Here is a 144179-nt window from a genome sequence, read left to right as displayed (position 1 = left end):
CCCAGGCCTCCCCTCAGTCTTCCTTGAGACGCAGGCAGTGCCCGCTCCAGACTCCCGTGGTAAATTGTAATTGTTACAGAATTCAACTGCTCTGGATCCCGGCCTTTCAAAATTACAGTAAGTCACAATTTGTTGCAACCATTCGCTTGACAATAAAATCCTAATTTATCAAATAAGCTGGACCCAAACCACTGGAAAATCCCAAGTAAATAGAAAGGACTTGGCCTATGATGTTCTGGGAGTCGGGATGGGGACAGCTCCCTGAAAGAGATGAGGACAAGGTGGCCCGGATGCACCAACTCCTGCATTGCTGGCTATCTGCTACATGTGCCGCTCACCAGCACGTGTGTTGTAAATTCGTGTTGGGGTTCGGAAAATCAGGTGATTGCAAACAGACCCCCCCTCTTCTGTGGTTAGCATCTCTGGAGGGGAGGAAGCTCCTCTTCCATCTTATCCTATAATGATTAAAATCAGTGCAATAATCCGATGTTGGTCCCCAGGAAAAAAAGCCAGGCCCAGCGGGGTTAGGGAACTTGTTCACAGTCAGGTGGATACCGTAGGCTGCCTCCCAGATCCGGCTCCTGACTGGCCTGGGGAAGCACCGGGTTTCAGTGTGAAGTGTCCATCTGCAGGCCTTTGGTCTTGGTGTCTGTGATGGGCTCCCCTGCGACTCCCTGACATCACTGCTTCAGGCTTGGGCGAATTCTGCTGACTCAGCCTGTTTTCTGTTGCGCTGGCAAAATGCCATCACGTGACTTATAAGGAAAAGGGGATTGAATGACTCCTGAAGGAAAGGGATTTGCTCACGGTGCTGGAGATCGGAAAGCCCAGCAGCCTGGTGTTAGCATGCTCCTAAGGTATTTGAAAAGCGGAAGGGCAAGTGCAGGCCCACAGAAGACAAAGAGCACATAATCCAGCCTTGATCTGTTACAACACAGAGGTAATGGAGACACAGCAAGGACCTCTTGCCACAACACACATCCTCCCACGCTCCACTGGAGTTTTGATGAGGCCAATCCACAATTAAACCATACTATTGGTCTTCGGAGCGAATAGTTGGCTAATTTATATAATAAACCAGGCTTAGACTACCACACCGGGACCTGCAAGGCTCTCCCAGGGACCGTTCCATGTCTGCTGGAGGTACTTTAACTCATGGGTCTGGGGAAGGCAGGAAAAGGGCAAACCATGCATTCTTAATTTTAACTGTTTAGATTTATTTATTTTATTTTGTATCTATGTTTTTCTTGTGTGTGTGTGTGTGTGTGTGTGTGTGTGTGTGTATGCATTCCACTCATGTGCAGTGCCCACTGAGGGCTCAATAGGGCATCAGATCCCCTGGAAGTAGAGTTCCAGATGGTTGTGAGCCACCACGTGTGTGCTGGGACTGAACCCAGCTTCCTCTGCAAGGGCAGCCAGAGGTCTTGACCTCTGAGCTGTCTCTCCAGCCCCAAAGCATACATTATTTAATAAATGAGCTAAGGGGGGAATATGTGCTTCACCTCATTCCTTGAAGTTGGTTGGGTGTCACTGCAGTTGAGAAAGGTTCCCTTAAAGCCCCAAGTAATAAAGGCTAGGGCCCAAACCCTTGGGATTTGGGGCTGGGGATGGAACTTTGAAGAGTAGATGGTGGTCTGGTAAGTTAGGGATCTGTCTGCATGCCCATCAAGTGATATAACCACTCTCCGGTGTGCAGTGCTTGAGGAGGTTGGTAGAGGGCTGGAACTGGAGTCACAGAGGGTTGTGAACCATCATGTGGGTGCTGGGAACTGAACCTGGGCCCTCTGCAAGAGCAACAAGTGCTTTTCATCACTGAATGATCTCTTCAGCCCTTCCCTCTTCCTCTCTTTTTTGCTTCTTGGCTATGAGGTGAATGGTCTTTCTCCTCTGGGCCAAAATTCAAATTCCCTCCTTATAATACCCCGGTCTTTGCCACAGTAATAGAAACCTGATTCTGTTTCTGTTACAAACAGGAGGTGGATAATCTCAAAAGTATATATTTAGAAAATTCTTGCTAGGGTTGGAAAGATGGCTCAGAGGTTAGGAGTACTGTTTTTTTCTTCCAGAGATTGAGTTCAATTCCTAGCACCCACATGGTGGCTCACAACCATCTGTAATGAGATCTGGTGCCCTCTTCTGGTGTACAGAGATACATGCAGTCGGAACACTGTACATACAATAAATAAATAAATCTTTTTAAAAAAAGCACCAGGGGGCTGGAGAGATGGCTCAGTGGTTAAGAGCACTGGCTGCTCTTCCAAAGGTCCTGAGTTCAATTCCCAGCAACCATATGGTGGCTCACAGCCATCTGTAATGAGATCTGGCGCCCTCTTCTGACCTGTAGGCATAATTGTATACGTAATAAATACATAAACTTTAAAAAAAAAAAAGCGCCAGGGAAGGTGCTCAAACCCTGTCCATGGTTCTAGGTGAGGCCCACCAGGGGCCTTTACCTCATCAGCAATTTATTAATTTTTAAAAATTTATTTATTTACATTGTGTGTGTGAGTGCTCTCTCTGCATGTACACCTGCACGCCAGAAGAGGGCACCAGATCCCACTATGAATGGTTGTGAGGCCCCATGTGGTTGCTAGGAATTGAACTCGGGACCTCTAGAAGAGCAGCCAGCAGTTCAGTCCAGCAATTCATTCATTTATGGTGCACACTTTTAATCAATCGCTCTTTTGTGCCAGGAACTCATACTGTGGAGAAAATGATAAGGAAAATTGATGTTTTCCATGTCCTGTGGAGCTTTTCCTGTCTCCATGGAGACTACAGTCCCAACTTTCCATTACTGTAACAAAACAGCTGTGAGAGTCAACCTGACAGGGTTTCTCTGTCGCTTTTGAGCCTGTCATGGAACTCACTCAGAAGACCAGGCTGGCCTCAAACTCACAGAGACCTGCCTACCTCTGCCTCCTGAGTGCTGGGGTTAAAGGTGAGTGCCACCACTGCCTGGAGAAGGTCTTAATCATTTAGTCACAGTATCGCTCTTGCCTTGTCTGCCCGCACACCAGTGCTTTCTCATGGTGTGTCCTGGGTGCTCACAGGAAGGGCAGGTCAGTGAGGCTAAAGGAAGGAAGAACCAGAATCTAGGTGAAATTGAAGTAACTTAGTTGCTGTCTTGTCCATCCTGCCAATCAGCAATGATGTGGGCATGGCAAATAAATATCAAACCCCCTCATTTCCGCACAGTGTCTGCCTCATAGGACTCCAGGGAACAGATACCCGCGCACAGTGCTGAGCCATGCAAGGTGTTCATGGCTGACTTACCAGTTCTTGCCTAGAAAGTATTTATTAAAAGCAAGGTTGGTTCTCAAGAATCTAAGCTACACAGAGGTCCTGGGTGTGAATGGGGTAGCAATCTTCAGAGGTGTGGCCAGCTTAGGTAGGTTGCAGGCCAGAGGCTTGCAACCACCAGAGTGTGTCCCTGACCCATGACCCTTGGCCTCTGCCCCTTGGAGAGACTCTAAGTCTGTCTTGCCCTTCTCAAGATTGCAGGGGAACAGTGTCATGGAGAGATCAATCTGTGCTTGAAGTTATAACCCATTCTGAAATAGAAGGGTCTCCTGAGATATCCCCGTCCCTCACCTTTAGGAGAAGCTGCTCAGCGGAGGTCACCATCACCCTGCTCTTCGAAGGCAAGGGAAGGCCTGATGTTTTTCTCAGCTTTCATTTCCTCTGGAAACACAAGAAGTGAGGACGCCGCCCCTGTACATGTCTGCGGGAGGGTTTAAGTTCATGGTTTAGGTTTTAAAACAGCAATTTGAGCCCATTAGAGAGAGATCGGGCACCGGCACACGCCGGGAAACAGCACATTAGCCCATTTCCTTCCCGTAAAGATCTGTAAAAGCCTGTGTGATTTTTGCAGAATGAGGTTGCCACAGTCCGTAATCGGCCAGCGCAGCACTAGAAGCCTTGAAATCAACCAGAGAGGGTCAAAGAGGCTCTGGGAGTGGAAATGTCTTGTCTTAACATCCGTTAATGACCAGATGGGGCTAGCGCTTACCCCCATTTCATGGATGAGGAAGCTGAGGCTCAGTGTTTCATAAAACATGGCCAAGGTGAAGGGCGGGAGGCAATGGAGCCAGGATTCTGCAAATTTGAACTTGCTGGTGAAAGAGCCTCAGGGAGGAAGTGCCCTGCCCCGGGAGGGGAGGGGGACAAAGCACAGAGCAGGTCAGGCAGGTGCCCTGAATTCTGACCCAAAATCTTGGTATCCATTAGCAGTGCCAGGCACCAACATGGTTCCCGGTTTGTTTAAGTTTCATTTTCTCTTATAAGACAACCTGCCTCACAGAAAGCATAAAACAGAAAATACGCTTAACCCGGCGCCTGCCATCTGGTCTAACTAAAAGGGGAAAAGGGTCTCTGCACAGTGCAAGGCTAACCACAGGCTTGCAGGACAGCGGAGAGGCCCAGTGAGGCCTGACGCTGCAGGACACAAAGACAGCCCTGCCATTGGGGGAGGGAGGTGTTTCCTGCATGATGTGGCAGGCTGTATCTTCCAGACTGTTCCCTTGGACTTTTTGCCTTTGGATCACTTGGCTTCCTCGTCGGGAAGTTGATAGAATATAGTGGCCACCCTCTTGGGAAGCTGAGACGATTTATCTCCTCATTTGGGGTGTTTTGAACTTGGAGTGGTGATGATGAGCGCCATCACTCAGCCGGTACCTATAATTACTGCATTGTCTAATTTGCTCAGAAACCATGTCTTTAAAAACCACTAGTAATAAGTAAATTTACTAATTGGATGACACGCGTCAGAACGGGATGGAACCTGCATTTCAAGTCCCCGAGAGCCCGAGCATCCCGGGGTGGGAGGAAGCAGAACACAGTGGCTGAGATCCCTTTGCAGATAGCTCCTTCTCAGAATCCCCTGCCCCCTGCTTTTCTCTTCCACTCCACGGCCTTTTACTCTCCAGGTCACTGCTATCAGAAAGCTAGCACCCTGAAACAGCATGGAGCTCCCCGAGAAAGTTAAAACTAGAATCACCATATGCCCCAGACATGGCTGCTGCTCTTGGGCACATCCCCGAAGAAATCCAAGTCTGCCTCGCAGAGACACCTGAGCACCAGGTCTAGTCACATCCCAAGGTGTGGAACCAGGATCGGAGCGCATCAAGAGGTCTCCGTTTAACGAAAATGTGACACACACACATACACACATACGCACACACACATGCACGCACGTACACACACGCACACACACGCACACACACACATGCCACACACACGCACACACACAGTGGAGTTTTGTTTGGTCATCAAGAAGAGCAAAATCGTGTCATTTGCAGGAAAATGGACGAAACTGGGAATCAGCGTGTCAAGCAAATTAGACTAAACAGAAAAGGACACCTTCTCTCGTGTGTAAAATATAGATCAAATACAGTAAAGGAACTCCCCTAGTCAGTGTCACTTCTCAACCGGACTGGACACAGGCCACAGTTATCCGAGGAAGTCCAACTGGGGGACTTTTTCAGACAGACTGACTGTTCTGTGGGCATAACTGTGGGAGCGTTTTCTTTTCTTTCATTTCTTTCTTGCTTTTTCTTTCTTTCTTTTCTCTCCCTGCCCTCACACCCAGGCAGGGTTTCTTAGTGCAATGGCCCTGGCTGTCCTGGAACTCGCGTTGTAGACCAGGCTGGCCTTGAACTTGCAGAGTTGCCCACCTGCCTCTGCTTCCCGCGTGTTGGGATTAAAGGCATGAGCCACCATGCCCAGCTGGCATTTTCTTAATTGTTAATTAATTTAGGAGGGCCCAGCCCATTGTGGGTAGTGCCATCCCTAGGCTAGTGCGCCTGAGCTATATAAGAAAGCAGGCTGGGAAAGCCCACAAGCAGCTCTCCTCCCTGGTTTCCATTTCAGTCCCTGACTTCCCTCGATGATGGACTGTGGCCTGAAATTCTAAGACAAATCTCTCTTTTACTCCCCGAGTTGTTTTTGGTCATGGTCACAGAAAGCAAAGTAGAACAGGCATGAAAATAGAATGGGGCTCAGGAAGCAGAAAGAGGTCAGCTCAGAGGGGTCAATGGCACGAGCATCAGGAGCTTGAGTCTTATCAAGGAACACGATGCTCGTCTGTACAGTGTCATAATGCAACCCATGGTTTTACATGAGTATGCTACTAAAGAGGAGAAGGAGGACCAAAGCCCATGTCCCTGGTCTGGGAAAGACCTTATTACCTTTCCCTGGGGCCCAGGACACAGGAAGGAAAGTAAGCATCCTGCCTTGCCTTCAGAGAGTGGGTGTGGCTGTAGTCACGCTGGGGCCAGAGGATCAGTGGCAGGCCCTTTAAGGCAGGGAATGGGAGTTGGATGGTCTGGGAAAGAACCAGAGACTGTGATGTGGACTTAAGGGAATACTGACAACCACCCACCTGCATCTGCAGGCTCGCAGTGGCGGCAGGGGCATGCTTTTTCTTAGAAGAACCCTGGTTTCCTAGTTCCAGTTGTGAATGGGTCTACCCATGATGATAGTTAGCGGTGTTTTAGCTGGGCACAGGTACACCTGTGCACACGCACCAACACACGTGCACACACACACATACACAAGCACACACCTGTGTGTAGGAGTCAGGCGAAAGAGTCCAGCCCCCTACAGTCTGGTCCTTGGTTCTCGGCTCCTCAGCCACCTGCGGATGGAGCTAACCTCCAAGGTCCCCTCGGCTGTTATATTTTCAAGCCCTGGCAGACATCGCATGATAAAGTGGCTGCTACTCCAAAGTCTCATGGGATGTGGCTTCCAAGATGTCTCCTGGTGCCTTGATATACCCGCTCCCATTTGTTATTGCTGGTTTTGCTTCCCCCTCCCTTTTATTGGTAGTTCCTTTGCGCTAATTCCTTTGTACACGGAGATCTTCGAAGTTTTTAATCTGCCATGCTTCCTGTCTCCTGAGAACCACAGGCTTTTTGAAGCAGGACACAATACCAGCACCGTTGGTTCAGCTGACCCAGAACAAGGATGGCTGGGCTGGCAGATAATTTGCAAGGTCCGGAAAGAGCCGCTGCTCACTTACCCCAGCCTGGATGGCGATGTGGCCCTGGCAGCTGCACACCACCACGAGAGGCCTCGTGAGTCCCACCCTTTCTATCAGGATGGCACCTGCAGTTCCAGGGTGGCCTATGATGTGACCCACATTGGCGGTGCACGTCGTGCCTAGGCACTGTGATTCTGCGACCATCTTTGCTCAGCCAACCTCTCACTGGACGGCTAGGGACAATTCCTTCCCACTGATCCCTGGTTTAGGGAAAGCCAACCTGTGCTGGGGCCAGTTCCTGAGCAATCGATTTCACAATAATTTGTCCCCAAGGCAGTGATCGGATGACACAGCCCTGCTGCCGGCCTGGGCTCTTTCATAAAAGCAAAACTTCAAGTGACTCAGCATCGTCCCCGCTGGTCGGGCTGCCAGGTCCAGCTCTCAATAGGGATTCTTGGCACCTCTGGGTGGCTCCGTTCCAGCCCACACTGCTGGTGCTGGGTCATCGTGGAGGAGGGTAGAGCAGGGGACCCCACTGTGGAGTTGGTGAACACTGGCGGATTCGGGGAATTCTGTGTGAGGCCCCTTCACCTGTCTGATGGATGATCCTGTTTGTATCTTCCTTAAATTAAGACGATCTGTGCCTTTGTCCCTCTGCTCTGTTTACTCCCAGCTCCTTTAGGAAGAAAAGGGCTAGAAACTGCATCCTAATGGCCCAATTAGTCCTAATGCTTCATGGTGTTGACTGTTTAGTTTCCACCATATTGTGTACAGAACTAATTGTGGGGAAAGCAAATGAATGGTCAGGAAACAAACAGGCTACTAGAATATAATTACTTGGAGTGTCTGTCTTTAGTACCTGTGCGCTGGGTTTCATTATAGTCAACAGCCCCTCAGTTGCTCCAGATAGTGGTATTTGTCATTTTCATAGAAACTTGATAATGACATTAATTTATCTTAATGGCCTGTTCTATTGTTATAAATAGTAAAATTAGCTTAAATTGTCTTGCTTTTGCTGGTTTTGGATGGCTGGAGAGGGCCCGCAGGAGCCGACGAGTAGATAATTTGGTGTGCTTGACAGATTTCCAATAATCTGCTACGTGGGAACACGGGTAATGCTAGTGCCATTAATGTTCATTTTCCTCTAAATTCATTACTGCCCTTTTCGCTTTTATCTTTTTTAATGTCTGGGCCATTTTTCTATATTTCAAGTGGAGCCACAGAGCTATTCATGCTCAGCCGGCTATTAACATTCTGCACATAGCGAGCATCCTGGGGAAAAGCAAGTCTTTCTGGGGCGAGGAGCCTGCTGCTTCCATCCCCTGGGAACACAGGCAAAATGGGTGCCTAGCCATATCAGAGCCTGGGTGTAATTAAGTCAAATGTAATTTTAAAGAAATTTAAATGTTTTCATTTGCAGCAAAGGTAAAACACCCGCAGGAGAGCCTAGGAAGATGCAGGCTTGTCGCTGACGGTCGCTTCGTCCCTCCCCACACACTCCTGTCCCAACGTCCACAGCATTTTGTCAGGCTATTTAGTGTTCTCTACGAATTCAGCTCTAATTAGTCACTAAAGGTATTATGGTTAATTTCATTTCTGTAAGTGGACATGTTGGCATAGCATCTCAAGCCAGCAAGGCTTAGCTCTCATTTAAAACAAACAAAACAAAACAAAACCCTTAGAATTTAGTAAATTCATTTTTGGCTCCAAATCTTTATCTCATCATAGATCCTGTTTAGCCACAAAACTGGCTGCCTCAGCCTTCAAGCATGGTCTTAGTATGTCTGCCCTGGAGAGTAAAGCCAGCAAGAGTAGAAGGCATGGTAAGAGACTTCTGTTCAGATAATACACATCCGTTGGCTATACAGCCATGAGAAAAAACAATATGTCATGCACGGAACAGCCATTGTAATTCAAAGCAAGTTTTTCTTTACAGTTAGAGCAGGGTAACATTGGGAGCTCAAAGCTCAAACATACTGGGTGCCTCTACCTGCACCATTCCTGCCACCCCCACTCCCACCCCCAACCTCCCATCACCACCACTGCCACCACCACCACTGCCACCACCACTGCCACCACCCACTCCCACCACCACCACTGCCGCCACCACCGCTGCCGCCATCACCGCTGCCACCACCCACTCCCACCACCACCCACTCCCACCACCACAAGTTAAAATACCCACAGGATAAAGGGGGGCTGAGGCACAGCACATTTAGTTTTTAAAATATAGTAAATAATAAGGCTTGCATGGTACAAATGATATTTTAAAATATGAACTCAGGGCAGGCAGTGGTGGCACACGCCTTTAATCCCAGCACTCGGGAGGCAGAGGCAGGTGTATCTCTGTGAGTTCGAGACCAACCTGGTCTACAAGAGCTAGTTCCAGGTCAGGCTCCAAAACTACAGAGAAACCCTGTCTCGAAAAACCAAAAACAAAAAACAAAAAAAAAAACCCAAAACCAAAACCAAACAAACAAAAACTCAGAAAAAAAGATGAAGCTGGTGTGGTACATGCCTGGAATCTCAGCACTAGGAGGCAGGAGGATTATAAACTCAGGAGCACCCTGGGCTATATAGCAAGACTCCGTGAGGGAAAAGAGGGCCTTTTAGAAAAATAACACACAGTTCTGACAGTAGAAAGACCCCTCCTGGCTTTGTGTGCCTTTCCTTTCCCGTGTTCTCTGCCGTGCGGCTGTTTGACTCCAGGAGAAACATAAAGTAATCCGATGTCTTTTTTAAAAAGTAGGACCCTCCACACTGGCCAGACAAAAAGTCCCTATGACAACTTTCCCAGTGAAATGGCCAAACAACATTTAAAGAACTTTTCCTTTCTGTGAGACAAAATGATGTTTTTCCCCACAGATACAAACAGATTTTAAAAGCAGAGTACTCAATAATACCACCCAAATGTCCTCCTGAGTGTATATGTCGCTCTTCTCGGCTTGAGAGGAAGGAAGGATAATGTACTGATAATGTAATGTATCAGAGGGGCAATTCATAAAATATTTATCTTAAAGCAGAAAATGTGTCTGCCTTGTTCATTTATAAAATTATAGTTGAGGAGAATTAGGTGCCAGCCAAGTCCCTCTGTCTGTGTGGTGTTGTCACCCGGAGTGCATTAGAGTAGACTGTGTACCTGCCGAGGAAGACACAGCCTGTCAGGGGCACATAATGGACCACAAAAGATAAATGGAATTAGGCCATGGAATAATTAGAGTGGTGCCCACCGGCGAGTCTCTAAGTAAAGGGCTCAGGGTTTCCATTAGAAACCTCCACTTCAGTGGCCAGGGCTGGAAGTTAGAGCCAGCAGGGGAGCTCAGTGGGGGAGGATCTCCAGGAGGTACCTTAGGAAGCAAGGTGGGGAACTTATGGGTCAGGATACAGAAGGACTTTGACCACCCAAGTCCTGCGAGCACCAGTCAAGCTCTTCTGGGATAGGGCTGACATTTGACTGCAGGTTGGTCCTCAGGCTTCCAGGCAGGCGCTCAGAGATGTCTTAGGAGAGGCTGCTCTGTGAATGCCACCCTCCGGGGGGGGGGGGGGCTGCAGTGCTGTTTACTAAACAACGCTCATCCCCCCTCTAAGCGTCACACCACCCTCAATGCCTGCATGCCAGTTTTCTCTAAAAACATCTTCGTAGACAAACCCACAACTAATGCTTTGTCAGTTCCTTGGCATCTTCAACTCAGTCAGTCCGAGCTGAGTTGACTAGTCTGTCATGCATTTTCCTTATACCTTTGTGTTAGCCTCAAGATAAGCTTAGTTGGGGGTGGTGGGAAGGCTGAAGAGGTGGCTCAGCAGTTAAGATCACTGGCTGTTCCGGCAGAGGATCTGGGCCAGTTCTTAGAATCCACACTGAGGCTCACAATGGCCTCAATGCTTACGCCCTCTTCTGGCCTCTATGGGTACTGCAATCACATAGTGCACGTATCTCATTATCATGGTTTACACTTAAGCAAGCATGGGCAGCCCGTTTATGGCGGTTCTCCAGTTGTTCCTATCCTATCCTAGATGCGTGTGTTATAGTCATACCCAAGGTTCCACAGTCTTCTGGTAACTGCCTCCTCAATGGCACAACAGGAAATGACCAGCTAGGCCCTCTGGAAACCTGGGGAATTTAGGACGTGGGTGGAAAGAGGTCCAGCTGGTCGGTTAAAGGCTACCACATGAAGAGGAAGAGACCTAGTCGGTCGTCCTCATCCACTTAGACCATGAAACCCAATATGGACAAGTTCCCAGAATCTGACAGTGCCAGTGCACACACATACGTGCCAGCGAAACACTCCTGCACATAAAATAGAAACGAATACATCTTGAGGGAAAAGCTATGCTTAGTTGGATCGTGAGATGATTCAGCATATAAAGACACGTGCCTCCAGCCCTGATGAGATCAATCCCCAGATCTCGCATGGTGGAAGAAGAGAGCTGACCCCCACAAGTTGTCTGGTAGCAACATCCCCCCAAATAATAAATGTGAAACAATGTTTGTAATGACACGCTCTGTTCTATCGGCTTAAGAACGATCTTTCAGCCATCTTGATCCCTGCCTGCTGCCTCAGCTTCGCTCTCTCCTGACAGAACTGGTTTTTCTGTAAGTGGCCAGATGTTCTGCCCACACTCCCTGGTGTAGGGGTGCCCTTTGGTTTCACTGACATGGCCTGTTGCTACCCTGCCCCCAACCTGTCTCCAGCACCTGTCGGATTTGGAACTGATCTTCCTTCTCCCCCTCGCCCTTTCCTCAGTGTTCCCATGGCATCTCTGACCCCCTCATTTTTACCCATCTCTCCTTTCTCCCCTGCCCTTAGAATATGGACCCCATCCCAGGTACTCTGGCTCCATGCATAGCTTCATCCACCTTAACCACAGCCTACATAGGGATTCCCAAGCTGACAGTGTAGAGAGACAGGGCATCCCAGCCAGCCTCGGAAGCCCCTTCGTGTCTCTCATCAGGCGCCACTCCCCAACCCACGGACACCCACATAGGCTGTGGCTAGTTTTTTTTTTTTTTTTTTTTGGCTAGTGTGGACAAAGATGACATAACTGTGTCTGTTGAGAAGTATATGCACTGCGTATATGCCTCAGCGAAGAGTTCTGGGTCAGACCGTCTCTATCGCGTTAGCTCCCCACTGTGTCTCAGTAGCCCCGTGTTATCAGTGTTTGGTACCAGGGTCTTTTGATGTCTATCATTGTGGTTGGTGCAGCCATTGAGGGCCAGGTGTTGTAGACTTGCGTACCTGGTCTGGCCCTGCCCTTCAAGAGAGCTGACTCCGCCCCTGGCCAGTAGCTGCATAGCAGGTGGGGGCCTGGATGGCAGAGCTGGCCCCACCCCCCACCAGCTTGGCAGGTTGGAGAGGGGCGGGGGGGGGGGGGTGGTCCTGCCCCTCATCAGAATTGCTGGAATGAGCCTGCTTGGGTGAGCTGGCCCATCCTTGCCGGCAGTGGGGGTGGTGTGTGAGTGCGGAAGAGTTGACCCTGGTTGTTGCCAGCCACTGCCCAATGGTGCCAGCCACTGCCCAGTGGCGCCAGCTGTGGAGTAGATGCAGGAGAGTTGTCTGTCCCCAGCTGCCACATGGCTCTCCACAGTAGATGGCTTCTGGGTGGTGGAGAAAGACAGCTTTCCTTGGGGAATTGACCCCTAGGAGTTTGACCATGCTCCGATAAGTGTATGGACAACACAAAATGGACTTAAAATTTTTCTTTTTCCATTCTTTTTTTGGGGGGGTGGGGCTCCAGGGGGAGGGAGGGCAAACTGGCTGCTTGATGTGAGATTCCCAAATAATCAGTAAAAAACAAACAAACAACACCCCCCAAACAAAACAACACAACAACAACAAAACCCTCTAAGTTTCTGTTATTGACGTTAACGTACACCTCAATTTCTAAACATCTTCCTTTCTGTCCTTGTGAACAAAAGCTTTTCCTCTTCTGTGTTCCTTTGTATCCCTTAGATCTTAGAGAGTAATGGCATTCAGGTGCATATGCTATAGTACGGAATTTGGGGATCCCATGATTGTCTCCCATCATGTTGTGGGCTGGCTCAGTGGCTCAGTGGGCAAAGGTACTTGTCCCAAGCCCAGTGACCTGCTTTTGACCTCTGAGTCCCAAGTGGTGAAAAGGTAGAACTGAGGTGTGCTGTGCTCTGACTTCCACACACGCTGTGTCATGCGTGCACACACATATATAAAAACCTAAAAACAAAATCTTGAGAGAGAGAGAGAGAGAGAGAGAGAGAGAGAGAGAGAAAGAGAGAGAGAGAGAGCCAGGTTTGCTCTGGCTCACGGCTGTGAAGTCCATGTTCTGGTACTTAGGGCAAAGCCGTTTGCCTCCTGTTAGAGAGAGAGCACCCTGGGGTCTGACAGTTCTCTGTGAAGATGCGTCCACAATGATCTGGAGGTCCTCTACTAAGTGTCTACGAAGGTTCCATCAGCTCCCAGTAGCATCATGTTGGGGACCAAGCTACAGGGCATTTAAGGGACATCCAGTCCAAACTGGAACCATGAGACACATTGGGGCAGCCAGCTCAGAGAGGGAGCGGAAGCAGCATGGTGGTCACGTTAGGAAGGGAGATGAAGATGCGGTTTTAGTAAGAACGGAGCACCTTCAGGGGAAGAGCAGTGGTGATGGTGCAGCCTGTGACTGTGGCCAGCCCAACCAAATTGTGCCTTTTAAATGGTCAAGGAGGAAATTTAATGTTAGATATTTTTTTTTAACAGACTTAAACAGAACAGCAATTAAAAACAAAAACAGGCGGGCGGTGGTGGCGCACGCCTTTAATCCCAGCACTCGGGAGGCAGAGGCAGGTGGATCTCTGTGAGTTCGAGGCCAGCCTAGTCTAGAAGAGCTAGTTCCAGGACAGGAACCAAAAAGCTACGGAGAAACCCTGTCTCGAAAATTAAAAAAAAAAAACCCACAGAAGCTAGAGTTGGCATTCTGGAAACGGGTCCTTAGCTGGCAGATGTTATCAGTGCAATAAAGCAGAAGCTGTGTAGGAGAAATTGTCATACTTGGGGGTAGAGAGACGGTTCAGGGGTTAAGAGCACTGACTGCTCTTTCAGAGAACCCAGGTTTGAGTTCCAGCAACCACATGGTGACTCACAACCTTGTGTAACTCCAGTAGCAGGGGAGTCTGACGGCCCCTTCCAGTCTCTTTGGGTACTGCATGGTGTGGTGCACATATATACACACCTGCAGGCAAACGCTGATACACATAAATGGGGGTGCGCTTCATTTACACTTCCTCAGTCCAATCAGTGACCAAGAGCCAGCTCACCAGTTCTGTTCACCCACAAGGACGTCTAGCTCCCCAAGGTCCTCATCAGAAGCAGTTCGGTGTAATGTCAATGGCAAGCAAGTTCCATCCATGAGCTCACCATAGATGAGTAGAAGGACACAGCCGTGATCCATCCATCTACTGTGGGAACAAAGCCACACCTGGGTTGATTGTTTAACAGGGCGGAGCCGCATGCCATGCTCTGAGGTCGGCTTCAGTGGGATGACAGAGGCACACTGTTGGGAACAGTTTTACCAGTGGGGCTAGCACAGATTGCTCACCCAGAGCCTGAGGCTAAAGAGGAAGGCAGCATTTCTGGAGAGACAGGCAGGGCAGACACAGTCAACTCCCCCGGTGTCCTGGCAGCTCTGGTATGCCTGGAGCTGTGCTTAACCAAGAGCCAAGCAGCTGACCCCCACCCACACCCCACACAGGAACTCTTGCTACATCTTGCAGTTGCATGGTGTCTGTCCCTTACGGAATCCACGCAGCATTTACCGTTGGAACAGTTTCCAAGGAGGGGCATTTAAGGCATGTGGAAGCCATGGAGACTTCTGCCCTCCTGGATGGGATTGATGCCATTCCTGAAAAGTGAGCTGAACTCCTTTGGTTCTTTGTCCATCCTACCTCCAATCTTAAGAGGGCTGAGTGTCCCTGCCCTTTGGGAGACACAGCAGCCAGTGAGCCACCTGACTAGAGAACACTTGGCCTGCTGGTTCCCTGACCTTGGACTCCCCAGCTAGCAGAACTGCAGGCTGGTGTTCTGACCTCTGTGTTGCGGCCTGCAGCATTTTAGTACAGCACCGTAGAGCAAAGTAACATGTCCTGTTTCCTTCAGTCATTGGTTCATGGAGACTTCTCAAAAGGTCCCATCTGGGGCTGGAGAGATGGCTCAGAGGTTAAGAGCATTGCCTGCTCTTCCAGAGGTCCTGAGTTCAATTCCCAGCAACCACATGGTGGCTCACAACCACCTGTAATGAGGTCTGGTGCCCTCTTCTGGCCTGCAGGCATACATGTAGACAGAACATTGTATACATAATAAATAAATAAATAAAATAAAATAAAATAAAATTAAATTAAAAAAAAAAAAGGTCCCATCTGCAGACCAGGGAGCTAAGGCCCGGAGTGCAGGGCTGGTTCTGTCCGTGCAAGTTTCCTCACTCTCTCTGGTCCCTTTGGACCTCCTGCTTCCCCTCCCCATCCCATCCCCACCCCCTGAGCAGCTCTGATACTCAGAGCATGGCTACCTACAGGTCAGGCAGGGCACAGAGACAAACTATGTGAGACGGAGGTAAAAGGGAATGGCGGCTTTCTCAGGTGAGCACACACAGTGTCGTATGGACACACACATGCCTCCCTAGGAAACCGCGAGTGTCTCAGGCTCAGAGAAGAAGCTTGCCTAAGCTCATACAGCATGTCAGCTAGCCTTTCAGCTTTTCCACCCAGCTTTGTGCCCGCTTGAAATAAAAAGTCACTCGGGACTAGTCAAGAACATAGTAATAACATCCATTCCATACTCTACAAGTTACTTTTCTGAGACATGGTTTCACTGTGTATCCCTGGCTGTCCTGGAACACTGTGTAGACGAGGATGGCCTTGAACTCACAGAGTTCTGCTTCTGCCTCCTGAGTGCTGGGGTTAAGTGTACAGCACCACACCCAGCTTTTTTTTTTTTATGTGTATGAGTGTGTGCAGTGCCCAAAGAGGGCAGAAAAGGGCACCAGATCTACTGGAATTGGAGCAGTAGATGGTTGTGAGCCACCGTATTGGTGCTGGGAACTGAACCCAGGTCCTCTGCAAGGACAGTCAGCACTCTTAACCACTGAGCCATCTCTCCAGCCCCAAATTAATCCTTTTTAATCCTAGAAAGATGGACTTTTAGGTAATTTTAGGCCCAGCTCAGACAAGTCAGGGTGTTATTTGTGCGCTATGTCTGCATGTACTAAATGCCATGTCCATGACCACCTGCTGCGAGTTCCTCCAGTGCTCACTATCCTGTGTGTGCCCCCCTTCCATCTCACTCTCCTGTGTGTGCACCCCTTCCCTCTCTCCTGTGTGTGTGCTCCCTTCCCTCTCACTCTCCTGTGTGTGCACCCCTTCCCTCTCTCCTGTGTGTGTGCACCCCTTCCCTCTCACTCTCCTGTGTGTGCACCCCTTCCCTCTCACTCTCCTGTGTGTGCACCCCTTTCCTCTCACTCTCCTGTGTGTGCACCCCTTCCCTCTCTCCTGTGTGTGTGCCCCCTTCCCTCTCACTCTCCTGTGTGTGCACCCCTTCCCTCTCACTCTCCTGTGTGTGCACCCCTTCCCTCTCACTCTCCTGTGTGTGCACCCCTTTCCTCTCTCACCTTGCTTTCTTTAAGTTTTTCCTTTCTCCTTTTAAGATAGTGTCTTGCTGTGTCGCTCAGGATGGCAGTACACTGAGATGACAGAAGGCATCAGGTCCCCCTTGGGATTGGAGTTACAGACTGTGAGCTGCCATGTGGGTGCTGGGAACCCAATGTGGGTCTTTGAAAGAGCAGCAAGTGCTCTTAACCTTGAAGCCATCAATCTAGAACCCCCTCTCCCCTGCCCAATCTTTCTGTTTTTGCAAGAAAAAAAATCAGTGGGATTTTGGCATGGATTGCATTGACACCGCAGATCACTTGACAGCATTAGTCTCCTGATACTCCTAAGTGTCCCGTCTATGGACACAGGCTCTTTCCATTCCTGTCATTTCACCTGCCTTTAGCACTCTGTAGTACACCTTTTGCCTCCTTGGTGACTTTATTATTAAATAGTTGTCTCCAGCAGGTACTCACTCACTGAGGTATGGTCAGTCCTTCGTTAACCAGCTCCATTTCTGCTATGGAGGAACACACCCTGCACACTGACGTGTGGTGCGGGTTTGCGGCGCATGAATTATTTTCCCATTTGCAGCCCAGACTTTCACTCAGGTGGCTTTCCAGCTCACATTGCGCTGAAGTATCCTATTTGTTCCATTAACTATTCACAGAGTCAACTGGGGAGACGTTGTTATTAATTTCAATGGGAAGCTAAAATGCAGTTCTTTCTCTGTAATTGCAGGCCTGCAGTCTAAAGAGCTAGCGAAAGCTTTTAATCTGGGGCTTTTTTAGAGGAGAATGATCAGAATTACATTGGGCATCTTTTGAAGGTGCATAATTATCCAAACCTCAATGACAATGGCATTCAGAGAGCCCTATACCATAGATGCTAAACTCACCTACAGGAATCGGGTAGATTGCAGACATGGCTACTCATGGACGGAGAAGGGCAGTGGTGTCTGCACGCCTTACTTTTCAGTTTGATTACAGATCTGAGGTTCCTTGTGCCATACAAGACAGGACTATGCCTACATCTTGGGACTTGTATGGCTGTGATAAAGATCATGGCCCAAAGCAACTTGGTAAAGAAAGGGTGTATTTGGCTTAGTTGTCTCAAACACAGTCCATTGCTGGAGGAAGTCAGGGCAGGAACTCAGGCAGGACCTGGAAGCAGGAACTGAGGCAGAGACCATGGAAGAACACTGACTACTGACTAATATTTGAGAATGGACCGATACAGAGGAATGAACAATTCTGCAAAGCTGAAACAGGACTTGATAAAATCAGCAGCCAGTATAGACCTGAGTAGGACAGCCAAGCTCGGCCAGTGGCGCACTTCTTCAGGGCGACCAGCCATCTGCCTGATCTTACCCTGTAGCGAAGGCTGGCCACAGACTCCATGTGTGGCTCAGACAGGGCTGGATCACTGTGCTTGAGCCTCACAAGTGAGGAGAGAACCAACTGTGCCCAGACACACAAAACCAGTATGCCAAGCTTTCTGTCCAGAGAGGAAGCACTCCTAATTCCCTCTGAAGGGGCCGTAGCTAATGAGGAGTGAGGAGCCCTGCTTTGGTGGGTCACACGGCGGGGCCTTTGGCTGTCCCTGGATGTCCCCGCTGCCCTGGCTGTGTATCTGGCAGTAGAGAAAGCTGTGCTGGGCACCCACTAGGCCTGGTAGGACCACAGGGTCCATGGGATATGCCTGTATCCTGAGACCAGGATCTAGAGCCATTGTAGTAGCTGCCTCTGCCAGGGGGCTGGGAGCTTTTGAGTGGCAGGCAGCAGGGAGGATCAAAGTTGTTTAAACAGCAAAGCCCATTCCTATCCATGTAGTCTCTCGCAACATGGGAAGGGACATGGCAATGATGGGGGCTGGTGTCAGGGCTCAGGGTCATCCAGCTTGGATGATGGGGGTTTGAGGGACAGGTGGATCCTGGCCAAGTATCCTGGTGCAGGTTTCCCTAGGGAGAGACCATACAGCAGCACTGGAAATCCATGCCAAAGTAACTTGAAAACCCTACCAATTCCAGAAAAGCTGCAGTGTAGAGACAAACCACTCTAGAAGGTGATGTTAGAAGCAATGTGCTCTCCAGACTGAAAGTGAACTACAGAAAGAATGGAAGGCAATTGCCAAGTAAAGATGAAGGAAGGGCAGAAGGCAGGCAGAGCCAGAGAGGAACCTATGGTGGAGGGCAGGAAGGCAGCCTGGCGAACCCTTCTGTGGTCTGGTCATTGTTTGCTTCCTGCGCGCGCGCGCGGACACACACACACACACATACACACCAGTCTTCAGAGGTGGCGTGTTTACACATGGCACAGATGAGGCCTCCGCAGACAGCCAGCTTTATATATATTTGTCCTGGGGGAGTCTGACCATGAACAGCTGCCTGCAGGCTGGAGAATGGGCACTTTTGTCAAGAACACAGCGTTTCTAAGAAGCCCGATCTCACATTTAGTCTTGGAAATAGGAGCTTCGTCTATAGATCAGGTGGAGACAATGGAGCATTGAGCCAGCTAGGGACTACAGCTTGGCACTGGCAGAAATTCTTTCCGAGGCAGGAACTTTCCAGGGAGGGCCTGCTTCCGCCACAGTGTCATCTCTCCAGGGCACCACTGCCATCTTCCCGGTGCTGCCTAGGCAAGGCTAGTGGTGGCAAGATCTTGGCAGATAAGGAGGTGGAGGTGCAATGGGAAGATTGGGGCGACACACTGGGACCAAGCCGCTGGCTGCAGACTCTCTGTGTGCTCACACACCGTCAAGCAAAGGGAACCCTGGAGTGCGCGTTACAGTAACGGTGGGATTGAATACAGCAAGGGTGCTGGATGTTGCTGGAGGCCAAGCTGAGGGGCTAACTGCCCATACTCGCTTTGGGAGGCTGCAGTGAGGGGCACTGGCAACCCTGCATGTGAACAGCACTTGACACGTAGTCAGTTCACAAGTGGGACAGCCGAAGCCAAAGAAATCTTGTCTAAATTGAACTTAAGCAGTTGAAGAATAGTGAAGGCAGAAGGCGCCTCCAAGTAACTTCCCATGTAGATATTAAAATAGGGGCTGGGGAGATGGTTCAGTGGTTAAGGGCACTGACTGCTCTTAGAGTGGTAAAATCAATTTTTTTTAAAAAAAATCAGATAATACACCGGGCGGTGGTGGTGCATGCCTTTATTCCCAGCACTTGGGAGGCAGAGGCAGGAGAATCTGTGAGTTTGAGGCCAGCCTGGTCTACAAATTGAGTGGACAACCAAAGAAACCCGGTCTCAAAAAAAAAAAATTAGATAATACAATGGAAAAATTGAAAATAAATATCCCGGACAAAAGGAATGGGAAAGGGCCAGAAGTGGTGATACAAATCTTTAATCCCAGTACCTGAGAGGCAGATGAGTAGCTAAGAGTTTAGGAGTGACCTGGTCTACATAAGTGAGTTGCAGGCCCAGGCTAGCGACAGTTAATGGTTGCTGGAGTGGAGTGGGGAGTCATACTGCTCAATTCGGCAGCCAAGGGTAAGTTGCTCCTGCTCAAGTAAATGACTCTCACACCAGCAATCCTAGTTAAATGCAATAGGGCAAACCCACCCCTAAAAATAAGAAAGGGGACTTTCTTGGGAAGTTTAGTGGGAGGTGGGAGAGAGATAAGAAGACAGAATAATGGGGTTAATATAATCCAAGTACTTTAGGGGTGTATAAACATACATGTGTGTGCCATATACACACACACATACGCGATTGTTAAAGAAGTCATTTAAAAAGTTGCTAGTCAATAAAGATTAAAAGTGGTGTTGGCAGCATAGTTCCGTGGTAGGACACTTGCCTCGCATGTGTGAGGCCCCAATTCAATCTCCAATAATGCAAGAAAAAAAAAGGAAAGACCCTATTAACCCTGTTAATGGCCACCACCTCCAGCCTCCCAATCTTGATGCTGGACAACTGTTCCCACTCTCAGAGCCCAAGCAATCAATGGTCTTGATCAGAAAGCTCAGTCTTTTCGGGTAGCTCAAGGAAATGGGTTGTGGTTGGATTCACTGACTTAAATGGAAAGCTCTTGAAGAAACAAAGTACTGATGCAAGCCTGCAAAACAGCCTGTGGGAAACCTCGGGGCGCTTCCGGCTGGAGGGAGCCCTGCTCTGCTGGTGCCTGAGGCATCAGGTCAGGTCTCCTGGCATAGGCCTTTCTTGTATGTGATTGACACTTCAGCTTCTCTGGGGAACTGGTAGTTCTCAGGCACATAACTTGACTTCTAAAGAGCTTATGAGTTGCCATAGAAAAGGATTGGGAGTGTAGCTAAACGGGACAGATTTACGCTACAAAGTGACAAGGGGCTTTTAGATAAGGACTCCCAAGGGCTGAAACCATTCCTTCTGCAGGCAGAGAAGACTCCAGACAAATTCAGTTGCCGAATTCCTAAGTTCACCACGTTGGTTGTATGGCTTGATCACCAAAGTTGAACGAATGAAAGAGAAGCTGAATTATAGAATCACCCCTTGTGATGAAGTCGTGACCTCTCCGCAGTACCCACAGTAGGCCCTAGATAGGGTGCTGAGACGGCAAAAGGGTTGACCACTTCTGTGGACACTTGAGGAACGTCATCACGCACCTTAAATACTCCACCCCCGTTTTTATTTTGAGACAGGGTTTATCTTTGTAGCCCTGGCTATCCTCGAACTCATAGAGATCCTCCTGCCTCTGCTTCTTGAGGACTGGAACTAAAGATGTGTGCCACCATACCTGGCCACCTCTCATTTTTTAACGTCTATTTGAGAAACTTACTGTTGGCTGGCGATATGGCTCTGTGGTTAAGGGTATTTGCTGCTTTTGCAAAGGACTGGAGTTCAATTCCCAACCCCCACATTTGTCAGCTCCCAACCACTTGGAACTCCAGCATTAGGGGGTCAGACGCCCTCTTCTGGCCTCCTTTGGCACCAGCACAATACACACACGCATACAAATATCCAAGTAAATAAAAACAGAAAAAATATTTTCAAAACAGAAAGATACTCATCGTTTCAACTCCGAGCTTTTCAAACCACAACCTAAGCTGGACGGTGGTGGCGCACACCTTTAACCCCAGCACTTGGGAGGCAGAGGCAGGCGGATCTCTGTGAGTTAAAGACCAGCCTGGTCTACAAGAGCTAGTTCCAGGACAGGCTCCAAAGCTACAGAGAAACCCTGTCTCGAAAAATCAAACTACAACCTAGGATGTTATTGAACTGTGATGTGGGCATAGGGCTTGAGGAAAGGGGAAGCTGAAACCCAGGTGTGCAAACTTCGGACTAAATTTTAACCACCCAGTTACCCGACTAAAGCTTCAAACATCCGAGGGATTGTACTGCAGTCCTCTGTAAAGTACAAAGAACTAGAGATCCAATTCTGAAGCTCCAGAATTAGAAAGAAAAGATTAACAGCTGGGGCTGAGGGAGGATTTGGCTATTTGAAAACCGAATCACATTGCATAGTACTCTAAGAAAATTAAACCCTTTAAACCAACTGCTGTGGCTCGGGTAAGTGTCCCCAGAGGCCCACGTGTCCTCAGACACTTGGTGCCTGGCACCTGGTGCTCTGGGGGGGGTGGTAGGGCCTTTAAGGAGCGGGGCACGGGCAGGGTGTTTTAAGTCAGTGGGGAGCATGCCCTTGATGGCGGGACTTTGGTCCTGTTCTTTTTCTGCTATCATCTTGATGCCAGGTGAACAGCATCCATCACGCTACCACATGCTCCCTGTCAATATATGCTACCTTACACAGGTCCCAAAGCCCAACCAACCGTGGTCTGAAATCTGAGACTATGGGCCCAAGTCAACCATTCCTCCTCTGAAGTAGTGGCTCTGGGATGTTTTATAACAAAGAAAGCTAAGGCATGCCTATTCTTCCTCCATTTCTCCGCGTGTCTAACGAGATGGAAAAGCTGGTACAGGTACTCTCTGTCACACCACCTGTTCCACTGCTGGAGAAGAAGAAATTCCATCAGTAACCCTTGCACTCAGAACACGTGCACCAGGCAACCCGCGAGGCTGTGGCTATATCCTGGGCTCTTATGACATTGCCCCTTTGGGCTGGAACACACTGTCACCTCCTGGGCTGCCACTGTCCACTCGATTCCACTCTGTGGGATGCCAGTGGGTGTGTTCACCTCGTGAACTGTGTTTGTGTTGCTTTTCCAGTACTGATGTGGTTTGGAAAGAATCTGACCCAGCACCTAACGCAGAGATGGGAGAAGCAGGAACTGCCACAATGTTTCCTCCGAGTTCCCCCTGTGCTCTGTTGCTGTACTGAACACTGCCTGGAGAGGGGAGGGTTTATGTTGCTTTTCCAGTACTGATGTGGTTTGGAAAGAATCTGACCCAGCACCTAACGCAGAGATGGGAGAAGCAGGAACTGCCACAATGTTTCCTCCGAGTTCCCCCTGTGCTCTGTTGCTGTACTGAACACTGCCTGGAGAGGGGAGGGTTTATTTCACCTTAGAGGCTACAGTCCACTAGCAAGGGCAGCTAAAGTAGGAATTAAGGCAGGAACCTGGAGAAAGACCATGGAGGAAGGTTGCTTACAGGCCTGCCGAGCTGGACTTCTTATATAGTCTTATACCTGTCCAGGGATGGGACTGGAGGCCTGGGCTATTTAGTGCTGAATCCTCCTATGTCAATCAATGGATCCCCTGTGCTGGATCCTCCTACGTCAATCAAGAAAATGCTTCACAGACATGACCAAAGACCAATCTACATAGAGGTGAGGCTTCCTCTTCTCAGGTAACTCTAGTTTGTGCCAAGTTGACTGTTGGAGCTGATTAGACCAACCAGTTAGACTGTGGCATGCTTGGAGTAAACTGGAAGCACACCTAAGATGGAAGAAAAAAAATCCAAAAATCAAAAAACCCTGCAAGGCCAAGCCCTGCAGATGTAGGAGAAAGGGATCTGCTCATGTGTTTGTTACACATCTGTCAGGATTATGATGAGGAACTCAGATGAGCATCGGATTTCAAAGTTAAAGAGAATGGATGTGGAGTGGGGCACTCGGGAGGCAGATCTCTGAGTTCAAGGCCAGCCTGGTCTTCAGAGTGAGTTCTAGGGCAGCCAGGACTACACAGAGAAACCCTGTCTCAAAAACAAAAATTTAAAGAGGAAAGTCACAAAGTGGGGTGAGCTATTTGCACCAAAAATAATCCACTACACAGTGTTGATGGAGGTGGGTCTTGTATTAATCTGTTGCTTTCATTGGTTAATTAATAAAGAAACTGCCTAGGCCCATTTGATAGGCCAACCCTTAGGTGGGTGGAGTAAACAGAACAGAATGCTGGGAGAAAGAAGCCGAGTCAGGAGTCGCCATGATTCTCCCACTCCAGACAGACGCAGGTTAAGATCTTTCCTGATAAGCCACCTAGTGGGCTACACAGAATATTAGAAATGGGTTAGATCAATATGTAAGAGCCAGCCAATAAGAGGCTGGAACTAATGGGCTAGGCAGTGTTCAAAAGAATACAGTTTCCATGTAATTATTTTGGGGCATAAGCCATGCGGGCGGCTGGGTGCTAGGAACTTAGCCCGCTGCTCTTATTTCAACACAGTGTTAGGGATTTCTATAAAGCCAGAGAAACATAAATGGCTCATGAGAAAAACTGTCCAACAAGCTGTTCCCCAGGTTTCCAGGGTGGCTGAACATCGGGAACATGCATGTCTGCATCAGAAACTGGGCAGTTGTAAAAGGAAGGTGCAACGTCACCTTTCAGTGCGACGGAACCAAATGTCAGACAGCACACCTGTGTGAGGACAACGCACCTGCCCGGCGGTCATCTCCCCCAGAGCATGTGGTTTAACCATTAGCGGAAACAGAAGCCACACTTCTGCCAGGCCTGCCTGACACGGTGAATGCTGTGCCAAGGAAACACGAACTGGGCTCCTGATGTAACTAAAATTAATCGAAATGTTTCTAGTAAATCACATGTGAAAAAGTAAAAAAGAACCAGTGAAATCAATCTTAATAATGCAAGTTAATCTTACTGCATGCAGTTTATATAACCCAGTGCATCCACAATGCTGTCACTTCTGCACACTGCATGGCCAGGCTTCGGCTCAACAGCCACACCTGGACAGCACTGCGCCAGAGGTCCTGTGGTTGGGAGAAGTGCGAGTCAGACGGTACAGGCTCTATGGGTTATGTTCTGTCTGCAGGAGCAGGAGGTGGGTGTGGGGGGCTCAGGTGCAGAGAGCAGTGAGGTCGGCAACTGCCAACAAGAACGCCGCTCTCAGATGAATGCCGCGCTGCTCTGAAAAGGATGGCTTTTATTTCCATCCAGAATGATTATCACACCATTATTTAAACAAATCTGAAAAATTCTAGAATAGTGTAAACTGAAGGCACAGAACAAATCAAAAATATTCAACAGCAGGCACTTAAATGAGAAAGTGCAAATATTTCAATAGTAACAGATCCGGACAAATTTCCTTTACAGATGGAAAGCCAGTGTTTTCTGAGAGATTTTCATGAGATTTTCAAATATTCACCATGCCACCAGGTTGGACACATTTTTATGTATAACAAAGTGGCAGTTATGACACTGTTGGATGGTCCCGCCCCAGAGAAATGACAAGTTTTACAAAGTCTTTCAAAAGTAGCAAGGTTGATTACAAAATTGTATTTGGGGAGCAGGAAACATTGCTTCACATCAATTGCACTTCAGTATCAAATTGTTTCACAGGCGATTGTCCCACAACAGAGTCCACCCGGGCATCCCTCCCTGGTAGGCTGGCAGCAAGGTGACCATGGGAAGCCAAGGGCGGGGGGGGGGGGACGCCAGTAGCCACTACTGTTGCTTTATCACAAAGAGAATTTTTTTTTTAAATATAAATTGAAGTGGACTAATAAGTAATACGGATACAAAGCCCAGCGATGACTGTGAAGGAAGTGGGCTCAGCCCAGGGCCATGCAGAAGCCCATATTCTGATTATCAATGCCGTTTATCTCAGGTCACTTGTAGTTAGCTCTGATTTTGAACTAGGTTTCTAAATAAAATTTTTCAAGTATAAATATTAACCAGGTAAAGATACTTTTCCTCTGACTTTCTTTCTCATTATGCCTTGTAAGGGACGACTGTGTTGAATAAAGGACATAGTTTTCAAAACAAAAACCAAAAAAAAAAAAAAAAAAAAAAAGAAAAGAAAGAAAAAAGTTTAGTGACCAACAGTTGAAGATATTAACACCTAACATCTACTATTTCAGATTAAAAAAAAAAAAACAAAAAACAAAAACAGAGTTTTTTGGTCTCTTGGGGAAACTAAGGACTTCTAAAACACACAGGAACAAAGTTAAAGTCTTCTCTCCAACTTGGCTGTGCTGTGTATGCATTTAACACAGTAATGTTCTTAATCACTGGTTCAATTGCATAAATCACAGAAACATCTCCAGACAAGATTGCTGACAAATACAAACTCTAGAAATGAGTTTTAGAAGAACATCTTCAAACTTTTCCTACATAACAAAGCATTCCTGTGGAAAAGAATCTTCGTGTTCCTGGGCCATTCCAGCCAACGCAGCTCTGCCAGCCGAGGACAGTCACCTCCCAGGTTGCTCTGTCCCTGAATAGCATTATTTTTGATTTTCTACATTATTTAAAAAGAAATCTCATTAGTGGTGTCAGACTTATGTCTTCATTTAAGTACTGGAAATTAAGGTAGAAACAACCCAAAAGTTGCTTTATAAATGGTATAAAAGTTTTGAAATGTTGGCACCAATGGAAAATGAGCAAAACCCAAAATGCAGCCACTTGTAGGGCTGTTTACAGGGCAGGAAGGCTGCTGCAAATGCTGCAGTAAGTTGCTGCTGATGCAGGAATTGCAGATGTAAATCATTTCATGACCTAGCGTCTGTAGGTCGGGAAGCTGCTTCCATCCAGCTGGTGACAGTCTTGGGAGGATCCAAGCACCGTCCCAGAGGGTGGCCACTGAGTGTGTTCAAAATGTAAGCTCCCGGGGCTAGCGGGGGGCAGATCTCTGAGCAGAGAGGAAGCATGGGGTGATTGTAGAAGCGCCACACCAGAGGGACTTCCTTCAACAGACTGTAGGAAGAAGCGAGACTGGAAACCAACGTCAAGACTATACGAGGCTGCCGGGCCAGCAAATGACTGTCAGAGTGACCTTGTTCCTTTGTTCTTTCAACATGGGGACCAGAGCAGAGTGACTCATGCCCACAGTCGACAGGCCATTTACGGCTACAATCATGTCTCCACATCTGAACAAAACACAAGCAGAAACAGAGTGTCATTATCTCAATGGCATCACAAACACGGGCCCAGTGGGTTAGCATCAAAATCACAATTTTGCTCTGGTTGGCCGTCAGCAGCTAGGAATGTTACCACCTCTGGGGAAACTTCTAAACCAGTACTTTCCCTTTACCAACCAAAACTAACTGAACCAACCTGCCCATAACCGGTGGGGACTTAAGGACATGAAAAACAACTTCATTTGGTGAGGCCATCTCTCTAAAAAGTGCCAAATCAAGGCCAGGGAGATGGCTCACTGTACGAGCATTTGCTGCTCTTTCGGGACCTGGGCTTGGCTCCCAACACCTGCATGAAGCAGTTCATAACCGTCTGTAACTCCATTTCCAGGGGTCTGATGCTTTCATGGGCACCTGCACTCATGTCCACATGCACTAAAATAAACACACAGCTCTCAGGGGTACGCCTGACAACCCTAAGTTGGGTAGGGTACATTTACCCACTGGTCCACTGCTATGGCTGCCCATTCATGGATCTCCCATGAACACAAAGTCAGGCAGACATTGAGACTCAGGAAAAATAAAGTGGATTTATCTGACAGCAGGAGAGAGACCTGCACGAGAATGCTCAGAGGGCACTGCCATTCTGCAACACACTCGCTGAAATAACTCTGCTTACAAAACCGGCATATGCACGAGTGCTGAGCCCTGAGCTGGATCATCTTCTAGTACGAAGAACACAACCCACATCGTCAGTGAACACCAGACTCACTTTAGTCTTCCATCGTAGTAAGCAGGGGTTCCTAAGACGATGGTTTTAATGAAGAACGGCTGATTGGTGTGGTTCTCTTCATATCCGCCCACAATACTGAAGCCCCAGCTTCCCAAGTAGCTTCTTCGTAGGACTATATCATGGCAGCTGTGAAGGGCACTGTCAAAGACACACGGAGAAAGCTGACATGGAGGCTTCTCACTCTCCACCTTTGTCACAACATGCGTAGAGAAGGGCTGTTGTGCTTGTGTACCTGCACACTAGGGATCAAGCCCAGAGCCCCACATGTGCTGTTATTATTTTGATAACCCATTCTCTAGCATGATGCAGCGCTAGACAGGCTCACTTCCTCCAGCTTCTCTCCAGCTTCTCTTGCCAAGTGAAGACATAAACACACGGAGGAAGCCTACAGCCTGGCGCCAGTTATACTTTAGAAATGTGCACAGAGATCATGGACTGGTACTCCTCACACACTGTCCACAGCACCGCGATTCTAGTACTAAACGCACCCCAGGCACTGAGGACGAAGAGGTACAAAGGATATTTACATTACAATTCACAACAGTAGAAAAATTACAGTTATGAAGCAGTAATGAAAATAATCTTATGGTTGGGGTCACCACAACATGAGGAACTGTGTGAAAGGATTGCAATGTTAGGGAGGTTGAGAACCACTGCTCACCTGGCCATGGTGGTGCACGCCTTCAGTTCCAGCAGTCGGAAGGCAGAGGCAGGTGGATGTCTGTAAGTTCAAGGCTAGTCTGGGTCTACAGGGCGAGTTCCAGGACAGCCTGGGCTACACAGAGAAACCCTGTCTCAAAACCTCCCCGGCTCTCTCAACAAGACCATTGCTCTAGAAAGCTCTGATGACCCATGTATCAGCTGAACAAGGTTTGTGCGGTTCCCTAGTTTAGACTGTAGCTCTGCAGCAGTTTTATAACAACCATTTACATCATTTATAAAAAGGACTTACTTTTGTTCTATGTGTATGGGTGTTCGCCTACATTTACGTACGTGCACCACATATATGTACAGTGTCAGTGGAGACCAGGAAGACTGTGTTGTATCCTCTGGACCTGGAGTGACAGATGGTTGTGAGATGCTCTGTAGGTGCTGGGAACTGAACCTGGATCTTCTGCAAGGGCAGCAAATACTCTGAACCATTGGGCCAACTCTCTAGCTCCTGATTTCCACTTTTGATGCACTGATAAACACGTACGACATCATTTTTGCTACTATCAACCTCACTCCATAAGGTCCTGCAATGTCTACGAGACATAAATTCTAGGCCTTACAATGAAAAACAAAACAAAATTCATGGGAACAAGCTGGTCAACTCGGCTATCAACAAGTAAAATTCAATACCTATGACATTCTTGCTATCCTTACAGGACAGAACTTCACCAGGCCTGCACTGTGTGTAAACGCTCCTCACTGTAAGTTACACCCACATGAGTCAGATGACTCAGAAACTGTGCATTTTCTGGTCTATTTTTATTTAAGAACCAGCAGTCTCATATTTGGCTATTAGTCAAACATGATTCTCAATGCTTTTTATAGATAATGAGAATCTAAATTATTTTAGATACAAATAACCATAGTTACACACACTCTTCCTATCCCAACACCAAACATCGGCCATCTAGGGAAGGGTCAGCACCCTGGGGTGCCAGTGGAGGTTCCACTGTCTCCAGGACCCCCGTAGCCAGTCACAGAACATGTCACTGGTCATGTGTCCCGAGTCCAATACAGACTGAGTTCTAACTACCTTTTCACAAAATAATCAAAAGTTCTTGGCTAGCCTGGGCTACAGAGTGAGACCCTGCCTTAGAAACCCAAAATTCTGTCTTTTCAAGGAAAGTTGGCTCAATGGATAAACGCCTGTGGTGTAAGTATGAGGCCTGAGTCTGGACAGCCAAACCCACACAGAAAAACCAGGTGTGGGGGTGTGTCTGCCATCCCTGCATGTGGACAAGTACATATTCTATCCTCTTCAAAAAAACAAAACCAAAGCCCCTTTAATGGTATCTGGCAAAATTGTCTTCTTTTTACAAGCAGATACAAATCTTTTTAGCTTAGATGTTATTCAATTTACCTAAAAACTTGCTTTTATAATTTGATGCGCCCACTGGGTGAGCTAACTGTGGAACATACTGTGTAAGACAACGAGAGTGCTCTTGGTACCTTGGCAGCCCGAGCCACATGACCCAGGACGGGGACCAGCTGGCGTCGTACTCATTCTCACTGAAAGCACCTGGCTGCTCCTCTGAGGTCTGGGCTGCCTCCTCCATGATCTGGACTTCCAGGGCTTTGAGGACGACGGCTGGAGACGCAGCGCTGGCTTTTAGCATGGCCACAGCCTCGCTGTGACTGAGATTGGTCAGGTCAATGCCGTTGATATTCAGTAACACATCACCTGTGCCGTTGGGGAAGCCAGAGAATGGTGTGAGCACCACTCGACTCTCCCTTGCCAACCAATCAACAGGTCATTTTCAAGAACTTAGAAGGGATGAGGATGGGTTTTCACTTATTTGTGCTTTTTTTTGTACCACCAAGGGCACGGAGAACATGCCAAACAATTCAAAACTCAAAATAATGTCAGACTAGAGAGGGAAAGACTGTGTCTTGAAGCACCTTGTGAGGTCTGAGTCCAAATCGTTAGCCTTCGTAGCCGTATACGGGGTGAGCACTGCTTCTCTCCTTTGAGCTCCAGAGAGCTCTATGGTTCTTTCTGATCCCCAGACTATTTGATCCTTTACTCTTAGAAATAACCTTAGCAGATTCTATTCAATATTACACAGTTTTATACACAGAAAGAGCCCCAGTGAGGGCATGCATGCTGGGATCTGAGAACAGCCATCCTCAGGCCACTTAGTGAGATAAAACACGGCTTGAATATCTTCCCTTGCTTGAGTGGGAACATGTTTGCTGGTCTCCTGAGTAACACAAGGAAAAAGAGCTACAGAGGCTGTGTGGGGTGGCACACGCCTTTAATCCCAGCACTGGGGAGGTAGACACAGGCAAATTTCTGTGAGTTCCAGGACAGCCAGGGCTGTTAAACTGAGAAACCCTGTCTTGTAAAACCAAAAACCAAACCAACACCCCCCTTCCCCCCCAGCTCTGGGCTCATTAGCTGGCCGTGACTTAGAGCACTACAGGGCAGCCTGAGGCCACTGCTCTGACAGTCAGCCACGCCGAGCACATTTCCATGCCACTGTCTTCTTGGGAGACATGTCGATTTCTGTTTTTAAATTAGGTAATTTACGTCTTTTTACTGAGTCGGAGAAGTTCTTCACAATTTCTTGATATGCCATGTACCCATACATGAACGCAGGACTTGTAAGCGCTTTCTCCCACTCTGTGGGTTACCTAAAACACTGCTGCTAATTACACGTCACACGACTTTGACTTTCATGTGGGCTTTCCCAAGTGCTAGCTTTTGTGAGGGGAGGGGGAAGAGGAGCCTGCCTTCGTTCCTGGGAAAATAACCTTTCAGCTCCAATTTCCTCCCCACATGAGGTCCATCAGCAGAGACAGCGACTCTACCATGGCAACAGTGCTGGGTTACATGTCCTCTCTATGAGCTAACAGAGTTGTGAGGGGACAAAGGGCATGAGGACTCAATCTCTAAAATCAAGTTTGTCCTCCGCTACTTCCTCTTGTCTTCTGCACGAGGTCAGAGAGGACTTTCTGAAGCCTTGTCTCCTTGCAGCTGGATCTCCAGAGATAGAGCTTGGGGCATCAGGCTTGGGCAGCGGGGGCCTCTACCGGTCAGCATCACACAGGTCCCTGACACCTGATCATAATCAGTGCTGTATTTCAGTGAGAAAGACCTTCAGCCTCATCTGCCATAAGCTGGATCTTTTCCAAGATAAAAATAAGCCAAGAGTCTGAGCAACTGCGGGGTCTTCGACCATCATCAGGTTAAATTTCCTAACTTTACAGAAAAATATTATGTTTTCTACACAAGGACACTTTAAAAGATTTTAAAAAGTCATGTTTAACATGAAACATAGTAATTACTCTTTAAAAGTGTGAACTTAATTTTGAGATGACACATGGCAGATCTTCCAAGAGCCTGTCTCACCTCTTTTGATTCTGCCGTCCCGTGCAAGGCAGCCATGGGGTGGCACGCTGGTCACGAAGATGGGCAGTTCACCACTCTTACTCCCTCTGCCCCCGGCAACCGTCATCCCGAGGGACTCGTGCGGCTCCTTCTTTACTGTGATGTGCTTCTCCTGGCACGTGACGCACTGCGTGAGGTCCTACGCAGGGAAAGAGGAAAAGGTGACGGGTCGGTGGTGGGTATAAAGGGATTGTACATTCTACTCCTTAGTAAGGACTGAAAAGAGTGCATAGCTCTTTGGTCTTTTGTTTGTTTTTGTTTTTGAGACAGGATTTCTCTGTAGCTTTGGAGCCTGTCCTGGAACTTGCTCTGTAGACCAGGATGGCCTCGAACTCACAGAGATCTGCTTCTTTCTGCCTCCTGAATTGTGGGATTAAAGGTGTGCGCTACCACACCTTTAAAATGCCCAAAAGATAGGGATTTTAATACCATAACAGCACATGCTATCCATGTGACTGTCAAAGCTTATGATGCCTCGATTCAGTGTTCTTATAGCTAATTCTGTCACTGTAGGCAACATGCCTAACTGCTAACCATGGATTTAATCACGTTTTCATGATGCATTTGTTTTTTAAACAGAGGAGAGCGTGAATGCAGTCCCCCACCACAAATTATGCAGTCGAGTTTCCCGCATTTGGGGAAATCTCTGGGGTCGGCACATCCTGAGAGCAATGGAGAAGTCTCGCCCTGGGAAAACCACCTTCATGGCATCTCCTCTGCCAGGTAAGTCATGATGCATTTTTAACCGTAAAACCAGTGATCACATTTAAACAAGCAACCCGAGAAGATCCGACTTACACGTGGAAGATCACTTCTTGTCAATCACTTCACAGAGGAAGCCTCCCTGACAAGAAACTGCAGAGGCTGCCTCCGGAGGCCACTCTCAGGCATCACACCCCAAACACCTAGGGCTCCCAACCGCACGACAGCCCGCATTTCAGCCCACCTTCTCAGGCTGTAACCAGGAGAGGGTGATGCGAACTAGAGGAGGGGGGCGTCCTCACCTTGTGTGAGCTTGGTCGGCTGTGAGCAGGCGGCTGTGTATGCTGCTGGCTGATGCTGTGTGCTCCTGCTTCACGGGTGCCATTGCTGGGCTGGGGTTTCCCCACTCTGGCAATTGTCAAATTCACTCTCTCTCCGCTGGCCTGGAGAAGACACATTCATCACTACCCACCACAAATGATGTTTGTGGCTTAGAGATCTTAAGTGGAACTCCCTCTCCTCTCCTCCCCTCCCCTCCTCATTGAAGCAGGTTCTTATTAAGTAACACAAGCTAGAGGTTCCTGACTCAGTCCCATGAATGCTCTAAGTAGACAATGCCTGAGACACTTACTATCTATGGATGTCTTAGTCACTGCACCAAAGCCTCATCTGGATAGTCTCTAACTGGTGGCAGGAAAAAGGTCACAGGCTAATGTTTTCAAACCTCTGACACTGACACACACACAGGTGTGTGGACACACACACACACACACGTCTTTAAGAGTTAAATATTTGGAGGCTTGTGGTCGGCTATGTGTGTTTAAACATAAAGGTTCATACATATATTATATATAAGGTCATGTTCTCTAAAGTACATCTGATACCCGGTGCTTTTCCTCGGTCATCACCACAAACCTCCGCCTTTACCGTTTCTCCGACAGAAACTGACAGCCTGCTTTAAGGAACCGTGGTAAGAAGTAAAAACCTTCTCTGTGATTAAAATGAATGATGCTAAGAAACTCCTTTCTGGGCTGGAAAGGTGGGTCTGAGGGTAAAGGCACTCACTGCCACGTCCGATGATCTAAGTTCAATCCCTGGGGCTTCCATAGTGGAAGAGAGCTAGCTACAGCAGCTGACCTCTGAGCTCCACATGCACCACGGATGGCGCGCGCACACACACACACACAACATATAATAATTTACTTCAGTTTTGGCTCTTCAACTGGAAAGCAAGTGAAAGCCAACCTTATTTATTTATTTATTTATTTATTTATTTATTTATTTATTTATTTATTTTTGTTTTTCGAGACAGGGTTTCTCTGTAGCTTTGGTGCCTGTCCCGGAACTAGCTCTTGTAGACCAGGCTGGCCTCGAACTCCCAGAGATCCGCCTGCCTCTGCCTCCCGAGTGCTGGGATTAAAGGCGTGTGCCACCACCGCCCGGCTAAAAGCCAACTTTAATACTATACATTAATCATTCGTCACTTTGGCTGCATCTCCAGGGTTCAACAGGTAAATGCTGAGGTGACAATTAGAATCCTGGCATTTACAGCTCTGATGACTTCACCATGCTGTGGGAGGTGTCAACGGCTACTTGGGGTTTCCTTACAATGCACACTCACTGTCATTGCTGTTAACACCTCAGAGCCCCAAATCCGCATTGCAACTTTCCTTGAGAGCTACTCTGACAAGCTTACTGGCTGAGGTAAACCCTTGCTCCCCTGAAAGAGGTAAAGCCGTGGTGCCTACACTGCACAAACAGAAGCCAAAGTACTCGGGGACACAGGTTTCAGGAAAGCAAAAGTCAACAACAGCAAAAGAACCCTAACAAACACAGTTCTATTTGGGGAAGTTATATATAGCAGTGTGAATTCTGAAGACTTTCTAGAACCATGTGTGATTTTTCCAAAGAAACATCGGTGACCCTGGAATTCTTATTTGCCAATGAAAACAGAGACAGCTGTGTGACTGACGATCCAGGGCCAGTCTTGGGCATTGTTTACCTGAATGATCTGGGCGGCCAGCTCTGGGGTCCCATGCTTCAGGTCATGTCCATTGATGGCCAGTACCCGGTCATTACTGTTGAGCCTGCCATCCTGAGCTGCCAGCCCCCCTTCCAGAAGGTCAAGAATAAAAACGCCTGGCTCATCTGTCCTTCGGACTAATTTAATCCCCAGCTGCTCCGCTGAGTCGCGTTTGTGCAGCAGCACTTGGAAGACCTCATCCCGAGGTGCGCTGCCGTCCGCATGGTTGTTTGCTCGGCTGCCGAAGCGCCTCTCCCGCAGCACGGTGAGATGCAGCGTGCTGCACGGCTGGGAAAGCACGGCCCGGGCATAGTTATGGGACACATTGCTGATATCATAGTTGTTGACCTGAAACATCAAATGAACAAACAAAACTCCTATGACCGATGCATGACAAAATCTTATTTTCCTCACTTGCAGAAATGTCTACATGACATATCTAAAGAAAACCAACATGGAGAAAATACAGGGATCCCTTACCTACAAAGAAAACCACTCTAAAGGTTTCTATAGCATAGAATTTAAAAATGAATTAGCAGCACACTGTGGAGGAGGAGTAGGAACCCGAGTGTTGACGTCAGAGTCTTTGGCGCTGCTAGATATTGATAACCTCAGGGGAACAGGGCACTCTTCCAACACCCGCTCCTCTGGGTCTGACACTTCTTCACAGGACCAGGGTGGGAGGGAGCAGGCTGCATCACGCCAGGGCAAGCCTGCAACCAGCACAGCTCTAGTGGCTCGCAGGCTCAAGTTCTGCTGGATTTCAAAGCTGCTTTTCCTAATGAAGCACACTTACTATAGACAAAATAAATGGTTTAATTTCTTAAAAACTTACATATTCTGAGTGACTTTTAAAGTATGTAATTACAAGTCCATTCTAATTATCAGCATACACATATAATACATATTTAATATGCTGAGTGTAATTCAATATTCATGTCTCATTAGAATGTACAGCCCTGATACAATTACAATGACTGATCTTTGAACACGCAACATCACTTAGGAAAATAGTCCAGCTTCAATTATCCACCTAGGAGCTGGGCATAATTTTCCTATTTATCACAATTAGAGCTCTTTGAATCCATCTGAGATAAAACCAATGCTCACAGAGCATCTCTAATGAGACAGCTCTGGGTTAGGAATGTGTGATCACCTGGAATCCTACAACTAACTCTCCAACAAGTTTACATTAACCAAGCCTTCCCCTTCTTACGTATCTGAGACGGATAGTTCTTTTTTTCTGGATTTGAGCTGCTTTTTTTTCCTTTTGCTTATTTTCTGGGTTTGACAGGTTTGACCAGTACTACCTTGAATTTTGTTGGTTTTGTCTATGGACACCTTTTAAAATCCAGTCATCAAATCTGCAGGCATCATGCATGAGCTCACTATTCTCCCATGTTTTTAGTGTTCATGCGGGCTTTGACAGATAACTGACGGTGGTCCGAGACCAGAACGCCAAGGCATCCTCCAGAAAACCAGGCTGCCAGCACTCGCGGGCCCATCATCATCTCAGCGGTCCAGCTAAGAGCAGACTATTGCCATGTTCACATTCTGCATCTTCAGACAGTCGCAAAGGACACAATGCCTGGCTGAAACACAGCTCTGTGCTCCAGCAGTATGCAAGCATGCAGCCTACTTTCTCTGTAGAGCAGGATGGGGATACTCAACTATGAAAAGACACATTCTCCATAAATGCATGGTTGTCAGTGAACTCCGAAGAAAGCAGCCTGTAACATACTGTTTCTTGATTTTGTAAAAAAGAGCACAAATGGTAAACAAGCATGTATTTTGACTAACTATGGCTTTTGTTGTTAACCAACGCGACATAAATCACTGATTTTCTGCTCAAACTAAAAATATTTATTTTTAATGTTCTAAAATCTGTATCACTTTTAATACTACTGACATAATTTATAAAGAGCAGCATTTTTTTCCTCTAAAATTGCTCAAAAGGCTGCATATGAGCCTCTGAAGAATGCATAAAGCCATGAGAACATGGGTTCCCTTTGTAAAGATGCTACTTCACTGAATACGTGATTGCATGTATGTGTGTGTGTGTGTGTTTCAATATGAACCATTTTTTATGTGGAAAAATCTACTCCCGTTGGCCGCATGTCTACTAATACAAAAGCACAGTGTAGCTCACTAGTCTGCAAATGAACCACCTTATAGCATGGGATTTTCAAACTGGTACACTGGGTTAAAAAGCAAAAAAGACAGATACATACACTTAAATTACTGTTAGAAAGGCCAGATGAGGAGCAGGAACAGCACAAGGGCTGTTGTAGAGACCAAAGAGTCAGGATGCCTGGGAGGGGTGAACCTGGGGAAACAGCTGTAAGATTCCCTCTAAGTACAGGACACTGGTTAGGAATCGAGAAATCAGGCACGTGTTCTCAAAGTGGTGCCAGCCTTGTGCAGCCAGAGCCCCCACATAAAACAACAGCAAAGATACAGCACACAGAAACCATAGACCAGAAACTGAATTTCAAAAACAGTGGGAAGTTCAGGGTGTCTCAGCCATACCAGTGGCCCTGAAAGGGTTTGGGGCGTGGGACTTAAAAAGAAAGCAACACGTGGTCAAGCGGCTGGCTGGACACACCAGGGCCAAGGACCTCCAGCGAAAGTCCCAATCCTGCTGCCCTACAGCCTGGCCCGACCTGCTTTGTTCTGCTCCAGGAGGGGGCTAGTCTCAACAGGCTGTCTGTCATAGCCAAGCTCACTCTTCTGTCGGCCCAGAACCTCTCTGTCACACTGGGCTACCTTTCTTTTTTTTTTTTGGTTTTTCAAGACAGGGTTTCTCTGTAGCTTTGGAGCCTGTCCTGGAACTAGCTCTTGTAGACCAAACTGGCCTCGAACTCCCAGAGATCCGCCTGCCTCTGCCTCCCGAGTGCTGGGATTAAAGGCGTGCGCCACCACTGCCCGGCTTGGGCTACCTTTCTTATTGCAGTGGATTTCCTCAACAAGTGTGACCCCAGGGAGCGGGATCAGTGTGGGGAGGATGGCTAGACAGTTTGTAGGTGAGAGAGTAAGACTGGAGCATAAGGTGAGGGCAGGCTGGGCACAGAGCTGGGTTCCCGCAGGAAGGCTGGCATGCCCAGCTCTTCCAGGGGAAGGGGCATTCTATGAGAGCTGGATAGACTTTCACTTTGAAATGTGTCCCCAGTAGCTAGTATGGTGCCTGGAGCACAGCAGGAAAGGGACAAAATATTAGGAAGGAGCTCCTATTAAGAAGCGAGGCTTCACGAAGCACCTCGGCCCGGACCTTGACTGTCCTCGGCAAACGTGGTTACAGCGGCAGGGCGGTGCTACCTTGACATGAGCAAGCTGGACTCCCAGGAGGAGAGCGGGAGACAGGACAGTGAGGAAGTGCGGCACTGGATGGGAATGAAGTGGTGAAGGCCTAGACTAGAGAGGAAGCAGGGAACAGGGAGGTGGGAGGTCTCGGCAGATCACAGGGGAGGACTGAAGAGGGACGAGAAGGGCCCTTGTGCTTGGGCTCTGAGAAGGTGGTTTTTCCCTTCTTTGTACTTTTCTCCTAGAAATTATCCCCCCCCACACACACTTTCTTCTTTTCTTTTTAAACCTCAGTGACTCAAATGCCCAGGACAGTGTCCCTTCAGACCCCAGCTCTGTGAAAGAGCATGCTTACTGTCCCATCCCTTCAGCCATGCCTTCTAATAAAAGAAAATGCCTGGTCCTACGCTACTGCTTTTGGGGTCCTGAAGGGAGGACAGCGCGAGGGCTGACTAAAACCCCGGAGAGGGATACTGGCAGGACATCGGGAGCAAGAGTTCCCAACTACACCTAACAGTCTGTGCTACAAACTTCTTTACCTCAGGCTGAGTTTGTAGCTCAGTGGGACGGTGCTTGCCTAGCATGGGCACAGACTCCCCGGGATGATGAGAAGAAAGAATATCACCAGTGACCAGGGCTGTGCGGGTCTGCCGCTCACATTCTAGCAGCAATAAATGCAGGGATCAATCAGACATGCGGGGAAGAAATGGATGGAAAACTGGGCATGATAAACCAATAAGAAAGAAACATCTAGCCGGGCGGTGGTGGCGCACGCCTTTAATCCCAGCACTCGGGAGGCAGAGGCAGGCGGATCTCTGTGAGTTCGAGACCAGCCTGGTCTACAAGAGCTAGCTCCAGGACAGGCTCCAAAACCACAGAGAAACCCTGTCTCGAAAATCCAAAAAAAAAAAAAAAGAAAGAAACATCCAGCCTGCTCAATTGTCCCTAGAAGAGCCAGCAAGAGTCCAGGTCAGAAGTGTCAGTGTCAAACAAGCCCAGAGAGCCCTGTACCACCAAGTGCCCAGTCACACATAGGACTGATAATTCAAGGGAGAGAAGAAAATTAGCACCGGAAAGAAATAAAGCAAATGACACACAATCCCTGACCTGTTCTGCACACACAAAGAGCAAAGCTATTAGCTGGGTGTGATGGCCCCACCTGCAACTTCAGCACTTGAGAGGTTAAGGCCAGCCTGGGTAACAGAGAATTTTAGGCTAGCCTGGGCTACATAGTAAGAGCCTGACTCAAAACAAAGCATAACAAAATTAAAATGAAAATAGCTGGGGATGGTGGTATACACCTTTAACCCCAGCACCCAGGAGGCAAAGACAGATAAATCTCTATGAGTTTGAGGCCAGCCTGGTCTACGTATCAGGGTCTAGGCCAGTCAGAGCTACCTAGTCTCAATTCAATCCATCAATCAATCAATCCCAGCAAAACCAACTTTTGTATAGTCCGGGCTCTATACCATTACAATTGTCTAAGTTGTAAAACAAAAAGGAACAAACCAATAGAGTGGTTAGTGTTACCTGAAGAATCTGGTCTCCGGCAAGGAGTCTTCCATCTCTGGCGATGACCCCATCCCGGTAGACTTCCTGGATGACAATATTGATCAGTGGTGTCTCATTGCCGCCCACGATGCTGATTCCTAACTGGATGTATGGGTTAGAGCGGTGGATCTCAATGGTGGTGATCTCCCCTTCTGGTAAACTAAGTGGCTCTTGTACAGCTGCCAAGTGAAACAAGAACAGTGTAAGTTCAGATTCTCTCCGGCTCAGCATGGGATCCTGTAGGTGAACAAGGACTGACCTAAAAAAACGCTGTTAAAACTAGCCACACTCTCTTCTTCCACAGGTGCTCTGTAACCACCAATAAAAAATTACTATGTACTGGGTCACCAGGGAGCACACATTAACAGAAAGCCACCGTGCTCTCAGTGATGAGATGCCACGGCCATGAACCAAGCACAGATAGATCGTGCAAGGCTGCAGAAAGAAAACTGTGGTCTGGGGGAGCCGAGAGGAGCTGAGGAAGGCCACAGCTGCACTCCGCCCTAAGGGGTGAAAACATCGCAGATGTGTCAGGAACTCTATGACCATGGAGGGTGACTTACAGTTTCTAACAGAAAATGAGGTCTACCAGTAAATGGACCGCCACCCTGGCCTTTGTGTGCGTCTGAGCACGTGTACCCAGAGCAAGGGTGTGGATGACTCGGATGATGCATTCCCAGCCACACGGGAGCTGTCTGAGCTGTCATCTTTCGGGGCTCAGATTTTTTTTTTTTAAGCGTTCTCATGTCACAAACAGCAACTTCACTTAACATACAGTGTTTGGGAACAGTGACTACTTGAGCTGTTGCCTTTGTGGTTTGCTGTTGATGCAGGCACGTTTCTGCAGTGGGGAAGGAGGGAGGACCGTCTTCCTCCAGACTGCAGCCAGCTAGAGCTGCACGCTACAAAGGGCGGATGGCGTGGCATGCAAAGCGTTCTCCAGCGCAACCATTGGGACAGATGTCAGAAGGAGGGGAGGACAGGCAAGGGAGACAACTAAGACAGAAGGGGTGAGTCGCACATACAGTCAGCCGTAGCACTCTCCTCGAAGGCGGGGTTGTCCAGGCCGGGCTCATCAGGCCACACAGGAAGAGGGGCAGGTGTCAAGTTTCGCTCTGCAGGCACAGTGCCCAGGCAGTCCGTTTCTGGGGGGCAGGTGCCAGGAGGATCTAGTACAGCGGATCCAGTTTCACCTTCAATCTGTGTCTGAGTTTGGCTAGTTTTCCTTCTCTCTAGATCAACTCTCCGGTGACAGGCTCCAGGACACCTACAAACAGCAGGTGGTTTTCAGATGGTTTGGAAAGGAAAAGCTGGGTAGGACTGAGGGTGAGCGTGTGCACGGCAACTGCTCATGCGCCAAAAGAGCCCAAAGTAGCCACAGTGCAGCTCCTAATCTCTGTCCAGACTAAGTCCTCACTACTTTACCTGGCAGGCAGACTCAGGAAAGACATGAAGACAACGTCAGTCAAAAGCCAATACCTGTAGACACTAGTCACCTGGAAACACCCCAAGAGTCATGGCTGTCTGTATGAAAGAATGAGTGTGAAATCTGCATCAACAGCGATTTTTACAGGCCACATGTCTCAGCTAGGGGGTGGCAATCTGCAGGCTTCTTCATGTGACTGTGCCACTGGGCCTCTCCACACTCGGCGGACAAGTAGACACAGGAAGCTTGACAACTTGCAGCAAGGCCCAGTCAAGGCCCAGCCAATCTGCCTTTGTTAAACACTGGAGATGAAATGGATTGCCTCACCTGTAAAATGAGAACCTTAAGATATGCTATGTGAGCTGAAAGAACTGCTATCCTGCTTATTTAAGCGAATTCCAGGTAGAGGTGCATTTAAACTCAAGACCAACGACTCTTAAACAAAGCTCCCCTTGCTGGCCTTCTGGGAAGCAGGCCAGAGCACATGCACACGCCTCTCACCTGATGCCCTGACTGGACATGGCAACAAGTGGATGCAGAAGGGAAGACATCGAGTCAGGGAAGGGCCACAGACATACCAGACCACACACTTGAGGTCACAGTCTGGCATTCAATGACAATGTTTAAAAACTCCAACATTTGCACCACCACAAAGAACAGAACAGGTTCCGTTAAAATGGAAAGCTGCCCAAGCCATAAAGCAGGACATTTCCCCCAGAAATAAATTTGTTTTTTAACTTCCAACTCCGTTTTCAAGTTTTGAGAAAGATAATTATGGAAGCACCACTTTCTTCTTAGTTCTTATTCTCTCCACCCTGTGATGGAGGGACACAGCTGAGTCTCCCTTCTGCATGGCTGCACAACACCCCAGGGACTATTGAAAACACCTGGCAAGTATTTTTGAAAACGAGATCAAGGAACACAAGACCTTTGTCAAAGATGTGGATTCGTTGGAGACACATTTGAAAGCTATCTTGAAGTGGAGGCAATAAAGTGTCGTGACTGAAAAGCTGGACTCAGATTTGAGTTCCTTAAACTCAAGGGCTGACGAATGTGATTGCACTGGATTAGAAAGCTTCTCCCCACAGAGGAGGCAGAGTGAGGAGGAGCCTATAGAATGGGGAAAACATCATCACCAAGAACACGTAAGATAGGTGATTCATATTTAGAATACATGAGTAACTGCAAAAATTAAAGAGCAAACTCTTAAATCATCGAACAATAAATGGGCTGATGAAAATAATAGGTAGTTCCCACAGGACAAACACAAATGGCCATTATTACTCAAAAACAGTGTTGAGCACCCTCATGGAACATGGGATTCCTTCTCACCTAACTGGAAATGGCTTCCACCAAGAAAACAAGTGGGGACACCGGGAAGGGGGTGGAAAAAGAAGGGCTTTTGATTTGCTGCTTCTGAGAATGCAAATTTGTGCAGTCACAGTGGGGGTCAGTACTGAGGTGCCTCAAACAAAACAAAACAACACACATACACACACACACAAACCAACAAAAACAACAAGTGAAAAACAGAACACAGATACACCCCTCTTTTTTTTGTTGTTTTGTTTTGTTTTTTCAAGACAGGGTTTCTCTGTAGCTTTGGAGCCTGTCCTGGAACTAGCTCTTGTAGACCAGGCTGGCCTTGAACTCACAGAGATCCGCCTGCCTCTGCCTCCTGAGTGCTGGGATTAAATGTGTGTGCCACCACTGCCTGGCCAGATACAACCCTCTTGATTCACACCCAAAATACACATCCATGCTTATTGCTATATTATTCACTGTAGCTATGACACAGAACCAGCCTAGACAGCCATCAATGATGAATAAAGGAAATGGTATGTACAAATAATGAAATTTTATTCAGACATAAAACATTGAAATCATGACATCTGCAGGAAAATAGATGGTACGAAGATCATAATGTGAGATAAGCCGTATGCAGAAAGACAAACCCTGTGCATTTTCTCTTCCATGTAGAATCCCGTGTATATATAGGTCACGGCAGTAAAAAGAGGCCATGAGAAGGCAGCCAGAAATCTCAGGGGAGGGGAAGGAGGAAGGGCACGTAACAGAGTGCGTGTGGCATGGGAGCAGGACTACTTGGCAGGAAGGACAGTCCTGGAGGAATGTGGATAAGAACAAAACACAATAACATACCATTATATTTTATTCTACTTATGACTACTCAAGTATGGAAATGCCATGAGAAACCCATTACTCTATATGATAACCTAAAAAACATCTTTTTAAAGCCAGGAATGATGGATGCCTTTAATCCAGGTACACAGGAGACAGAGGAAGGGACATCTCCGAATTCAAGGCCAGCCAGGTCTACACAGTGAGACTCTAATCTCAAAGAAAAAAATTAAAAAGATTTAATTTTCAAAATACATGTCACACACAAGCACCCACATGGGTAACAGCTAGTCTGCAATGGCAGTGCATGCCTTTAGTCCCTGATCTACATGAACAGAGTTAGCCAAGCGAAGAGCCATACAAGGAAAACAACACCTATCCTATAGCTATTAAATACAGTAAAAATTAATTTTAAAATGGAAAAGTTAAGCTTGCTAGAGGGAAGAAGCAAGCATGCTCACATTTCTGATGGGACAGCAAACGCTTAACAACAGGAAGCCACCCACAGAACAGGAAAGACTAAAATGGTATCACGTAAAAACATGGGAAAATGACTTCGTTTGGCCAGCGTCAGGGGAGGAAGTCTATTGATAGAAGCTTTGGGAACACCCATACTAACAGGTTGGGCCACAGCTCAGGAGACCACGACAGAGCCACCAAGCAGGAGATTATGAGCGGAAGACAGCAGTAATCAGGGCAGAAAAGAGGGTCCACAAAGAAAAAGTCAACATGAGACAAGTGCTCCAAAGGGACAAATAGACCAGGGGCTTGGGGTGTGGCACAGAAGCTTTTGTCTAGCACAGCTGAGGTCCTAGTTTCAATCCCAGGGACACAGTCTTGCAAAACACAAGGATCAAAAAGTGTCAGTCTGATTTGACAATCAGAAGGCACCCTGGTGGTGTCTGTCTGTGCCCCAGCACTCACAGGAGGCAGCAAGGTGGGGAGTTCCACAGAAAGAGGGAGCGGCAGCTCAGAACTGCTTGGCTAACACAAGCGTTTCTGTCACAGCCAAAAGCAACTCAGGGAGGAGAGGGCTTATTTCCCCTTTCAGCTTAGAGTCCATCACCGAGGGAAGTCAGGGCAGGACACTGGAGGCAGGAACTGAAGCAGAGGCCATGGAGAAACATTTGCTCTCCATGGCTTGCTCCAATTTGCCTTTTATACAATCCAGGGCCCACCTGCCCAGGGGTGGCACTGCCCACATCAATCCTTAATCATGAAAACGCTGCACAGACTTGCCTACAGAGCAGTCTGATGGAGGCAGTTCCTCAGGAGAGGGTCCCTCTTCCCATGTACCCTCAGCTTGTGTGAATCTGGTAAAACACTAGCCAGCATAACTAGCACAACAACCACATCCTCCAAAAAATAAACACTGGACATAACAGTTACAAGTGGAGAACTTAAGTTAGGACAGCTTGATCAAAATCTGGGTGTGTGAGGAGGAAGAGAGGCTGCTAATGGGTTTCAGACTCCTTTCCAGTTGTTTTAATGTTCTAGAACCTGGATGACACACAGTACTGGGAATACACAAAAAAGGCGCTGAAGCATACACTTTACAAAGGTGAATTTCACATGCAAAACGCACAGCAAAGCTGTTAAAAGCCCAAGGGGCGAGCAGCTCAGAGCAGGCTCAAACAGAGAAAAGCTCACAACCACAGCCTCGTCAGAGCCATCCTCCCTTGCTACATAGTACGGAAGCACAAGGAGGCCACACTCTGGTGGTCCCTGTGTAACAGCGTGATGTATACCAACTCCTGCATCTGCACAACTGTTCTATTAGTACACAGGACACTGAAAACTCAGCTAAGCCAACGAGCAATTGAATTGGAGAAATACAGTCCAAGAACACTCAGATCAGATTTCAAAGGCTTTCGGCTTTTTTTTCTCAACAGCAATACTAAGTTTATTTGTGTGGAATTCTTTTTAAGTCCTTTAAAAACAAACTGAGTTTTTTCTACCAACAAGTACTTCAAAACGCCACTACGGAATATTAGGGCTAAACAAACCTATGGGATCGTCAAAAAGTCAAGATGGGTGTGGTGGCATGTGCTTATAATCACAGCATTAAGAGGTGCAGGCAGAGGGATCAAGAGTCCAAGGCTGTCCTCCTTGTACTTAGCTCAAGGCCGGTAGGTTAAGGGAGATCTCCTCTCAACACACACAGACCCTAAACCGCACAACAAAAACAAAAAGCAAGCTGAGAAAGCACCAAGCACTGAGGACAAGGCCAACAGCTCTCTTGAGTTCAAGGCAGTCTGGTCTAGAAAGGGAATTCCAGGCTAGTCAGAGTCTCCCTCTTTGGAGATCCTGTTTCCAAAGAAACAAACAGGAAAGAAAGCCAAGACAGTGCTAGAATGAGAAAGCTTTGGTAAAGGGCTTGCCTTATGAGAGGGAAGATGTGAGTTAGATTGCAGGACCCATATTATAACAAAATGGGTGTGGTGGTGCACTTTCATAACCCCAGTGCTGGGATTACCAAGCCAGGAAGCCAGGCAGCTTTCTGGAGTTTGCTGGCCAGTGAGAAACTCTGCCTCAAAATCGAGCAAACAAAATAAAACAAATAAACAAAGAAAAAAAAAAAAACAAAAAAAGCCACAAGTGGCCAGTGCCTTGGGTAGTGAACCAAGGCTGTCCTCTGGCTCTACACACACACATATGCACACAAACCAAAACAAGAGCGCCCCAAAACAAGACACAGGTGTGGGAGAGGGTCATCCGCGCAGAGTCAGGTGTGGGAGAGGGTCAGTCACGCAGAGTCAGGTGTGGGAGAGGGTCATCCACACAGAGTCAGGTGTGGGAGAGGGTCAGTCACGCAGAGTCAGGTGTGGGAGAGGGTCATCCACGCAGAGTCAGGTGTGGGAGAGGGTCATCCACGCAGAGTCAGGTGTGGGAGAGGGTCACCCCAGCTAATTAGTAGCTGAGGCAAGAGGATGTTTAAGTCCCAGTGTAAAGCTGGCTTTGGTAACACAACAAAATCTCTATGTACACTGGAGATGGAGCACTCAACACTAATGCAGACACCAGCTAGCACTACAGGGGTCAACCTAGCGAATGCAGGAAACCAGTATAGAGGGCTTAGAACAGTAAGTAAAACCAAAGGGCTAGAAATGCATGCGGCATTGAATTAGATCAGGAGATATATGGGCTGAGACACACTTGTCCAAGCAGAGCTTTGAGGCAGTAGTTGGTAGGAGCAGTGCAGTCAGCCACAAGCTGCGGGCTGCCCCTCATCGGGGACTTCAAATGCGCAGGTCTACCCCAACCCCTGATTAAAATAAAACCAAAGGGCTCATTTAGCAGCAAAGAGCCCAAACAGAGGGATTTTCCTTTCCTATAGGTCATGCATCTGCTCCATTATTCTAGCTCTCTGAAGAAATCCCATGCACAGTAACTTATTTTATGCAACAGAGACACCACTCCCTGCTATGAGGTGCACAGGAGCATTAGGAGGCACAGTGTGGCAGAAGGCACGATGAAGTATCAGTAGCGATGGTCGTGAGATGGTAAAGGGATACTTGTTAAGGTCCATGCTACTCCAGGTCCTTCATGATTATGAAATAGTGTGAGTGGTTTAGAATATAATAAAGACAGATAACACAAAACCAATGTGACAGATAGCAAAAATGGCACAGCAAGGGTGTCTAAAGTCTCCCCTCCATAAAAGCAATGAGAAGACTGGAGAAATCATCAGAACCAACTACGTTTGAATTCTGGAAACAAGGCAAAAGGTGATAGTGGTCAAGAAAGCATTTATTTAAGAAAGGTGGCTGGTGGGCTGGGGAGATGGCTTGGCCACTAAAGTGCTTGAGCCAGGGAAACCTGAAGATCTGAGTTCAGATCCCCAGAGCCTAATAAAAGTCCAGCACTGGGGGAGTGTCTGTAATCCCAGAAAGGGTGTACACACATTGTGTGTGTGTGTGTGTATGTGAGTCATCAGAAACGTGCAAGCTTGGCCTTCACCAGAGTGGACAAAGAGAGGACCCTGTCTGAAAGAAGGTCAGGGGTAAGTACTACCGCCTGAGGCCATCCTCTGAGCTCCAAGTGCGCGTGCACTTTCTCTCAAGGTGCCTGACTCCCAGGAAGAAGGAAAGGCTCTGCACATGACTAGCCCCGCTACTATCCCTAGCTCCTCAGCTGCATGCCACACTGGGAAGCTGTAGGCCTTCAGTAGCAATCAAGAGCAATGGCCAGCAGGTCACAGCATCTTCGATAGCCCTGTGCTCAGAGAAGTGTCATTCATGGGCCTGTCTGGTTTCCTAGAAGACTCCCCTGTACCGCTGCCCACCAGACCAACTCAGCACTGGTCCAGTATAAACAGCCCAGGCATCTCACAGTAGCTTTTTGTTTTGTTTTTGTTTTTTGAGACAGGGTTTTTATGTAACTTTGGAGCCTGTCCTAGACCAGACTGGCCTCAAACTCACAGAGATCCTCCTGCCTCTGAGGATTGGGATTAAAGGCATGCACCACTACTGCCCAGCTGCTTTTGTTAAAAAATAAAACCCCGAGCTGGTGGTGGTGGTGCACACCTTTAATCTCAGCACTGAGAGGCAGAGGCAGGCAAATCTCTGAGTTCAAGACCAGCTTGGTCTACAGAGTGAGTTCCAGGATAGCAGGGGTTACACAGAGAAACCCTGTCTTGAAAAATAAAACACCCCCCCCCCCAAAAAAAAATCCCCAAACTTCTGTCTTGATTGCAGGGGTTGGGGACAGCTTGGTGGTATAGACCTCTAATACTTAGGAGGTTGAGATCACAAGTTCAAGGCTGGTGAGGGCTACAGAGTAAGTTCAAAGCCAGCATGGGCAAATAATTAGGCAAATAATTACTCTTGTTCTCAAAATCAAAAACAAAACAAGCCAGAGATAAACAGCTCACTGGTAAAGTGTTCACCGAGCCTATCAGGTCCTCGGTTTAATTCACAGTACTTATATAAAATAAAGCTAGGCATGGTAGCTCATGCCTATAATTCCAGCACTTGGAGATTGAGTCAGGTCTGGGGATTCCACACCAGCCTGCAGTACACAGGAGGAGCCTGCCACAAAAAGCCTGAAGCTCACTGAGTTGACACACTACAATATGTAAGTGCTCGATACAAAATGAAGAGTCAGAGAAACAAGTGAGACCCAAGCACAGGAAAAGACAGAATAAGGAAGCCCCAATACTGGACAAAGAGGCAAGGACTTAAATTTGTAACTATCCAAGAACTAAAGGAAACCGCATCTGAGCGACTGAAGGAGAACAGGAGAATACATCTCACCAGCAACAATCAACAGAGAAACATACAGTGTAACAGAGAAACCCCACAGTTAAAACGTGCGATGAATGAAATGGGAAATTTAGTGAGCTCCACAGCCCAGACAGCAGGCGGCACACTCAAGAGACGGGCTGCTTGACATTATCCAGGCTGAGGCCTTCTCAGCTTTTCCGTGGGTTTTTCTTTTCTTTCTAAAAGGCTGGAGCAAAGAAAACCAGTTCTGAACCTTGTCTTAAACCAGTGCCCAAGTGCACAACTTATTTGCCCCCATATAAGCATGACCACTCGTTTTGGATGTTAGGTGTGGGAGATGGAAGGAGAGAGTAGGAAGGGGAAGTGCTTTACAAATGATGCTGGTATAAACAAAAGAATCCAACACTAGTTCTGAGACAAGAAGCCGACTAAAGGTCACATGCAAGTACTTTGTATGCTAACTTAAGAAGAAAATGAAACATGCATTACAGAGAAGAAGGAGGAGGAGAAGAAACTATTCATGCAGTTAGGCTTGACCAAGATTAGCACATTCAAAAGTTTCTGGTGGGTAGCTCAGATGCCTGCTGGTGATGGAGACAGAATATACAGACACGCTATGTACTTTTCCAAGTCTCTATTAATTCTGCCTTCTCTTGGCTCCCTGTGTTAGACAACATAGCTTGGGTTCAAGCAATTTCTCTATAAATCTCCACACTTCAAGTTTTAAATACTTTTCCCCCTTCAGTGCAGGAAATGAAACCACGGCCTTGTACATGCTGGGCAAGTTCTGCTACTACTGGGCCTTGCCGTCAGCTCTGTGCCAACAAAACATGATGTTCTCAATCCCCATGCCTCAGTTTCTCATGATTCAGTTGTTTCTAACGAATGAGATTCCTTTATAACACTGTTCTCCTAGAACGGAATACATACATCCAGTCACATGCCTATGAAATGCTGACTGCTCGCTACAGCAGAGCAGTGGACAGACTCCAGGGTAGAGTAATGTGGTATACATACACAAGATAACAGAGTTTAAGCCTAACCATATATTAACTAGCTCTAAATTGTCATGCACTGGGAGATGAAAGGACTGGATCAATCTTTAGTTCCATGATTTGGTGTGTCATTCTACATGAGACCTGTGATTCATCAGAATCCAGTACGATGTGCAATGCATATGACTAATGCTGGTTAGAGTCAATACGCCACAAGCCATTTGAACTAATGCTTGAAACAAATCCATGTATTTCTGACGCTTCATGTGAGTCTGCAGACATGCGCTGTTATCTGCATACCCGTGTGTGAGTGAGTGGATTATGTGTGGGTGTCCATGAGGAGGTCAGAGAACAGCCTGCAGGAGTCGGTTCTCTCTTTCTACCCTGTGGGTTTCAGGGGTCAAACTCAAATCGTCAGGTTGGGTGGTAAGTGCCTTTATTCAATGAGCTACGGCACCAACTCAGGTTTATATAATTTATTTTGGAGGTCATTTCTTACTAAAATCAAATTATAGGACTCACCAACTAGTTATACAAATAAATTACTTAACATTTTAAACAAATGTTTATCAGAGCAAAAATCAGCCCTAAATATTTACTTTTCTAATTGCTACTTCTTATTCAGTCAAACCTCTCAACACAGAATCTTCGAGAGCTCAGCAAACTGAAACAGTCAACACATTTCCACACTTTCCCCAATAAAATTGCCATTTTCACTGGCTGTGAGTTGGTGTTCTGTGGTGTATTTAACCCTTCACCACTCTTTTTGCTGTTTGTTTTATTTGAAACAGGCATATTCACTATCTAGACCAGGCTGGCCTGGAACTCACAGAGGTCTGCCTGCCAAAGGCATGCGCAACCTCAAATGCCTTTCACCACTCTTAGACTGACTCCCATGCACCAACCATGCACAATGTTGCAATACGAATCTTCACGTACAATTTTTTCTTAGGAAAATAAGCCAGAGAAAAGAATGTTTTCATTTAGTTTCTTTTTTTAATGCCAAACTCCCTTACTCCCTTGTAAAAGGAATCTAGTATTATCACCTGTCACCCATTTGAGCTTAAATTGCATGGTATGATGAAGAAAATATTACTAAGTGGTAATTGTACACTGTGGCTTTCACACTCATGCTTGAGATGTATTATTAAGTACGGACCAATGCAACTTATTTATTGCATCTCTCACTTGATTTGGTTCATGTATTCACTGGTGCTTTATTTTTTACTGTTGTGTAATTTTTTGGAGACAGGGTCTCACCATGTAGCCCAGGCAGAACTCAAACTCTCAATCCCCCTGCCTCTGCATGTCATGCTGGGATTATAGGCACGAGGCACCCTTCCTGAGCCGTGTGTTTGACTATCTGTTATAGCTACCCTTCTGTAACACTTCTTTAGTGCCCTTTCTGCTCCTTTGTGCTTACCTGTTCCTTTTTTTTTTTTTTGGTTTTTCGAGACAGGGTTTTTCTGTGGTTTTGGAGCCTGTCCTGGAACTAGCTCTTGTAGACCAGGCTGGTCTCGAACTCACAGAGATCCACCTGCCTCTGCTTCCCGAATGCTGGGATTAAAGGCGTGCGCCACCACCGCCCGGCGTGCTTACCTGTTCTTAAGGTGTGCCTCCAGGTCACAGCGCTGCATCACATCTTGGCACACAGAAGCAAACGGACACAGAACCAGTAACTTATCTAGAAGTTTATGGACCAGGATGCTAGATTTCTTACACAACTTGAAATGAAGTCTCTTGCGGTCCAGTGGGCAGAAATCTTTCTCTTGTAGGAAGTTTCTTAGGCACTTGTGGCAGAACGTGTGTCCACAGGGTGTGTCGAGCGGCTGCAGCAGGGGCTGAAGGCAAATGTGGCAGACAAGGTCATCGTCCACTTCACCCTGGTAGTTGTATAAGTGGTTTTCTCTTGCCCAGTGCTGCTGGCCACACTCAAAGCACAGGGGGTCTAGGGAGGAGGAGGAGGAGGCCTGCTCCACGGGCACCATCTCATCACTGGTTGTTCCCATCTTGGATCAGCAGAGTCAGCAGGCTCATGGGTCCAACCATTGGGAGTTTGTGTGTGACTAAAGCCAAGTACAAACAAAAGTAATTAGTATCGATTAAGGTAGGTAAAAGGATCAATAAAATATTAGACAAGTTTTCAGCAAAAAAGTTTATTGGATACAAAACAGTGATAAAAATAATAAAGGAAATTAATTTGCCGGTTGGGTGAGAAAGGAAGAAAGAGTGAGAATCTGCCAAGATGTAGGCAAGGAAGGAACTTGTGAGTCAAAGCGAAGGCAACGTGTGCCACCCAGAACAACATGAGAACAGCTGACTTCTTCCTCCGACTAGAGTCCCCCTGCACCTACACCCCATCCAGCGGGAAGGCTAATTAATCAATTATACTGCCTCGCTCCACTGATTAGGTCCCCCAAACCCGCCCCCCCTCCACTGCCCACTGGGAATCTCAATCCCCCAGGGCACAACAGTGTGGCTTTGTCATCTCACTTACACCACCTTGTTCTGAGCTGATCCCTCTACAGCCTTTTATAAGAGCAGTGTTTCTTAAATGCAGTCAAGGCTAATTCTGTAACTAAAAAAAAAAAAAAAAAAAAAAAACTTTGTTCCACATTATGGGAAAAATACATTTCAAAACACAAAGGATTTGAATAGTCTCCCCACGCAAAATAAAGGGAAAGTCACATCCCACAGCACATACAAACAACGTCTGTGCAAACTCTCTAAATACTTCTTACTCCAAAGGAAAGAATGCTACAATTCAATTAGACAGAGGAAAGGTTATAAATTAGATCTGTTTTGGTCATGTTTAACAGAGCAGCTGTGTGTGCATGCCTTCACTAACACCAGACTCTCAACATCCTCCACCTGGAGGTGAGGTTCCAACTGGATGCTGCCCTAAGGCACTAGGGGTTAAAAAAACGCAACTCCAAAGGCAAAGGTCCTCTGTCTCTCTTCTGCAGATACTGGCTGAGCCTCCAAAGTGTGCTGAGCAGTGAACGCAGGCAGGGAGGATAGTTATGAAAACCCATCATTAAAATTGCACGTGATGAACACTCTAAGACTTAAAGTCAAGCACAGGATAGGCTAAGAATGCAAGAGAGAAGGAGAGATTGGCATTTAACTCTGTTTTGCTTTGTGGAAATATTTCAAAAGGATAAAACAAAACAAAACCCCCTATACTTCTGTATTGTGATAGGATACATCAGTCAGAGCAGGGATGTGGGTGTGGGATAAGGGCATCTCAGGAGAGAAGCACACCACACAAGGCAGAAAGGCCAGGGGGCAGACGGCACAGCCAGGAAACAGAAGCAGGAAAACATCTCTTGGAAATCTAAGCCTGAGAGCCCCTCACCAAGAACAGCAAGAGCAGTGCCACATGGACTATGGGGTCTGTGCTAGTGTTTGCTGTTTTAAGAAACACTTATCTATTTAGTGTGAACACAAATGTGTGTGTGTGTATACATGTAAATCACACAAATGTGTACATGTAGAGATCAAAGAACAATTTGTGGGAGTCAGTTTTTTGTTTTTTGGTTTATTTTGTTTTTTTGGGGGGGGACAGGGCTTCTCTGTGTAGCTCTGGCTGTCCTGGAACTCACTCTGTAGACTAGGCGGGCCTCGAAATCACAAAGATCCACCTGCCTCCGCCTCCCAAGTGCTGGGATTAAAGGTGTGCACCACCACCACCCAGCTGGGAGTCAGTTTTCAACCATGTGGAACCTGGGGATTGAACTCAGGTTTCCAAGCTTGGAGACAGATCCCTTCACCCGCTGAGCTATCTTGCTAGCCCCGAAACTGCTATTTTATGCAGAGTACTCATTTAAAAAAAAAAAACAAAAACAAAATTGGGCAGAGTAGCACACACTCCTAATCCCACCACTTGGGAGACTGAGGCAAGTTCAAAGCCGGCTTGGATGACATCAGACGACTGTATGTCAAATACACCTACATTAACCAACAAAAGCAAACACCAGCATTCTAAGAGATTTAACAAGAATGGCCGTGGATTGGGAGGGGGGTTCAGGCAGGTTAGCTAGATCCAACCTCAGATAAATCGTTCCTCCCCGAAAACCAGTAAAATAATAGTACTGTGGCCCCCTCCTTCCGTACGGAGATCGAGACAGCAAATACTTCCTGAGGGAGCTCCTGAGTCTTGTTCTTCATGCTCTGAACACGGCAGCTATTCTGTCAGTGAAGGACGCATGAGAAGAAGGAAAGCAATACCACTAACTCAGAATTCCTACAGTCTCTTGTTTCCACCTATTTTGCAAGAAAATTCACATATCTTTTGCTCTTCTTTCATGTGATAGTGCTTATTCTAAATTTTCTTTTCCTCAAGAAAATATATGGTACTGCTAGCCTCCCACATAATGACTAAGAAAACATTTCTCTTAAGATTATTGTGTTTAGCTGTTCCCTATGTCTTTAAATATCTTCAGTTCCTTATTTTCATTTTATCACAAAATCTTTTCATGAGGAAAATTAGCATAATAACAACTACGTTACCCCCACCCACGAAACTTGTCTTTGCTGCCACGGAATAAACACTCACTCAAAACTGAACTTGGCACAAGCAGTTAGGAGCACAGAGCCTGAGTGGCCCTGGGGGGAGGGGTCAAGCCCTTGCTGGACACTGACCAGACTCCCTACCTGTCAGTGGTGGCAATGGGCCCGTATAAAGAACAGTGAGCACTGGGCACACTCCTTACACATTAGCTATGAATACGATAGAACAGCAGGACCAGGCTGTCATTGCTCTAACAACTAACAATTAGCAATTACTAAGAGAAGAAACCCCAATTCTTTCTCGCTTCCAACTGCTGGATGGCAAACGAAGTGATCTCAACAAGAGAAGTGTGACATGAGGTGAGTTTTGAGCAAAGGAAGGTGGCCTGGCCTCACTTTCCAATCCCTATTGCTCTCCAGTCTACCAGCCCAGCAGGTCCATTCCCTCCCCTTTGTGTGGAGTCCAGGATGAGCCTTACACACTCAGAGCCCAGTCACCATCTGAGTGTCTGCCCCTTAAAGGCCCCTACACCCGGGAGCTTGGTCCCAGCATGATGGTGTTGGAGAGGTGCTTGGTGAAAGGCGTTCTGGTCACTGAGGACACACCCTGGAGAGAGTTGAACACAACCCTTACAGAACCCTGGCTAGTTCCCACAAAAGTGAGTGGGTCCAAGAACAAGCCTGGTCCAGAATTTCTCTGGCTTCTCATGTCACCAACTTCCTGTCCTTTCTCTGCTGTTCTGTAACCAGGGCCAACAGATGAAGATGCTGCTCTTGAACCTTTCCTGCCTTATAAAGTAGTCAGCTTCAGGTGTTTTGTTATAATGACAGAAAACAGACTTAAGATAGTTTTTATCTGTTATGTCTGCTACAGAGAACACAACTCAGCTCATGTGGAATGAAGGGCTGGGGATGCAGCAACGGTTAAGAGCTTTTCAGCTCCTGCAGAGTACCTGGGTTCTGACCTCACCACCCACGTGGTGGCTCACAACCATCTGAACTCCAGGGGCTCTGATTCCCTCTTCTGACCTCTGCAGGACTGCACACACATGGTGCACATATATAAGTGCTGGCAAACATCAGTGCTACCAATTATGTCACATGGGAGACATCTGTAGTCCCTTTGACTCACCAAGGCCCAGCACCTGAGAAAACCCTCTCCTCTCCTCCTCCTTTTTTCTCACCACGCCCTCCCTTGGGGGCTCCTCTCTGGAATCCCGCCAGCTCTTGGTGTGGCTCCTTCCCCATCAGCTCTTCACACACCTTCATCTTAACAACTTCTGTGTGCGGCATTTGCGGATGTATCTTATCCCTTACTGGAAGGGAAAGACGGTGTCTTTCTTTTTTCTTTCTTTCTTTCTTTTTGGTAAATTTCACTAAATTTGGGGACAATTTCAAACATTGTGGTTCCTCTCTTGCCCACCCTCTCTATCTCCCCCCCACCACTAGCCCTTTGCCCACACTCACATCTTTTTGCTTCACTTTGTGACCCACTGAGTTTAACCAGAGTCATTTGTGTTTAGAACTGTCCACTGGAGCCTGGCTGGCTCATCAGTGAGCACACAATTAAAGGCATCGCACCTCCTGCAGACTCTGTCCTAGCCAACAGCTCTGTGGGGAGGGGTGGAGCCCCAGGAACCCCTCCCCAATCCGTGACTGAATGCAGGCAGGCCCCATCTTGTGTAGCCCATTGCAGAAGCCACAGCAGTGGGAAATCCTGACCGCACTGAATGTGCCATACAGCAAAGCACTTCACAGCCCTTCCCCCTGCAATGTCCCCTGAGGCTTTAAGAGGGTGTGGTATAAATGTCCTGTGTAGGGAAGAGCACTCAACTGTCCCTTATTCCGAGCACCTCAAGCAGACCTGTGTCTCTGCACTGACTGGCGTTCAGTGCCAAGCACTAGTCTGTGGCTGTAAGCACAAACGGTTAGGAGGCAGCCTGGGGCCGTATCGGTTCTGCTAAACAACAGCAGTTCCACTCCCCATTTCCACTTCTTGGCATGTATTAAGCACTGAAAGGAGACTTAGGTGAGCCTGGAGTATGTGACTCTACAGGAGGAAACTGTGGCTCCGCACAGCAATGACCATGCTGCAGCCGAGCCTGCAATTTACAGACAAAAACAAATAATGTTGCTCCTTCACCTCAAAGGCTAAGAAAAATGCTCTGCATGGTGCCAGCACCAAGCTCTCCCTACAGTCCACATTGCAGATCAGCTTTGACAGCTGCCTTTCATGAAGCAGTGCTTGTGAAATTGACCTCAAAATCCCTTTAGCCACTCTGAGAGTTGTGGAATGAAAGCAAAGTGGATCCAAACAAAACCTCACAACTACCATAGACACAACACCTACATCTCTGCGCATCACTGTGGAGAAGCTAAAACACTCGCTTCCTACAGAAACCTGCACAGGAATGTCAAAGGGCAGATGACAGGGGTAACCCACAGACCCTTCAATAACTGACCAGCTGAGCAAACTGTGACACACTTGTACCACAAACTACTACTCAGCAAAAAAAAGGCACGGATGCAATCCACTAAATCTCCAAATTAAGAGTGTGACTGGGGTTGATATTAAAAAGTTACATTCACCTGGGCGGGTGGTGGCGCACATCTTTAATCCCAGTACTTAGGAGATGGAGGTACGCAGATCTCTGTGAGTTCGAGGCCAGCCTGGTCTACGGAATGAGTTCCAGGAAAGCTAGATCTACACAGAGAAATCCCGTCTTAAAAGAAGAAAAACAAAACAAAACAAAAAACCAAAACACATCAAAACAAAACAACAAGAAATTGCATTAAGAACACTTGTTCTTGCAGAAGACCTGGGTTCAGGTCCCAGCACCTACATGGCAGCTCACAATTGTCTCCAACTCCAGTTCCAGGGGATCCAACACCATCTCCCACCTCCCTGGGCTCCTGTACATAAACTCATGCAGGTTCATTGTAAACACATAATTTTTTAAAGTTGTATTTTAAATAAATAAGACAAAAACCTTTCAGCCTATATGAGTCTATAACATTCCTGAGATGACAAAATTCAAATAAAACTAGCTCAATCGCTGCTGAGGTTTGAAGGTGGGGAGAAGGCAGCATGAAGGGTCTTGTGGGGGTAAGCATGGTCTGTATCTTGTTAACACCCATCCTGGGTGGACTCCTGAACTGTTGGTCTGTAAACAGCAATCACAAAGGAAGTGAGCTCTGTGTCATCTCTTCTTACAACAGCACGTGAATCTACATGTCCCTGAAGGAGAAAGCTGTTTAACACATCGCTGAAGAGCCCAAGCATCCACATCTACTGTACTGGTAGCGCAAGCTAAACATTCATGTGTTCATAAACCAGTAAGTCCATCACTCACCTCTTTGTGAAAAGGAACCTTTTTTTGCCTCCTCCGAAAATTACAAATCATCATAATAAAAATAAAAATGTGAGTAGTTATAGTTCTGAGCTACCTTGTGCTACACCATGAGATCCTGTCTCAAAATAAACTTTCTTATTGCTGTGATGAGACACCATGACCATGGAACTTAGAGAAGAAAGGGTTTAATGTGGCAACAGTCTAGACGGGGAGTTCATGATTACTATGACAAGGAGCTTAGAGTTTACATTCTTATCAACAATTAGGAGGGAGGGAGGGAGGCGGGGGCGAGAGAGAGAGAGAGAGAGAGAGAGAGAGAGAGAGAGAGAGAGAGAGAGAGAGGAGAGAGAGAAGGGAGAGAGAGAGAGAGAGGGAGAGAGGAAATTAACTGAGACTAGGTCAGGCTTCTGAAACCTCAAAGCCCGCCCCCAGTGACATGCCTCCTCTAACAAGTCACTTCCTAACCCTTACCAAGACAGTTCCACAAACTGGGAAGCAAGCATTCAAATGTATGAGCCAACCCGGGCCAGTCTCATTCAAACCATTCAATTCTCCTCTCTGGCCCCCACAGGCTTGCAGCCATATCATAATGCAAAAATGCACTTAATCCAACTTCAAAAATCCTCATAATCTTTCAGTTTAAAATTCCAAAGTTCAAAATCTCTTCTGAGGTTCAAGGCAACCTCTCTTAACTGCAATCCCCTATAAAATTAAAAAAGCAAATTACATACTTTCATTCAACATACAATAGTGCCGAATTCACATTCCAAAAGGGAGGAACGGAAGCATAGTAAGGAAATATTGGAACAAAGCAGGACTGAAACCCAGCAGGGCAAACTCCAAATCCTGCTCTGTGTCTGATGTGGAAGGGCTTACTTAGCTGGCCCTTCTTGCCAGCCTTGCTGACCACCACACTCCCCTCTCTGGGTTCCCCTTCCTTTGCAGCCTTGCATTTCTGCAGTTCTGTTTCTCCAGTTTCCAGCCTGTTATGAGCTCACACATGATGGACAATTGGAAGGAGTAAGCAAAGTTAGGAAAGTGGTTGGACCTTGCCTGGGAAAGGGAGGGTGAGTGGTGGGTGCAGATACTGCGGCTCTTCTTTCAGAAGAGCCTGTCTCTTTTCACAAGAATAAAAACTGAAAAGAGAAGCCTGTTGGGATGAGTCCTGCCTGCTATAGGTCAGATCTTAAAATGTCCCCAAAAGGCCCATGTAGTGGGCCTCAGCGTGGCGCTAGAGGAAGATGCAGGTTCTTTACAAGGTAGGGTCTAGTGGTGCCTTCTGTCACGGAACTCCCACCCCCTTGCCCAGGGTGACACGCGGACAGAAGTCTAACTTTGAAATTGTGTCAAAAGAATGGAGCAACTGCCGCAGGCATTTGCATGGTAAATGAACTCAAGGCGCTGATAGAGGAGGCCTTCCTGGAGCACCTGGGCCTTTTTCTATCTGAAAAAGCCTTTGTATCCTTGGCTGCATAAAAATACTTAGCACATTATATGGGAGCTTCAGATAACTTCTACTCTTAATCAACCTTTATCCTAACACACAGGACTAAGAACTAGGAAGCCATCAACAGTGAGTTCCAACAAGCCCACATTTACAGTTTTCTCATGGACAAAAAACTCACCTCCTGTCCCCTTTCAGCAAGTATCTGAAAAATCATTTAGACCTATTCTTAAGTTGCTGCTTGTCATTAGATGTATCCCTATTTACTAATCTACAAAGTTGAGCTAAACAAAGGTGCTAGACACGCTGAAATTGAAGCCAGCTCCAGGTCAGCTGGGTGACCAGACCAGTGCATAGCGTGTTTTTTCATTCATTACGTTTATCAAGTGTCCACTGTGTGGTACCCTAGAGCGCTAGTACCCTTGAGCCCTGGCTTCCTGTCTTTAAACATCAGCTGTGCCCAATTACTGATCATACTCACAGACACACTCCACAGCAATTTAAACTGTTTTTATTTTACTTATCACCATTGTGTGTGTGTGTGTGTGTGTGTGTGCGCGCGCGCACGGGCGCGCATGCAAATGCACTTGTGTCACAACGAATATATGGAGGCCAGAGGAACTTTGAGAATTAGTCTTTCCTTCCACCTTTGGATCTGGGTTTTGCACTCAAGAGCTACTGAGCCATCTTACCAGCCTATTCCATAGCAATTTAACCCAGAAACTCCTATCATTTTATCTGTTTTTAAAGGATTGTATTTATTATTTTGTGTCTCAGGTTTTTGTCTGCATGTAATTTTTTTTATGTATGCCACATGAGTGCCTGGTGCCCAGAGGCCAGAAGAAAGCTTTGGCTCCCTTTGAAATGGAGTTACAGATGGCTCTTAATCACCTCGTGGGTGCTGGGAAGTGGATCTCTCTGGGTCCTCTGCAAAAGTACCAAGTGCTCTTAACCACCGAACTACCTCTCCAGCTTCATTTGTGTATCTTTTAAAAAAGATTTACTTGGAGCTGAAGTTCAAACTCAGTTATATATTGAGTTTGAAGCCAGTCTTCTACATATTAGATCTTATCTTTAAAACGCAAAAAAAGATCTTTGTGGAAAGAACTCCATGCAGAACAGCCTACAGCGCATGGCTCCTTCCCAGGGCACGCCTTGTCAGCCTGCTGAATAGTGGCATTCCTAACATCTCGGGGAATGCCACAGACTTACCAGCATCACATGACAGACAAGCAGTGGGGGTGGGGGAGGGAGCTATGGCGTCCGGTACCTTGGTTTCATTACTATTATCAGCCGAGGTGATACACAGGTGTTTACATGTTGCTTCAAATACACTCAAAGGCAAGGACTCAAATTTTAATCAAATGGTTGCCTATTTTCTTTTAACAGATGAAAGCTTTCAAATGTTTTATTCCTAGAAGAAATCCTTTTAAAATTATCTTCAAGGGACTGATAAAATTTCTTTCAAAGTTTTTCTTAATTTCTACCTTCTATAATTTTGGGTCAAAATTACCCAAGGCAAGAAAGGTCATCAACAAAGCACTGATTTGAGTTTGAGTCCTAGTTCAGAATCCAGCCCTGTCACCAGTCACTGACGCCACTAAAATACCTGCAAACCTCGGCCTCTCCCAGGGAAGCAGAGATAGCATCCTACCAGATCAGGGTGGAGTAACTTCTCACTGTCACAAAATATCTTAAGATGAAGTTGACTCCAAGTTCTCGAAGGGAGAGGGTGGTGGAGTGCTAGGCAGATGTGCTATCCCACTAGACTGGTGACCAGGAGGCTCACCTGGGCCTCCCCAGCTCCTTCCGGCCTTTACCTGTATAGGAGCCAGTGATCTAGAGGACTGTCACTCACAGATCAGAATGACGCTAGAAATACGCTGCGCGCACGCATTCCTTTCATTCTGGCCCCAGAGGAGCACAGTTGTCTTTACTGCTGCCCCTGTAGTGCTCTGAGTCCAGTCTGTATGGGGCTTTTGTTTCTTCCTTGTGCTTGCTCTATTGTCACTAAACACCTGACCTGGAAATCCCTATCTTCCCGGGTAAGAGCCACACACTAGAGGAACGGTGGGGTATAGTATTACTTTCACAGCAGCTGAAACTACAACCTGTAAACCAATAGAATTTTCTCAGCCGTGTAGTGGCGCACACCTTTAATACCTGCACTTGGGAGGTGGAACAGGTGAATCTCCAAGAGTTCAAGGTCTACATAATGATTTCCAGCCAAAGCTACATACTTAGTGAGACCCTGTCTTGAAAATAACCAGTAATAGTAGTTAATAATAATAATAGTAATAATAATAAATGAAACAAATGATTTTCTCTCCTGCTTCCAGTTTAGGTGCTTTATAGGATATGCAGCTGCAATGGTCTCAAAACACAATCTCAACACAAGTGATTGTAACAGAATAAACAGATGGGTTTCCATGGCAGAATTTGCCAGACAACCTCACATTTTCCATAGAAAGTACCAAAGCTACAGAGGAACAAACTTGCCCCAACACACACAAAGGAATCGGCAGGAAAGTGCTTCTCTGCAATCAGAACCACACAAGGAAACACATGAGGTGGAACTAAACCCGTCAAGATGGGCTCATGGTGGCAATGTCAGTAATAATTAAAGTCACATTAAGACTTCATTACCCTATCTATGAGCAAGATCTAAACTGAAATGGCACAGCTTTCCAGGCGAATCAAAGGCACTGATAATTAAAAGAACAGACCTACACTATTCAGTTTTTCCAGTTATAGCTTAACGTAGATGGAAATTATTAGATCAAACTGGCTTTGGGCCAGACTTCAAAGGCATCACTGATTTCCCACAGTAAACAGCCAAGGGGCTCAGGCCAGGGACCCAAAGCCTAGTGCTTACTCTGAATAATTCGCATATGCCACCAGAGGGCCTTCGGATGAGGAAAGTGAGCGGTGGGAGTGGCAGCTCTAAGGCTGGGGCAGAAAATCCTCACCATGTCACAGTTCAGCATCCATGCAGACACGCCACAGGTACAGCATCTTCTCAAAGCCCACGGGACTAATGTGCATTGATGGGAAATGAACATTTTGCTGTCAGACCAGAAATACAAAGAGGCTGTATGCACCCCTAATTATATTAATTTCTCAATTTTCAGAACCCAATCAAAACTCTTGGTTTTATGTTATTATTTCACAAATGACTACACCAATTTACTTTTCTGACAGTTCTAAGTAACTTTCACAACCAAAATATATTCAAAAGCAAAATATTTGTCTGTCGCTCCTGTCTCCCCCCTCCTCTCCTCCTCCCTCCTTTCTTCCCCTCCTCCCACTCACTCAGGATTTACAAAGACCCCTAGTCTGTTGTGGTGGTGGACACCAGCAGTGCCAGCACTGGAAGACTCGGGAAGGACTGTTAAATTCAAGGCTAGTTTAAGCTGGAAAGCAAGACCTGCCTCAAAAGCCCCCTCCCCCATCAAACCAACCCAGACTCTCCTGGGGCTTCTGGTCCAGTACTGACAAAGATTTAAAAAACCAAAAAACTCTGGCCTTTGTGTTGTTTACATTTGGGGGGAGATAAATAAAATATACGTTTTGTCATTTTTATTCAATGCTGGATATAGAGCCAGGGCCTCAGGCACACATGATCTTCCCATTGAATTGCATCCCTAGCTGCCAGAACACACAGAAGCAAGGAAAACAGAATCCTAGAAAGGCAGAGTTTTCAACAAGTAGTCAGGAAGGCACTTAGTTAAAATTCTTTTAAATTGAAAAACAATAAACAAATCAAAACAAGCTGCTGGGTAGTTACATGGGATCTGCCACTATTAATGTGTTTTACCTGCACATATGTCTGTGCACTGTGTGTATTGGTGAGGGCAGAAGAGGGTACTGGATTCTCTGGAACTGGAGTTACAAACTTGTGAGCTGCCGTGCTGAACCTAGGTCCTCTGCAAGGGTAGCCAGTACTCTTAAGCCATCTCTCTCGGCCCAGAAAAATACAAATATCAACATAAAAGCAACCAGGATTGAAATATTTTGGAAAAGAACACATGGCTCACAGGAATCAGAACTGTGTTACTCTCCAGAGCAGTGTTCTCAACCTTCCTAACACTGCGACCTTTACCACACTTCCTCATGCGGAGCTGACCCCCAGCCATACATCTGTTTTTCCTTGCTACTTCATCACCTCAGTCTGAAACTTTGCTACTGCTATGAATCAGTAAATATCTGACGTGTGACCCCTGTGCAAAGGTGGTCCCACGTCTCAAAAGGGTCGCAACCCACAGGTTGAGAACCACTGATCTAGAGGGTAGTTTGTGCGATGTTAACCCTTTTTACTCTGGCCTGGTTATTTGAGGTTTTGTTTGTTTTGTTTTTGCATGCTTTGTTTCTAGTTTATCCACAGAAAGTAATTGGACAGCACTCAAAAAACAACCAGTAAGTAACTCAAGAATCAAAATAGTGGGGTCTAATAAAGTCAGCAGAATTGAGGAGAGAAGCAGTGGGGGGTATTCATCTTCTGTACACATTATGACATTCGTGACCAAAATCATGTGGTGGCTGGCAGGGAACATTTTGGGTAGAATGGAGACTCTTATATGCGGGTCTAACATTCCAGAAATATTCGTGGTGAAATGAAGATGGCAGAAGGGTAACCTTGAGGAAGAACACTTTCATTTTTGAAGTTGTTAATAAATGAAAATTCTTTAGTTGGCCAGAAAAAAAGAAGCCGAAGAAAGCTGAGATATATGACAGCTAGCTAGGGAGATGGGATAGGAAACAAGGGTGCTAGGAGGCCCCTAAGAATATACAGAGATATAAGTAACAAAAGCTTTATCTGCGGGGGAGAAGTATGGTTTGCTGTGGTGGGCTAGAGGGCATCATGCCTTATAGTCTCATTTCTTCCACAGTACGTGATTTCTACTACACACGCAGTCTCTCAAAGACTGCTCTCTGCCCTAGTCCCTCTCTACTGAGTCTCTTGAACGGACTCCAGGAGCTGTGGCTTTCACCACACCATTAAAACTCTGTGTCAAGGTCAGTGAATTCCATGTTGCTAAATCCATTGCTTAATTCTCAGTCCTAATCTTATTTAACTGGCCTTGTCTGCAAGATTTGACACAAGTGATTATGTCCTCCTGCAAGAAGCGCCTGTGTCTGATCTCTCCTAATTCCTCTCAGCCACAGTGGCTGCTCTTCCTTGGCTTCCTCTTCCCCTCCAAGGCCTTCTAACTGGGAAATTCCAACACGGGACACTGGACCACAAGTCACGTTCTCTCCTTTCAAGAACTTTTCTAGGCTAATGGTCACTCCTGCAGCTGAGGCAGCCCCCTCCTAGATTCCAGTCATTCTCCTTTGGCCTCTCCTCTGAACTGGACCTGTAGACTTAACTGTCTGGCCAGTGTCTCCCAGAGGTTGTATGGGAACTTCCATTCCTGCAGCTAAACCTGAGCTTCCCCTTACATATGTTCTATCAAACTTCTGTCTGTGTCTCAATTTCCACCTTCCCAGCTGTGTAGGCCAAAAATCTTGGAGTCACCGTTGACCTTTCTCCTGCCATCGGCAGATCATATCATCAGCAGCAGCAAATCATGCTGAATTTGCCTTCAAGACAGGTTTGAAATTGAGTCATTTCTCATTGTTTCAGCTCTGTCCATTATGGCTCAGTCTACCTTGTCTCATGCTTGGAATACTTCAGGAAGCTTCTTATTGCTTCTATCTTTACCCTTCATTTTATTCTCAACGTAGACTGATCTGTTAAAAGTAAAAGTCAACGTTGTCAATCCCTTCAAGGTCACCTTGAGGTCTTTCTAATTTCTGTTTCATGGTGTATGACAAAGAGATGGTTTTCCAACTAAGAGAATCAGCATGCGAAGGGAAGCAACCAGCATAAAAGAACTTATAGACTGACAGGAACAAAAGAAAATGAGAAAACCAAGTTATAAAACTGTAACTCTGCAAACAGCTTCGGAGTCGCGGGGCCTCCCTGAGACACAGCAATCACTAGCTTCGCTCACCACAGTAGCAGCCCCTGGAAAGCCGCGGTGGACGGGGACCTGTGGAGATGCACTGTAGTGACCTCTGTGTTACCGTCCCAAGGCAGAGGTGCAATGAGAGGTGTGATACAGGAAGGAGCTGACCAGGGAGAAGGCAGCGCCCTCCTCTGCAGGTGTGACACCTGGGACTAGCCCTCAAAGGAGCGCAGTTGGGGAGGTAATGGGTACTGACTGACACCTGTGTGACAGGTCTGGTGAGACAGACAAGGTTACAGATTCAACCTTCATGACAACCCAAGCTGGGATCACTGTGGCCTTCTTCCTTATTGTTCAGATGAAGAAACTGTAAAAAGCAGTAAGTAGTTCGCTAAGATCCCAAAGCTGTAACCATAAAAATGGGACTCAGATCAGGGAGTCTGCTTTCAGAGATTACACACAAATGCGCGTGCACAGACACACTCACACGCGCACATTATACAAACAACAGTAAATACACAGAGGTTGCACATGGTATGTTTTACACACACACACACACACACACACCTGCATATAGACATATAAGTGTGTATTTTACATAAAGAAATGGATGGCAGATCCACAGGTAAATTATTTCTCTCCTATAGTTAGCATCTGGGAAACGGGTGTTGAGAAGAAACAGCACACTCCTATTTATACAAAGGCCACATGCTAGAAAGACCCTCATTTTTCAGTTTCACAGGCATTTCCCACAATTTTGTCACTCTATTTTTTGATTTTTGCTGTGACTAACACATTACTAAGCCAGGTGGTGGTGGCGCACACCTTTAAACTCAGCACTCTAGAGGCAGAGACAGGTGGTTATCTGTGAGTTCAAGGTCAGCCTGGTCTACAGAGCGAGTTCCAGAACAACCAGGGCAGTTACAAAGAAAAACCCTGTCTCAAAAAAAAAAAAAAAAATTACTTATCTTAAATAATATACTTTTAAAATGTGTATGTTTTGCCTGCATGTATCTCTGTGTACCATGTACATGCCTGGCGCCCATGAAGACCAAAAGAGAACATCATAGACTGGAATTTTAGATGGTTGTGAGCCACCATGTGGGTGCTGAGAATTAAGTCAGATTCTCTGCAAGAGGAGTTAGTGCTCTTAATAGCTGAGCTGACACTCCAGCCACCTGAAATTGACATTTATTTTATAATCATAAAATTCAAATAGTCATTTCTGCATTCAGATAGCAAAATAAATCTGAATAAACATAAAACTTAGTGACAGCTCAAATTTTGAAATTTGGTCAATCTCTCCAAAATCATCTTAAAAGCGTTCACTTGTATTTGTCTCAAGGTACACAATTTCTATAAGGATTGGAACGTAACCTCCATATATAAAAGGATCTGCAAAGAAAGGTTTTAACCAGGCTTAGGATTTCTTCCTACATTTTACACACACAGACATCAATCAAAAGAGACTGCTGTGCTTTCTCATTTAGAACAAACCCACCATCTTGGCCCTAGTTTAATCACTCAACATCTGGAGTCTCATCTGGTCTTTTCTGGCTAGTGGCTCCAGGTTATACACAGAAATGGCTCTCACCACCTCGACCTCTCCCAGCACACTCAATGCAACCTGAATTTCTGTTCCTAACAATCGTTCAATTGTGTCTCATCTACATGAAAATCAAGTGGCAGCGTCGACGTATTAAGTATTCATTAGGAAAGAGTGAAGAGAGGAGAAATGGAAGCCATAAAGGCATCTAACAGAAGCAGCTGGTGTGTGTCTTTGGCCAGTCCTTTACTTTTCCAGCCAGCTACTTCGTGGGTGCTTTGCCTCGTGGTCGGTTGTGACGTCAACAGCCTCAGCCACACTCTGGGGCCGCCATGATCTGAATGGCTGTGCCCCCCTGACCATGAAGACTGAAGTCTCTGAAATCATAAGCCAAATGGTTCCTCTCTTAAACCCCTTCTATCTGAAGCCCCAGAACTGGGCTGCAGCAGGGCTGAGAGACTGGGAATGATACCACAGAGCCGAGTGCCTGGAATCAACCTGATCAGCGCTGGTTGCAGTGTGGGTCAGAGTTATACAGTGGGCAGCTGTTACTGCACAGCCAGAGAGCTGATCCGAGAGAATCCAGGGAATGGAGACAGCTTGGACATCCCCACCTTCCGCAGCTCAGGGGACTCTGCAGACAGCAGGAAGAGCCCGAGGGAGGGAGAGCGATGAGGAGCACCATCTTCCAGGCACGTGAGTGCTGTCCTCTGGAACTCACAGCAGTTGTGAGTACCTGTCCAAGCCCACACAGTTGGGTCTCTTGATACTCCATGACGGGAGGGCAGGGTGGCTCCCAGTCCCTACCCTCCTCCTCCAGGACCTACAGACAGTTAATGGTTGATGGAGGAGGTAAGACTTTTTTCAGGACCTCGGATGGCAGTAAGGTGCTCATCCTCCCTTAAGTAAACCTGAGCTTATGTAAGCCACCTTCCTGAGCTCACTGGTCACCAAATGAGCAGAAGTCAGCAAATACACAGAGAAGGGAGGAGAACCAGTGTGGTTGGGAGGGGGCCAAGGGAAGGACATGAAGAGTACCAAAATATATTAATACACGCATGAAAACATCATAACAAAACCAATTATCATGTATAATTAACATAAACTGATAAAAATTAAAACGAAATTATTTTAGTAGAATTTCACAAATATAGGGGGAATGTGAGTATTTAACAGCTTTTTTTTTTTTTTTTTTTCCAAATTAAAATTTTAGACTTTGGACTTCAAACTCAAGAAACATCTCTCCAAATATTTAAACTTTCATGCTTTGGTTAACAATAGGAGAAAATACTATCTGAAGACTACTACAGAAATCCTGGCAATCTTTTGGTTACTGTTTCCATGGAAACTTAGAGATGAAGAAAACATAATATGGAATGTGTTCTTAAAACCACCTTATCTCGTTTTATCCTATCAGTTAAATAGCACGGTACGTGGCAGGGACGGAAATCAAGCGCCAGAGCAGTCACAGCTCATTCGACAAATATTTGTTGATTATATGCTGCAGGCCAGGCACCGAGCTTAGAGATAGGGTTACTCTGGCTAAACAAATAGTCCCTGCCCTCACACAGACTAGTCTGGTGCTGGGACTTTAATTAGTCAGTGACACAGCAGGAAGACAACGTAAGGCACATACAATTTAAATTTTTCAGTAGCCACGTTAACAAGAAGCAGATGGTATCCATTACAATATGTAACAATGCTTTAATCCAGTAAAATCAAACGTATCAGTTACCATGTAATCAACATGTAAAAAGAATACTGAACTGGCTTAATATTCTCCTCATGCTAGGATTCTGGAATTCAATGTTTATTTAAATTTTTACAGATTTATTTAATGTGTATCAATGCTTTGCTTGCCTGCATGTATGGGCACCATGTGAGTGCCTATTGGATACCCTGAAACTGGGGTTATGGATGGTTGTGAGCCACCATATGGGTACTCGGAATTGAAGCTAGTCCTCTGCAGGAGCAACACAAGCTCTTAAGAGCTGAGCCACCTCTCTAGCACCACACTGTTTATTTCTGTGCTTATGTCACATTCCAACTTGGACTAGCTACAGTTCAAACACGGATAATCCTCTATGGCTCTGCTACTCTCCTGGACAGAACACACAGAGGGAAAGACACCGTGCACAGGAGAGAAAATTCCCTTCTTTCAATAAACTCAAAACTGACCACCAGATTAACCACTTAAGTGAAACACGTGGACATAGAAACAGATGCATACTGTAGAATTAGTAAGTAAAGGAAGCCTTGAGCACTGCCACGAAGAGATGGCAGGCTGCCTGTGATGAAGTATGTATAGGGCTCTCGTTCAATCTCATATTCTTGAAGACCAGAGTAAAATTCGACATAAGATAGGCATGGCTGACTCGGGCAACTCTGCTTCCTCTGAGTTGGGTGCGTGCGGTGAGCGGAGTGTAGTGCCTGCTCTGGTAGCTTTGGGAATGCAGAGTCATAGCCCTTGCTCAGCTTCCATGATGTTATCAACACCTCAGAATCAGAGTTTCCTGACTCTACGGTTTGGCTTGGGTCATGGAGGCAACTTAAAGCAACCTCTGAAGCCGGGAACACGAGAAGCTTTAAGGGGCCAGATGCAGGTTACTTCCAAAGCAGGACACCATGTCGACCTTCCCAGAAGCACAAATAGCAAAGGACAGACTACAAAGATGGAAATCAAGGACTGGGGCTGGAGGTTCTACTTCAGTCTCGTCTCGTTCCCAAGCATCACTCTAAACACCAGGCACATTATACTGGACCACAGTGGGCTTTCCTGTAGCAGCCCAGCACTCAGAATCCTCAGAGAGGAATACAGAGTTCCCAGGAGCTGTTCCAGGGACACAGAGACAGACATACACAGACAGGCAGGCAGGCAGGCAGGCAGACAGACAGACAGACATATACACTTTTATTTAAGCATTGATTGTCTTGCTTCCTTCTCCCATGACTTAAGCACTCCGTCATTGTTCCCACACGCTCGACAGCACACCAGCTACTTTACAAAACCACTTCATGCAATCGCTAATGTGAACAAGCCCTTGACATAGCACCATCACTTTACACATGAAGATGAGGGTGCGAGGTTAAAGGTCAGGCTGAAAGTGACTAGATGAGACTCAAACCCTGGATGATCTGGTCCCTAAGTTTATGCTTATGGTAGCAGAAATTGGACAACTCCCCATTGTTCTCTTCCTTTTCCCTGTCACTAGAGAAAAGCCATGCCACACAGCAAAGGAATGCAACTGCAGAGAAGCCACACGGACAGAGCACACAGCTGAAGACCTTGTGAGGAAACCATGACAGTCGCCAAAAAAGCCATGTACTGATAAGCCGGAGCGACACTGCTCTGTAGTGCCCCTTCTCGGGTAGGTTATAATTTTATATAATTAGCAGTAGAGAGAATTCTTAAAAATTCTCAGACAGGCATAGACATCACCAAGACAAAAAGAAACAAAACTTATAAAATAATAAACGCTTCATGATTCCAAACAGCTTATGAGAAATTTCAGTGCACAACAAAGTATTTGACTGGGGCCCTCGGAGAGGATGCCAGTTTACCCAGGTGTGGGCTAGGGAGTCCTGAGACAAGGCTGTACAGGTCTCCTGTGAGTCCGCCCATCCAGGGAGCCGGTCCCACCTGTGGTTTGCCATCATTTAAGCACTCTGTGTCACTTTCCTGCTTTGCCACCTTCTCCAGCAACCTAGAAGTCTCTGCTATCTTCCTTCATAGTTGAGTTGTGGGCATTCTAAGGTACTGTCTAATCATGAGCACAGACTATACACTCTCTTGAATAAGGCTTCTTTTACTCATCAAGGGTTTTTGTTGTTGTTGTTGTTTGTTTTCTGAGGTTTTTCTTTGAGTCGAGGTCTCACGGTGTAGCCCTGGCCGACCTGGAACTCACTGTGTAGACCAGGTTGAACTTAAACTCCGAGAATGGTGGATGGGATGAACAGCACACCCACAATTCCCCGCACAGCAAATGTGTGAGATCTGCTATTTCTGACATATGTCTTCCCTCTAGCTGCTCAGGAGCGCCCCATGACAATATGTTCCCTACAGATACACAACTGGACTGTTTCCATTTTTGGTGATTATGAACAAGAACTTCCATGAACCTATATTTTCCTTCCCTTGGGTGAGTACTTAGAAGTGGAAGGGTGGAGTCATAGGATATACACTTAGTTTCCTAAGCAATAGCAAGACCTCTCTTCAGAGTCTTTGTAATGTTTTTATATTTCCAAGAAGGACTAAGCTTTGGTTGCTTCATATTCTTAGCCAATATTTGATGTTGTCAGTCTTTTAAAGTTTAGTCCCTGTGTCACAGGTGGGCAATAGATATTTTGATTACTTTTGAGTTGAATGTTTGTTAAGACCATATGATATATGCATAAATTATATAAAATATAAAGCAAAAAGAGAAATTATGTTATAACTTAAAAATTCTTTAAAACCTTTAAACATTGTGCTCATTTATTTTATGTATATGGGTGTTTGCCTACATGTGTGTCTATCCACCTGGTGAGTGCCTGTTGCCTGACTGCAGAGTCCTGAAGAGGGCGTCAGATTCCCTGCAACTGGAGTGACAGATGGCTGTGAGCTGCCAAGCGGGTGCTGGGAAACAAACCTAGGTCCTCTGGAAGAATAGCCAGTGCTTTTAACCATGGAGGCATCGCTCCAGCTCTGCTATAACTTTTTTTTCAATTCTTTTTTTAAATTCATTTTACAGACCAACCACAATCCCCCTCTTCCCCCAACCTTAATAATTTAATAATTCTTAAGTCATGTGACTGAAGCTATACTTCCAGTAGTTACCTCATTAAAAAGTTATGTTGTCGAAAATTATCAAGGGGAACTGACATTAGAATAACTTATTTCTCTCTCTACTACTTAAGCCATCAACAATTTTTGGCTTGTTTCGTCCATAACTTAGACCTTTGACATGAACTGAGAGCTGGACGTTGAGCAGGACACCGTGAATCTCTTTTTTCTACACTGAAAGAACTGACACCTTCTCCAACACAACTCTCTTAGAATTGAAGCTAATAATTTTAATCAAGTTCTGGGAAAATGAGGCTAACAACACCTGATGTCAACCTGAAAATTAAAAAGCACTTTGGAACAACCACATATTCTGAACAAAGCAGCAGAGTGTCCTAAAACTAAGAGAGAATCACCGCCGAACACATTATGACCATGTTCAATAGGGCCTTACATAACCAGTGTCATTACAGAACCCAGTGGGTGACTGTCCAAATTAATAAAGTGCCATCTGCCCGATAACAAAGAAACAGTGACAACAGCAGTTACTCAAACCCAGACCTCTCTTTTCACACAGTCACCAATATTACATGCCAGGGGCAGCTCGCCCCTCAATAGATAGATTTAGCTTTTCTTCTACACAAACGCCAATGATTGAATGCACAGTTTTAAGAAATGACTGTTGACTAGCCTAATGGCATTATACCATAGAACAATAAAGTTTAATTCAGTTAAAAAAGAAAACTATTGCACTTACTGTACTCCCTCTACTTGAGAGCAGAAACCCAACTTTAACACAGACATTTTATTAGTACCGCTTTGTAAATAACCAATTTGTCTTTTCCGCGTTTTCTGAAATTTTTTTTTCTAAAAACAAACAAAACCTCAGACACAATTGCCACCTATTTTCTGAGCTACTTCCAACACACTCGCTGCCTGGTGCAAATTCTTCTAGTTTAAGAGCACACAGGCCAGTCCTATACACTATACGATCAGCAAAACCAACTGTTTCCTCATGTGGGGTCTCCCTTTTTCCCCCTAACAGCTGGGCAACAGTTTGACCCACATGCCACAGCCAAAGGCTATGCAGAAAAGCTCCAGAGCACAAGCTTAGGCAGCTTCTGGGAAGCGGGACACACCAGGGAAGTGGACTGGCAAGGGCTTAGTGAGAGTCTCACCCCATAAAATGCACATGAATCTCAGTCATATAATGTCACTGAACACAGAAAGACTGTTTAAGAACTAAGAGTGGGAACAAGAACACAGTGTGAGCAGACAGGTTCTTCCTCTCCACTGCCTGTCTCCAATGCATCTGCAACACAAGCCTGCTGAGTTTCTTCTGAAAAATCACCTGTGAAGATCTGTTACCCAATGTTCTATTGTTGGATTACTTCATGAAGAAAAAAAAGAGGGAGAGAGAAAATTTTACTGTTCCACAAACTAACTGGGAAGGGAGGGAGAGAGGGAACGAAAAAGAGAGAGAGGGGAGGAGGAGGGAGGACAGGCCTCAACAGAACCTCTTGGCTAAGATGCTGGTGGGCCTGTTGCACTTCCCCTTGTGCTTGCTCCTATGCTGTCATTTCCTACTGGATTGGTGAGGGAGTCTTTTCTGAAAATTCCACATAAAACACAGTACTACGCAGGTACACATCAAAGTGTTGCAAGCCAGGCTCGATGAAATGAAAACAGCTCTTGCCGACACACGAAGAAACAACTACTCTCCTTCCCCACTCACCCTCCCAAGCACCATTTCAAAATCAGGCAACGAGCTAACGTAGAACATAAAGAAGGCAACAGGAGACAAGAGGGAGCCCACATTCACTTGCCATTTCCATACAACTTCCACCTTTTCCTCCCTCTCTTTTAAAAAATATTGTTTTGAAAGCTGGGCAGTGGTGGCGCACGCCTTTCATCTCAGTGCTCTGGAGGGAGAGGCAGGCAGATCTCTGTGATTTCCAGACCAACCTGGTCTACAAAGCAAATGCCCAGACATTTGAGCCAGGAGGTGGGACATACAAACATCTTTAATCCCAGAGATCCCAGGCAGATCTCTGTGAGATGGAGGTCAGCCTGGCCTACAAAGTGAGTTCCAGTATAGCCAGGGCTATACTGAGAAAGCCTACCTAGAAAAATAAAACAAACCAAGGGAGGGAAGGAGGGAGGAAAGAAGAGAGGAGGAGGAAGAGGGAGAGAAAGAGAAGAAAAGTTAGCTGGGCAGAGGCAGGCATATTTGAGTTCAAGGCCAACCTGATTTACAGAGTGAGTTCCAGGACAGCCAGAGCTGCTACAAAGAAAAACCCTGTCTCAGGGCGAAAAAAAATTGAGGTAAGGTCTCTTGTAGCCCTGGTTGACCTTAAAGTCTTAAAGACTGGCCTTGAACTCCTGACCCTCCTGCCTCCACCTCTCCAACGCTGGGACTACAGGATGCGCCATCATATCCAGTCAGGCTGATGGATTTGAACTAAACAAAGTTTAGTTCAGTTTAGCTGAGTTGAGTTTCTTCTGGGAAATCATCTTGTTCTGAGTTAAAGAAGACAAATGGTAGCATCCTTTTCACTAGCTAGCAATGTCCTTTCCAGCAAGGAGGAAGACAGAGTTAAGAGTCTACAAAAACCTTCACTTCTCACATAACCAGTACAGTGCAGAGGAAGACAGCTCATGGAAAGCAGCTCTGGTTTCTAAACACAGGCAGCCCCTTTACCTTGTGCGAACTACAGGCTGTCCCCCCAGCTGTCTCAACCCCAGTCCTCTGGTGCGGAGTGCTGCCCTCCCAGGACGCCTTTGACAGCTAGCTGGCAAAATGTAGAGCTTCTAGCTGACCAACAGCAATTTTAGAGAAATCATGAAAATGGCAATTACTAATATGATTAATAGCAGCAATCAGATAACTCCATCTATAGATATGTCTACAGAACACTGAAAATGCCCAAACCTTCTACAGTGAGACTTGTACATATCTGAAAATAATGTACCCCTCCAGATCCGACATACTCTGATTAAATTTGGCAGAAAGACTACCTTCTATTAGTTACAAAATGGTTGCAATCAACAATGTTACAACCGAAAGACATTCTGAGTGTCCATGACAGCATTAATGCTGAAGAGGAACGCTGTACAGGCTCAGTGAGCGCTGTATAACACACTGTACTGTATAACAGTACCAAACAAGCAAATTTTGGGTAGGCACAATTTGTACTATAATATTCTCTAATAATCTGGCATTTTCTCCCATGAATGCACTATTTTCTTCTGAGTTATCATACAGATAATTAAAATCAATTTTTATGTATTGTATTCTTTTCTGAGAGAGTCTCACTACACAGTTCAGGCTTGCCTTAGCTTTGGCCTTGCTGATCCTCTGACCACAGCCTCACCGAGTGCTGAGATTACAGATGTGTGCAATGGCCTTTGCCTTCAGCACAATCTTTAAAAAGAAGGAAGCATCTCTGTGCAGTGACATACACCTATAGTCCCAGCACCTGGGAAGCTAAGTAAGGCAAATGGATCCCAAGTGGAGGCTAGCTTGAGCTACACTGAGTCAAGGCAGTATGGGTTATATATAGCAAGACCTTGCCTCAAAATATCAAAAAAGAGCTGTGGACATAGCCCTGTAGTGCCTAGGGTGCCCAAGATTTCTGGGTTTAATTCTCAGTACTAGTACCCCTACATACTCAAAAAAAGTTCAAACAGTCATCTTTGTCTGTATCCGACAAAGAAAAATCTCTACATGGTAACACCTGCATGCTATAAAGAGATAAACGCCATTTTTTAAAAAGCTATGTAATTTGGTTGCGATCAAGAATCTAAAAGGTTTCCAAGTGAAATTTCAAAAGGACACGTAATTTTTAAAAAATGTTGAGCTAATTTAAATTGAGGTATGAGATAATTCGTTTGAAAACATTTACACATATAGAGATGTACACACAAGATATCATACACCAAACAAGCCTGCTGGGTAAAAACGACCCCCTAACAGTGGTCACCTGTGGGAAGAAGTGGCTGGGGCCCAGGAGGGAGAATGAACTCTTAAATACCTGTTTGTGCACGTCAACTTCTCATGTAATATACTGCCCAGGGGCAAAGGAGTGTGCACAAAAAGAAATAAAATGTAAACCGGCTGAACATGGCCCTTACATACATGGTTAAAATTAAAGACAAAGCAGACAGAGATGTCCATATCAAAAGAAAAGAAAAAGAGAGTTTCCCAGAATGCTGATAATGTGGTGAGCCCCAGCCCAGGTTACTTTATCAGTGATTCAGACCTTTGGCTCAACAATGAATACAGAAAACAAACTAAATCGCAAGTGTTACACTCACTGGCCAAGTTACTTCACTTCATACGTAAAACTGGGAGAAATACAGCCAGTTTGCTGCTAATACGAACCTTTTTATAGGAGAAAAATTTTTACTGGGTCTATTCAGAATGGTGGAGGCATCTAGAACCAACGTGTTTCTAAGACTCATTCAAAGCACAGCTCTAACCACCAGCATGGGTACAAAGTCATCTTTTTCTCGTATTTACTTCTGCCCCTACTGCTTGGGGAAATCTACTGTCACCTCCTTTGTTTCTAAAACTGTACCAGGACGTCAGTCATGGATGAGTCACGGATCACAGTCTAATTCCTCTTTCCCAAAGACAGCAGAGCACAAAGTTACACACCAATTCTGAGACAGTCTAAGCTACATATTGCAGTTTTCAATGCAGTGACAGAGAGGAGCTGTAAAAAGTGAGAAACTTCAAAACAAACTGCAAATTCAAGGACTGACAACATCGCTCCCTTGTTCCCCTAATAACTGGTGGGGTTTTGTTTTTCTTCATTCATAAGAGAAGAAGATAAATACAGCTGAGATGCTGACAAACACAAACTCCCACCTTCATGAGAAAGCTAAATTCTTCAAGACTGACTTCCCCAAATGCCTGGCTTCTTTTCCTGTCTCCCTACTTTGGCTCTTGTGTGGGGAAAAACCTCTAGGAGAGGGTGTGCAAGGGGAAGAGGATATGGCCAGGGCTCGGGTTGGCTCAGTGGTAGAGCACTTGCCTACGATGCACAAGGCCCTATGCTGGCTTCCACACACTGCTCTCTGTGGCAGAACTGATTACAAGGTTCCCCGGTGAAAAAGACAGTCAACAGGAAATGTGGAGACCACTATAGACTTCAGCCACTAGGAACAGATGGCCCATATCTAACACATCACCTTTTTATCCATGTGACATTTATCATTAACCCTCCATAAATGTATTTATCTGTTTATGTGTCTAATAAACAGCACACGGCTGCTCCCACCTCACCCCCAGTGTGTAAGTTATGTAACTTCGCTCTGCCACATTCTCACCACAGACTGGAACATACTACATATTCAATAAATATCCAGTAACAGAATGGGGAAAATGCCATTACAGTAGCAGAGAAAATATAATCAGATAAATAGCTGCCTTAGGATTTGCAAAATTGTGAAATTGATTTCCACATAAGATTGCTCTTTACTCACAGTTCCTAACCTTTATCTCAGCCCTGCAAGGCTATTTGCATTTAGGGTCATTGTGCTACATCTCAAGTAAGGACTGAACTACCCAATAGTCTGTTTTGCTTCCTCCTGCACAAGTTTCACTCGGGATCAAACCACAGAAAAGCAACTTGACGCATGCTGTCAAATTTGGAAGCTAAAGTCATACTGAGGAACTCGATCGCAGGCACATATTCTATAACAGGAGCAGTTAACCTATAAACATCACTAGACAGTTGGCCGTAATGTTTAGGAGTCCTCTGGTTTTGGAACTGAGGGCTTTCTTGATTGCGCAGCTCCCGCCCCTCAACAAAGAGACATCTTTTTGCTGCAAATGGAGATTACCACAAAGAACTACAACTGGTCAAAAAGCAGAGACAAGGGGCTGTGGCGTGCCCATCCATAATGGGACATATGTGACACAACTCGTACATCCAAGGCTCAGGGAACATGGCGGAAGAGGGGCAGGAAGCGTCTAGGAACCAGAGAACCAGGAGGGCTATGGTGAATGTCTTCTGGACACGATGAGGATGCTGTACCCACAAACTCTCTCAACAGCCATGGCTACCTGCGCAAGACCTGCATAGATCTCACCAGTCAGCTTGCAGCATGAATGAGGAAAGGAGTCACAAGGCCCCACCCCAACTGGAACAGCTTCAGGCAGTCACAGCTGCTGGGGGGGAGAAGCAGCTTTCTTGAGAGATGAGCCTCTGTAGGCTGTGCACGCTTCAGGGGTCAACCTTGTACACGGGTGCCTGTGGGCAACACTGACTGGACTCACAGAGGTTACACCACTGTCGTCGTCATCATCATCATGATAGAAAATGACATGAATTTGAGGAGATGTAGGGAAGGGGGCTCAGGAGGAGTCATGAGGAGGAAAGGGTTTATCTAATGAAATTCTCAACAAATTTTTCTCCTGAGTTCAATCTCTAGAACCCACAAGTCAGAGGGGGAATAACTCAACTCCTACAGGTTGTCTGGTACCTTCCGTGTGCATCACACGCTCACACATTCAAAAACAGAGTGCTTTGACTTGGCCATCTGTATTTATCATCCCTTTATAGCTATAACAAAATGCTTGAAGTAGGCTACCTTTAAAAAAATGAATAAAAGAGGTTTGCCTATTTCAGTCACAGTTCTGGAGAGTCAAGGTCATGACTCTAATGAGGGTCTCACAAAAAAAAAAAAAATGGCAGGAACAACTGAGAGAGGGCGAGACCAGCTCACAAGAAGGCAGAAATGCTGCTCAAGGACCAGGCTCAAGCTTTTATGACAACATGATGTTGTAGAAAACCCACTCCAAAGGTGAGGAGACAGCTCAGTCTATAAAGTGTATGCCTTGCCAAGGACCCGAGTTTGAACCCCAGAACCTACAAAATAATGCTGGGTATGATGGCATGCACTAGTAATTCCAGCATTTTAGAAACTGAGACAGGAGGATTCCTGGAGCTAGCTGGTCAGCTAGTCTAACCTAGTGAGCCACAAGGCAACGAAATACCTTGACTCAGAGGTTGATGGTATTCTTGAGAATAACAGCCGAGGTTGTCCCCTAGCCTTCATGTGTGGGTTCCCAAACACATAAGTACTCACGGATGTGTAAGTATACATGTACACACAGAGAGAGCGAGAGCGAGCGAGCGAGCGAGCGAGAGAGAAACTTACAGCAATCCCTTTGTCTCCAATTGACCTCATAAGCACCCACTAGGCCCCATCTCCTAAAAGCTCCACCACCTCTAAGTACCACCTAATTAGGTACCAAGCTCTCAACTCACAAACCCTTGAATGACTCACAACACCATCCTTCCGTATTCTCCAACGTATATTCATAGTTTAAAAAAATAAAAATAAATCTTTTTTATAAATAGTCTCCATTCTGTGGTGCTAATACTATCAACATGACAGGTCTAGAACAAGCCAGGAAATGAACTTCTAGCATAATCACAGATGAGGGATTATCTGGTGTCTTGCTTTTCTATTGCTGTGAGGAGACATCATGACTAAGGAACTTATAAAAGAAAGCATTTAATTGGGAGTTTGTTTATTGTTTCAGAGGGTTAGTCCATGATCATTACGACAGGAAACAAAGCATCAGGCAGGCAGGCAGGCAGGGAGGCATGGTGCCAGAGCAGCAGCTGAGAGCTCACATCTGATTCAAAAGTTGCAGAGACACACACACACAGAGACAGGCAGACAGGCGAACTGAATGACTACTGAGCCTGTCATAGACTTTTGAACTTAGAGAGAGAGAAAGAGAGAGAGAGAGAGAGAGAGAGAGAGAGAGAGAGAGAGAGAGAGAGAGAGAGAGGAGAGAGAGAGAGAGAGAGAGAGAGATTGAGAGAGAGACTGACTACTGGCCCTAGCTTGAACTTCTGAAACTTCAAAACCCATCCTAGTGACACACCTCCGCCATCAAAGCCTTACCTACTCTATCAAGGCCACATCTCCACCAACAAGGCCACACCTACTCTATCAAGGCAAACTCCTCCCAATCTGCCCCCAAACAATTCCACTAACTAGGGACCAAGCATTTGAACATAAGAGCCTCTAGGCTCAGTCAAACCATCACGTCTAGTCTAGGCTTTTCCTCTAAACACGTCTGGGAGGCATCTCCCTAAGAACGGGAGCACTGCATCGTAGGCCTAAACTGAACAACAGAAAGAGAAAGGGGCTGAGTATGAGCGTTCAGCTCGCTCTGCCTCTTGACTATGGAGGCAACAGAACCACCCACCTCAGGCTCCTGCCGCCATGACGGAAGACACCCTAGGATTATGGGCCAAAACACATATGCCTGCTGCTCTCATGCCGTTGCTTCTGTCAGCGTACCTTATCGCAACAGTACAAGTAACTAAGGCACCTATCATTTTTTAAAAAATTAGGTTTGCGAAATAAACCTTGGAAGGTCTCTCATGCTATTATATTTCCTCAAAGATACAAAAAGTCATTCAAACATGATATGATACCTGGAAAAAGACTAAGCAATGTTTCAGAAAAAAAAACCATTGTACCCATTTTTAAAAAAATCTGAAATCAGTCTATCTAAGCATATTAAATATCCCATCTATAATGAAAGCACCAAGTCTACAATTAGAGAAATGAACAGAGTCAATACATACTTCATATGAGACCTGCTCAGGATAATTTGAAATCGACTAAACAGTGCTCAGAAATGTAAATGCTACCAAAGACATTATGCCCAGCAACAGGGACACAGGGCATAGCACTGACTCCCCCATAACTAGCTGGTCCTCACTGATTTTGTTTTAGTTTCAGTTAAACCTAGACATTTGTTTCCATATAAAAAACAAAGAGGAGAGAGAAATTTATAATACAGTATACTGTGATGTGTGGTTTTGGAGCTATGCCCTAGCCCAATCCCTGCCATGAACTACCCCCATTCCAAGTTGAAACTATTCTATGTATTTTAGAACTTCCGTTATTTCTAGAGCCAAGGTCTAAGAGACATGGGTAAAATAGTTTGTTTAGACCTTAATCTTACATCATATATAAAAATTGACTCCAAATCCATTAAAGACTTCAGTGTAATGACCTGACCCTATACAACTCTCAGAAGAAAAACACAGGGTAAAAGCTTCATGACAAATGTGACCTCACCCAATATATATACATACACGACTTCAAAAGTACAACTAAAGACTGACCAATGGGATAACATCAAGCTTAAAATCTTCTGCAGCCCCAAGGACACAGCCAGGAGTGTGAAAAGGCAATCTATGGAATGGGTGATGGTATATGTAAACCAGACCTGGCAAGGAGATAATACTCAAAATGAGTAAGGAGCTCCAATTACCCAAAAGAGGAAAGAACTAGGAAGCACTTTTCTACAGCGACCTACATGAGGCCACCAAAAGTAGGAAGATGTACAACCTCACTTATTGCCACGGAAATGAGATCAAGACAGCAAGCTGCTACCTTACATCCATTAGGACGGCCACCACCACCAGACAGAAAGCAGCAAATGCAGCTGCTGCGGCTGCAGAGGAATGGGATCTACAGCACTGGTGGGAGTGTACAGTGGCACAACTGTTTGGGATCTGTCTCCTGCCTTCCTGGGAGCCACCTGGAGGGCTCTGCTTTGCATTGCCATTTATTAAATCTGGACTTATTAATTCAGTTTGATTTGACTTATTGCATTGGCGGTGGAAGAACCCAGTAATGGGGGATCTAATACTTATCATCAACTACTGTAGAAAATAGGAGGTTCTTCAAAATATTAAAAATAGAACTGACACTTGATCTATCAATTCCATTTCTGGGTATATGATATTTGTGATTTATGCTCATAGGAGTGTCATGCAAAACACCTAAGAGGTGAAAGAAGCCCAAATTCCCCTGTACATAAATGGCTCAACGAAATGTCGTATATTCTATATTGGAAGATTTTCTGTCATTAAAAAAAGGAAGGAAATTCTGTCACATGCTATAACACAAATGAACCCTGAGGTCATCATGCTAGGCAAACATTCCTCATCTCCCAAATGAGATACATAAAGTCGTCAAAGGCATTGAAACAGAAAGTAGATCATGTGTCTAGGGGCTGGGAGAGGGGGTGGAAAGTTGTACATGGAAAGAGTTCAATAAAAAAAAAAACTTTCAGAGATCTGGCTTATAATACATTAAGCACGATAAATATATTTATAAATGATTAGGGGGAAAAACAAAGCAACGTGAGGTTTTTGCTAAATTTGCACTAATTTTACCAGGATTCCTTTCAGTAAATCATTAAAGATTTGTTTTGTTTTGTGTGTTTTCTTGAGACAGGGTTTCTCTTGTGTAGCCCTGGCTGTCCTGGAACTTGCTCTGTTAGACCAGGTTAGCCTTGAACTCAGAGAGCTCTGCCTGTCTCTGCCTCTTCAACTTAGCACTTAAAATCACTAAATTATTCAAATATTAATTAAATTATTCAAATAATAAAGAACAAAAAATGTGAAATCTCTGTAGTAGTTTGTGATGGCACATTAATGCATTTGGTGAGACACCATACAAACTTCAATTCACTAAAGACTTTAAGAACATGTGCTACTGGGAGCAGTAATGGAGACATGGGGTCAGTGGAGCTGACCGCTTTATCAGCAGTATTAGAGCATTCTTACAGACTGGTGTGCAAAAGGAACAAGGAAAAAGAGCAGAATTAAACCATGAAGCCCCCCAAAAGAGATTTAAAAGGATAGGACTGAGGACCAGCTCAGGGCCAGCCTTCAGCAGACCTGAGACTTCCGCAGGGAAGCTGGGAGAGATCATAGCAGGCCACCTCAATAGCGCCCAGCTTGCTGTGGAGTACAGCAGACCTAGGGAGTGGGTTAGAGTGTGGACTAATGCATGAGTGACCAAGAGAAAACCCTCACTACCACTAACTGGGCTCTTGAGAGCAGGCCCCGCCCACTCCCCCGCCCACCTTCCTAGCCCCATCTCCTGCCACTCCTGTTCCTCTTCTCTCCTACTGACACCCACCTCCAACTACTTCCTCTAGGAAGAGTTATCTTTCTAAGGCCAACCATCCACATATCCCTTCAAGTAAACTTACAGAGGGAAGGCTTCAGTGATACCCTATTCTGCAGAAAACAAGGCTAGTATCCCTCATCACATCGTCAGAAGATAACACCTTACACAGCACCGTCCCCCAGAAATACGTGAACCTATTTTGTCAGCTCAAGTGCTCCACTACCCACCCTCTGAAAAAACAACAGGCAACGGCATTTAGTATTTTATCTCATTCAGTATATCCAAAACGTTGCCATTCCAAGATGAAATTATTGAGATTTTTATGGGGTTTGGATTTTACCCCACTGTATTTCTCAGCACAGAGCAGCCACGTTTCAAAGCTCCAGGGCCAAATATGGCTAGTTACTCCAGTTCTGAGAGCACAACCCTGCACTGCTTCTTCAGAGCACGTCCTGGCTTGGAATTGTGTGATGATGTCTCTATTCTTTGATGGATTCTGTCTCGGATCTATGTCAGAACACTCTGCAGATACGCGACGAACTACGGGCAATGAGGGGCAAGGGCAGCTGGGAGAATTCCCAGAACTGAGAATAGGCAGCGCAGGGCCGAAGACAAGCTGGAGAGGGGCAAAGGTGCCAGTGACAGCCGTGCCAGATGCTTAAACCAGGGCCAAGGATCAGACCACGAAGACAGCAAGCCTAGCAGATATGACCGCCACAGGGAGGGGCAGATAGGAGAGGAGCAGACAGACAGGCAAACTGTCTCTTTGAGGGGGGAGGGAGCTGCAGGGCAGGCCTGAGAAAGGACAGGTGGGTGATTGTGGACACAATGGGACACAGGTTAAATGGGATATGAGTTTCTAACAGGGAAAACACCAAGGTACCAAATGACTGTTAAACCACAGTGGAGCTGAAGGGCCAAGGAACTAGAAGCCAAGGGTATCTCCTCGCCCAGCTTTCAATGGTTTCTTCTCCTCCACTGAAGGTCTAGGATTCTAATTGCTCCAAAGGTAGAAAGGAATTTTTTTGTGTTTTGCAGCTCAGCACCAACCACACGGCATAAGCTTAGAGATCTGGCAGACAGAATTAAATTAAAAACTGAAGTTTAAATGTTGAAATCATGCAGAGGAAAAATGGCAGTGCTCAGAACACTTAATGATGACTTAAGTGACATGTCCACATGATTTGTTCCATGGTTACTTAAATGGTTTAACTGATAAGGATTCTGATGAAGAATTAAATTTAAATTTAATTGAAATTAAATCCAAAATCCTGACGAGGGGGGTAAATGTTTCTCAGTTTTACTAACAGCCAACACAAAATCTTTATTATTGTGAAATGCAACATTGTTTTTCTTTTTTTTAACCCAAGATTACAGCCCTTGATATCTGATTATAAACTTTCACTGCCTCTTTAGGGAACCTTGTTATTTAAAAGAATGCACTGCCCCCTCCATTCCTCCTCAGATATTGTCTCTCTATTTAGCTCTAGCTGACCTGGAACTCAGCATTTGTGTCTACTTCTCACTTCTCCTACCCAGATTAACACTAAAAAAAATTTCCACTAACAAATTTTCTCCTCTGAAGGCAATGGTCTGCTGAGGTAACCCTTCAAAGTGCCCAGGCTGGGGGACTAGAAGCATGTAATACTTTACCTTCTCTGGACACATTTCTGTCTACACCCCAATTACCCCGAGCACGATGTCAGAGGCTCTGCCCTGGAGCTCTCCTCGGTCAGTAACCTATGCACAGAGTTATACCCTGTGTGTCATGCAGTCAGGACTGAACTATGACACATGGGTCATCTCCACTGCTGGGGAACTCCCTACACCCCAGAGCCACGGCAGGGAACCGTGAAAGTGAGTAATTACAGCGTCCCGCACAGACACAGCTGGCTCAGGACAGCATCCACTCTCACTTCTGCATCTTCTCAGAGGTCTGCAAGGATGCTGGCTCCCTTGTCACACCGCATTCGCTCCTGTTCTCCCTCTGACCAGACCGAAGCTGGTGGACCTTTCACCCGTGTGCACATCCATTAAAATTCTTCTTACATACCTGGGGAAATCACAGCGAACAAAACAAAGACCTTTGCTCTAGACACATACACTCTCACAGACAGAAACTATAATACTTAGCCTTTTTCCAGTCACACAGACTGGGCTGGGGGAGTCACTCTGCAGTGGGGCACTAGAAGAATAACTTCTCATTCAGCTCACAGCTCTCATCTTTTGGACCAAACCACCCAAAAGTTTACTCAACCTCAGATATTCCTGCTGTTTCTGCTTCCTAAGGAAAAGAAACCTGACAGGAAAACTAAAGGAGATTTGTTTTGTGAAACTTCTGGGTCCCTTAACAGTCAAGTTTAGACCTGGAGAACTCCACAATTACAATCCAGTGTGTGAGATGTGTGTGTGTGCGCACGCATGCGTGCATGACGTGTGCACGTGGGCAGAGTGTGTTCACACATGTGTGTTCATGAGTGAGTGTGTGTGTGCACATGCACACAAATGTGTGTATGAGTGAGGGTGCATGTATGTGTGTGTGTAATTTTTTCAGCCAGCACCACCTTTTATGTGAACCTATGCAATAAGAGCTCAGACTCGTCTTCCATCCTTCTTGCCTTTAGGAAGGCAGACCTGGAAGGAACTGTAGCTCAGGAAGCAGGGGTGAAATGTTACACAGTTCTGCACGGTAAGAAGGATTTGGGTTGGCAGATGGAAAATGGGAGAGAGATGATCAGAAAGCAGAGAAAGAGAAGGAATCGGAGCCCACAGGCTGTAGAAACCTGGAATTCTCCTTTGATGATGACCAAAATTAATTTGGCAGGGTAGGAGTGGCAGGACAAGGTCTCGCTACGTAGCTCTGGCTGGACTGGAACTTGATATGCAAACCAGGCTGGTCTTAAACTCTGAGAGATCAGTCTGCCCCTGCCTCCATGTGCTGGGGTTTTATAATTTTTAAAGGCAGGATTTCACTTTGCACCCATAAGTTGGCCTCAAACTCATGGAAATTTCTTTGAGTCAGAGTCTCTGGAATATGGATGTGTGTCCCCAAGCCCAGCTCCAAAATGCACTTCAGCCCCCAGCCACTCCATGTTGATGCCTCCGCCATCACTGCTCTATAAAGCCCGCCTCCCCTTCTAAACTAGAGCTCACACAGCGCTCACCGCACACCCAAAAAGACTCATTGCCTTTCTCTCAATGTCTATCCAACTTACACAGGTTGACATGTCAACCATCCAAGCGGTACCCCACAAGCTGGATCTTCCTTCCACTTCCCTTCCTCTCACTCTACCATCAGGCATTGTAAACTGTTCCTTCTCAAGCCTCTAACATTCCACTATCTCACTAATACTGTCGTCACGAAGGGAACAACTAATATTTATTCAGCACTTGGACTGCACCACAGACTGTGTCAAGGGCATTACATGCGTAATTTCACTTGATCCTCAAACCTTACTAAACAGGTACTGTGACTACTTCCTTCACGTTAGGGAATCAAAACTCAGATGGAATAGTAATTCTAAAGTCAACTGAAAGAACCTGACCCCTCTTTGCCTCAGTCCACACCCATGTCCCAAATCCAAAAAAAAAAAAAAAAAAAAAAAAAAAAAAAAGACAGGCACACAGCTTTAATCCCAGCACTGGGGAGGCAGGCACACAGATCTCTGTGAGTTCGAGACCAGTCTGGTCTACATAGTTTTGGGGAACTACACAGTGAACCCTTTCTCAAGAACAAAAAACAAAAACAAACAAAAAAGAACACCAAAACAATGATCTTCTTCATTAATTCTACCTAGTCACTTGCTTAGCAGTCCAGACCTTCGGAACACCACACCAGCTCCTGCACGGACTGACAACCAGCCCTGGCTAAGTTCTTACTGAGCACCGAGCTCTAGTCTAAGCCATAGCCATGTTTGCTTTTATTCTTTCAAGCTTCCAAATCCTACCAGACAAAAATGCTAAAGAGCAAAGAGGCTGCCCGGGGTGTGTGTGTGTGAGACAAAACCTTTCCAAAACCAGATTATCTGCACAGGGACTACAGTAGCGCCCCTCCTCATTCTGTCTCTCACCTCTCATCTGGACCCCACCAGCCTCCAGCCCACTGCAGTTATCTTTATGGAATGCAAATCTTACCACAGCATTTCCCTGCTTGAAATTAACACTTCGCTATCACTGACTGGATGAGGTCCAAATGTCTTAATGTGTTCTACACAATCCCTTCTTTTTATCATTTCATCAAATATCCACTAAGTGTCCACTGTAGAAAGTGCCATGAACCCTAAGATGAACTACAAACCAGCCCTGACCATTACTTCAACCCCCAAAAACCCAACCCCTTTAGATCAGCCATGTGCACGGCAGTTAATGTCACATTCTATAGACATAAGCATTCCTGGAGAAAGCCCATACCAATTCGAAGATCGCCTAGGATTTCTCTGACACTTTCTAGGCAGATATACTTACTTTCAAGTTCCCATATCACTTTGTTCAAAATTCTCTGAGGTAGCTGGGTGGTAGTGGCGCACGCCTTTAATCCCAGCACTCGGGAGGCAGAGGCAGGCGGATCTCTGTGAGTTCGAGACCAGCCTGGTCTACAACAGGAACCAAAGCTACAGAGAAACCCTGTCTCGAAAACAAAAACAAAAACAATCCAACTAACTCCTGGCATGCTGTAAGACACTGGATGACTAAATGTATATCCAATGAAAGAGTTCAAACTTGAAGATTAGAGAAACAAAATACAGAATTAGAATTGAACAGTGGACTGAATTAAAAGCAATGTGATTCTAGTGTGGCTCTGACTTGGCCTACATTTGACCCCTATGGAAAGCTCACGTGGAATTTGGACAGGCTGAAATGGCAAAACCTTGTTAGTTCTGGCTCAACAACGATCGGACAGTCAAATAGGACACTAGATTCCCCCACCTTCCTTCTTTACCTGCCAAAGTCCTTTTGTCCAAAGGTGTGGGGGAGGGTGTTCAAATCTATCAAAGCAAACAGAATTGACCTACTGAGATCCAACTTCATCTGTGCTGTGTCACTGTACAGGCTAGAGAAAAAAGCAAAATGTGTCCTGGGAAGGAGGCCAATTTCTAAGTACTGTGACTACAAGAATGTGACATTCTTAAAGTGAAGGCAGTTTGGATAAACTGGAGCTCACAGATTCCTCCAACTGTCCTTGCCATTGGTTTCTGTGGTTTTTTTTTTTTTTTTTTTTAAAGAAAAATTGGCGGGGTGTGGGGACGCACGTCTTTCTGATCCCACAGCCCTCAGGAGGCAGAGGGAGGCGGATCTCTGTGAGTTCCAGGCCAGCCAGGGCTACACTGTGAGAAAAGAAAAATTGATTCGATAGAGCCATGCGGAAGTGCCCCTAGGCTTCAAGCAAACACACAATCTTAAATGTAAACGGGAATACTATACCACTCCATTTAAAAGTCCTTGTGTGAAACGTGGCAGAAAGCTTCGAAAAGCCAACAGTGTTTCCCAAACGGTGCTTCGTGCGCAAATGCTTTCAAACCGAGATGCATATTTTGGAAATGATCCTCCCCTTCCCCCCCAAACATGTCAAATCTGTCTCTAGCCTGAAGGGAAAGGTGAGAATTCTCCCGCAACAGGCTGGGGCGGGGAGGAGGATCTCCGTTCATCCCTTCCAGGGAACAAAACCAGAGGGCAACTAGCTAGCGCCGCTCTGGCTCCCGACAACGTGCAGTCGCGAAGTGCAAGAACTCGTCCCCGAAGCTCCCGGTCTTAAACAGCGAGCGCCGCGCAGACCCGCATCGCGGAGCCCGGAGCTGGCACCCGCACCGGGCCCGGCCGGACTCCACGCGGCCCCCGGCCGGTTCCCTAGGGGGCTCCCCGTATCCCGACGCCACACCCCATCCCTGCCCGCACCTGGGGCGAAGTAACTCACTCCCGGAAAGCGGTGGGCTCCCCGGGGGAGCGCTGACGAGGACGCCGCCCGGCTCCGCTCCGCCGGGACTCGCCGCCGCCGATTTCCTGGCGAGAAGCAAAGTCCGGCCAAGACTTCACTTCTCAACCGCCCCTGCTGCCTTTCCCCTCGGGGGCGAACGCAGGGGGCCAACCCGACACGCACCTGAGCCAATCAATGGCGGGGAAAGGCGGGGCTAAGGGCGGGCTCTAAACATCTTGGCCAATCAAGAAGCTCGAGGGGCCGGGCCGGTTCTGCCCGTCACTCCCGAGTTAGAGTGAGCGCGCTCCGCCCTCCGCCGTCGCTCCCGGCCGGATTCTCCCTTTAGACACAGAGAAGACGCTCGGGAAGTGTCTGCGTGCACCCCGGAGCGCCGCGCCGGGCGTGGGACAGCTGAAGGGAGGGGAGGACTGCCGGAGCAGGCTGAGGGAGAACAGGTGGCGCGGGGCGGCTGACGTGTAGGTGTGCGCGAACGGCTGGGGTGGGGCGGGGAGCCAGCCCGGCCGGAGTCAGGTGGGAGCTGGGAGGACACACCTTAGGGGAAGAGAAGGGCGGTTCCTTGGGATCAAAGGAAAAAGGAACTGCGGGTCAGCGTGAGCTCCTGAGGAAGGAGGGCGATGCTCCAAACTCACACTTCTCTCCCAAAAGAAAGAGAAACGCTGCCCTTGCACCTAATGGAGCTATGCATTTGCACCCTAGGGAGAAAACTGCGCCCTGTCAACCACAGTGTGGTCAGGAATGTCAGCTCTGCACACAAATCTCTTGATTTTTCAAGGTTGCAAGGTGCCCTATGAAAGGCTCCGGAGGACTCCAGTCCGGGGAAAAGCCAACCCCGGGTCAGTCCCGTCCCTGGAGCGTCTAGCAGATCAGAGGTCCAACTCCGACCCTAAATAGTAGGTGTCTTGGAGCGACAGGCGAGGGACAGTGCTCTTCGCCAGCACACGGGGAGAGCAGGTGCTCTGCAGCCGCCAAGCTTCCGCAGTTCCAGGTGAGCGGGCCTGCCCGTGCAGGGGCGTGGCCGGGGCGTGTTCTGTTTTCGCTCCGCCCCCCCAATCGGGCCCTGTCGCGCCGCTGCGGCTCCGCCCCCCTCCTTCCGTCACCCGCTCCTTCCGTCGGTGGTGTCTTCCTTCCTGCTTCGCCGGCATCTTTCGCGACATGGGGAAGAGCGTCCTTTTCGCCAGCACCACCTGAGGGTTTCCTGGAGCCGCCCCCCGCGCCCCGCGATGGAAGAGGATCAGGAGCTGGAGAGGTAAAGTTGGAGGGGGAAGAGTGGAGCGGGGGTGGTGGGGCGGGCCAGCGAATCGGGTAGCGAAAGGGCACGCGGCCGACTGCGGCCCGGCGGGGCGGCTAGGCCTAACCCGAGGCGCAGAGGAAGGGAGGATCTAGAGTAGAGCGGGGCCAGTTTGGGAAGAGGGAGGAGAAACTGTGGGCTTATTTATCCAGAAAAGCTCAGAGGGCTACTAGCCATCCGGGAGAGGAGAGAAGTTGGGAATCCAGCTCTAAGTGCCAAACTGCCATCCCCGTTAGAACTGCCTCGTGTAAGGTCACGCACCGGGCGGTGCTGGCGTGTTAAGTCGCCTAAAGTTCCTGCAACTCCGCTTGTTCACACTGCTCGTAAATTCTCTCTGTTCGCCAGATTCCTCCTGTTAAATTTTTCACTTCCTTTCGCTTACTAGTTTCCTTACCTCTTTCAAATGGAAGCCGTAACTGAGCCTGTCACCTTGATAACTTGTGGTTGCCATTTTTATGCTAAAATAATCGTGTTTTTTTATGCCTGTCAACTCCCTTTTCATCTTCCAGCAGGGCCTATCCTATTTATTGTAACTCTGCCTCTTTTCTTTTGCTCTATTCAAAGAAAGATTTTGCAAACATTTAACTTTGTGGGGTTTTTTGCCCCTTGTGGGCAATATACATGGTCAAATGGAGTAGAGAGAAAATGGAGTTAAATATTTATGGATAGATGCTGTGGAGATAGGAAAATGAGGTAGTGAATCTTTAAAAGCTAATCACAAAATCCATATGATCTCATTCTTACAAAAAAAAAATGTGTGTGTAGAAAAATATCAGGATTGAAGACCTCAATGGCTGAAGGCGAGAGGAAGACAGCCTTGGAAATGGTCCAGGCAGCTGGAACAGATAGACAGTGTGTGACATTTGTATTGCACGAGGAGGACCATACCCTAGGAAATTCTCTGCGGTACATGATTATGAAGAACCCGGAAGTGGAATTTTGTGGTTACACTACGACCCATCCTTCAGAGAGCAAAATTAATTTGCGAATTCAGACACGGGGTACACTTCCAGCTGTCGAACCGTTTCAGAAAGGCCTGAATGAGCTCATGAATGTCTGCCAACATGTGCTTGACAAGTTTGAGGCCAGCATAAAGGATTATAAAGATCAAAAAGCAAGCAGAAGTGAACCCACAGTCTAGTCCCTCATGCAAGGTTACAAGGAGGACCACCCTCATGATGGTGCAGAACCCAGAACTAGAGTGTGTGATTGCAGCGTGTTCTGTCCTGTAGAAAGGTGTGGTTCCCGCTGTTGACCCGTTACAGCTGTTGGAATCTCTGCAAGTATATTTGCCTAATAAATTCTCTCTTTTGTTTAAACTAGTTTGAGTGGTTTCTCTTCCTTGCACATAGGTGATCCCCCAAGAATGGTGTCACCCCTTAACTGAACCAACACTGCAAGTGAACAGATAATTGGGCCAAGATATTAAAGGGTTATTCATTTCTATATGATTGAAGTGCTGAGGAAAGAGGAGATGGAACAGAACATAAACTGTAGTTAAAAATGCAGGAAAGAGATTGGCAGAGGGAACTTGTGTTTTGCTTTTGGTTTTTGTTTTTTTACGTTTTACTTTGTGCACAAGCATGCCATGGCACACATATGGGAGTCAGAGGACAACTTGTGGGAGTCGATTCTCTCTACCAGGCTTGGCAGCAAGCATCTTTACACATTGAGCCATCTTGCCAGCCCTGGATTTTTATTAATGTAAATGCATCATTTCATATGATTGATAGACTGAGTAAGGGTGAGGATGGCTTGAAGAACACTTTAAGAATTATAATTTTTCACGAGAATTTGAATTGGTCTCAAGCTCCATCTTCGTAACATTTGTAGGATAGATACCTGTTTACTGCTTGAGCACCAATGAAATACAGAGTTATGACAAGTAAACCAAACAGTTTTTATTATGTTGTGTGTGGACATGTTCATGTGGATACTCAACTCATGTGCATTGGAGGCTAGAGATCAGCCTTAAACATGGATCATCAGGAACCATCTACCTATTTATGCTTGGTTTGTTTTGAGACAAGTCTCACTAAATAGTTCTGACTGGCTTGACTTTGTAAACTCATAGATTCTACCTTGCCTCTGCCTTAATCTCCCCACATGCTGGTATTAAGGGCATTTGTTATTATTCCCCGCCCTACCTTAGATTTTGAGACAGAATCTCACTGGACTGGAGTTTGTCGGTTAGGCTAGGCTACCCTACTAGAAAGCCCCAGGGACCCACCTGTGTGTCTCCTGAGTGTTGGGATTACAGACCTACATAGCACCCTACGCAGTTTAGGTCTGTGGGTTCTAGAGAAGTTTTCACAGCAAGTCTTTTGCCAACTGAGCTGTCTACTCTTGCCCCAATTTTAATTATTGGAAAAACTGGGATTACCAGGTAACATTACCAGTCCTTAGGTGGTTGTGCAAATAGAGCCCAGGGTTACATAGAAGAGATACTATTGATAGAAAGTCAGAACTTGGAGGAAGAGATCTGTATGGAAGAAATGACATTTTGGAAACTTAAAATATTAGCAAAGTATATCACATCCAAGAATCATCCTATTTTTCTTTCTTTTTTTTTTTTTTTTTTTTTTTTTGTTTTTCGAGATAGGGTTTCTCTGTAACTTTGGTGCCTGTCCTAGAACTAGCTCTTGTAGACCAGGCTGGTCTCGAACTCCCAGAGATCCGCCTGCCTCTGCCTCCCGAGTGCTGGGATTAAAGGCGTGCGCCACCACCGCCTGGCTCATCCTATTTTTCTCTTCAGTCCTGTCTTGTAAGTATCCTACCCAAGTGTTACTTCACCCTACATATCTGGAGCCCTTGAGCCCAGTTACCCCATTCTCTAGAGCATTGTGCTTTGGGGTCTTCAGTCAAAACTTCATTGTCTGCTGGGGATGATGGTGCACACCTAATCTCAGCATTGAAGAAATTGAAGTGGGAAAACGGCAAATTGAAGACCAGACTAAATATGCATAACAAAAGCATGCCTCAGAAAAACATCACTGATATACTTAAGATATGGAAACTTTTAGTTAAATTTGACCTTTTCTACCCTGCCAAGAGCCTATATTTCCCGCACTTGGCCCACTTTTTTAAAAGATAGTTTTGCACTCGCTGAGTGTCTGCATTGTACTAGGCCTTGAGAACAGATAACAGTAAGAACTTTGTTTTTCAAGGCAAGGTTTCTCTGTATATCCCTGATTGTCTTAGAACTCACTCTCTAGACCAGGCTGGCCTCAAGCGCAGAGATCCACCTGCTTCTGCCTCCTAAGTGCTGGGATTAAAGGTGTCTCCTATCACACCCAGTTTGACAATAGGAACTTTTAAGTCTAAATTCTCTAAAAGAAGCAAATTCAGGGTCAAGTAGGGAACTACTTTGGGCAGAAAGAGAAGGTTGTCCAGAGCTATAGAGAAAGAAGGAAGTAGCAAGGTAGCGGGGAGAGCAAATGCGTGCTTGGGGGACAATGTGAACTGGTCCTAAAGACTGCAGAATTGAAAGATTTGCATGTTTTAGTGTTTGTAGCAGGCCAGAAGGAGAAGACTCCGTTCTCTGGGTTTGGGTGGCAAGGAGCTGAAGTGATATATTGCTTTGATTACAGTGTGGGATGATGGGGTAGATGTAGCAAAATCAGACTAGAAGCAGATAGAATCTGGAAGAGTCAAGGTGTCCCAGAACAGTGTTAAGCTAACAATGCAGAAAAGGGTGAAGTCCTCAAGAACCGGGATGTGGAAGTCACACAAACATGACTCCATCTTCCACCTAGGACTGGGGCCAATTACTACCAGGAGCTTAAAAGAAGTCAGACGTTTTGTTGTGATTATTGTAGGCATGAGGTGAGGGCCATGGAAGAGATCTAAGCTAAAAATAAACTTTGTGAGTCCTAATCATAAAGCTGTAAGTCAACAAAGGCTGCAGAGTGACAAAGACAGGGCCTGTTGGGCCCTAAAGCCCCACCAAGGAGGAGGTCGCCCCAAGAGACACTCTCAGTACGGTTGATGCAATAGCAAGAAGAATTTTTATTCTGCCATGGCAGAGGTCCCTAAGCCTCAAGAGGAGAAGGACCCCGCTTTGTCTATTACAGGCTCTTTTAAAGGAAAAAACCCACAAAATCAGGGAGGGGGTAGTACAGAATCAAAAGGGAGAGTCCAGAAATCATTTGTCAACTATTTTGACTAGTTCATTTAATGGTCAGCTAACTCTTAACTGATCAATGCTATGGCGGTTGCGGGGTTGGTTGAACAAGGAGGAACACTTGCAGGTTATCTGCAGGTCGTCTCCCCCCGTTCCAGAGTCTGGATCTATTGAAGAAAGACTACAAAGGGGATGGAAAGTACTCAAAGCTCCAGTGCAAACGTGGTTGGTTACCAGCGTCCTGATTCCCAGGAAGGGGAGTGCAGTAATGCTAAGGTGCCCCAAAGTCTTTCAGGCCCAAGAACCAAGCCTTGGACAACCTCAGTGGTAAAGTGTGGCGAAAGGAGTAACTGATGAGATGGCAAATTCTGTGGAAAGTGGAGCCGTGGAAGCCAGGGGAAGTGATTGAGTAAGTCAGCTGAGCAACGGGGGTTGGGGGCAGTGTCTGTTGGAGTTAGCACCAAGGTCACTAGGCTGTGGGTAGCAGCATTCTTTTGGGATCTAAGGAGAGGACTTTGCTGAGGAATGGCTTGGTTTGAGTTTTCCAAAGATAAAATGCACACAACCATTAGAAGGGGGTGTTTAAGTGGCAGCAGGGATGATGAAAGTTTGGAGTCGGGATATAAAGATAAAGAATATCTAGGGTGGCAAAGATTCTAGAAAACCAATCTCAAAAAGTAAGGAATCTTGGAAGATGTAAGAAAGCCCATTAAGCTGGACGGTGGTGGCTCACACCTTTAATCCCAGCACTTGGAGGCAGAGATGGGTAGATCTCTGAGTTTGAGGCCAGCCTGGTCTACAGAGTGAGTTCCAGGATAGCCAGGGCTGTTGAAAAGCCCTGTCTCGAACAACCAAAAAGAAAAGGGGTGGGGGAGCCCAATTAGTACACAGAAAGTGTTCCACTAGTGAGCACCACATCTCACAGTATCGTTGCAGTAAAGGATTAATTACCACCAGTCCTGGGGCATGCAGTCGGAATCTGTTTAGGGTGGCCATAAACAGGTTCACATGAAATGAAATATCTTTTGAAGGCAGATGGGTGAAGGGAGAAAAGAGTGTAATCAGGAGCATGTACCCCCCTCCCCCCTCCCCCTGCATGTGTGGAAGGAATTGTTGCCTGGAGTCAGTAGGAATTGAAGGAGGGTTGAGCCGGAGCTCGGTGTGATTGTGCACACCTTTAATTCCTGTAGGCAGAGGTAGATAAAACTGAGTTTGAGGTCTACATAATGAGTTCAAGGCCGTGAAAGAAAGGACAGGAAGAAGAATGTGGGAGACAGACATGGACTTGAATCATTTATTTATATAAATGGGGGGAGTAAAAACCTCACTATCTTACTCTCTAATAACATTGCACTCAAACCACTGCAGTGTTAATGATTCAAGATCAGAAGTTGTGTTCAGCTGTAAAATCCTGTGCCCTCTAAAGAGCCAATCATTAAATAATATGCCTACATGCCAAAGGCTTTTAATATCTAATAATTCTGAGTATTTGGCTTAGCGCTTGCCATTTTCAAAGCACTTTACAAACTAGTTCTAAATTATATATAGCAGTAACATCTAAGTGCCCTAATTGACGTAATACAGGTTTGTGCAGTATCTCTGTAGAGAAGGAAAAGTGTCTACATAAAAAGTGATCCATTTAGTTGTGACCCAGAACATCCTGCACTTCAAGAGATAGGAAAGTACATCAGATTCTTTGACCCATGATTGACCACCCTTTTCAGTTCATTTATTAAGATTGTAGTCTCCAGGAGAAGGAAAGCATAATCAAGATATATTTGAAAAAATTTAGTTAAAAATATTTGGGGGTGGGGGTTGAGACAAAGTCTGTCTATGTAGCCCTGGCTGTCTTGGAACTCACTATGTAGACCAGGCTGTCCTCAGATTCACAAAGCTCCACCTGCCTCAGCCTCCTGAGTGCTGGGATTAAAGGTTGTGATGCCATCATACTCAGCTAATACAAATATATTTTTTTAAAAAGATTATAGTCTTCCATGTCTTAGACAAAAGTCATTTTTTGGTTATAAATTCAGGTGCTGTTTGGAACATCCTTCAGTTAGAGCCCCTAAGAGATGCCACCAGATCCATCAGCTTGTTTTCAAAGATTCCAGATCTTTCCCTTTTCAGGCCAAATTTTAATATTTTATTTCTTTTAGATTTTATAAGATACTGTGGTACAGTTGCTGTGTAGGTCCTTTTACTTCAAGGATGGAATGCTTGTCACACGCAGCCCACACTGAACCTCACATTGTCTACCAGCAAGTATGCACCTGTTAGCCCCACCCTGAAAAATGATGGACACGAGAGTCTAATGAGTCATTCAAACAAAGCTTCTGTGATTTGGGGCAGGGCAGATGAGTTGTACATATGAAAAAGAAGACTTTGTGCTAATGTGTGGTGTTGCATAGGTAAGTTCGGAACATAGAATGTAACAGATAAGGCAGGCTTGAGGCAATCACTGTTTCCAGGGCACCATCCTGCTCTGACAGCTGCAGTCTATCCTAGGTGCTGAGGACAGCAAAGAAGGTAGGCATAGTCTGCTTTCCAGGAACTCTTGCAATACTGAAGCTAGTGGACTGTGAAAGAAATACCAACGTTCAAAGATATGGCTTTCCTCTTTGCAGTATAAAGGAGCTATTAGCTGGGCGCACTCTCTCATGCCTATAATCCCAGCTGCATGGAAGTAGTACTGAAGTAGGAAGGCTTCAAGTTCATTGACAGCCTGGACTACAGAGTAAGTTCAAAGCTCAGCCTGAACAGCTTGTTGAGACCATGCTCAAAACAAGTAAATGAGATGCATCACTTGCAGCTTTGTGGTAGAATTCCTGCCCTAGCCTATGTAGGTCCAGAGTTTGATCACCCCCACCAAAGGTGAGCGGGCAATAATGAGTCTTGAGTCAATATATTCCATAAATGATGGGTTTTCATCCTATATCTGTGTGCAGAATGGGTGAGTGTCAGAAAACAGTCGAGCCAGCAGTGAGTTCAGACCATATCATAGTGCAGGTGTGATGGACTACCAACATAGATGTAGGACTGGAGACTTGATAACATTGGATACAAGAAATTTCTAGAGAAGAAACTTAGATCCTATATCATGGTAAAGATACAGAGAGAAAGGTAGGAGGTGAACCCAAACTTCTGGGGCCTATGTACATGTTCACTTACTGTTGAGGTTTTTCAGCCATTCCCTCACAACTAAAAACCAGTAAGGCAAGATTAACCTCTCCCCTGGTGTATCCTACTAGTTGGAGTTAAAGAGTCAATTGCACTAAATCCATCTCCCTGGCAACCATGTCAGAACAATTGGCATCTTTTAAAGACGATGAGAATCCAGGGCTTCTGGGTGTAACACTTGGGGGTAGGAAGAGAGAGGAGCCTTGCTGTTGCCTGTTGACACCATGTGGTTGTCTTCGAAGGAAACAGTCCAGCTGGGCATGGTGGTACACAAAGCTAGTTCCAGCCCTTAAGAAGCTGAGGCAGAAGGATGGAGGGTTTGAGGCCAGCCTGGCTCACCTTGTCTTCAGAATATAAAATCATTTCATTCATTTGTTCAATAACTGTTGAGCACAGGGGCGCAGGGATGTAGCAGGGAACAAGTTGACCTGCATGCAGCTTAGTTTCTAATGGCCCAGAGAGGCAGTAAACGCATGCAGTCAGTCAATATTAGTGATTAATTGATTATTATAATATTGTTAGGCATGTTGAGCAAATTGATTGGTTTATGTGTCTTCTTGAGTGAAGATTTTGGAATAAACGAAAACTCAGTAGTTTCTGTGACTCTTTTAGCCCCAGGGAGCACTGGAAAGAAGTATGGTAGGTTCCCAGTTTGTTAAAACTTTTCTAAATAAGCCATTCTGAAATAGCATCCCTATTAATAGAATATACATAACAATCAAAAATAGGTGGGTTGGGTTTTTCCTCTTCAAAAAGAAATTAAGACTCTGCTGGAGCTTTCAAAGTCTTTCCCACACTTAAAGGTGAAGACGCAAAGCAATAAAAGGTCTGTAGCAGATGGGCACCTGGTACAGTGCCAGGTATCTGGAGTGCTGGTCGGAAGCCAGGCCTCGATCTAGGCCAGTGATCATAAACTGCATAACCATATGTATGCCTTAGTCAATAACTCCTGTTTCCAGTAAATAACCTTTTCTACCGGCATCAAAGTAAAGCTCCAGCTGGGCATTCTGTATGCACTTTAACCCCAGCTCTCTCTTGGGAAGCAGAAGCAGGCAGGAATCTTTGAATTTGAGGCCAGCCTGGTTTACAGAGCAAGTTCCAGACCAACTAGGTCTACATAGAAAGACCCTGTCTCAAAAGAAAGGAAAGAAGGAAGATGGTAGGTTTAAGTTTGTTCGTTTTTACTCTTACTCTTTGGGGGCCTTGCCACCCATCTTTCAAATAATCAAACACACAGACTTATTCTTACTTATGAATGTCTGGCCTTTGGTTGGCTGGTTTCTAGCCAGCTTTTCTTAAATTATCCCATCTATCTTTTCACTTTGGGCTTTTATCTTTCTCTATTCTATATACCTTTCTTGACTTCTTACTCTATGGCTTACTTAATAGCTGGGTGACTGGCCCCTGCTGTCTTCTCTCCTTTTTCTCACTTTTTCCTTCCCACTTTTCTTTTCTCCTTTCCACTCTTCTCTTCCTATTTATTCTCTCTGCCTACCAGCCCTGCCTATCCTTGCTCCTGCCTTGCTTTATTAGACCATCAGGTGTTTTAGGCAGGCAAAGTTAACACAGCTTCACAGAGTTAACCAAATGCTATATAAAAGAACTCAACACATCTTTGCATCATTGAACAGATTAAATGTTCCACAGTATAAATAAATATATCACATCTTCAACTAATATTCCACAACAAAGAGAGAATGAAAGGAAGATGGAAGGAAGGATGAAAGAAAGAAAGGAAGAAAGGAAAAAAGAAAGGCCTACAATCTATATAAAGAGCTCATGAGAAAATAAAATTGCCTAGAATATCTAAGGAGGAAGAGATAAACCAGTTTGCTTAGCTATGTGGACTTGAGTTTCTTTCCCTTCTCAAGGGCAGAAGAGTCTGCTCTGTAGAGCCCTCTTTTTCAGGACAGTATTATATAATGGCCAAGAGTGAGAACTCTAAGGTAAGAAGGCCTGGTGGTTCTACCACTTCCTAGTTTGTGAATATGGGTTAGTGACTAGGCTTTTCTGAACCTCTGGTTTCCTTATCTGTAAACTGCATGAATAATAACACTCAGTAGGTTTATTATAAAGAATAAATTAATTAAAATATTTAGCACAATTCCTAGTGGATACACACTCTCAGATGTCATCTGTTGTTGTATTGGCTGGTCAAGCCAGTTAATGGTGGTTAAATAATGATGTCCACAGGCTGTGTCTTGTTATCTATGGGTGTATCTGTCATTGTAACTGTACCATTGATCATTGTCCTGGCTAGTTTTCTATGAACTTGACACAAGCTCTAGTCATATAAGAGGAGGGAATCTCAATTGAGAATTGCCTTCATAGGATCAGACTGTGAAGTATTAGAAGACCCAGCCAATAGTGGGTGGTGCCACTCCTGGCCTGGTGGTTCTGGGTACTATAAGCAAGCTGGCTAGCTGGATGGTGGTGGTGTACATCTTTAATCCCAGCACTCAAGAGGTGGGAGCAGGCAGATCTCTATGAGTTCAAGGCCAAACTGGTCTACACAGTGAGTTCCAAGACAACCAGAGCTACATAGTGAGACTCTGTTTTAAAACAAAACAAAACAAAAAAAATAGAAAAAAGAAAATGAAAGGAAAAAAGAAAGAAAGAAAAGAAAGCAGGCTGAGCCAAGTCATGAGGAGCAAACCAGTAAGCAGCATTCCTCCATGATCTCTCCATCAGCTCCTGCCTGTAGGTTCCTACCCCGTTTTCCATGATGAACTGTGATATAACATTGTGAGTGAAATGAAATAACCCTTTCCTCCTCCCCAAGTTGATTTTGGTCATGGGTGTTTCATTACAGCAATAGAAATCTCTGTATACCCTAATCTCAGAAGTGATATCTCACCAGTCCTGACGTTAAATGCGAATCAGTGTGGTCATACTCCAGAAGGGAACATTGGGTAGTGGAAGCCTCGGGACCACCTTGTAGGCAGCCTGTTAGAGTCCCCTCTGAAACAGTCTTATACCCTCAAAACCATGCCTTGCTTTGGCCACCTTTCTTTAGAAGTGTTCCTTCATAGCACTTGTCATTCACTAAGCTGGGATGGCCTTGTTTACTGACTGGCTCTAACTATGAACTCTATGGAGGCTAAGAGTATCCTTGTTTGCAGGGAATGAAGGAAGGTGTGCATAGTGATTGTCTGTTCTACACAGGAAAAGAATGAAGCCCAAAGAGGGCTGAGAGCTCATAATGACCTGATTTTGCATACGCATCAGCTGACACTTGTAAACTCAGAAAGATGAAAGCATGAGTTTGTCAATGAATCATACCTATGTGCAGGAAGCGCTAGAGTAATATGCAGGTGAACGATACCTATCATTTCTTCTAACTTGATTGCAAGCCCTTTCTCCAAACCCTTCCCTGAAGGTTTTTCCTTCTATAATCTTATTGCCTTAAATATATGTGTGTGTACGTATATACGGACATATATATATATATATATATATATATATATATATATATATGATTTACATATGTTTATTGTCCGTTTCCTCTCTACCCCCCCCCCCAAATCTGGTGCACACTATAGTATAACTTCTGTGAGTACAGAGACTTTTGTCTGAATGATACTTATTCACAACCCCTGGAATTGTGCCTGGCCCATAGTGGATGCTTGATAAGATGAACTTGAATTTCAAATGTTAGAATAACTGTTGGGTCAGTTTATGGCCACATATCTGTAGCTTCATAGTCTACCACCTGCAGCTAGGTGAGTTTAGCCTGAGCTGAGGAGAATTAGATGTGTTTATCTTATCGTCTCTAAGAAGTCCAGTCTTGGGAGGCAGAGGCAGGCAGATCTCTGTGAGTTCGAGGCCAGCCTGGTCTACAAGGACTAGTTCCAGGATAGCTAGGGCTGTTACACAGAGAACCCTATCTCAAAACAAACAAACAGACAGACAAACAAATAGAACACCGAGAGGTCCAGTCTCTAGATTTGCAGTGCCAAGGCAAATGAGTTCCTCTCATGTTAGTGATAGCTGATGTGGAAGCATGCTTGGATTTGTGAGTGCCTTTTCTACTTCATATATGCACAGTCTGGTCTCAGAGTTGTGGGACTCACATACGATAATATTGCAAAAAATAATAAATAAAACTAGATGACAAACTTCGTAGGATTACTCAAGTATTAGTTTGTCCTTGCTTTGTAGTATGGAATTTTAGAAATTCCATCTTTTAGATGCAGTCTTGAACCTTACAAAAGACAAGCAAGAATCCAGTGGGGTACTCTGTGATGGGTGTCTGTTGTGCCATCTTGGCACATTTGCTTCACAATAAGAACAGGCTCTTGTAGCCCTCACTAGCATCCACATGGACATTTAGTCAATAGATACTAATTTATTTAATTATAATTTTCTTTATTCTTGAGAATTTCATATATGTATGTCATGGAATTTACATGCCCTTGTCCTCCCCATGTTTCCCCTAACATGTTCCCCTTCCAACTTCATGTTTTGTTTTTTAAATAACCCACTAAGTTTATCTCATTGGTGCATGAGTGTGGGTCCATCCACTGGAGCATGAGCAGCAGCCTACCACTGGGGACACCCTCACAAAAGAATGCCTCTCCCTCCCCCAGCAGCTATTAAATGCCAATTGTTCCACACTGAGACGAGGCCTGGCAAGCACCCATTCCCAGCTATGCCAGAATCTTGACTGGCTTGATTTTGCATGAGTAAGCACAACTGCTATGAGTTCACGAAAGGAATAGCCATGGCATGCCCAGAAGCAACATTTCACTGCACTGCGCCCCTTGCTCTGGCTCCTGTATCCTTCCTGCCTCCCTTTTCAAGATAGTCCCTGAGCCTGGGCAGGAAACTGGGGTGGTGAAGGTAAAGATTTTCCATTTAGGGCTGAGCGCCCAGTCTGTTAGTGTGTTGATCAATTAATGTGTCTGCATTGATTGCTGCCCACTGCACATGAGAAGCCTCTCCTACAAGTATGAGAGCAGCCCAGGTCTATAGCTAGAAGCATAAGTATTAAGAAGCAATGTGACAACATTATTATTTAGTGAAGTAACAATACTAGCAGGTTCTCCCCAGCTGTAGGCTCTTGATCAGGATGATAGTACCAGGTACAAAATTTCCTCTTGTGGAACAGACCTCAAATCCAATCAGAAAATGGTAGTGACCCCTCTCACAGTGCTGCAGCTACTGCACCAGTAGGCGCATCTTGCCTAGGCAGGATGGTATTGTTGCATGCGGGTCCAGTGCTGGGTAAGGTCTCTGACGTCTTCTTCCCCAGCAACCTGCATAGCACCTTCCAACACTTCCAACTAGCAGGAAGGTTTCTTGGTTGGTCTGAGGTTGATTTTTCTAGCCCTGCAGTCAAATAGGGTCTTACCACATAGTTATTATGGAGGGTAGCCAAGGGCAATGGTAATAGTTTGTGTTGTTTTCGAGACTTCTGGGGCCTGCCTCACCAATAACTCATAGGGAGGTATTTCATGCCCTGCACTGCAATTTCATTTAATAACCTGTGTCTTCTGGGAGCAGCATTGCATAAGTGTTGGTTTCTAACCAACTGGGATCCCAGAATAAGTTGTAATTGGAACTCAGAGTTCAAGGATCATGCATCACTGAGATTCCTCATTTAAAGTGGTTTCAGATCCTGGCTTGCTTACTGTTCTGCATACTTAAGCGTAAATCTTGGTGCTAAAAATACCTAGTAGAATTTTTCTTCAAAAAATGATTTATCTATGAAATTGGAGAGAGAAGTTTCAATTATCACTGCATTTCAAAGATGAGGTGTGGAGTGTGGCCATCATTTTCTTTGTCAGAGTGAATGAATTGGATCTATGTTCTGTATCAGATTCTGTGATCTAAGCTTTCAGGCTTGATGTTTCAATTTTGCTCCTGTCTGCATGTGAAGGTTATACTTTGTTCTTAAATGCTGGTGAATGGGGGCTTTAGAGGCTTATGATTAGGAACTGTCAGCCTATGGGTGTGTCACTGTCTGCTGCCCAGACTTGAGGCAGGCAAAAGCAGGTTTCTTTCCTGTTGGCTGGTTCTAATGGGTTGACTATCTGAGCTGTGTGCTTCCCAGCAAGCTAAGACTTGAGAACGCCAACGAGGCTTATTTCTAGCCAAAAGCAGATGGCCTACCTCCACACAGCTCTACTGTAAAGTGAGACCAGCTCAAGTGGGGGAACCAGCTCCACCCTCCTTTCCGAGTTGGTAGCTTCCCACCTGTAGGAAAGGAAACTGAGGTCTGTAAAAGTTAAGGAGCCTGACTTAAGTTATACAACTAGCAAGTGTTAACCATGACTTAGAGTCTGCTTCAGAGCCTACAAAAGGCTTTACTAGTAGGACTTGGTTTGTGAAAATAGAATTTTTCAGCTTATTAAACTTCATGGGCATCATCTTAAATAAATTCATTTTAACTTTTTCACTTACATTTTTCCAAAACACTTCTTGAACAGCTTCAAAAATATGGAAATTATCTTTATGGATGAGTAAAACTAAGAAATTTTTGTATGTACAAGGTCAGAGACTTGAGCTTAGAGTCATCTTTGCCCCTATGTTGACTTAGGAAATATCAGTACCACCACCCCAAGGCCTTAGTTGACTCATCACTAAAAGGGGGGGCAACGACAAGGTCAAGGGTTCTTCTGGGAATCTGTGAAGTGACATGCTGTAATCACTGTGTTTGTGATGGGTATTAGGTAATATTTGTGTGCTTTTCTTTACAAAGGTACAACCATCTACTTTGAAAAATCTTAAAATAGCACCTTATATTTATTCAATGCCTTATTGTTCCATAACTATATGATTATATTTAGTCCCCATAGAAGTTCTAAGAGGCTTATGAGAATGTCCCCATTTAACAGACCCCATAGCTCTGTGCTCTTGAATGCCACAAAAGCTACCAAATCTCCAAACTGGACTCATTGTCTCACCAGTATCATGGCTAGTCTCCTTTTCTTAGGCAATTCCAGTATGTCCTCAGTTCAAGACTAATAGAAACCTCGTCTCAAAGCGTCAGGAGTGTGTTAGGGTCAGTTACTGGGTAATTCTATTCAGTATGAATTTTTTGGACAAGAAATTTGGCTGTGCAGGTTGTGTTTTGTAGTGTCCCACAATGGCCATGGCACAACACTGGGGCAGTTAATTCCAGTCCTTGTGCTAAAATATCACATTAGGTTAGCCTTTCTTGTCTTCCCCCTAGAGTGACTGGCAGGCCATCCTTGCTTGGTGGTGGGAGGTATACTGTTGATAATTTTGGATTAAGTACTATTGTAGGAGAGGCCTCTTGTTTGTTCCCAGATTCTCAGCACTGAAATAATCACATAGAAACCATATTATTTGTAATACTGGTTGGCCAATAGCTTAAGCGTATTTCTGGCTAACTCATATCTTAAATTAACCCATCTCCATTAATCTGTGTTTCACCACAAGGCTGTGACTTACCAAGTAAAGTCCTGGTGGCTGTCTCCAGTGGGGCTACATGGTTTCTCCTCACTCCGCCTTCTTCCTCCCAGCATTCAGTATAGTTTTCCCCACCTGGTTCTACTCTGCCCTATCAACAGGCCAAGGCAGTTTCTTTATTCACCAGTGGTATTCACAGCATACAGGGGGAATCCACATCAAAATACCACCCCAAGTCAGATAATTATTTAGTCTTAGGAAAGTTAATGTCTCTAAACCATAATGTCCTTGGCTTTGTATGACAAGTTAAGCTAGCTGACTTCTAATGCTGACATGCAAGTAATTTCTCCTTGCATTTTTAAAAACACATACGATTTTACTTAATGGGTCTTTACCAGAGTGTTTTAGTTCATCTGGGGCTTTTTCATTATAAATTATATTAAACAGAGAACTATAAATACTTAGATTTGGAGCCTTGAAACACAATGTGTATAGGGACAAACAGAAGTTTGCTACATGGCCCAGCATCTGCAGTGAAAATGGTCAGCAAGTATAAAGTTTATGACTGGATGAAGCCCCGGTGCACCATCAGAATGGACAGTGTACTCTTCCACTTAGAAGTTCCCCTTGGTCTCAGTTGTGCACCTGTTCTATTTTTAATTCCATCCTAGACTCTGTGCTAGCATGGCTCCATCCAGTTCAGCTACAGCTGCTTTCTCTCTTAAGGACAGTTTGTGTTTCAGGAGTAGAGAAGATGGTTCTAGGGTGTACAGCTATTTAAAGCTTGGAATTAATGAAGGGCTAGAAGATGTGTTGAGGCCTTGTGATATCCTGTAAGACAGGATATCTCTGAATAATGTAGTTCTGCCTTAGAGTATGCTAGGTCTTGGTTCTTACCTGCTGCTTTCTGATGCCAAAAACACTGAGTGCGTGACTTTGGTGGGCTCTTCATTTAGCAGCTGATGTGTGATGGGACAGAAGCATAAAGGCTGACACAACCTCTAATGGAATCTTCTGCCTTGGGCTTGTTCACGTTAGCTAGTTCCTTCCTTTTATTTATCTCTGTATCCTTTCTAGGGTTTATGCTTTAATTAAAGAAAGGGTCTCACGCACAGACTTGAAGCTGTCACTCAGGTGCTGGGGTTGTAGGTGTGAGCCACTAGCCCTGCCGTTGAGCTAAGTGTGCACGAGAGCATGTTTGCGTTGCATCAGAACCCACAGCATCCCTCGATTTGAAGGTAAATGTTTGTACACTTTTCTTTCTAGTCATACAGTCCTGTCCTACTTGTTCAGTGAACCACCCCAATCCAGTACTTTGAGCTTTTTTAAAACATCATCTTCGGAGGGCCACTGCTCTCCGTTAGATGCCCTCCCCACCCCACCCTGTGTGTGTGTTTACTCTCTGGATTCTATTAACCTACTATATTATAGGAATGGAGTTCTCTCTCCAAGCCCTGGTATGTATATTAAGTAGGATGTTTTCTTAATTGGGGAGGGGATTTTGAATTGCCTTTCCCTACTTAAGTTCATTCTATTTGAGTTAATACCTGAATAAGACTTGAAACCTGACAATGCAGAACTTAAAGAGTCAAGAATTTGCTGAGTTGTTTTAGTAAATTATTTGTAGCGTAGGAGTTTGTACTTAATTCTTGGTGTACAAATGATTGTCTGTGTGTGTGTGTGTGTGTGCGAGTGCGTGTGTTCTGTTTTGTTGATCTCTGCTGCTTTTGTAGAGGAGATAATCATACATAATCTCCCAAAGCAGTGTTTGACACCTAAAATATGGATGATAGAAGTGTCTGGTGGTCAGGAGGAGACCAGGTCCTTCCTGGCAGTCCATGTGGCAGAACAAGGCACCCTTGCCTTGGTGTGGGCTACATGCTCGGTTTCTGTGTCTCTTTGTCGTCTACTTCCTCCTGAGCCGCGCTGTGCTCTGTACTCTTAGGCCTAGCCAGATATTTAATCCTGAGTAAAGGGTATAGAGAATGGACTTTTCCTCCTCTCTTCTCATGGTGTTTAGCTAGGCTTGTTTTTAAACATTAGTTTGTTGTTTATTGTGTGGATGAGTGTTACCAGCATATATATAAGTATACCACATGCGTGCCTGGTTCCTGTGGAGGCCAGAAGGGCATGTTGGTCACACGTGGGTGTGAACTGCCACGTGGATGCTGGGAACCAAACCTAGATCCTCTGTAAGTGTCGCCAGTGCTCTAACCATTGTGCAATCCCGGCTCAAACTTGAGATGTACAAATGTTTTACATTTTAGTTAAAAAAAAAAAAAACTCCTCAGTTCAGTTAATGATAGGTATACAATTTCCCTTTAAAACTCAGATTCAAGGGACTAATTAGTTTCTACACGTGTTAAATCATGAAAACACTTTTAAAGGAGCCTGTAGTTCTAAATATTTCTCTTATTTTCATTGGTTTTCATTCCTGGACTTTTTAGCTCTGGGTATAATTTACAGTCATTGGGTGAATCAGTGACCGAGGCCTGTGGGGTGGACAACTTGTCTTCTGGTGTAGGCCAGCCACATCCTTGACACACTGAGGAAGACACCTCCCCCGGCTGACCAGACCAGCACTGATTTCCATCTTCAAGGCCGAGAGCTCTGCAGCAGTTAGGACAGTCTGTCGGGCCTCTCTGGAGAACAGAACTGCTTTAGGGTCAGGAGAGTGATTGGTGGGGTGGTTTTCTTATGTCTGGTTCATTTATCAAGGGAGTGCGCCAAACCTCTGCCCAAGTTCAAGGGAGCTGGAGTAGAAACTCATAGAGACTGTCCACCGTGGTGCTCTTTTTGTCACAGTTTCTGTACCTTTCTCCTGTTTGCATTTTGAGCTGCTGTTTGGTAAGAGCTGGCATTTTATTTTGTGTCTGTGCTTTTCAGTCGTTAGTCACATTTCCTATCTTCCTCTTGGTTCAGGCAGCTGCCATATTAGCTATTAGCTTTGCGGGGGGGGGGGGCAGGATATTGGCTCCCTTCCATATTCATTTTTCAAGACTATAAATCCTTTTTCCTATCTGCACTATTTTTTCATCTGTCTTCTCGAAGAGCAAACACATATTTTTATTGAATAAGAAGTCCAATAATCATTTTGACCTCCTTCTCTTTTTGGGTTTATTTCTCCCAACTAGTATTTTAATAAGGCATATACATACATTTTTCAACCTAATGGTTGGCCTATCAAACAGATGTGCTGCCCTGGGGATTTCATAGTCCATGAGCTTTTCCATTTTTGAGTTTATTGTTTCCTAAGCAGCCCCCACACCACCTCACAGTTATTTTCAGTAAGAGACGTTTTTTCTTCATATATACCATGGCATGCTTGCTCAGGTCTTGTAATATGAGGTGAAAATTAATGATATTTTCTATATCAAGGTTTAGGAATAAATATTTGTAAGAATCCTTCTACTTTGAAAATGAGGTCAGCGTACCTGTGGTGAAGCAGGTGGCCTATAAACTGAGAGATGTTTCTTTTAAGAGCTGAGGTAGTGAGAACCAGCCCACATAAACTATTAGCTGTAGAAGTCATCTGTGTGGTACCAGCCCACTCTGAACAGTCACCTGCAAGTGAGGAGCTGCAGTGAGCTGAGAATACAGTCTGGGTAAAGGACGCAGTGCTCTATCTTCACTAAGCAGTTCGTGTCATAAATACAGCCCCTGCCATATTTCACTTTAGGCGGTTAAGTTATACACTCATGCTTGTACATACACACACGCACACGCGCGCACACACACACACAAGAGCATCCCTTTATGTAGCTTAGGCTAAGTTCTAGACATTTTCCATACCTTGCAGAAGAGCTGTTAGAAAAGCGTTAATTCCCTGGGTCCTAGAGTTGGCCCACCTGGATTTATATCACACACAGTACCATTGCTTACTGGCTATTGTGACATTAGGTAAGTTTTGCAACCTCCTCTGTTTCTTCTTATTTCCTCCTCTACTGATTGGCACAGAGGAGCTGAGGGTTAGGCATGGACACTTGGTAGATAGTACATAGGTACTGTTGCTATTATTTTTGTATCACATCCCCAGGTCAGTATCCAAAGAAAAATTGCTTAAGACAAAGTGGGTACCTTCATATGTCAAATGTAATATTACTGTCAGTGGGGTCCTATGCTCATGCAGTTTATGACGTAGGAAACACCATCATGGTGTTTTGATGTAGGGATTAGCTGACTTGTCTATTCATTCCTGAGGAGTGTGGATTGAGGGAAGAAATAGACAAGAGACAGAAGATATCAAGGGACTTCCAGTGACTACTGTGACAGAAGCCCCAAGTTTATTACTCGCCGTCCTTATGTACCCCAGTCAAAAGGGGAGGGCACAAGACTTCCATGATACAAAACACAAACAAGTGTAATTACCTCCTAACATCTCAAAACACCTGGTAACCATGCCCTGAGTCAAACATCCTGTTGTTCAGTAGCCTTTGGACAAACATCCTGTTATTTGTTCTTGAGAACTTTCAAACCTTTAATCAAGATAGAATGGATCCAAAACTGTGTGGCCCCTTACATTTTGATCTGTATCCTTGAATGAAAAGAATGTTTTATACTAAGAAAACATTACTAGCCCGGCATAGTGGCATACACCTTTAACCCAGCCCTAGGGAGGCAGAGGCAGACAGATCTCTGTAAGTTCAAGGCCAGCCTGGTCTACAGAGTGAGTTCTGGGACAGCTGGAGCTACATAATGAGACCTTGTATTGGGGGTGGGGTGGGGAGACAGAAAGGAAAGAAATTCTCAGTAGTACCAGCCTTGCTTCTCTTGCCATTGTAGTTCATGGTCCTGGAGGTACACATGACTTAATATATATACAGCATGGTTTGGATCTTAGATGCCCCCCCAAAGATCCACCTGTTGAAGGGTTAATTCCCAGCTTGATGCTTTTGGGAGGTGTAAAAACCTTTAAGACATGGAGCTTAGTGGAAACTGGGGTGTGGTACCCCTGTAGGGGTGTGCTGGGACCTGATTCTCTTCCTTTTCTCTTTCTGCTTCACCAACTGGCTGTGCCTTACTCCCTGCTGTCACCATCTGTGCCACTTCCCATGGACCTAAGAGCAGCAGGACCTGCTGTGACAGTGGACACAGTGCTGCAGGCAGCCGAGGCTGCATAGCTGTGCTGGGCTCCTGGACTGTCAAAAGTTAGCTGATGCTTTATGCTTGCACTTCATTAGCAGCTTCTCTAGGAAATGGAGTTTGGGGAGTGTCTGTATGTCTAATGAGGCTTCCATTTCTGTATAGTGAGCTAAACCAAAGCAGAGACCCATTCTCTGAGGTGGGTCTCTCACTTGCCAGGAAAAGGGTGATCCTCTGTGTTCTTACTAAGACTTTTGGACAGCCCCAGATGATCAAAATACTTTACCATGGAAGAAAGAACTCTAGTTTGGCCTCATTCTGCATCTGTAGTCACCAGAATCAGTGATGCGGTTGTGTTGCTGCCATACATAGCCACTGTGTCAATTGCTCAGCCAGGAGCCGTGGTTGTCCACCTCTGGCCCATGTTTTCACTGTCTGCTTTGCTGCTACTTCCATGTCGCCTACTGTCCACTATTCTGCTACAGATACAATATTTCTATTTATTTTAAAATAATAAATAAATGAAATACATTTATTTTATTTAAATAAATAAAATATAAAATAATTTATTAAGATAAAAAATTATAAAACATTTTGTGTGCCATGCTTTAAAGTGGTAGTTCTCAAGCTGTGGACCACGACTGTTTCACAGGGGTCACCTAAGGCCATTGGAAAACACAGATATCTACATTACAGTTCATAACAGTAGAAAAATTACAGTTATAAAGTAGCAGTGAAAATAATTTTATGGTTGGGGTCACCACAGTGTGAAGAACTGTGTTAAAGGGTCGCAGCGTTAGGAAGTTGTGGGATGATGCAGTCAAGCTAATTAGCTGCACGTTACTTCACGTGATTTTTTTCTATGATGAGAACTCTTGAGATCAAGGATTCAGTTGAACTCTTTCTCTGTGCCATCTCCCAGACTCCTCTCCCTCCATCCATCCCCCAGCCCTGGTTAGTACCACTTTGCTGTCTGCTTCTGAATTTAATTTTTAGCTTCCAGTGTAAATAAGATGACAGAATATTTGCTCCTGGCTGCCCTGCCCATTTTCCTCGTCAGCGTCTTCCCTGTGTTGTCACAAATAGCAGTATGCCTTCTTCTTTTAAAACTGAGAATTCTTGTGTGGGTACCTGTGTCGCACACACATAGTTTTCCTTGTCCCTGTTTGCACTAGATGAGCACAAATTACATTCAAAATTTAGCTATTGTGAAAAATTCTGTACTGAGCATGCGGGTAGAGCTACCTTCTCAGCATGAATGTATTGGTTACTTTTCTGGTACTGTGATAAACCACCATGACGAAAATAAATTAACAAGAATTTATTTTGGGGCTGGCGAGATGGCTTAGAGGTTAAGAGCATTGCCTGCTCTTCCAAAGGTCCTGAGTTCAATTCCCAGCAACCATGTGGTGGCTCACAACTATCTGTAATGAGGTCTGGTGCCCTCTTCTGGCCTTCAGGCATAACGCAGAAAGAATATTGTATACATAATAAATAAATAAATATTTTTTAAAAAAAGAATTTATTTTGGCTCCTGTTCAAGAAGGTTAAATGTCTGTAATGGTGAAAAAGGTATGGTGGCAGACCCAGGTGTGGGTGGAGGCTACTCGTTTGTTCCTGGATGCCCAGACCAGAAATATATATTTATTCAGAAACTATATTAATTAAAACACTGCTTGGCCAATAGCTTAAGTGTATTGCTAGCTAGCGGTTATATCCTAAACTAACCCATTTCTATTAATTTGTGTATCACCACAAGGTTGTGGCCTACCAGCAAAGTTTCAGCGGGCTCCAGCAGAGGTGTCTGTCCCTGGTGGTGGCTACATGGCTTCTCACTGACTCTACCTACTCTCTCTATGTATCTCTTTCAGACTGGCTTTACTCTGTTAAGTCTTTGGCTGAAAGCAGCTTTTTTATTAACCAATGGCAATAAAACATATTCACAGTATACATCACCTCCCACATCACTCAGAAAGATGAGAGATCACAGAAAGCGGGGATTGGGGAGAGAGAATAAGAAGTAGGGCCTTCAGTGATATACTTCCTCCAGCAAGCTGCAACCCCTAAAGGTTGCATAACCTGCCCCAAACAGCACAAGCAGCCTAGCTGTTCACATAGTGCTGGGATCCAAACTCCAGTCCTCGTATTTGCTGGCAAACACTCTCCCAGCTGAGCTGTCTTCCTAGCTCTCGTGTTTTCTTAGGGAAGTGTCTTTTTGGGTCCTGCCCCCATTCTCCAGTCAGGTTTTTCCTGTGGTATTTTAGTTCTTGTGAATTTTGTATTTTACCATGTCCCAATTCAAATAGCTCATATCAAACTGAGAATCTACTGTATATGTACATATATATATATATATATATATATATATATATATATATATATATATATGTATATATATACACACACACACACACCAGGCTCAGGGAGAGCTCAGCTGTAAGAGTTGAGTCCCCTGACCCGAGGAAGGTAAAAAAATTGGCCTTCATATTTCCTGTGAAATCCGGACCAGTTTGATCCAAATGAAATACCCACGTCTTGGCCTTCATATTTCCTGTGAAATCCAGACCAGTTTGATCCAAATGAAATACCCACGTCTTCATCACCTTGTGAGGCAGCTGAGACAATTATCATCATTACACAAAGCAGCCCTCTCTCCATTTCTGTTTGGTTTTTCTGCATTGATTAAATGGTACTTTTCTTCTTTCTCTTTGGGCCATGTGGACATGAAATGAAAGGGTTTCAATAGTATGCCATTCAAATTCATGACACAAGTATTTTCAAAACTAAGTATGCCACAGTGGCATATATACCTATTATCCCAGCACTCAGGAGCCAGAGGCAGGGGGATCTCTGAGTTTGAGGACAGCCTGCTTTACAAAAGGAGCTCAGGGCAGCAAGGGCTACAGGGAGAGCCTACAAAGTGAGCTTCTGGTCCTCAGGGCAGCAAGGGCTACAGGGAGAGCCTACAAAGTGAGCTCCTGGTCCTCTTGCCTCCTTTTCCTACATTCACACTACATTCCTCCATGTGCACTGCATTCAGCCGTAGAGCTCGTGTGTCCGTCTCCCTTTGCAGTACCCCCTGATAGCCTTTGCAGGGAAAGGCCTGGCTTACCTTGGAATCTGTAGTATTTACCAACTAATGACTAAATGTAAAACAACTTACAGAAATTATTTTGTGCCTCCATTTTTTGGTCATTTTAGGGGATTATGAGTTGGGGTCTCATATATGTCCTCATAGCAGAAGATGGCCTTGAACGCCTGATCCTTCTGCCTCTACCTCTCAAATTCTGAGATTACAGGTGTGCGCTTTATTCATTTGTTCCTGTGGGGTTTTTTGTTTGTTTGTTTGTTTGTTTGGTTAGTTTGGTTTTGGTTTCTTGAGACAAGGTTTCTCTGTGTAGCCCTGTGTGTCCTGGAACTTGCTCTGTTGACCAGGCTAGCCTCAAACTCAAAGAGATTCGCCTGCCTCTGCCTACCTAATACTGGAATTAAAGGTGTTTTTAAGGCAGAGTTTTGTTATGTTTCCCAAGCTGGTCTCACACTCATGGAATGGAACTTCCTTTCTCAGTCTCCTGAATGCTGGGGCCTCAGGCACATATCACCGTGCCCAGACCTTCATCTTGTATCTCTGAAAATTCTTTTCACTTTACAAATCACCTCAGTGTTCCAGTTGAGCCCCCCCCCCCATCTTCCAAACCTCCTCCATGTAAACTTTCCTCCTTGGCTGCTAACAGGGGACCCCCAGATAATTGAATGGTTTTCTGAAATTAAGTTCAAATATCCTGAATTTCTTCATCTGTTTTTAGACAGTAAATCATGAAGAACCCATACTCTGTCTTGTTTCTACAGATCCACACAACCTTGTCACTAAACAACCTCTTGCTGTTGGCTTGTCAGTAGCTGTGGGCAGCTGTTTGCAGCTGTCGTCTGGAAATCCAATCATCTGCTCATGGTTTTGTGTTTGTTCAAGACAGGCAGTCTAATACTTGCCTTAGAATTGTGCTGGGATTCCAGGCATGAGCCAGAACACCCAGTTCCCCTCCCCCTGTCCAGCCCTTTTGGAAGATGTAGCGATTGTCCACTTCCTCTTCACCTGGGAAGAAAGGCAGATGGCTACAGCGAAACTCCTCTCGCAGCACGCTCCTCACAGTGTGCGTGAGTGATTCAGTTTCTGCCACTTCCCTAAGACGCCTGTGTTTTGTCACTAAGCCTTGCTTGTTTGAACACATCCTTTATCTGAACCTGTTTTTCCATCCGCCCTGTGACATATCCTTTACTTTCTAGTTAGCCGATCAAAGGAACAAGAAGGGAAAGTGCTGTGTGTGTACCTGTGTTCTTGCTGTCCCTCAGCTCTGGATGTCTGCAGGTCACCTAACGTAGTTCTGAGCTATTTGAGATACAGCTATTCCAACTTGAGTTCTTGTAAATTCTCTTTTTCCTTTGTTCTTTATTTTTTGGTTCTTCGTGTTAGTTGCCTTAAATACTTACTACTGCATAAACTGACATCATTCTAACTCAAGGAATGGGGAGGGGCCGGTGAGATGGCTCAGTGAGGAAGGCCTACCAAACCTGCTCTGAGTTGGATCCCCAGAACCCACATGGTGGGAGGAGAGAACCAACTCCCACAAGTTGTCCTCTGATCATTACTGGGGTACTATCACACACACAGATCAATGTTCAAATTTTTTAAAAGAAAAACAGACCAAGTTATCTCAAAATGAATTGATTTGACTTTGGGTGTTAGATGATTATGACACAGCAGTCTTCTCTTTAGTGAAGAGGCCAGGCTGCCATCATAGCAGACATAGTAGTATTGCTCCTGAGGTTAAAGTGAGTGCAGGCCAATGTAGAACTCCCCATGTATACCAGCTGGTGCTGAGATTAAAGATGTATGCCACCATGCCCAGCCCCCCTCAACTTTTTTCTTCATGCGTGGAGAAGAGTACACTCTCGCTAATGATGCACAGAAATGATTGCCATTCTTGGCTCAACTGACATTACAGCTTGTTTAGTTTCGTGGTTGTTTTAGTTTTCTGAGACACAGTTTCATTGTAGCTGGGCTGGCCCCAAACTCACAGCCACCTTCCACCACACCTGGCTTGACAGTTGTGTGTGTGTGTGTGCGCGCACGTGCGCGCGTGTGTAAGAACAGTGCTCGGGATCAAATCTAGCACTTGGCACTTTATGCATGTTAGGCAGGTGCTCTGGCTCTGCACTATAGCCTCAGATTGTCGTTTTTTTAGTAGTATGAAAATTTCGAATGCACACACACATTCATCTGGCAATTCACATCTTTTGGTTATTTTTCAAATTGAGACAAGACAGATTTCTTTATTAAGGATATATGATTTAATAATTTTTATTGCAATTTCCAGTTTGTCCCCACCACTATTCCCCATAAAACACTTTTTTTTTCAGGGCTGGAGATGTAGCTCTAGGGTAGAGTGCTTGCCTAGCATGTGAGGCCCTAGGTTTGATCTATAGCAACACACACATACACACGCACACATACATGCATGCATACACACACAGGGAGAGAGAGAGAGAGGAGTTTCTGTTTCCGTTTTGTATTGAAGACTATTAGTCATTTTTAGATCATGGTCCCAGCAAGGTTCTGTTCATGCAGTAATGATTTCCAGAACTGCGTTGGTGGCTGCTTTTCAGAAATCTTCCCTTTTCCCAACAGGAAAGCCATAGAAGAGTTGCTAAAGGAGGCCAAGCGTGGGAAAACCAGAGCAGAGACGATGGGACCAATGGGCTGGTAAGTTTTTGAGAAAGCCTTCTTAAAACTTAAAAAACAAAACAAAACAGGAAGCTGAGGCAGGAGGATTGCCACAAGGATGATACCAGCCTGTAAGGCTTGACTGGAGATGCCAGAATGTGAATAGAGGTTGCAAAGTCTTGGGTGCTGTGGAGATCCCAGTGTAAGATAAGAATACTTGGGGGATAAGCACAGTGGGCACTGGGGATGTTTAGAGAATGTGTGATGGGTTTATAGCATCAATCTGGTTCACAAGGCGCCCCAAGATCTGGAGATACCTCTGGGCCCAGGTAGCAGTGTTAATCCTGTGACCATCATTGGTTTAGTCAGCAGAACCAACATCTACCCTTGGAGTCTCTATGCAGACTAGAGTTTGTCCAGATGTAATAATAGGGAGTGGGTGTGATGGCTCAGCGGGTAAAGGACTTCTTGCCTGCCAACCTTAGTTTGATCTCAGGGACCCACATGGTGGAAGGAGAGAAGTCATTTCCTCAAGTAGTCCTCTGACCTCTACATGGGCACACAATAAATAAAATGTAAAATAATATGAGCAGCAGAAGAATTGAACCGTAAGACCCGATTCTAGTCCGTTAGGCATCCTTCAGTACGGTGTCCAGTAGCTGCTCTGTAAATGTGCTGATGCTGGGTCCTCTCTACAGTAACAGCTCACCACATTGGAACACGGGTGACAACAGAAGTGTGAGTTTCCTTTACATCTCGTTTCGTGTTTTGTTCCCCCCTTTGTATTATTTCTTCTTTTTGAGATTTTCATACATGTATACAATGAAATATGATCATATCTGTCTCTAATTTTCCCTTTCCAACTCCCCCATAACCCACCTCATGTGCCCCCTCCCAACTTCTTACCTCTCTCTCTCTCTTTTAAATAACTCACTAGGTCTAGTTAGTGCTGCCCATATGTGTATGGGCTGGGGCTATCCCCTGGGGCTTCCCCCTTCTCCAGTAGCTGTCAGCTTCCTGTAGCTCCTCAGTGAAGTGTGGTACCTAGATTACCTACCCCACCTATGCTAGGATTTGGGCTGACCTGCCCTTGTGCCGGTGGCCACAGCTGCTTGGAGTTCATGACTGGGATGCCAGATCATGTCCAGAAGACAGCATTTCACAGCACTCCTCTCCATTTTTTTAATTTTTACTTTTAAATATGCCTGTTTTTCTTATTTTATATGTGTGAGTGTTTTGCCTTCGTGTATATCTGTGTACCATATATAAATGCCTGATGCCTAGGGAGGCCAGAAGAGGGTGTCAGATCCCCTGGAACTGGAGTTAGGGTGATTGTGTGAGAGTTGGAATAGAACTCCAGTAAAAGTACCCAGTGCTCTTAACCACTGAGCCATCTCTCCAGCCCTTTGTTTTGTTTTGTTTCTGAGATAGGGTCTTTTGTATCTTAGGCTGCCCTCAAGCTCCCTGTATAGCCAAGAATGACTTTGAAATTTTTTTAAGGTTTATTTATTTATTTTGTGTGTGTGTGTGTGTGTATGTGTGCGTGCGTGCGTGCGTGCATGCATATGTGTGTTCAGGTGCCCTTTGGCCAGCCGTGGGGCTGCAGTTATAGGCTGTGGTAAGCTGCCTTGTGGGTGCTGGGAATCAAACTGTGGTCTTCTCTACAATTCTCTACAAGAACAGTGTGTACTCATAACTCCTGAGCTTTCTCTCCACCACCTTGACTTTAACATTCTGATTTTACTGTCTCTACCCCCTATGTCTTAACATTACAGACATGTGTCTCTGGGGCTCTAACCCAGGGTTTTATATAAGCCAACTAGGCAAGTACTATGCCAACTGAGCTACATCCTGGCCCATTGTCTTGTAAATTTGGCTTTTAGAACCATGCACATAATTTTCATCAAATATAGAGATAAATTAAATCAAAATAAAGAAAAAATACCTAACTCCTAAAAAATCAAGCAAAATAAAGCACATAGACCGGAATAAACCATTAAGTGGGTATCTTAGACCAGAGGCGCACAAAAAGGAAGTATTTCAAGTGATCTAAAATTTGACTATTTCTAGAAGACAAAAGAACTTATTTTCCTTCATCGTGGTGTTGATGATAATGCTGATATCCTGAACACCATGGACATCAGTGGCTTCTGAGTCTGTCAGTTGAGAGTGAAGAGGAATTGCTGTATTCTCCTGTAAACATTGTAGAGTAGGGTAAGATTAAAGGTCAAAGCCAGAGAAGTAAAAACTGAATCTCAGCCTAAATGTGAATTAGAAATATCATAGGAAGTTGTACTGCGTTACTTTTCAGATAACACTTTTTCTAAGTTCTGGAACACAGAAAAGCCCTAGAAATACTGACTGCCCCACCATTAGCAGTGAGGTCTGGTCCAGCCTGTTACCAAAGTCCTGTTTCTCACAAAAAGACACAGGGATCCCTAGAGGGACCATTGCTTACACATTTGAAGCCATGCTCAGAATAAACCGGACTGCGGGATTGAAGGTCACAGTCCCCTAAAATAGCCTTCATTTCTCATACCAAGATTACCAAAATGCCCTCAGGCTTCAGAGGTTCACTAACACAGAGTTGTTGGACTCTGTTACACTTGTGGTTTCAGGTTGTTACAGGAAAGGGATACAGATGAAAGTAAAGCAGGATATGAGACCTGAAGCAGGGGATCTGGGAGGGTTCAATACCGGAAGCCACTCAGCCTCTCCCCTTTGGAACTAGAACCTGCTGCCTTCCCCTCATCAGAGGGTTGAGTGATGCCAGCCAAGGAAGGGCCATGAATGTTGGTGTTCAAAGTTTTTATTGTGGCCCATTGTGTAGGTGTGGTTGGTTGGTTGATTGATTGATTGATTACATGTTTGACTGATTGTTTTCATGGTTGACTGGTTGATTGTGTGGTTGATTTTTAGTTTCCAGGTTGACCATATCACATGACCTAAAGCTCTCACCTTACGTCAACATGGTTAATCTTTCTTGTATGGCCAGCCCTCTCCTAAGACTGAAAGGTGTGGCCAGCTCCACCCTCAACAAAGATATTTCTATCACGTATGATGTAGATTACTTTCCAGAAGCTAAAGGCAAAGGTCGCCCTCCCTTTAGGTCAAGCCAAACTCTTACTCCATAGGAACAAACACTGTAAGGTCTGGAAAATCTTGTCATGCCAGAAAGCAAAGAAACTGTCAAAGACTAATATCAGGTTGGGAAGTCTCTGGAACCAGTTTGAAGTCAAAGATGGAATAATTTGATCAAAAAAATATGAAAGTATAATGATTGAATCACCTAAAACATGTTGAAACCCTTAAGGTTGTGTGCTGGCTGGTTTTATGTCAAGTTGACACAAGCTAGAATCATCAAAGAGGAGGGAGGGAGCCTCAGTTGGGAAATTCCTCTACAGCAACAGGTTGTAGGCAAACCCGTAAGGCATTTTCTTAATTAATGATCAATAGAGGAGGGCCCAGTCCATTGTAGGTGGTGCCACTCCTGAGCTAGTGGTCCTGGGTTCTATAAGAAAGCAGGCAGAGCAAGTCATGAAGAATAAGCCAGTAAGCAGCACCCTTCCATGACTCTGCATCTGCTTGAGTTCCTGTCCTGACTTCCTTTGATGAGGAATTGTTATGTGGAAGTGTAAGCCAAATAAACCCTTTCCTACCCAACTTACTTTTGCTTATGGTATTTTATCTTAGCAATAGTAACACTGACTAAGACAGTGTGTAAGAAATATCACAGGTTCAGTCCATTATCATCATGGTGGGGAGCATGCAGGCTTACATGGTGCTGTTGGGAGAATAGCTGAGAGGCCTACATCTTACAGGCAACAGGAAGTCAATTGACTGTCACACTGAGAGAAGCTTAAGCAAAGACCTCAAAGCCCACCCTCACAGTGACACACTTCCTCCAACAAAACCACTCCTTTGGGGGGCCATTTTCTTTCAGACTATCACAAGCCCCAAGCTGGAAACCATCAAAATGGCTGTCACTTCACATATGAATGAGCAAATTGTGGTTGTGCCCCTAAACCCGCACTGCCCAAGAGTTTGGAGAAACAGAATGGTTGAGATAAATAAACAGCCTGGATGAATCTCAGGAGACACACAACGTAACAATGTGTGCTTCTATTTGCTTGGCTTTATAGAGACCCAAACTAGGAACACAGAATAGATCACCAGTTGTTGGGAAATAGAGGGCTAGAGGAGGACCTACAGAATGTTCTGTGTTTTGACTGTGGATAAAATCTAATTCCTTGAATTTGTCAAAGCCCAGAAAACTTGTCACTTGAGTAGATAAATTTGAGGACTGGAGAGGAGGAGTAGTGATTAGGAGCACTGTTCTTCCAGACCTGGGTTCCCAGCACCCACACAGTGGCTCACAAACATCCGAAATGCCATTTATGGGGAGGGGTAACTTGATACCCTCTTCTGGTCTAATAGGCACCAGACTTGTACATGGTGCACATACACATGTGCAGGCAAACACTCATACGCATACATCTTTTAAAAAGAGATAAGTTGTACACAGATTATGCCATCATCGTAAACCATATTTTAAGAGGGAGGCTGGGGACTTAGCACGGTGCTAAAGCGCTTGTCTAGCATGTACAAAGTTGTGTGTTTGGTTTCCCAGGACAGCATCTGATGGTGTCCATGCAAAGACTCTCAGTGGCTGCTGAATCTGTCAGGTGAAAAGTGATAGAATACTATCTTAGGTTTCTATTGCTTTGATAAAACACTGTGATCCAAAGCAACTTAGAGAGGAAAAGGTTTATTTCATCATACAGCTCTCAGGTCACAGTCCTGTAGAAATCAGGGCAGGAGCCGATGCAGAGGCCATGGAGGATGCTGCTTACTGGCTTGCTCGGCCTGCTTTCATATAGAACCCAGGACCTCCAGCCCAGGAGTGGCACAGTGCGCAGGGCCCTTTACATCAGTCATCCATTAAGACAATGTCCTACAGGCCAGTCCTACCTGGAGAGGCATTTTCTCAATTGCGGTTCCCTTTTGGATAACTGTAGCTTGTGTCGCTTTCTGCTGTTGTGCCATAGCCAACTGTATTAGTGATGACTGATGACTATGGTGCTGGGGATAGAGCCTGTGTGTGGCCTTACACAATGCTAGGCACACTCTCTTTTCCTGAGCCACAGCCCTCACATTGGTGATTCTTCACAAAAAAGCTACAATAAAAAGAATACACATACACACCTTAGTCCAGACACTGAGCCAGGGTCTGGTCCATCTCTAAAGGCTGTGATCACAGCATCCAAGATGTGCTGCTTCACAGGTCAAGGATGCAGTGCCTTTAACAAGTGGATTACAAGGAAAAGAAGAATTCTGTGATTTAATAGATTTGAAGCATATCGAATAATACTTTGTTAGGCTCTAAAACATTTATTTAATTATTCTTTATCAGTAAAAACTAGGGAGTTGGATATTGGGGTAAGAACCTGAATGATTGGAGAAGCAGTGTAGAAGTGACCTTCCATTTCTCTCTTCCTCAATCCAAAAAGACTGTGTTTCTCTCTAAGCCTTGCACTACTGCTTCCTGTGTCGCTATCTGTTCTTTGTCCTCCAAAACTTCTATGGCTAATTTTGGTCAACTAGTAGCTAGCTCCACCCTCTGATTCAAAGCAAACTTTATTGGCAGTCTTGGGAGCATCACAATGCTATCAAAATATCCCACAACCAGAATCTTTGTCTAAAATGACTGTTGGGGGTTGGAGATTGCTCAGTGGTTAGGAGCACTGACTGCTTTTCCAGAGGACCCAGGTTCAGTTCCCACTAACTCACAACCCTACCTCCAGTTCAGGGGATCCAGTGCACACTTCTGGTCTCTCGGGCACCAAGCACAAACATGATGCACAGACACACATACAGACAGAGCACTTACACACATGAAAACTAAAGCAACTATTAAAAGACACTTCAGGGCTAGGGGATGGACAAGCTCAGATGTACAGGCCCTTGCCTTGCAAGCTTGAGGACCTGAGTTCAGGCCCCAGAACCCAGGAACAGCTGCTGGGTTTGGTAGTGGGCTGGGAGTAGAGATAGGCTTTCCTGGCTGGCCAGCTTCGTCTACGTGCTGAGTTGCAGTCAGTGAGACCTTGTGTGAAAGGAGGTGGACAGCATTCAGAAGACTGACAGCTAAGGTTGTCGCCTGGCCTCTGTATGCATGTGTACACATGTGGACTTGCCCCCTGCCCCTTTTTAAAGACATATGAGGGAGTGAGAAGATGGCTCAGCTGTTAAAAGTATGGCTGCTTTTGCAGAGGATCCCAGTTTGATTCCCAGCACCAACGCTGAGTGGCTCCTAACCACCAGTAACTCCAGCTTCAAGCACTCTGATCCCCTGTTCTGGCTTTTGTGAACACTGCACACCTTTGCAGGTACACAGACATGCATACACATTACTAAAAAAGAAAATAAATAGGAAAGATATTTGAAGATACCAAGAAAATTTGTGGTAGGTTTTTAGTCTTGATAATGGTTTTGCTGTTTTAAATTACTAACGTGTGAGTGAGTATATGGTGTCTGAGTTTGGGCCACTCGTGGAGGTCAGGGCACAGCTGTGTGAAGCAGTTCTCTGCTTCCACCCTTACCTGGTTCTGGGGATCTATGCTGTCAGTCTTGTATAGCAAGCATTTCACCTTCCAAGTCAAATAAATTTGGTGTTTTTCCAACTTTATCTGCTTATTTGGACTCACCGGCAAGCTTTAAAACTGCTGATGTGTTTTTTTTGTCCCACCGTTAGGATTTTGGAGTGGATCTGGGCTTTGTTACTCAAAACACACACCCAGGTGATTCTAAAAGTACACATGTATTTGACAAAACACTAATCGTAGTTATTAAAAAGAATTGTAACTACTTGCTAGGCAAATTCTCAAATGGCCTTGCACCTAGGTCAGGGGCAGCCAGCACTTCTGCACTGAAGTAGCCTGGCTGGGTGTGCAGACACCAGGTCTTGCCTGGAGAGCAGAGAATGGCTCTCTGCACAGATCATAAAAGAACAGAGAGTCAGTTACTACTCACTTATAAACCATGGTTTGTTTTCCAGAGTGCATAGAAAGGCTATATTTACCCAGAATGGTTTTAAATTTTTAAAATAGGACTTGGGTGGGATTGCGTACTTTGGGATTATTCCTTAAGAATGATCCTAGGAACTTGACCAGGCACCAGAGGCTGCTGAACTAGAGAAGTGGGGGTGGGACGCCATTTTTATTTTCTACAGAAAGGGACCATTTGGTGCTGTGCATGGCCTTGGATGTGTGTCAGCAAACACACATTTGTGCTCGCCTAGCTTCCTTGTCTGCAAAGCCATTTTTGTTCTGGCCCCTGTAGTAGGAGCTGCGGGCCTGCTTTTCATCCTGCCCGGCTCCTGTACGGCTAGCTTTACACCAGAAATAACAACACACAAACTGTATTCTTTTAAACACTGCTTGGCCCATTTCTATTCATGTGTGTAGCACCCCAAGGTGTGCTTACCGGGAAGATTCTAGCCTACGTCCATCTTGGGTCAGAGCTTCATTGCATCTGCTCTGGAGAGGAGAGCATGGCGTTGTCTCTCAGAGGAGCTGCCCTGCATCTGCCCGGGAGAGGGGAGCATGGCGTCTGAGCTCACTTCCTCTTCCTCCCAGCATTCTGTTCTGTTTACTCCACCCACCTATGTTCTAACCTATGAGAGCCAAGCAGTTTCTTTATTTTTTTAACCAATGACCTTCCTCCACCAGGCCCCATTCACTTTAGCTTCTCAGCAGCCCAGGGTCCTTCCCAAGTCTGATGCCTGAGGGGAAGAACCAGCAGTTCAAGGGTCCATGGAGCAGCAGCTCCATGTAGTTTCTTAACACGGTTATGTTACGGTAAATGCTGGGTGCTTTCCTAAAGGGGTTGGGGTCAGTCTGGAGACAGGAGAGCATCTACATTATGATGCTGCTTTTTATGCTGTCTGCTTTCTACTTGCAAGTGCTGGGAGTTGACCCAGGACTTCTCACACACACCTCAGGGACATTCCCAGCACTGCTGGGAATGGTTGATTACTAGAAAGCAAATCACTTCCCCAGTTTCTATGCAGACATACAGTTTTCCAGATCCATTTGGACTTGCTGCTTGCCATAGGTAGTCCAGGCAGTTCGGCATGCACTGGTGGTGGATAGACAACAGAGGTGATCCCAGTTCAATGAGGAGGCTGGTAGGGTGTGCCTTTGTCACAGAAATACCACCCTTTGCAGTATTTATTTTAGGACAGCAGAGATCCAAACCTTTATACTTTCTTTATTCTTCAAGATCATGGGGCCCAGAGAAGTTTCCTGAGACCTTACTCCCACCCCCACCCCACCCGACTTTCTGGTGAGAGACTGAAGCCTCACACTGTCTGCTCCCATGCCAAGCCACCACTCTTTTCTTACTGCCTGATGATGCTCTGTGGTGCAGCACTTATTGGCTCTGCGTGGACTCCTATGGGATCATAGTCTGGACAAAGGGTGTGCTGGGCGCTGGAAATCTTTCGTCAACGGGTCTCAGCAGACCTGTGTGTGCCTACCTGCTTCTGTTCAGTATTTTCCCACATAGCAGAGATGCGCCGACTGATAGCCTGGTTTGTCTTTGCCACACAGGCCAAATGTAATATCCCACAGACGGAAGGGACTTGGATTTTGAAAATGAATAAACACACACACACACATATATTTGCACACATGCACCCACTATTTCACATTACTTTTAGGTACAGTGTCGGGCACAGTAAGCTTCAGGAGTGTCGTATAAAAGGTAATTAAGGAGTATCGTTTCTCAGAGGGCCACATGCTGAGGCGTTTGATTACCAGACTGTAAACTGCACTCCCGTGGGTGATCATGGTAGCTGTGGTAGCATTCACATGAGTTGTAATCAGCTATAGCATCAAGATAACTATCACCTCTGCACTAAGGGCTTGCAGTCTGTCTTTCCAGAGACGTCATTCTAGTCTTCTAGCCTCTGTAGTGTGAAGGGTTTTTGTGAAGCAGATGGACTGCCAGTCAGTTGCGGGTGTGGGGATGGATTTGTCTACGCCAGGGGGCAGTGAACTGCACCACACACAGCCTGTCTTCAGGACCAAGGCATTTGTCTGCCATAAAAATAATTGTGACTCACCAGTCCCTGGTGCTTGTCATACTGTACGTACCTCAGAGTCAGCCGATGCTTCTGCCCCGACACTGTCCCTGCTGTGACTGGCCTGTGTCCCTGAGTAGCCAGCCATCCTTAGCTATGTGTGCCTCTGTTCATTTCTGCCGGACGGAGGAACCTCAGCTCCGAGCACAATGATGCACTTCCAGCTGCGGTTGCTTCCCTGGTTCTGGTTACTAGCCGCTTAGAATGCAGCCAGTTTTCCCCGATTCTACAGTGCCCAGGCTGTGGTGTGAGGGCTGACTCTGCCGCTGTGGTGTCTGAAGTCTCCTGAGGTGACACAACAATGCACAGACACAGGGCCACTGCACCATCTTCCCAGGGCCCTGCTGTATGTAGCACCCTGACAATTCGACCTGGTACTTGAACTGTCATGTGTCTCGGGCTGACCTCAGATTCATGGCGGTCCTCCTGCCCCAGCACTGCGTGGCAAGGAAAGCTAAACCAACACAGAACCTTGGTTCTTTGGGAGCTGAATTTTTTTGTACTGGTCTGGATAGTGGGTCACGTTGGGAGGGAATGTACCGCTCTTGTTATGATGGTTTGTTCCTCCCTCTTGTCCTCCACAGGATGAAGTGTCCTCTCGCTGGTACAAATAAAAGATTCCTAATTAACACCATTAAGAACACATTGCCCTCCCATAAAGAGCAAGACCATGAACAAAAAGAGGGCAGCAAGGAACCTGGCCAAAGCCAAGACCAGAAAGAAACAAACTCAAAGAAGCACAGAAGCCATTCCTCTAAGCGCAGCCTGCACTCAGCCCGCAGCTCACCCCCAAGGAAGCGGGCCTCCCGGGACAAACGCGACTCCCGAGCCAGCAGGCGATGAGCAGAGGTGCAGGGCCAGCCCAGTACTGCGCCTTCCTTCCACTGGGTGCAGTGAGGACAGGGAGGTGGCAGGCCTCTGACACCGAGAATGACTTTCCAATGCGTCCTCTGCTCTAAGGTGGCTGTTGTTACTGTGTTGTTGTTGTTGTTAATAGGCAAAAAACAAGAAAAACAAAACCCTTTACTAAAACAAACCTTACCTACCTTGTCCTGCAGGTGGTGTGACAAGAGTGAGCTGACTTAGCGTTGCCGTGCGCATCCATGTTGTTTTTATCTTAGCTTGTTTGCAAGTTAGTTTCAAAACAGGCAGTTCTGGAATTCGAAATTTTCAGATTGTTAAAAACTAGTCCCAGTATTTTGATGTACTTTTTGTGGTCATTTCCCAGAATTTCTCAAAATAAACTACTTACAAACGCTATGCTGTCCTCTTTAGATGCCAGAGGCTAAGCTCGGTCTGACTAGTGCCGTCCTGGTAAGACTCAGCCGTGCTGTGTGCTCTCTAAGTGAAGAGGGGAGGCGTGTTCACGTGACTTTGGACTTGATGCTCTGTATCACTTGTTCCATTCTCAAACTCATCCCTTAAATAAGGTGGTTTTCTGTACTGACTTTTAGATACGTGTGGTTTGCACAGTTCTTTTGAAAGAACCCTCAATAGTTAAGAATATCATATTTTTTTTACCAGTTGATAGCAAGCCTGGTGTGCTCTCTATGCAGCAGGCACAGCTGAACTGAAGATGACGGCTGCCGGGCCTGGGAAATAGGGCTAAACAGACCAATTACAGGGAAGACCAGCAAGATTCTGGCAGTCCTGTAGCATGTGAAGTCCTGCCCATTTATGTTCCCATCCATTCAGCCAGCAGGCAGTGCTCACTTGGAGAAGCAGGCACGAAAGAAGCACACGCCGGTGCCACATGAATTATTTCACCACCGCCCCCAGATCTTCTAGGCCGTGTGTGTGCCATTTTTAAAGGTGTGTAGGACTTGTTCATTACACTTGCTTCCTCCTGACTCCCCCTCCCCCGGTTCCCACCTTCCATATTAGTGAACTGTCAGTAAATGGTATGGATTCTCTCATTTTCATTTTGGAAAAAAATAGAAAACAAAACAAACACACATCTTTTGGTCTAGCGAGATGACAGTGGGTAAAGGTGCTTGCCACAAATCCTGATGATCTGAGTTCGATTCCTAGAGCCTACACAGTAGGAGAGAGCCAACTCCTGCAGATTTGGCGTTTGACCTCTACATACACATACACACACACATACACACTGACCTCTATGTACGCACACAACACAGTAATAAGTAATTTAAAAAATATCTTAAAATACAAAAATTTCAATTTAACAAATTCTAATCAATGACTCATATGTGCATCTCCAGAGTATTACTAAAAGACATGACAATAACATCTGAGGTGCAGTAAATGGGGACCGAGACTTTGTATTAGGATGACATAGCAATAGGTAATGTTTAGCATGAACTACAGAAACAAACAGAGGAACCGTGAGCACTGGGGCAAATTCAGATGACCAAATACACTGATAGCTGGTGTCTCTAAAAGTAGGGCTAAGTTGAGAAAAATATTTGCATACATAATCACAAAAATTTTCCAAATATAACAAAATCAAAGCCAAATTGAGGGTTTATGCTTATAATTCTAGGACTTAGGCAAAAAAGGCATGATTCTGCAAGTTCATGGCTAACCTGGGCTACATAGTGAGTGATCTGCCCTGGGCTGTAAGTGAGACACTGTTTCAAAACAAATAATAAAAATGGTAAATGCACAAACACAAAAAGCTCAACAAACTCTAAAAATAAGAAACACAAGGATATGAAGAAAGCCACAGCAAGGAACACGTGATGGATCGTCTTGTTTGTCCGCTCGGTAGATTGAGAAGTGCCCAGGAGATTACTGAGGCACACCTCTGTGTATCTGTGAGGGCGGCCCCAGGGGTGGCTGAGTAAAGGGAGCAGTCCACCATGATGAGAGCTGTACCATCCCATAGCTGAGGACCCAGATAAGACAGCAGTACAGGGGAAAGGAGAAAGCTCACAGAAAGGCAACCCATTTAGTCTCATTTTCATATTCTCTCTGTCTTTCTCTCTCACACACACTGGATTATTAAAGGGATTGATTTGAGAAGCCCCTGAGAGACCATCAGTGCTTACCTTTGGCTATGTGTGGGAGGATGTTTCCAGAAAGGGTTGACTAAAAGGTGAAACTTCTCCCTGAACACAGGGAGATACAGGAGAACACAGGGTCCCCACAGATTAGCGACCTGGATAGAATAAAAGTAAGAAAAGGAGGTAGTGATGGTGGCGCACACTTAATCCCTGCACTCAGGAGACAGAGGCAGGCGGAAGTTCAAGGCCAGCCTGGTCTACAAAGCAAGTTCCAGGGCAGCCAGGGAGACACAAAAACTCTGTCTCGGGGGTGGGGGGGCTGGAGTGCTGGGCGGTGGAAAAAGGGGAACCCTCTGGGCACTGGCATTTTTTTTTCTTCCTGGCTCCCATGAGACAAACTCTGTCCCACCTTACCCTCCCCACCACAATGAGCTGAACTCTGAAACTGATTCTGCAAGTCTTGGCTTCCTTACATCTGGCTCAATTACTGCATCTCAGTGATAAAGTCTGGATAATACAGTGAATAAAATCCAAACCGCTTTAAACCATTGGTGGCGAGACATGAAAAACAGCCAGTGGAAAATACTGTACATTCAGAGAAAAATGAGAAAGAATATCATAGCTCATACAAGAAATCTCAGGACTTGGGAAACTGAAGCAGGAGGGAGGATTACCATGAGATTGAGGTCAGCTGGAGCTGCATTGTAAATTCCAGGCCAGTCTGCCTACGGAGTGAGACCATGTCTTAAGACAAAATGTCATCAGTACAGCAGAAACAGACAAGATACCAAAATACAGAAAGAAAGTTAACATTGTCAGCCCAGAATTCGCCACCCCGATGAAGAATTTTCTAAAGTCAAATGTCTTTGCTAATGCCCTCGTCTTAAGCCCTCACTAGCCCCACCCTCACCCCCAGCCACTGCACACAAAAGACCTCAAGTGATCCAAGAATCCCAGCTCCACACAGCTGCCACCAGCCTGAGCCTTGTGACTTGTGCGGGAAAGTACTGAGTAGAGCCACAGAGAGGCACTGTAGTCTTGGGATTTTCTTTTCACATAGTTTTTTTTGTTTTGTTTTGTTTTCTTTTTTGTTACAAAATTTACACATTGTTTTTATTTGTTAAGAGACAGGTAAATCACATTCTTCATATAAAATTTCAAAAGGCAAATTCTTGGTACTTTTTTCTAGACAGGGTTTCATATACACCAGACTGGTCTCAGTCTGTAGTGAACAGTGACCTTGAATTATAATCTTCCTGCCTCCCTTGTTGAATGATGGGATTACAGACAGGCACCTCCATACCTGGTCTATGCAGTGCTAAGAGCTCTATGCATCTCGGTGCCCCGTCAGCTGAGGTACATTCCTTCTACATGCCATTACACACGATTCTGGAGGGTCTAGTCCAGTGCTGCTTTAACACGATAAAACTTAGTAAGATATCAGAATAGAGTAATTTAAACTCTTGATTTGCATTTGACATGCTTTTTTCCATATAGAATACACTGTAGTGTCTTCCAGGACTATTGACTAAGAACTGAGTAGCTACCAGAACTTTTAGGGAGCTTACTGTGGGTACCAGGTGTGGTGGCACACCTTTAATCCCAGCACTAGGAAGGCAGGTGATCTCTGTTAGCTTTAGGCTAGCCTGGTCTAAAGAGTAAGTTCCAGGACTGCCAGAGCTATGTGGAGAGACCCTGAAAAAAAGAAAGTTTACTGTGGGGCTAGACAGAAGATGGCTTAGAGCAGTGGTCCTCAGCCTTCCCAATGCTGCAACCCTTTAAGACAGTTCCTCATGCTGTGGTGACCATAAAATTATCTTTGCTGCTACTTAACTGTAATGTTGCTATTGTTATGAATTGTAATGCAAATATCTGATATGTAGGATATCTGATATGTGACCCCCAAAGGGGCCGCAGCCCACAGGTTGAGAACCACTGACTTAAAGACTGAAAACACTAGCTATTCTTTCAGAGGACCTGGGTTTGATTCTCAGCACCCACATCAGGCACCTCACAACCGCCTGTAATTCTAGTTTAAGGAGGATCTGATGACCTCTTGTGGTCTCCAGAGGCACTACACACACGTGGTGCATGTGTAGACAAAAAGGCACACACCATAAACATTCCCATCACACAGACACGCACACACACACACACACACACGCTCATCACACTCAAGCACACATATCCAGTAATAATAAATTAATATGAAAAATCAAGCAGAACAAATTCTGCTTCCCAATACCAGTTCCACAGTAACATCTCCCAAAACGTGTGGATTTGGGGGCTGGAGAGATGGCTCAGCAGTTATGAGCACTGGCTGCTCTTCTACAGGACCTGGGTTCAGTTCCCTGCACTTGTATGGTGGCTCATGACCATCTGTAACTCCAGTTCCAGGGGACCTGATGCCATTTCTGGGCTTCATGGGCACCAGGCATATGGATAGACATACAAGTAAAACATTCAGACAAATAAATTCATTATATATATATATATATATATATATATATATATATATATATATATATATATATGTTTTACGAGACAGGGTTTTACTGTGTAGCCCTAGCTATCCTTGCTTTGTAGACCAGGCTGACCTTGAACTCATGAGATCCTCCTGGGAGTCTTTGTTTCCCGAGTGCTGGGATTAAAGGTCTGCACCACTATGCCTGACCTAAAAAATATTTTTTAGAATAAATTACATTAAATTCTAGGGGAATTTTAAAATAATGGTGATGATTGACTAGTGACGTCAAAGTAGACACAAATAAAGTTGCCGTTCAAAGAGAATGTACATAAGCAGCTGATGAAATAAAGTGATACAGGAGATGAGACAATTCAATAAAAGGAAATGCTGAAAATGCAGATTGAAAGTTTAGAAATGAGAGACACGGTAGGAAGCATCTTCAAGAGGGTGGATCAGGTGGAAGAGGAACTACCAGCGATGGAAGATGAGTTAGGTGACAAGAGAACACTCTGAGACCCAGGTCATGGCTCTAAGTACCTTCCTTAAAAAAATTATTTTGACTTTAAGCAATGGGGGTAACTTTGGGGGTAAACTCTCACTATACCTTCAAGATGTCCTTTTCCTTTGTTCAGCTAAAGCCTTATAGAAAGCCGGACAGAATCAGGAGGACTTCTGTCTGTCTTTTTAGCATCTGCAGGATGTGCTTACAGCCTTGAGCTGAGAGCATGCTGTGGAGAGCTCTGAGGCCAGGATGGAACGTTTTAGGGGCTGGGAAATATTTCATACTTTATTGACTAGCTATAAATAAAGATGCCAGCAGGTACCCAGGCACACACACAGGTCGTAAGGAGGAGGGCACACAGGCCTACAAACAGACAGACACAGGCAGGGCTGGCAAAAGCAAAGGCTTCTGAGCTCAAGGTTGTGTTTTGACAAAACCCACACAAAAGTGACATTCGGAATCGTTTTATAACAGATTACATAACTGTTTACCTTGGGGTTTCCCTGGACATCCTGTCAGCCATTATTAACTGATTCGTGGCCTTTAGATGTGCTCTGTCAACCACATTTTAGCTGACTCATACTCGATGCCTGTGTCTTTGCCTTGTTGTCTAAACGCCATGACCTGTACACAGCTTTGTTGCTCACAATCCACTAATGCATTTGGCACCGTGCCTTCTCATACTGTGATCCCCAACTGAGCATCCTAAAGAATGTATCTGCTCCATTAATGAGGCAGGACACAGGCATTGTCATCCTATCTCCATCCACCTTAAACTGAGACTGTTGCAGGCAAATGTGTCCAAGAAGTGGCGTGCCCTTATTCCATCCAGTCCACACTGATGGGAACAAGGCTCTACGTGCATCTTGGCACCAACAAGTTTCCTTATCACTTCCCTGATTCATGGGAGATGATTCCACGCCAGCAGATCATAGGAGATGGTTCCATGCCAGGAGAGGCAAACTGAGAAAACCTGAGGTTACACTGTAATTGGAAGTTTCTTTCCTGCCCACCAGTTCCTGAATAAACACTCAGAGGCTTATATTAATTATAAATATTTCTCCAATGGCTCAGGCTTATTACTAGCTAGCTCTTACATTAAAATTAAACCACATTTCTTATTTCTGCTTTGGCACAGGGTTCGTGGCTTGGGCTTGTTAGCTCATTTTTTTACATGTTTTGCTTCCTTGGTGGCTGGTGTCTCCTTGACTCCATTCTTCTTCGCCTGTATCTTTGCTTAGATTTTCCACCTGGCTCTATCTTGCCTTGCCATAGACCAAATTTGCTTTATTTATCAATGAATGAGAGCATATTCACAACATATAGAAAGACCCACAGCACTTCCCCCTTTCTGTCTATTCAAAAAGAAAGGTTTTTACTTTAACATTAAATTACATATAACAAAACACTTATCAAGTAAGAATTAGTTATAATATTTAGTCTATTTGTATTTGGCAAAATTAAAGAAAATACCCCATCATCTATCCTATCTTTGTGAACCTAAAGTTTCATATCTAATTTATTTTTTATCATAACTAAGGAAAATTATAACTATCTAGACTTCAACTCCATCAAAGACCCTAGAAGGATATAATATTACCTGAGTAATTATTATATTACCGTTACATTGCAAGTAACTTCCAAAATTCTAAAAGTGACAGAGACATCTGGCTGCCTGGACAGTCACCCAAAGTTCTTCTGTAATGTTGGGGCATCCATCTTCAGCCCATAAGCCTAGAGTGTCTGGCTGACTTTTCAATGAAGCAAGAAATTTGAAGGACTGTCCCACCTATATTGGCAAAGTTTATCAGTCACTTTCCTCTGTGTCCTGCAGAATGTCTGGCAGCTTCTTCTGTGAATCAGGAACCTGAAGGACCATCCCACCTTGTTTTGGCAAAGTTTAGCAGTCATTTTCCTGTGGGTCCTGCCTGTCCAGTTTATATAGCATTGATGTGGGAAGTCCTTTTGTTTATAAATGTTTGCTTACATTTAAAGGGAAATATGCTATAGAGATGGATACTTGGCATTGGTATGGATCTTGGTCTGTTGATACAAATTTTAGGTCAATCATATGTATTTCTGCTCTTGATTAAGGTGCGTTTGTATAGCTCATTTAACAATATAATATAATTAAAAATACAAGTTAATAAATAATCATCTATAATAGTCAAGTGTATAGTCATGTTAGTTAGATTTCCCAGATGTATAGAGATATATTTCAGTTGGATAGTTATTCTTCAAACCTTTCAAAGACTAACAAATATGGCAATTAAAATGTTTTTAAAACTTAGGACTTTTCATGACAATGAAACACATCTGATCTTGGCAGCACTAGGGCATCAAAGAGGCTCCTTATGGTGTTTGTAGCCATTTGGGCAAGAAACTGCTCTTGCCTGGACTGCTTGATGCTATGCTGTATAAGCTAAACATGCAGGACCCACAAAAAAAGGACTGCTAAACTTGCCTTAAAAAGGTAACACTGTTTTTCGGGGTTCCTGTTTTATAAACGAGTATACAAGACATTCTGCAGGACACAAAAAATATGACTGACAAACTGTCAATATAGGCAAAACTGTCTTTAAAATTTGCTGCTTCATGAAAAAGTCTGACAGATAACTATGGGCCAATAGGCTAAATAAAGATGGATGCCCACAACAGTACAAAAAAAACCTTTGGGGGGCTGGAGAGATGGCTCAGCGGTTAAGAGCATTGCCTGCTCTTCCAAAGGTCCTGAGTTCAATTCCCAGCAACCACATGGTGGCTCACAACCATCTGCAATGAGGTTTGGTGCCCTCTTCTGGCCTGCAGGCATACAGACAGAACATTGTATACATAATAAAAAAAATAAATATTAAAAAAAGAAAAAAAAACCTTTGGGTGACTGTCCAGGCAGTAAGATGTCTCTGTCGATTCTAGAGTTTTAAAAGTTGCTTACAATAAACTTCCTGTTTTCTTAGGTAATATAAGATCCTTCTGAAGTCTTTGATGGCTATAAAAATAGCTATAATTATAGTTTTCCTTAGTTATAATAAAAGATAAAGTATATATAAATATTGTAACTGTAATTCTTGCTTGACACCTGTTTTGTTATATGTAATTTTACTAGGTTAAAGTTAAAACCTTTCTTTTTATTTAAACAAAAAAAGGGGAGGTAATGTGGGATTCTTCTCTGTATGCTGTGATTACCATTAATAAATAAATAAACTGCTTTGGACCTATAGCAGGGCAGAATAGAGATAGGCAGGGAAAACTAGACTGAATGCTGTGAGAAAGAAGGTGGAGTCAGAGAGAAGCCATGTAGCCCTGCCAGAGAAAGACGCCTGATGAAACCTTGCTGGCAGGCCACAAGCCTTGTGGTAAAATATAAAATAATAAAAATGGGTTAATTCTAGATGTAAGAGGTAGCTAGCAATATGCTTAAGCTATTGGCCAAACAGTATTGCAAATATTATGGCTTCTGTGTAATTATTTCAGGGCTGAGCAGCTGGGAACAAACAAGCAGTCTCCTATAACATAGCATACATATCAAGCAGTCCAGGCAAGAGCAGTTTCTTGCCCAAATGACTAGCCTTGCCACATTGGAAGCAAATTCCATAACACATTTATTTGGTCCCCATCATCCTCTTTGAAGTAATTGGTGCTGCCAAGAGCAGATGTGTCTCACCATCAAGAAAAGTATAAGTTCTTAAGAAAATGTAAATGCAACATTCTGTAGGTCTTGGAAGTGTTTGAAGATTATCTACTGAATTGAAATATATCTTTGTATATCTAAAACACCTAACTGACTATAAGCTTGACTATTATAGATGACTAACTATTGATCTGTACTTTTAAATTATATATTACATTTTTTAATGAGCTACATAAACATAATACTTTAAACAATAGTAGAAATATACATACAATATAACAAAATTGACCTTAAGTTTATATCGATAAACTAAAATCTATACCAAAGTAAAATATTTCGAGACTAACAGTTGTTTTTTAAATAAGAGTAGAATCAATAATCTACCCTTTTCTCCCATCATTTCTACATCATACATCTCTATCTCATATCCCCTTTCTTCTTTTAGAAAGGGATTGCTTATGACCAATAGCAATTTATAATCAACCTCCTTTACATGAAAACAAACATTTCTAAACAATGTTTTGGGAATTTAGGCATAGTTCTCGAGACTACTTCCTGCTGATTGCTGGGATCTTATGGGAACCTTATGGGGACCCTGAGAAAATTTGAGATAATGGCCAAGTCCTAGAAAGACCAGTTATAACCTTTGTTGAGAGATACCACCTGTCAAGGTTCAGGAGGTCTCCCTTTATCAAACCTGGTCCCATCTTAACCTGGAACAAACCCATAACCTCTTGTTTCCTGTGGAAGCAAAAGCAAAACCGCTTCTCCAAAGCAATGCTTCTTTTACGTTCCATCTTACAAATAATTAATTTTACTTCTGTTTTAAAGTTAAGGCATTTTAAAAATATTTCAGTTGGTGTATTTTATCAGTCTCTCTTTTAGTCCCATGTCTCCCAGTAGCTGCCTCTTGTCCATCAGCCATCAAAAATTCAAAATCAACACAACAACACACAGGATCCAGATTCCCTGTGTATTTTCCTTCTCTACATGGTTTATTTTTTCATTGTTTTAGTTCTCTCTTTAAAGACTTTTTATATTTTGAACTATGTATTCTTTTCTATAACTATTGATACCCTTTTATTTCTTTCTTAAGCCTACACACACTGTAAAACATGTTGGAACCTGTTTAGAGGTTTTTCCATCTGGACCTCTTCTACTGTTTATCTTTTAGTCTTTTTTGACTGTGTGAGCAAACCTTTAAACTGCTAAGTGGTAGGGACCTCTGCCCAAGGCTTTGGCAGTTGGCTCCACCTGTTTCTTGGATTGTGATAAATCTTTCCCAGAGCTCTTAAATGCCAATGACTGTGTTGCTGCAGGCATTTTTACTTAGTTTAACGCACTAGTTGCTCAAGGGCTCATTGTCCCACAGAAACTCTTAAAGAAGCCATCTCTTCTGTTTGTTTTCTTTTTTCTTTTTCTTTTTCTTTCAAGACAGGGTTTCTCAGTAGCTAGGGAGCCAGTCCTGGAACTTACTCTGTAGACCAGGCTGGCCTCAAATTCACAGAGATCTGCCTGCCTCTGCCTCTCATCTTTTTTTTTTAAAGCTTTCTTAGGCCCTATAGAAATTTGAGAGCCTCACATTGATACATCATTTGTAATCAGAGGTTTCTCTCCTGCCCACTAATGCCTGAATAACCACTCAGAGACTTATATTAATTATAAATATTTGGCCAATGGCTCAGGCTTACTACTATAGTGCTTTTACAGTTAAATTAGCCCATATTTCTTTGGTTTTTTTTTTTTTTTTTTTTGGTTTTTCGAGACAGGGTTTCTCTGTGGTTTTGGAGCCTGTCCTGGAACTAGCTCTTGTAGACCAGGCTGGTCTCGAACTCAGAGATCCGCCTGCCTCTGCCTCCCAAGTGCTGGGATTAAAGGCGTGTACCACCACCGCCCGGCTAGCCCATATTTCTTATATGCTTTGCCACATGGTTCATGATTTCTTACCTCATTTTCTACATGTCTTGCTTCCTTGGCAACTGGCTGGTATCTCCTTGGCTTCACTCTTTTTCACCTGTATCTCTGCTTGAATTTCCCATCTAGCTCTATCCTGCCTTGCCATAGGTCAAAGCAGCTTTATTTATCAACCAATGAGAGCAACACTTATTCACAGCATACACAGATCATCCAATGGCGTTACGCTGCCAGTCCTACCCCATCATTATGACTAGCTCCTAAAGTGAAAGTTATTAGAGAAAACCTGGCTCCCTCTCTCTGAGCACTGCTGTTTCCATGGATGTTCCTTTGGGCAAGCACTGGGAGGAGACAGCTTTCCTTGCCTTTTAAAGTGTGTAGTAGGTTCACCAAGCCTTGTCAAGTCTGAGTTCTGAAGCCAGGGAAAGAGAATCATTAGGAACTGGGAAATTAAAGGTTCAGGGAGCCACAAACAGATGTTGTTCTCTCTAGGTGAAGGTGTTCACTATCAGTCCCAAAGGCATATTTATACAGACTCACACAAAAGTAGCATTTTACCAGAAATGGTTATACAGTGAATCACATCATAGTCATATTGATGGCTAATCGGTGTTCTCTCAATAGCTAGCAGCTGCCATTTAAACTGAGTTATTCTGGAAATCCACACTGGACCCATGTTGTCTAAACCTTTCTATGGCCCTTAAGGCCTTTCATTTCCATCACGGGTACACACAATCCTGTAACTACTACTGCAATTGTGCTCCAGCTGGGCCCCAGTATCAGCAAACCCATTACAAACTTTAATTTTGCAAAGCAGATTAAAAGTCAAGTGGTAGACACCTTTCATCCCATCTCTCAGGAGGCAGGAAGATCCTTGTGGTTTTGAGGCCAGCCTGGTCTACAGAGCTAGTTCCAGGACATCCCAGGGAGACACAGAGAAACCCTGTCTTGAAAAACCAAAGAAATAAATAATAAATAAAAGTCAAGTAAGATTTGTGTAATCGCAAAACGCCTGAAGTAGGTAGCTTTATAGTTTGGCTGAGACCCCTACCCCTCTTTGTTTTTAATGGGGCACCAGCCACTTGTGGGACCACCCCGTCCCCTCACCCCGCTCCTTTTAATAGCCAACCCCTGTGAGTCATGACCACAAGAAGACCAACTGGAAACACAGATATTTACATTATGATTCATAACACTAGCAAAGTTACAGTTTTGAAATAGCAGCGAAATACGTTTATGGTTGGGGGTCACCGCAACGTGAGGAACTGTATGAAAGTGTTGCAGTGTTTGGAAGGTTAAGAACCACTGAGAGGCCGGTGGTGGCGCACGCCTTTAATCCCCTCACTCAGGAGGCAGAGGCAGGCAGATCTCTGTGAGTTCGAGGCCAGCCTGGTCTACAAGAGCTACTTCCAGGAAAAAAAAAAAAAAAAAAAACACTAAGAATCTAATAAGAAATGGCAAAGTGTATGACAGGATTGCCATCTTAATCCTCTGTGATGTCACACCCCCATGTCCTCCCACCAGACTAGACCAAGCCTCTGAAAGGTCCCATGGCCAAGGGATCTTGGGATCCAAGGAGCAAACGTGAGAGTTGTTATTTCCGTGGCTTTGCTTTTGCATTGTTGTGTTCCAGGCTTGGAAAGAAAACAACCAGCGACCCCAGTGGCTAGCAAACTGGAGAAGCTTGTCCCTGTGGGCCGCAGCTTGCGTCTGTTTCACACCTGAGGTTTTCCCCCAACTCTCCCGAAGTTTCTCCAACTTCAGGATGCAGAGGCAGTGACCATCCCTGGGCATTCACCTGTTCTTACGGTGCCAAGAGGCTCTTGCTCCGTGTCGCCATGGAGCTTCTGTTTCCGGAAGTGAATGATAATTGACTCAAAGCGGCCAAGCCGCAATGACCCTGCTCCGAGAAATGCTTTTGGGAAAGGGCATGCAAGCTGTTGGTTACTTTCAAAATATTTTCGGAGTTATTAGCAAATCTACGGCTCTTCTTCTGCAGATGAAAGCCACTTCCAACCTTCTCCAACCAAGTGACTCTTAAAGGTGTCAGAGGGCGTTCCGTGCCTGTCTCTTGATAGACGTTGCCGCTGGGTTCTTAAAGATTTATTTTTATGTATTTGCTTGCACGTGTGTATGCACACCACATGCATGCCTAGTGCCCTAGGAGGCCACAAGAGAGCGTTGGAAACCCTAGAACTGCAGTTACACACAGTTGTGGGTGGCCGTGAGGGTGCTGGGAATGAAATCCTGGTCCTCTGCACAACCAGAAAGTGCTTGCAACTGCTGAGCCATCGCACCAGCTCTGCCACTGGCTTTGTTGTTGCTGTTGTTGTTAACTGAACAAAATCTTCTAGACTTAGGGGAAGAAAAAAAGAAGTCAACCCACAAAACACTGATTTAAATCTCAAAGTATTTTTATTTATTTAAATACCCTTTTCCTCTCTTGAGAAATCCACTTGAGAAAGCCCATTTGACAATGAATATTACAACAGTTTGTAATGGGCAACATTAGGGCAAAGCATTCTGTCCTCTTTTGAAAAATCAATTTGAGTTATTTACAATGAACTTAAAAACCATGAACTCTGATGAAAAGGCTTGACAGGTCTGATGTATGATAGACTAAAGTTCAAAACAACAACAACGTTTTGGCTTTGGAATGAAAACATGTGCCTGCCTAGCCCTTCCCTCAGCAACACTCCTCAGGAACAGAGCAGCCAAAGAGAGCTGCCTTGTGATCAGAAAACTCCTACAGAAAACCGGCTGACAAAGGAGATGTAAATGTTTTCCATCAATGGAATAATGTAGCAGGAGGGGGCTGTGTCTCTCTCCACAAACAGCGTCAGGGGTGTGTGTGTGTGTGTGTGTGTGCATGCACGCGCGCGTCTCCAAGTTAGCGACTAATACTATTTTGTTCATTTGGGGTAACTCCTAACAATTACTTTTTTCCAGGCAATCACAAAATGCCTAAGATCCAGGACGTCCTTGGAGAGGACTCTGGATCCTGGCCTTGGATAGATGGACGTTCCCAACACAACACTTGCGGCCTTTGCATCCCAGCTCCTTGCTTGATCAATGCCTCCTCACTGATGCTACGCAGTTTTCCAAGCGTGGTCTTCAAGCAAGTGTTTACTCTGACCGCAGACCCTTGATTTAGAAGGAAGATTTTTTTTTTCCAAAGAAAATTTATACACTGTTCCCATGTCAAATAATTATGTCACAGCATCTGGGCCCAAGTCTTCAGAGCTTTGAAAGACCCCACAACTTACTTTGTTTGTCCTTCTTACTCATTTCCCTCTTATATCCCATTTTACAGTGATCATTCAAATGACTGCGCTACATGGTCAACTTGACAATGGATGCACAGGGCTGACTGTTTCCAATAGGAGAGGCTGAACAGCTACTTCAGTACAGCCCTTACCGGCTTAATACACCAGGAAGGGCAGCAGTCAGGATGAAAATGGGTCCGGAGCACAACTGGATGCTCCTGAAACACCTTGTGCAGCACAAAACCGAACCACCAACCTGGAGATTTTATCCCTTGTTTGTGATTGTCTTCAAGACAGTCTTTGTAACTGTTTTGCTGTTGTGGTTCTCTTCTCATTTTAAAGTTCTAGGGAGAACCAGGTCCTTACCCATGCCGACCAAGCGATCTGTCTGAGATACACCTCCAGTAATATTTGAAACTGGTTCTTCACATGAAATAAGGGGGAAAAGCCAGACGGTGGTGGTACAGAGCTTTAACCCCAGCACTCAAGAGGCAGAGGTAGGTGGATCTCTGTGAGTTCAAGGCCAGCCTCCTCTACAGAATGAGTCCCAGGATAGCCAGGGATACACAGAGAAACCCTGTCTCAAAAACAAAACAAAAAAACAAAAAAGGGGGCTCACAATTGTAAATCAGTGTAATTAGATATTATAATGAACTATAACTTATAAATAATTATGATTTTAAGTGATTAATGATCTCAATCTAATTAATAGTAAGTCAGTGACTTTGCATATAAATACAAAATTATTATTTAATTGGGAGGCTCTCTAACTTTGGGTTTTATACCTTGTAACATTCTTAGACTCTTCTGCTAGGCTTATTCTTTGTGATAAATATATTCTTTGGTTTGATTTAATATTTAGTTTTCCTCATCATTTTTATTTTATGTATATGAGTGTTTGCATGTATGTCTGCACACCATGTGCATGCAATGCTCTCACGGGCCAGTAGAGGGCGTTAGATCTCCTGGGACTGGAATCAGCCCATTGTGAGCCAACATGCGGGTACTAGGACTCTAACACAGGTCCTCTGGGTGACTATCCAGTGCTCTTAACTGTTGTGCCATTTCTCCAGACCCTTTAATATTTAAACTATAGAAAGAATACAGCCTTAGGTCCCTCTGAATTTGATTTGACTCTCCATTCATGTGGTTGTTACCGGTCAATTATGCCCTCTCTTGCCTCTAAGCTAGGATAGCAATCACACTACAGTTGGGATACTGGCTCTTGAAGTAAGGATTGCCAGTGTGATATGGTGGTATGTCTGAGAAGAACATAGATCTAGAAAGACTGAAAAATAGATGATAAACTTTGTCACTTAAAAACTCTCTCTCTCTCTCTCTCTCTCTCTCTCTCTCTCTCTCTCTCTCTCTCTCTCTCTTTCTCGACCAGACCAGCTTGGGACTTGTGGTCACTCCCTCCCTAAGTGCTCCATTGACAGCTTTCAACAGAAATATTTCCAGCAAATGGGAATCCATTCCCTTTCCCTATCATCCTTTCTGCACACAAACATTTTTCAAAGAGGTATGGGGGGGGGAGTTGAATCTACTTTTGGGGCAAGAGAGGTAGGTGGCTCTGCAGTAAAGAGTGCATATTGCTCTTACAGGAGACCTGAGTCTAGTTCCCAGCACCCACATGGTGGCTCACCAGTGACTGTAAGTCTGTTCCAGGGGATTTGATGCCCTCTTCTGCCCTCTAGGAACCACAAGCAGGCATTGTACATATACATACACAGGCACCCAGTAGACAAAACGAAAACAGCTTTTTTTAAAAAGCTAATTTTTACTGGGTGTGGTGGCACACACCTTTAATCTCAGCACTCGAGAGGCAGCAGTGGGTGGAGCTTTGTGACTTCAAGGCCTATTTAGTGAGTTCTGAGCTCTGGGCCAGCCAGTCCTACACAGTGAGATCCTCTCTCTCTCTCTCTCTCTCTCTCTCTCTCTCTGTCTCTCTCTCTGTCTCTCTCTCTGTCTCTCTGTCTCTGTCTCTCTCTGTCTCTCTCTCTGTCTGTCTTTGTCTCTCTGTCTCTCTGCTCTGTCTGTCTCTGTCTCTGTCTCTCTCCCTCTCTCCTTTAATAAATGTTTATGCCTATTTTCTGTGTCTATGTGTCTTTTACCAGCCGCCTGTCCACATCGGCCCGCTTGGCTCTCCCGGACCCGCCGCAGGCTGGCTCTCCCGGCCGCATGGCAGGACCAGCCCACCGGCCCAGGATGGGCACCCGCTGGGAATCCACCAGGCTGGGACTCGCCACCACTTGCCTCTGCCAGCTGCTCGGGGAACCGCCCGGGGAATAGGAACACGGAGATTTTAGAAAGAACAGGTTGATCAAAATGAAGTCTTATCAAGTTGCCCAAGTGCGCATTTATGTTGACCTAGGACCTCTGCATTTTTAACAGTATCAATGCTCATTGGACTTTGCTAGAGTTTCCACCAAATCCGGGCATTGTGGCTCCACGTTGTAATTCCAACTACTAAAAAGGCTGAGGGAGCATGACCACAAACAAATTCACTGGGCAACTTAATAAGATGGGGCATTGCTTCGTCTATATCTTTAATAATAGTCTTTATAGAAAATCAACAACTTATTTATCTGAGTATCTTCAGCCATCCTATAAATGAATTGGACCTGAGAGGGGTCTTGTGAATCCTGATTTATAGTCAGTTGGATGTAAACAGAGATAAAAATACTTGGAGCCACCCCACCCTGTATAGCGGGGGACAGAGTCGCAGGACTAATGTGGAAACCCATACTGTCCCCAGGAAGACAAGCTCAGAACTGAACTCATTGGAGGACCCTCTGCTGGTATTTGGGGACCTCAGTCCCACACGTACCTGGTGTGAAAATTATGAGGTGATAGTGCTTTTGTTCAGGCTTACCTTCCCTTGTCAATAACATTAAGCTTAGCGTGGAAAGACCGATTAGAAATTTAAGCTTAGTTTTGTTAAAACACTACGAGGGGATCATGATTGTGAATTCAACCTTATAAAAGGTGTGTGCGTGTGTATGTGTGTGTATGTGTAATGAGAGAGAGAGAACAAAGAGTGTGTGTGTGTGTACAGGTCCACATGGGGTCAGAGGCCAATCTTGGGAGTCATTTTTCAGGTGTTGCCTACCCAGTGTTTTGAGACAGAATCTCTCACTGACCTGGAGCTTGTGAGTTTGGTTAGACTGGGTGACTGGCAAGCCCTGGGGACCCGATTGTCTCTATATCTCCAGCTAAGAAGAAAAGCGTGTTGCCATCACACCTGGTTTTTTTTAAGAAAGGAAATTTTGCTGATGTAAGTATTCACGTCATTTCTATTTATTTATTTCCTGTGTACGAACGTTTTTCTGTATGCAGGTATAATGTGTGCATGCAGTGTTCATGGGGACCAAGAGAGGACACCAGATCCCCTGGTACTCAAGTTACAGATGGCTGTGGGTCATCATGGGCCTGTCAGGAACTGAACCTGGGCCTCTGCAGAACAGTAACTGCCCTCTCCCTCTTCCTCCCTCTCCCCTCCCTCTCCCCTCCCTCTCCCCTCCTTCTCCCTCTCCCCTCCCTCTTCCTCTCTTCTCTCTCTCCCTCTCCCCTCCCTCTCCCCCTCCTTATCCCTCCCTCTTCCTCCCCTCTCCCCTCCCTCTTCCTCCCCTCTCCCCTCCCTCTTCCTCCCCTCTCCCCTCCCTCTTCCTCCCCTCTCCCCTCCCTCTTCCTCCCCTCTCCCCTCCCTCTTCCTCCCCTCTCCCCTCCCTCTCCCTTTCTCCTCCCTCTCCCTTTCTCCTCCTTCTTCCTCTCCCCTCCCTGTTCCTCTCCCCACCCTCTCCCTCTCCCCTCCCTCTTCCTCTCTTCTCTCTCTCCCCCTCCCCTCCCTCTCCCCTCCCTCTTCCTTTCTTCTCTCTCTCCCTCTCCCTCTTCCCTCCCTCTCCCCTCCCTCTTCCTTCCCTCTCTCCTCCCTGTTCCTCCCTTCTCCCCTCCTTCTTCCTCCTCTCTCCTCTCCCTCTCTCCCCCTTCTTCCTCTCTCCTCCTTCTTCCTCTCCCCTCCCTGTTCCTCTCCCTCTCCCCTCCCTCTTCCTCTCTTCTCTCTCTCCCTCTTCCCTCCCTCTCCCCTCCCTCTTCCTCTTCCCTTCCTCTTCCTCTCTTCTCCCTCTCTCTCTCCTTCTCCCTCCCCCCCTTCCATAATATAACTATGGCTTGGTCTGTGTACTCACTATTTTTCTGGTTGCCATGACAAAATACCTGCTAGAACAGCTTGAGGGAGAAAAGCATGTGCTTCCAGCTTCAGAAATTTGAACCCATTGTGGTAGGAAAGGTACCGTGGAGCTCATGGAGGGCAAGAACCTGTAGCTGAGGCATCTAAGCCACACTGTGATGGCTCAGGAAAAGAAAGCCAGACTCAAAGCAAGGCCAGGTTGTCATCTTCAAAGCCCCACCCCTCATGCATGGCCTGTGACCACCAACCAGACTCTAGGTCCGTCCTATAAACTCTGGGAACTGCACCACCCACTGGAGACCAAAGGTTCAAACACATGGACCTCTGGGAGACATTTCAGCTCCAAACTCTGATGGTCTGGATTCTTTGTTTGTGATAAACACCAAAAGTGGTTTGGGGAGGAAAGGGTTTATTTGGCATATAGGTAATAGTCCTTCATGAAGGAAAGGGAGCGCGAGCTGAAGGCAGGACCTTGGAGGCAGGAGCTGGTGCAGAGGCCATGACTCTTCCCCGTGAGTGCTCAGCCTGCTTCCTTATACCACTCAGGACCACCTGCCTAGGAGTGGCACCACCCACAGAGGACTGGGCCTCTCACACCAATCATTAATCAAGACACTCAGGTGGAGGCATTTTCTCAATTGAAGTTTCCTAGTTCCAGATGACCCTGGATTGTACCAAATTGGCAAACAAAACAAACAAACCCAGCAAGCAACACACGTGGGCACCCCCCCCCTAAAAAAAACAACAAACAAGCCCTCAGGATTTCTAGATTATTCCAGCCAAATCACCTTTGTTTGTGAAAGACTAAACTGATGGAATGTGATACTTTCTTGTTCAGAAAGATAATAAATAACCCCAGTACAGATGCTGAAAAATTTGAAAAGGAAACACAGAAGACACAAAGTTTCTGTATGTTTCCCTGGAGGCATTGCCTAGACAGTAGGGTGCCCTGCTTTCCTCCACTCCGCTTTACCATGAACTGTATAGCCACCCCCACATGTCCCCACTCCCACGAACTCTGCTGCCCCACAGGCCCAGCAACAAGGACTAGGGACTGAACCCTCTGAGACTAGGGCTGAAGTCAATTCTTCCCTGAAGTTGTTTCTGTTTGACATTTTGTCATAGTGATGGAAAGTCTGACCATAAGCCCCTTATGCTCCATCAGGAGGCGGGTGGGGGCGGGGAGTACAGAGGGCTGGCCCTGCGCCTGAGTATGCAAGGCTCTAAATTCTATCCCCATTGCCTCGACAAGAAACACCAAATTGTGGTTCATGAAGGATGCTCACAGGTTTTCTTGGTCATGCCCAAAGGACAGGGTCACAGATGACCACAGGGTTCATGTAAGTGGTTCCCTCTCTTTCCGTGTCTCCTGTCACACCTCACACAAGGCGCTGCTCCTGGTGATTGTGCTTCCACTAACAAATATGGGAAGGTTCGTGAGAGTTCAGAGCCCCTACTCTAAGGAGCACCCCGAAGGCCTCCCAGTGAGTCCTAGAATATCGGTGCCTATGACCTCCAGCCTCATCCACCATCCTATCTCCATCCCACCTCCATCCCACCTCCATCCCATCGCCATCCCATCTCCATCCCACCTCCATCCCACCTCCATCCCATCTCCATCCCACCTTCATCCCATCTCCATCCCATCATCTCCATCCCATCATCTCCATCCCATCATCTCCATCCCATCTCCATCTCATCTCCATCCCATCATCTCCATCCCATCTCCATCTCATCTCCATCCCCCCTCCATCCCATTGCCATCCCACCTTCATCCCACCTCCATCCCATCTCCATCCCATCATCTCCATCCCATCTCCATCCCATCATCTCCATCC

At 45.4% G+C, this 144179-nt stretch overlaps 3 protein-coding genes and 1 pseudogene across 4 annotated transcripts; 2 read left to right on the top strand and 2 right to left on the bottom strand.

Moving 5' to 3' along the window:
* Window positions 1-24910: 24910 nt before the first annotated feature.
* Window positions 24911-87588, bottom strand: Lnx2 (ligand of numb-protein X 2). Of its 2 annotated transcripts, none has more exons than XM_057765977.1 (10): window positions 87475-87499; window positions 50627-51093; window positions 40268-40509; window positions 39222-39421; window positions 34371-34739; window positions 32671-32811; window positions 31628-31805; window positions 29725-29956; window positions 27541-27699; window positions 24911-26780 (listed from the first exon to the last, which is right to left on the bottom strand). In XM_057765977.1, exons 2-10 carry the CDS (start codon window positions 51034-51036, stop codon window positions 26645-26647), a joined length of 2067 nt encoding a protein of 688 aa, XP_057621960.1. In that variant the 5' UTR covers window positions 51037-51093; window positions 87475-87499; the 3' UTR covers window positions 24911-26644. The 2 variants fall into 2 exon arrangements, with proteins under 2 accessions (XP_057621960.1, XP_057621959.1); XM_057765976.1 differs by having other exon boundaries at window positions 25712-26780; window positions 87456-87588.
* On the bottom strand, window positions 32243-32397 carry LOC130872328 (U1 spliceosomal RNA; annotated as a pseudogene).
* A 1020-nt stretch (window positions 87589-88608) lies between the features above and the next one.
* On the top strand, window positions 88609-124664 carry LOC130870682 (protein POLR1D-like). Its single transcript, XM_057763409.1, has 3 exons — window positions 88609-88741; window positions 114229-114303; window positions 123991-124664. Exons 1-3 carry the CDS (start codon window positions 88716-88718, stop codon window positions 124247-124249), a joined length of 360 nt encoding a protein of 119 aa, XP_057619392.1. The 5' UTR covers window positions 88609-88715; the 3' UTR covers window positions 124250-124664.
* LOC130870681 (DNA-directed RNA polymerases I and III subunit RPAC2) lies at window positions 88616-90099 on the top strand. The gene is made up of 2 exons (XM_057763408.1): window positions 88616-88741; window positions 89549-90099. Exons 1-2 carry the CDS (start codon window positions 88716-88718, stop codon window positions 89922-89924), a joined length of 402 nt encoding a protein of 133 aa, XP_057619391.1. The 5' UTR covers window positions 88616-88715; the 3' UTR covers window positions 89925-90099.
* Window positions 124665-144179: the final 19515 nt, after the last annotated feature.

The sequence above is a fragment of the Chionomys nivalis genome, chromosome 3, assembly GCF_950005125.1.
Source record: "Chionomys nivalis chromosome 3, mChiNiv1.1, whole genome shotgun sequence".
Lineage (NCBI taxonomy): Eukaryota > Metazoa > Chordata > Mammalia > Rodentia > Cricetidae > Chionomys > Chionomys nivalis.
Note: the sequence above shows the minus strand (reverse complement) of the source record. Positions and strands in the feature narration are given on the sequence as shown.

What these genes read in the sequence shown, in the direction of transcription:
- Lnx2 (XM_057765976.1), bottom strand. Translation starts at nt 51,036, where the DNA reads ATGGGAACAACCAGTGATGAGATGGTGCCCGTGGAGCAGGCCTCCTCC. An exon ending in CCGGAGACCAGATTCTTCAG is followed by an intron (nt 34,740 to 39,221) that starts GTAACACTAACC and finishes TTGATGTTTCAG; the next exon opens with GTCAACAACTATGATATCAG. An exon ending in ATGTGGCTCGGGCTGCCAAG is followed by an intron (nt 27,700 to 29,724) that starts GTACCAAGAGCA and finishes TGTCTTTGACAG; the next exon opens with TGCCCTTCACAGCTGCCATG.
- LOC130870681 (XM_057763408.1), top strand. Translation starts at nt 88,716, where the DNA reads ATGGAAGAGGATCAGGAGCTGGAGAG. An exon ending in GAGGATCAGGAGCTGGAGAG is followed by an intron (nt 88,742 to 89,548) that starts GTAAAGTTGGAG and finishes ATGTGTGTGTAG; the next exon opens with AAAAATATCAGGATTGAAGA.
- LOC130870682 (XM_057763409.1), top strand. Translation starts at nt 88,716, where the DNA reads ATGGAAGAGGATCAGGAGCTGGAGAG. An exon ending in GAGGATCAGGAGCTGGAGAG is followed by an intron (nt 88,742 to 114,228) that starts GTAAAGTTGGAG and finishes TTTTCCCAACAG; the next exon opens with GAAAGCCATAGAAGAGTTGC. An exon ending in ACGATGGGACCAATGGGCTG is followed by an intron (nt 114,304 to 123,990) that starts GTAAGTTTTTGA and finishes TGTCCTCCACAG; the next exon opens with GATGAAGTGTCCTCTCGCTG.